We start from the raw sequence: 142162 nt of genomic DNA, 5'->3' as shown, positions 1-142162 counted from the left end.
GGTGTGCACACACGTGGGTGTGTTTTATAGTTCATTTCCCAGCCCTCCCAGCCCAAAGACTAAAGCGTAAGTCCACAAAACCTCAGCTCAGCAGGTATTTTGGGGGATTTGAGTCATCAGAGTCCCACTTTTGAGAGTTTTGTAACTTTTATAACCAGGACATGAAGCAGCTGAAGCTTTGCACAAGCTGGTGGAGTCATAATCTCCCCTGTGGAGGAGAAACCACTGAAGGCTCAGCTGCTAATCCCAAATGCACGCAGGGAAGGCCTTTTCACCACATCTCTCGACATGCCCTGTGAGGTCCCCAAGTCTGGTTGAAAGTTAATGCAGTATCAGGTCAGAGAAGTTGAAGAGCCATGAGCCGCCTGACTTCTCTTTCCCCTCTTTGTGCCTTCCTCGACCTGCGCTGACACGTCCAGTTCTGCTGAAATGGGCTATTCCCATCCTTTGGGTCCTGCCAAGGAAGGGAAGAGATGGTTACGAAGCAAGAGAGGGCTTCTCCTTTGTTCTTTATTGTTATTTTCTGTGAATTCTATTAATTTGTTATTTTGGCAAGGTCCCAGGTGAGGGATGAGCTGCTGGAAGAAAGGATGCCAAAACGCACATTGCATCAGTGGGCACGGCCTCGCTTCCCAGAGGCTCTCTCTAGTTTTAGTCTGTTTTCCTGCCATGAAAGCCAAACTCGAGCAAGCAGAATTCGGAACAGCATTTAGAAGAGTCACGGGTGAAAGAGTTGGAAAATGCTTTAATTGGCTTTTGAAATTGCCTTTAAATTGCTATCGAGCGATCTTCTCCAAGGCGTCTTTCCCATTAGCCAAATTCGTTAGAAAATTAACCTCTGTACCCCCACTAGCTTTTTGCCCTTGCCCCTTTCCTCCCTTTGCCGTGCTCAGTGCCTGTTAAGATTAGAAAAGAAAAATGCAGAAGGCAGGAACAAAGGAAGGAAAAAGGCTAAGGATGAAATTAAATCTCCGAAAAGACAGAGGTGACTTAAAATCTGAGCAATGAATCCATTCCCACAGCCATCTTCGTGATATTTTTACATCCCTGAGCCCTTGCTGAAGTCTGTTGTTGTCTGACTGCATTTCCTTGGGTTCATGGGTGAAAATGGTGCTTCTTTCCATCAGTTATGACCCACAGACCTGGGGAGGTGTCTTAGTCTGCTCAAGGAGATAATACATTTGGGGATAGATTGAGAAGTTTCTGTGTTCCAGCACAGCTTGCTAAGTTTTTTCCATATTTTTGCTTTCTTGTTATTTTTCTCCATGGCTTCACAGGCTTGAAACTCTGCCACTCAAAGAGGTTTGCATCCTTCTTTGATCCCTGGCCATTGTTGCAGTCCAAGAGCTGCAAGCATCTCCTTTACTTCCCAAACATTTTGTGGGATCCAAACTTTTTGTCCTCTCCTCAGGTCTAGGGGAAGTCAACAGAGCATCTGCTGGGAACAACACCTTGGTGGGGAGGAGAAGATTCACAAGCTCATGGATTAGATGTCATCTGGAGATCAAACTCAGTTGCCTTTTAAGGGCTCTGCACCAAAATGACTTTGCTCAGTCTTTCCAGGAAAATAGCTCTGCCCATACACCGACACTGCCAGGCAGAGCCTCACTGTGCTGAGCCCATTCTGGTTTCCTACAGCAGCCTGGCCTCGATTTTCAGACGGTATTTTCCTCCAAAGAAACAAGAAAAAACAGAAACATCTTCAGTTTTTGCCAAAATCTCCACCGATGATCAAATGAACTGATTTGCCTGGAAATAACTTTTACTTCTTAATGTTGTGGAATCAAGAGAGAACAGTCTCTTTTGAGAAAAATTTCCCCTTCTCACTGCTGTGCCAGGTCCTACAGCAGCCGCTGAGGATACAAGGGAGAAGGTGGTCAAGGACAGGAATTCAGCAACTATTCCAAATGAGTAAGGAAGGTGCTGATAGATAACAATAAAGACAAAGCAAGTTAGAAGTGGGTCAGGGCAAGAAGTAGTTCCTCTCCCCGGTAACAAATGTGTCTGGCCTGCTTCCCCAATGAGCTCATATATCTGACAATATCCTCGCGTTAATGCTTTGCAGACTGCAGGTATATTATCATACCCTGAGCCTGAACCCTCCAGGGAAAACACGTTGAGGAGGGAGGTGGGAAGCATCCATACAGTGGTGGGATGCTCGCAGCAGTGGGATAGGGATGCCTGCAGCGGTGGGGCTGGGATGCCCATGGCGGTGGGATGGAGATGCCCACGGCGGTGGGATGGAGATGCCCATGGCGGTGGGATGAGCACTGCCAGCAGGCCATGGACCAAGAGGTGGCGCTGACAGACTGCCGTCCAGCAAAAATCAGATTATTAGCTCTGGCGGCGAAGGAAAGCAGGCACATACCCAAGGCAGACGTATTTTTATCTCTTATCGCCGTGCGCTCAGGCTGGACAAGGCGTTCTCAGGCACTAATCTTGTGTCTGTCCTGCACAGAGTCTCTGAGGAGGCAGGGGAGCTGCTGGGGTTGGGAGGAACACATGGCATGTGGCACTCATCTTCCAGGTCTGAAGGCCATGGTCAAAGGCAGCTCTAATTAAATTAAATGGAGGGAACTATTTTTCTGTTAAAGAAAACACAATTACTATGCTAAATGGGAGACTTGGGGGGTTAAGAGAAGGTGAAAAATGCTTGCTGTGCAGAGGAGGGAACGCAGAGTATTTCTTTGCCCATCTTGACCCATTTTTTTCTTCTTCTTTGGGGTGCTGCAGCAGGCAGAGGCTTACAGAGGAGCAAAACTCTGAGCAAGCCTTTGACATCAGCAGTCACTTTGGGCCGGGCATGTTACGCAGCTCCAGAGGGTTTCACAGCAATGTCTGCGGTGCACTCGAAGAAAAAGCACTTTTTTACAGAGAAAAACCAAAAATCTGCCCCAGGCGCATCTGAGAAGCAGGTGGCTGCAGGTAAAAACCAGCCTAGCGCACTTCATCTCCCTTTTCCTCAACATCCTCAAGCATTTCTGGTACTAGATATGAGTCACTGGAAATCCCCACTGTCTAGTGATGCTCTTCCTCTGGGGCTTTTCTTTCAAACACCATTTGATGCTACTTTGAGCACCACACGACGGAGTCCATGCTTAGTCTTTCTGGTACTACAATGCTCTATGGTTTGTGGAATAAGGGGAAAAAAGGTAAAGAGGGCACCTATTTTAGGCAGCAAGTGCATGTACTGCTGATGGGCAGGTTTGCAAAGAGCCCATCTTCTAGAGAATATCCCTCGCATCTCCATGGTTTGGATATCAATAGAACAAGCTGTATTTGCAGTTAGGAACTACTTATATCTTTCTTTATATCTCCAACATGGGAGAAAGTGGTGGATGTGTTTCACGCAGACATCTGGAGAGTGCTAAAATCCCCAGGGCTTCCCCAGGTTTGGAAGAGATCAGAGGCTGAGCTGGATAAAGGAGACTCATGTGGCACCGTGCAGCAGCAAGCCAGCTATATCCAGATGGAAAAGGTAAAGCGTGGAGTCTCTTGCCTCCTTGGGTTGTGCGTTGTCACGGGGAAACACAACTGCCTCAAGAAGGTACGAGAATTTCTAGCAAAAGATGTGCAGCTCCCCTGTTGAAATCAATAGGGTCAAGCACCACGGTCAATCAATAGGGTCAAACAGTGCAAATCCATCAACGAAACATCCATTTCGTATGTGAGTCTGACTTCTCACTGTTGGTGGATAAATGTTGAAGAGTCAAAGGTGCATCTTGGACAAAGATGATCATGAAGGGAAAATCCCAAACTAAGGTGTCTGTGTTGCTAATAATAAAAACAAGTACTCCTTTGTATTAAAGATCTTGGGGGATGTTAAAGTTAGAGGAAATTTAGGCTTGGAGAAAGCAGCAGCAAATCCAGCTTGTGTATGGAGCAGAAAAAACAAATGCTGCTGGTGCCACTTCCACAAAAGCAGAAAGTGAGTCAATAAACCCCTTGAATAGGAGGGGAAAGCAGCCCCAAAGCCCCACAGAAGCTGGTGAAAAAGAGGTGAAAATCAAGTGGCAGGATCAGGCTCGGTGGCCATTTGTAGCACTGAGGGTTTGACTTTGCAACCCCTGTGCTTTTTTTCTGACCCAGCAGCGTTGGCTTCTGTGTATCCTGGCCCAACTACAAGAGATGTTTGCTTAAAAGCCCTGAAATTCCTGATGGATGGCCAGACTAACCTTGGCAGGACGGTTGCTTTGTGCCCTGGAGCTGCGTCTCGGATGGGTGAGGAGGTCGATTCCCAACCACGGAGTCTGGATGACCATTTAGGGGTGGTGTGCAGCTTAAGTTAACTTTTTCCATAACACTGTATTGATTTAAGATTGTGGATGGGCATCATTTGCACAATACAAGAGGTGATACGAGAGAAGGTGGGGAAAGGTTTGCACAGCTCGTACAACCCTTGTGAGCCCTTGGGGTGGGAAAAAGCTTCCAGGCACATTGGTGAGCAAAGGTGCCGCGCTGGTAAGGCACGGGGAGAAAAAGAGACCACACCATCAGATGCTAAGATTGACTATATAGTTATTGTGGAAGGGATACGAAAACTCAGCTTCAGGACAGATGTTAGCAGTAATTGTAGACTCTCCTCACCCAGCATCAGCCTAATGGGTACAAATCTGCCAATTAAGGACCAATTAAGGTTCATCTTTAAATACGTTCTCCCTACTCAGCAGTGCTTGCACGCATTTAGATATTAGCAATAGGCTCTTTGGTCAAGGTCGTTGTCCCTTTCATCTAAGGATCTCAAAGCTCTTGATGAAACTCCACTGTCTTTCTCTGTGGTAGGTAGAGGCTATAATGTTATTTTAATATCATGAACCTAATTTATAAAGATAAATTACAGTGGGAGATAAAGAGCACATGGACCCATGTGGATAAAAATAAAAATCCATATTGCCCCATTATCTGGCATTGGTTAAGCTTCTGCTTGTATAAGTTTTTTTTGGTTAATTTCTCTCTTTTTTTTTTTTAATGAAATGCTATTTATTTATAGCTAAACACCAACTTTGAAGCCAGAGCCAAGCATTTGGGGAGCTGCTCAGATAGGGCTCTTGAAAAGGAGAATTATGTCTGTTTCAGATGTTTTCAGAAGTTATTGTTTAAAGGCAGCAAGAACTATGACATTTCTCCCAATCAGCTCGCCCTCCTCTCAGCATTTCTAGAGGACATGGGCAAAGCAGATGTCTCCAGAGCTGGGAGAAGAAGTGGTGACAAGTGCGTGTGGGGGGAAAGACATCAGGGAGGAGATCAGATGAAAGAGGATTTTATACAGGAAGCCTCAAAGGACCAACGTTGGTGTAAAGTGTTCCCTGATGCCCCACGGGAACCTCATCCTGCTGCTCACTAGGGTATGGAGCATGAGCACGTGAGATGCTTGGAGGTGGACAGAAGACATTTCACTATCCCCAAAAAGCCATCGTTCCAGTGGTCAAGAAGTTGACCACCTTCTACAGTGTACCATGGTCTTCCTTGGTGGGCTTCAAGTTCCTGAGCTTCCTGCAAGCCAAAGTTCTTATCAAGCCAAGGTATGAGGGAGAAGAGTCATCATGCACCCTTCTGGCACCATTGGATGGACCATGCTACTTTTTCAGAAGGCTTTTTTACCTAATTTGGACACTTTCCTTGGCAATGTAAAGCTTTTCACCACTTCTTCCAGGTAATCACTCAAGGCTTCAAGCAAAACCCAAGACTGATCACAGCACATACTGTCCCAGGGAAACCCAGGGCTGCAGGCTCTCGTTGGGAGCTGTCTCCCTTCCGTGGTGCAGGGGCTCCCTCCATCTCAGTGACCTTCGTGCTCACGAGCAGCAACAGGGAGGCTATTTCTGGCCACTTCTCCAATAATAAGACCCTATGAAGGCCTTCTGCGAGGAACCACCGGATTTCAACTAAGAGACGAGAGGATTTTAGAAACGCTTGATTTTCCCGTGGCTCCTGCTTTGGGGTCTGAATGACATCATGCCCTCCCGACGGCGATAAGACAGAGAGTCTTTGATAGCATGGAGGGGGGGGGAGCTCTGGCCCACCGCCAAAGACGATTAGGAGCGGCACATACCTCCAGCGCGTCGCATTCGCCGAGCAATTCCTGGAGGGTGATATAACTTCCTCCAGGCGACCGAGGCTCGTGCGGAGTTGTAACGGAGACAAACCGGGGCTGTATCTCGGAGAACAGCGGTCGTTTGAGGGAGGAGATGGGGGAAGACGGCAGGATGCATCCTCCAGCTATGTGCGAGGAGCAGCTTGGACAGATTGGACATTATTAGCAATCTCCTGGGTAATGAGGAGCTTTGCTGCCTGTTTATGAGCTCCCCATCCTTAACCTCTTCCCTGCTGCCCCTGCAAGTACAAAAACAAATCCTGCGGTAGGTTTTCCTCAAAAGCTTTAGAGAAGACCAACCCTTTGGCCAACTAAGTCCTTGCAAATACTCTGTAATCGCACCACTGTCCTCCAAGCCCGTTGCTTTCAGGTTATTTGGCCTGGAGATTGGCAGTTCAGTCTCTCTGAACCAGCAAGGCTGCTCTGGAGGAATGCAACTATAACAGAAAACTGCAGCAAATGATGTGCTGCCTCATGGACTTTCATTTCCTTGGGGTTTCTGCACAAAAGCATCCACCTCAGGGCAAAACTGGTCAAAGCAGTCCGTGATATTTGACCTGAAACCATTGTATTCCCTGTGGCTGCCTTCCCATAAGTGGTCCCTGCTCGTTTAGGTTAAAGATACCACCAAAGCATCCCTGGAGCAATTTTCCTCAGTCTGTCACTAGCACAGAAATGTCCACTTCTTTGAGATTTGCTGAGAGCGTTTAAAAACCAGCACAGGAGAAAAGCAGCGTGCTGGGCATGGGAGAAGTGCCTCAGCAGTTGCTTTAAGGTGAGGTTCCAAAGTTGCTCAAGCCAGCAATACGCTCTAAGAGACTGCGCACTTCTGCAACACCTAATTTCAAGAACGGGAGGGGGTAAATCTGATGTCCCCCCTACGCATCCTTCTCCGGTCTCTCTTTCAGAGCAGACAAGATGCCCAAGCTCAGCAGCCTGTCCTGGCCCTGCTCCCCTCCTTTTGCAGGGCAGCATCCTTCAGCCCCTGCCTGAAAGCCTTCCCTGGAGATCATAGAGAAACATCAGCCCTGCAGTTACCCTCATCCATCCCTAATTCTGCTTCTCAACCTCCACAGGTTAAGGCAGAGTCCCTTACAAGGTAGAGCCCAGTACAGCTTTTCCTAAAGCAAGAAGCTCTCTCCTAAATAGCACAACACCCCATTTTAGCCCTTCCTGAAAGCACCTCTCCCAAATCATCCTTACAGAGGGAAAGGGTGATATATATAGGCCTTGTATAGACCCGCACCATCCATTCCTAGCACCTGCGGAGAGGGCGTTCAGCATCCCTCACTGAGTGTTATAAATACTGGGATGCCTTTATTTTGTGAAACAACACGGGGAAAAGCTTCAAAACCAGAGCTGTGGTGTGTGTAAACAGCTCATTCAGCGAAGCACACCAAAATCCCAGCGTTTTATCCTGGAGCCGTGATGCCACGTTGGGCAAGGGGAGGAATAGAGGGGTTCGGTCCTGTTTGAAGTGTAAATCTCAGCCCACCCTTCACTCTGGACCCATTAGCAATGTGTCCATAAGACTCTAAGATCTCCAGTTGTCCCCTTGGAAATCTGAAAGCTATTAGCACGCTTGAGAAAGGGAGGTAAATGAAAATGTGTTTGCCAGTTTCACCAGATGTGAGGCCAGTGTCATGGACAGATTTTATTATTCTATAAATACCAGGGGCAGAAGGTTGTTATTAGCCATTCAGTAATTAATACAATGTGCAATGGCCTCAGACATGGCCCACCACTTAATGTCCAATTAATAGCGTGCTGCCCTCCGGAGCATGTGTTAAAGTCCCCAGATGTTGCACAAAGTCAGAAGAAATGTAAGCATCAGGCAGAAGTAACCCCCAACGAAATCTTGAGCTCAGAAGACAAGTTGATCGGAAAACAGATGATGTTAAATATTGCAGACATCAAAGCCCGCGTGAGCACATTTCTGCACAAATTCAAGACGCATGCAAAGAATGCCTAATGCAAACTCACAAACCAGATATCTATGTATTAAGAGGCAGCTAAGTGAACAAATCCTAGATTTGCAGTTATCCACTGCAATCTAATAAGCTGCTTTCATGCACTATTAGCATAGCAGAGAGCCCCAGAACATCTGCACTTCCAAGGACATTGCCTTCCTCTGCAGAAAGTCCCTGCTCTCTGCAGCACAAGATGTGAAAATGTTCTGCTAACTCGTATTGATGTTGCTGAAACAGCATTGAAACCATTTTATTAGTGGATGCTCCTGCTCATCTTCCAGCAAGACAGAAGTATCTGAGGGTGGGTGTTTGGAACGGTGCTCCAAAAAGAGAAGACTGATGGATTGGTAAAGCAAGCCAAGGAGTTATTTGAGATGTGGGATGCTAGCGCAAAGGTGGATGGGGTGGTGCTAAGGCCCTGATGAACTGGGTTAATGCAGGGGTGGGTCAGGCAGCTTATGAGTGATATGAGAAGGGAAAGCTATTCCCTCAGCAGCTCAAATGTGCTATCATGGAAAAATGTGTAGGGACCTGGCCCTGGTATGGGAAATCATGAGCTTTAAGTACTGTCTCTATGAAAAGCCCAGTGTGGACCGTGATAAATTTATTACATAGTGGGTTTGCCTGCAATAGTAAGGATGGGACTCAGTGCCCCAGCACATCATCTCCTGTCCCGTATTATTGTATCCTTGAAGCTATCACGATCAAAACCAATGATTTCGGGAAAACTAGGTGTTGTTTTCTATTGCAGCCACATAACGCCAGGGCATCCAAGCGCCTGAAAGCCCTGGTGGGTCCCGGCTGCGTTGCCAGTGCCCACAAGTAATCTGTTCCTCTGCTCATTGATTAAAGTCAGTAACAACATCTCCTGAGGATATATCTGATCTGTGACTGGTGATCAGCATGGTTAACTCACTGAGCTGGGGTTTGTGGAGCTCCAGTCCTTCCCTGAGCAGCCTCGAGCACCACCGCTGGGATAGCTGGACAAGGCGCAAGGTGGGAGCTCTCAGCCCAACAGCAGAGAAAGCAAAGAGCAAAACCGCTGCTGCTTTCCACCCCAGTGCGTAATAAAGGTGGGCACATACACCTACGGGATCCAAAATGACTTTGGAAAGGGACCAGCTGTACTGGCCGGGTGCCCCTGTCCTGACCCACCTGCATGTCCCCGCCTGGAGGGAGTACCACGTAGCACCAGGGTCACTTGGCAAACCTCTCCGCTCATCCCCATCAGCAAGCCCCAGCTTTTTTAACCCTGCCAAGGCTCCTGTTAGGTTTTCTACCAGCAAAGTTTGATCAAGTACTTTGAGGCGGCTCCCTGATGGATGCTCAGCGTGGGAGGGAGCAGCCAGGGCTTGGTACGTGCCTGATGTTATCCTCTTTAAGTTTGAAGTGCAAACATGTCCTTAAAGCTGGTGGCTTGGAACTTAGTCCTAAGCATGTTATCCAAGCCTCTTGCCTAAGCAACCTCCTACTTTTTACGTTAGCTGCGTCTTCCACAGATCCTCTGTGTGCAAAGATCAGCTCAGGATGATTTAAAAGCAATTAAGAGCAAGGAGAGAGCACAGGGGGGCTTCTAACGCTTTGTAGCAAAGAAACTATAAAATCACCGGCCTTGGAAGCACAAAACCCACACATGGCCGATGGCTCGCAGGTTGGACACCTCACCGCGATGGCTTTTTGGCTCCAGCCACCTGGTGCCGAGGTGGGAGAGATAACAAGTTGTGATGCAACTAGCTCGAGTGATTTGTTTTACTGCACGTGTGCAGAAGAGTCTTGGCGCTTCAAGAAGAGGTCACTGCCAACTTCAGGCCAGCCAGGCTATACCCTGGTGTAAAATGAAATGGATGAACAAGAACATTTTTCCGTAATAATAGAGCGAGAGATGCAAACGATACTCCTCGAACATCCATCTCTAATTCCCTGACCTTTGAGCAGTCTGGCAGCTGGCCCCTGAGATGAGTAGAGGTGATAAAATCACTTGCCAAGCCGTTGTTTCCAGCTCCATCTGGACCATCCAGCAGCAAGCACTTGCAACTCCCCCAGGGCTGTGCAAGGACCATTTCCAAGCCATTCCCATGTACTGCATCAAGGACACGCTGGGTGGCACCTCTTGGGTAGGACCAAGGCAGGTACGACCACTGCAACTACCCATAGCCTGGGATGGAAGCTGGTTGAAGCACCATGTGTGATCCACGTGCTGAAGCATTCACCACATCTTTCCTGCCTCACTGGACACTCCAGTTTTCCTAAAAAGAAAATTTTGAGTTTACTGAAATCTTTATCTCTGAACCTAAGGCTCCTAAAGCTCCTAAACTCATAAAGCTTACAAAATATCTGATGGAAGAGACCATCTGTGTCATCAAAGGATTGCAGAAGAGCATGCAAGTCCATGCACATTAATGTTTTCACATGCAAGGAGGCAGATATCCACGGCAGCTCTTCAGCACAATAATCTGAGATGTCAGCCCCACCGTACCCACTACCCCCATGGGGCTCCTTTAATCCACTGCATGTTCAGCAGAGCTTGCTCTCAGCAATGCCCCGATGTTTTCCCTCCTCTTGTTTACATCCCTTAAATATTTTGGGGCTGTTATCATGCCCTGGGGTAGGTGCTGCGTCACTGAACTGCAGGGATGTAGGGAAAAAAGGCTGCTGGAAATTGGGATTTGTCCACCTCAGCTGAGGATCTTGAGAAAATGGAGGGGTTTTCCAAGGTTTGGGGGGGGAATACGTGTTGTTTCTTGCTCTGCTTGGATAGCATTCATGGCAAGAATGTTTTAGTCCAGTCCTGAGAGACGTTGCTGTGACAGACAATTAATAATAGCCTGTTCGTTATTCAACCTCATCGCATTGGGTTGAGCCCATCGACAGGCCTCTGCAAAACGGAGGCGATTCATTCACTACCTTACAGCCCTTCTTCTTTCCCATATTCCTGTCATTTTCTCAAGGATACGGGTATAAAATCTGCAAATGCCTTATAAGAGGGCAGGATCCGGCCCTGGCTGCCAAGAACTAGCACGCAAACAGCTCCTGGATGGCATTGCCACCCCCTTAACAACCTGCTGCAGGGACCCACTTGCTGCACCCAGCATGGAGCCCTCACGTCACCACACTGCTTTCCCTACACGGCCGCTCTCGAGCGGCTTCAGGGCTTCGACACGGTGTTAACGCAGGCCAGACGCCAGCAAGCACTTTCCCCTCTCTTTTTCTGGCAAGATTTGTCCGTCTGCTGGGCCACGGGGCTGAGAGCAGCAATAAGGATCCTGCAAACGGCGCAGACCTCGGAGGAGGATGGTGTTGGGATGCGGCGGGGTTATCTCTTTAACAGGTTTCTCCTGTCCTCTGAACATATGTGCAGTAACACATCTCTGGAAAATATGTGAGTGGGTGAGTTTGGACTCGGCTCTCTCCCAGATGGGACATTACACAGCCCACATCACAAAACCATCAGCCGCGGTTTGACAGAGCTGCCAGCATCCCCCATCCCTTTATCAGAGGCCCAGAAATGTCCATATGATCACTCCTCTCCCCCAAACCTCCTTTTTGCTCTCATTTGCAAGCAGGAAACATGTTGGCAAAAGGGTTTGGCCCAAGAGAATAAGAAAAAAGAAGAAATGATAGGGAAGAACAGAGCTTGAAAAGGACAATATGGAAGAGATGAAACTTGGGGTTGCCTAGGAGGGTACAAAACTGCTGCATCAAAGCTGGCACCCCTAAAGGGCACAGATACCTAAGCCCATGTCCCCAGGGCACCCAAAACCAGCTGATTTTGCCCCGTTTTCTGACAGCAGCTCTGCACTTCTGCTGCGGGGTTGCCTCACAGCACCCTCGTGTTGCTCCTACAACACAGGTAGATGCTCGCAGGTTGCACTGCCCTGTAAGTTCTAGCAACACCTCTGAGACAGAGAGGGCTTTTGGCTCTACGAAGCACCTAACCCACACAGTTTTTGGGGCTGTTGCTTAGTATTAAGCACTCCGAAGACTAAACCCATTTGCATCTGCGAAGGAGGAAGGCTTCTCTAAGAGCAAAGTGACATCTGAATTCAACAGCTCACAGCTGGGATGCATTTCACCAGCTCCAGAGATTGTTTTAGTGTAAAGAGCTATTTCCCTGCACACAACCCAGCGTAATTCTTAGGAAAACCATCTGAGCCCTTGGCCTTAGCTCAAAACACATTAGAAAATCAAAAGCATTTATTTTATCCAATTTTTCTCCCGAGCTCCGTTCAATACTATCCAGAACAAGTAGGCTTAATAGACTTTGTTTTGTGACTGCAGACACCTTTCATAGCTTTGCTTTTTCATCACATGTGAACGTAGATATTCATCATCTGAAATCCAATTAGCAACGTGTTCTCCTTCCCTAGTCCTATATTTGCATTTTGTCCACTGTTTCTTAATGAATCTGGTATGTCAGGGCTTATAAATCATTAAATTCATTAGCTGTTAGCATACCATTTTACCACCAAAAGTCTCAAAGTGCCGTAGAGGCATTTAAAAACCTAACAGGGATGGTGCTGTAGGGTTTGCTGTGTTTGTAAGGTGCTCAAATTTGCTAAATTACAGCAGATTTTGAGGAGGCTGGTGGGGTGCAGGAAGGGAACTATTCACCAGCTCAAACTGAACTTAGAATTTTGACAAAATCTGGCAAAAAAAAAGTCCAGACAAGCCATTCTCCATCTTGCCATTTTCCAAAAGGATGTTTGGGTATTGGGTTTGGGGTTGGTTTTTTTCACTTTTCAAGGCTATTTTGGGCTTAAAAATGGAGCCAGCACAGCAGGGTTTACTCCTTTACCCAAAAACTCCTCTTGAAAGTCAGAAGAACCATTTGCTAGCTTCAGAAAAATAAATTCATTTGGCACACAACACCAATTCTGTTTGCTTTGGCCTGACCTGAACTTTACTTGGCTCCTTGCTGATGCTTTCACTCCTGTGGTTTGGTCCAAATCTCACGGATGGCTGCAAACACCTTGGGCTCGGCAGCCTTGGGACCACATCTCTGACATCCAGGCTCTGAAATGGGTGTCATGAACACCCAGATTTAAGGTGGGTGTAAAAACTTGGCAGATTCACACCCATCTGAAGGCACTCTTGGTCTTGATCATAGCAGAGATGCTTTCAGGGTGACAAGCAGCTCCCAGGAGTAAAAGCACTGTCAGTGTTAGGTACAGCAGACCCATATTCAAGATCCTAAAACCTGCCCTTCCCAACTCTTCTCTATTTCCTAAAAAGCAGAATTGCACTGATTTCCAAGGATAAACCACCATCCCATTGCTAATTGGGACCTACGGGTAGTAGACACTGTTATTTCTGGATTTTTCCCCCACAAACTTGGATTCCAGCGGTATCAGGTCGTCAACCACGCGTGTCACCCATCCGTGATGGGATTATTTTTCATCTTTCGAGACACCAAACACCTTGTTCCTTCCTAAAGTGAGCAGGCTCCATTTCAACACCCATAAATCAAAAAGCCCAAGCTCTGAATTGGGCTTCACCAGATCTTTGAAGCATGCTTTGGTTTGGGGTGGGGTGGTGTTTTTTGGGGTTTTTTTCATTCTTTCAGAAAATTATTATTTTTTAACAAGCTCGCTGCCAACCAAAAGACAAATTTACTTTGAATGTCAAAACAGGATGTTTTTGACAATTTCAGGACATTCTAAAAGCTTTTTTTTTCTCTCTTTTTGAAACAGGAAGCTCGTTTGAAAGCCCTTTCCTGCAAACGGTTTCAGTTGTGACAAAACTAGCACTTTCTGACAAAGTTTTGTGTGGGGTTTTTTCTTAAAAAAAAAGACTCCACAAGGAAAAAGAAAGGTTAAAAAAAACCCTCTTCCAGATTACTCGGTACTGAAGGTGGGTGTGGATTTCTGCCCCTAAAAAAGCCCATAAATGGGTAATAAGTCAAGATGGAAGTACTGCAGCAGCTGGGTGGCGGGGATGGTGATGTTTGACATGGATGTTTGGAGACGAAGGTCATGGCAAGTCATTGAAAGTGTCCATGACATGTATTGCAACCCAGCCATCTCTGCTGCGTCCCCAAAACCAGGCAGGTGGCACCCCTTTGGGTGCAAGTGGGATGCAGGAGGGGATGGAGGTGGCGGTGAATGGTGGAGAAACCCCAGTGAAACATTGAGCTGCTCAAAATGCTCAATTCTCGACGAGGAACCGAAACAATATTTGCAAGTCAAACTCTTTCCTTCTCTTTGCTTGCAGAGGGAGATGGGGCTAAGGCAGGTCAAGGGGGCTAAAAGACAGGTCGGGGTGGGTTCGTGGTGGGCTAAAGCATAGGAGCTTTAGGTGGTCAAGGCTCTGTTAAATCCTGGTTGCTTTGCTATGTTTGTCAAGCTGGAGTCTGCACAGACCACATGGGACTGTGAGCCTGGCAGCAGTGTTGGCTCCTCTGCCCCTCCCCTGCCGACGAATTTGACCTGAACTCTGGGTGGGATTGCAACAGGATGAAAACCAAGCCCCATCACTACCAAAAATGACGCCGAATGGCTGGCCCGGGGCTCTGGAGCTCTGGATTTTAACGCATTAACCTGGATGCATTAATGAAGCTGCAGATGGGAAGCCTTTGCAAAGTGCTCTCCTCCTTTCTTAGCCCGACTCTGACTCCCTCGTGAAAATAACCACGTTTACACACAGGCACAGATATTCCAAGACATTTGTCTTTTATTTGCTTAAAGATGGGCCTGGCTTCAAACCGTCACCACCTTGCTCGGCTCTCATCTGGTCCTCAAGAGGATGAGCACCCAGCTTTCCAAATGCCAAAAGAGCAGATGCTTGGTTGAGATGTCTCCTCCAGAGGCTGCTAAATCTGGCCTGGGCATTGCATCTGCAAAACTATGGGAAGCCTTCCAGGAGATCCCAGCTCTGTCAAAGCTCAGTGTCATCCACTGACCACGAATGAGCCTGTATGGGGCAGCAGGACCCCAAAACAGATCAGAGTGGGAAAGGTAAAATCACCATCGAGCGTCAAAGCTGTTTTCTGTATTGTTGGGTGGTCTGAAAGTTATGGGATTAATATGATACATACACAATACTTTGCATTCATCATCTCTGTTTTTGCCAGGCTTTTGTGGTGACTTGCAAGAGAAGTCAATATCAGAAGGAATGTAATGAAATATTCATTCCTTCTGTTAAGGAACTTCAGAGAAAGGCAGGAAGAAGGAACCAAATGTGAGATCAAGACAGGAAGACGTGTCCTGCTCGTTTCATTTGCATTTCTGTAACCCAGAGCAGGGAGAGGAGAGGCCTGACTCCTCACCATCACACTGAATACATCAGCACGAGCAAAGAGCAAAAGCAGGACAAGGGCTCTGATGGGAGAGACAAAAAGCGCCTTCTTGATCTACAAGGAAGAGAAGTGCAGGTTTATTTGAATTTTAGCAAAAGGGTGAACATTGCAATGAGAAATATGTCTTGATTTTCTCTCATCTAGCCCGAAGTGGCAGGACTTTGGTGGTAGAAACGATGTTCACCTTCATCCGCTTGCCTGGGACAGTGTGGTTGCTGAGTGGCACTTCCTGGATGAATTAATGCTCCAGTGCTCCCCATCAAAATTGTTCTACAGGAGTGCAAAACACTAATAAAATTGTTCCCCAGATGGGATTTTCAGACTCTTTTTTCCTTGTCTTTCATCTAATTTGATTAACTTAGCTCATTTCCTGTTCTCCCTGTGATCTCGCTTATGAGATGTGCAATCACAGGTTTTATTGCAGCCTGATTAGGATCAGTAAATGACAGGAGGGAGCTTTGCAAGCACAACCTCAGCCCAGCTTGGCTGCTTCCGTGTCCTCTGGGTCCCCCAAGCTGTGTCTCTGTACCCCATCGCCAGAAGATGAGGTGGCCCAAGGCAGCAGGAGCAGGCTGGGGCCTCCTGGGCCACTCAGGCAGTGCAGGAGCATCTCAGGGGCTGCAGCTCGCGGGTTATGGGCAGCTCAAGACCTGCTGTGCTTGTGCACCATGGATAACACAGCGACGTGCTGGGTAGACCCCAAATTTTCTACTGTTGCCCTGCTTTTTGGGGGTAGCAGCTCTGCACCGCTCCATGCGGAGTATCGGCCGGTGTGTGGAGGATGGGAATCGGGGACTTTTGCTCCCAGCCTTGTTATCTGCTCTGACCTTACTGTTTAAACAACGTTAAGCCTTCGAAAAATAAATACACTGGAAGAGTTTGGCTTTATTCAGCTTGCCGCCTGGCAGCGCTCCTAAAACATCCAGGAGTTCTCGCAGAGCTATTTAGCATAATATTTGACACTTCTATCACTCCTTTCATCCTGAAGTGCTTCACAAACCCAAGACCACCACTGGAGTCAAGCTTCTCATTGGACAGTGGGATTTTCCCTAAGGACCAAATCCCACATCGTCCTGGGATCCCCGTGTATCCTCCATCCCCCTAAAATGAATGAGAGCTCAGGACGTTGCACATCCATCGGGATGTAGCTAGGACGATGCTACTGCAAAGAGTTTGGGGGGGCACCAGAAAGTGGTCCTGCTTTTGGAAAATGTGGTGGCTTTGAAAAGAACTAGATCCAAAAAAATGCACGTACAAAACCCAGGACATTTGGCTCTTGGAGTGTGGCCTCGTAGGGTGTTGCTGTAGTAATAATAACCAAAGCAGGACAAGCACCATCCTAGAGTTGATTCCCACACACCTCTACCTTTGGAGCCATATTGAGTTCAGAGTGATGCTTTCTGGGCTTCAGGAGCAGTTTGATCTCTGAAAGTGCTCCCAAGCCGTGAGTCTGCCCCAGGGCAGGGACAGGGTGAGGGCAGCACAGCTTCTTGCATGGCACCTCCCGAGGACAAATTAACCTTGGGCTTGTTTGGCATTTTCAGTCTGTGTGTCCTTGGCCAGACCCCAAGCTTTTAAACTCCCCTCTCTACCCCTATATAGGTGAGATGGAGGAGCTCACCCTGTTTTCACAGAGCGTAGATCTCCCTGTAATGCTGTTTATTGAGAAGCAGGTAACGCCTGGGATAAAAAAACCACCCCGTCCCCATAATTAAACCTGATACTCAACAAACACCGATATGAAAAACCTCCAGCACAGCGACGGGTCACAGCAGCCACACAAAGAGGGTTCAGTGTAAAAGACCCCATTCAGATGTTGCACTTGGACTCAAACCTTCCAGCTTGGCAAGATTTTAATCTTCTGTTTTCCTTAAAATCTCCACAAACAGATGATTGGCCCCAAAACCTTCATTCTTCTCAGCGCTGGGCTGAAGGAAGGTATTTGCGAAGGGGTGTGAGAGGTGGCAGAAGATGCTTTTGGGTCCAGCAAGAGCCGTGACTTTGTGCTAGTGATGAAGGAGGGTGCTCTGAAGCACCACGCTTCCAGGCAGGTTCCAGAGAAGCATCCTTGCAATTTGAGGCAGGATTGCCTGGAAAAAAATCAGCAAATCTGGAAAAAAAAAAAAAAAAAGAGCCCAGAGCTTGCTGCAGGAGCTCTCCTCCCTCCTCCGGACACCCAGGTATTGCCCAGCCCTGGAAGCTGTCAGGCATGTGGAAATGGGGTCTGGCTCATGTTAAACAGGACGGGGACCGGTGGGTTTTATTAGCAAAATGCAAACAGGATTGCAACCGAGACTTGAACGTGTGTGGCTGGGCGGGGGAGCAGGACATGAAGGCTTTGAGGAGATATCCTTGGGGGAAAGAAGTGCATTAATTTGCTGGTTGGGTGCTGGAAGAGGGAACAGGGTCTAGGCATGTTGGCCAGCGCTGGAAAGTTCATTAGAGAAGGATGGCACCTCCCTGCTAATGAGGCTGGTGATGGGGAACGTACAGCGCATCGGGGAGCTGCCTGCACAGCCTGGGCTGAAGTTAAAGGGAAGGCAATTACATGATTACTGGCTAATGAAGGACAATTGAAATGGATAAGGCGTGCTTGGAAAAACCAAATGAGGCCGACCACGGAGTTTCTAGGGAGACCAAAATTGTCATAATCTTAGCTGAAGCAATGGCTGAGGAGGAGAAAAGGGAGGATGCAGACCCCTGCCAAGCCAAGCCGGGGAGGACGACCTCTTTTCTGACTCAGGATCCCAAACTTTGAACCACCCCAGAGCCATCACACACATGCTCATGTACCCCAAACTCAGTTAAAAAAAAGGCAGCAACGTCTTACAGTCCACTCGAAAAAGGGTGAAGACAAATTGCCTCTGCTGCCCCTGTACCCCACCAGCGATTCTTTCTCCCCCAAGGCACAGTGCATTTCGCAGCCGCTGCGACTTCAATCACGTCTCCTAGTCCCTGAGCAGAGCTACAAAATGATGTTTAATGTGTCTGACTGGGAAAGAGGTTATTAATTCGTCTGGGGGCACAGGGGTACTGGTCGTGTTTCAAGGAATGGTGCTGCTTTCATTCAGGGCTGTGGAAGCGAATCTGTAGGCACCCAGAAGACAGGACATCTGGTTTTTCCATTTTATTTAATAAATACACTTAATCCTTAAGCCTTGGCTAGCCTCACAGCCTAAGCTGACCTCCTGCATGAATAGATGCCCTGTTGGGGAAAAGCCGGAGAGCTGACTGGGCTGCACACGCCACCCAAACCACGGCAGCGCCCGTTTGCCTGCATCCCTTGGTGCTGGTAAGGATGCTGTGCGTGGCCAAGGGGAAAGGGCAAGGTACCACAACCTCAGCACGACGAGAAACACCAGGGTAGCTGAAGGCCTGAGCAGGTTATCCATGTCCAGCACACTGTGTTATTTCTGCTGCTGGGAGATAAAATGTTGTAAACATGTCTAAGCCGGGTGCACTAGAGATATATCTCCTGAAGACGGGTGAAACGAGCACCGGTGGGGATTGAACCAAAAAGCAGCAGTGTTTGGAGACATCCCACGGGCTTGAGCTGCTCGTTGGGAATGTCCCATCCCCTTTCCCGAGCGAGGAAAGAGCTGGTGCTGCCAAGCTGCTGTGGTTCCCCCCAGCCCCCGGCACGGCGAGCAGGTCCACAGACAGGAGGGGGTCACGCCAGGCTGATAACAGCCCCGGAAACCCATCAGAGACACCCGGCCCCGGCCCTCTGCCTCTCGTCAAAATTACCTGCCAAAGGAGGCTCTGCTCCAGCCCTGCACCTTGTCAGCTTTTATGGTAATAGGAAACAGCTGCTTGTGGGGGATGGCGAAGCAGAAGTGAAAGGGGCTGGCGGAGGGGGAGAAGGAACCATTCATAATTTTTGCTCCTTGCCCAAGGCTCCGGCACGAGGCAGGGATGGGGAGGAGGCACCCAAAAAGCCCAGCGGTGGGGATGCTGAGGATGCTCAGACCCCCTGGGACCGACTCGTGGGACCTGCTGACCTGTGGAGGCAGCAGGCGCGTGCGCTGGGGTCGGTTTTTCCACCTCGATGGGGTTTCCCATTCCCAGTCAGGAACCAGCATCCCCCTGCCCCAGCTCAGAGGAAAGCTTTGTACAGAGGGGATCCCATCTAGCACCAGAGCTGAGCTTCCCAGCCCAGTTTCAAAGTCATGCACAGGAGACAAGCTCCAATTTTTACCCAAAATAGCCATTCCACACCCCAAACTGCCTGCAGAGCTCAAATCGCTGCTCCGCACAGACCACAGGTCTCCGAGGAGGACGGGTCCTATGGAGAGGGTTGTCCTCTGGAGGCGACAGCATCGTCCCTCCCTGCGCTCCAGCACCCCAAGCCATGCAGCACCTCAAATTTTTGGCTTTCCTTTTGGGATTTCCACCCTCCTTAGCACTGGGAATAGAAGCGGGGTGAGGATTTACACGTGTGCCCAGGACAGGTTTCTGGGAAGAGCAACATCGTCAAGGAACCGGCTCCGTAATTGGGTTAGCCACGGTCATTTTCAGGAACAGGTTGCTGCTAATGAGTTTTAATTAAAACCATCTTCATGGTGTCAGCAAGTTGAAATCAAGGGCAGCTATTAATATCGACGGTAATTCTCCCCGTCAGATTGGCAGGCAGGCAGCAGGTAGGACCAGCTGTCTGCCGGCACTTCGATTTTGGGGCAAATAAAGTAAAATTTGCCAGCCCCAATGGCTCAAACCCCTCTCAGACCCTGCACGGTCGGCTCAGCCTCTTTCAGCAACACAGATGCTTTCTCACTTTCCCATCTCCCAAGCTTTCTCCAGGCTAATTTTAGCAACCAGCCCCACCAGAAGGTTTCTCCAGAGCTTAATCCCACTCACGACAGGGGGAAGGAAGAGTTTTCCTGCTGTGGAGTTACTCTGTGGCGGTTATTTTGCCTCAAAAATACAAGGTTTGGGCCCTCTGAACCTCTGGAAGAGATTTTCCCCTTCTCTTTCACAGCCCTGGCTCTGCCCTGAGATTTCACAGCTCATTGCAGCCATGCTTTGAGTACATCTTGAGTGGTTTAAAGACAGTTCTTTTATGCTCTCTCCAGCTTTTAATGCTCAAGGGAGATGGGGCCGTGACAGTTTCAGATGCACCGATGCTGCACCTTGAACATGCGCCGAGATGGGTGCTGCCGAGCATCACTGGGTGCAGGAGATCCTTGCTCTATCTTTGCAGTTGGCCCAGTCTCATGGGTGGCTCAGGTAAGGGATTTAGTTCACCAGGAGAACATATTCCAGTTCAATCCATCAGTGGAAAATGAATATTGAATTCCAGGGGCTGTTTGGGTCTGTACCATTTCCCTGCTCAACCCCCAAACCAAGAAGAGCTGAAACATTCTGCTTCTTATCATAGAAATGCAACATTTTTCTTTTTCCCCCCACAAAACCAGGTCTCCAACCCAAATCTGCAGCTGCTTTTGGCTTTTTGTCTCCCTCTTGTGACTGGCCTGGAAAGAGTTTCCAGCCAACTCGCTGCGAGGAGGTGGGGATGCTGCTTTCGGCACGTCGGGTCTCAGCTCCACGGTGAGGAGGGGTTGAGCACGAAGGGCCTGTCATGACATCGGGCAAGAATTAAAGGCAGCTCAAGGATTTGCCTTCTCGGTTCAGGATTGTCCTTAAGGAACTGCAAAGGCACAAATCCTACGTGGGCACGTGCATCACCTGTCGACCACAAAGCCCAAGGACCAGCGGCTGTGGCCTGTGCGGACGCACACCTGGAGAAAAGATGACTTTTTTTGCAAAATCTCAAATCTGCCTTGCTTACCTGGAATAAAAAGACCCTGCTTTGCTGTTAAATAAAGGGAAAAACCTGCTGGAGTGGGGGGTTTTAACCTGTCTTTTTAATCCTGGCTGGGTTTTGTCCTCACATAATGCCTTTAAGACCCTGAACCGCAGCGAAAGCTTGGCTTTTCCCAGCCCTGGTCAGATGAAGAAGCGATTGGAAGCAGATGTTGGAGGCAGCAGCTTGTTGCACGGGGGCGGACGGGGCACGACAAGGGGTGAGAGCGGCTGGGGCCGAGCCCCCGCCGGCAACCCCGGGCTCCCGTCGCTTGAGTCGGGGCTGAACTCATCGCCCCCCCCCCTCCGGCGATGCGCTCAGCAGACGGACTCCTAACCCAAACCAGATGGGAGGGGATGGCTTTTTTTGGGGGGGGAGGGAATGAGGACCTGGTGAGATAAAGTGATTAAAATAGATCATCTGGAGAAAGAGAGCAGAGGTACCCTGGGGATGGGGGATAAAGTTTGGGCTAAAAACCTCCAGCGATGGGGTTTTTGCTGCATCTCCCTTGCAGGGATGCTCTTGTAAGGGTGCCTAAAACCATGCAAGTATGTCAAGTGTCTGGAAGGCAGGGGGTTTTTCCATGCTGGGAAGCAGAGTTAATCCATTCTCCTTTCCAGGACCCAATTTATGGCAGGTTTGACAGTCCCCAGGTCTGCCTTAACATTTTCTCCCCATCCCTCACCCGGATCCTGCAGCAGGAGCATCCTCCTCCCTGCCCGCTACAGGGCTTGGATTTCACACAGGAAAAAATATAAGGAGAAGTCCTGGCTCCCTCGATCCCAGGGAAAATTTGGGGACTTTTTTGGCTGGGATGGGAGACAGTGCCCATGTGAACTCCATGCCTCTGTTTGGATATGCCAGGGAGAATTTTGGGGTCGCCAGGAGCGCCGTATCACCGTGCAAGATGCTAGACCCTCAAAAGGCACGGCAAAATTTCCAGTTTTTACCTTTCAGTTCAGAAAAAGCAGAGGAAATACGGCGGGTATGTCATTGCAATGGCTGATCTCCATCTACAGCACAGATTTCACAGGCATCTGTGGAAAAAGCTGCTATTTTTTGCAGCGCGGTGCAGGGGATGGCAGCGCGATGCGCTGGCTCTGGTTAAAACTGAAGTGCAATGAAAATCCAGTCCTTACCCAGTGGTTTTTTTGCTGACATCCTCCCTGCAGACTGTCCTATGAGAAAATAATAGACAAACCAAAAAAAACCCTTTTCTTTTGCCTTCATGAGGCTGGGACTCTGCATGTACAAATTCCTCCTGCTCTCTTTCCAAACCAGCCTTGGAAAAGAATAAAATCATTGAATTAGCCAAGTTAATCAGGTGAGCTTCTGACACACCTCATTTATCTTTCTTTCGAGCCTGAGCCTGGGAGACCCAAAAATGGGATTAAGTGCAGCGATAAACAGAAGATCCCAGACGGCCATGAGATTTGTGGATTTTCCCCTGATCTGAACTCTGGGCTGTACAGCCCAACATTTGTTTTTTATTTATGAATATTAGGAAATGATGGAATTGGGGTTTTCTGCCACACTTTAGTGACCGATTAAAAAAGCCTGGAGGAGATGGGAAGAAGGGCCGGTAAGGTGATGGCCAGTGGGATCCAGTGCTCTACTTTGGTTTGGGACCTAAAAGATGGGTCTTCTCCACCCTGTTAGTGCAGAGGACTCGCAGCTCCCAGCTCCTCTCGCCCAGATGCTTCCCTGCCTGGCTCTCCCTGTCTGGAGGGGGAACAGGAGCTCATTTTTGGGTTATGCAGAGTGCAAGGATTGGGATGAGAACACTCATGAAGCTTTCACAGCCTGCCTGCAGACACCCTTGGCCACCTCCATCCATCACCCTGGATCCAGCCCCTGCAGGCGATCCATCACTTGCAGGAGCTCTCTCTGCCCGCATCCTCCTGATGCCTTGCAGACACGCAGCTAAATCCCCCTTCCTCCCCTCCAAGCCCCTGGCCGGTGCTGCTCTCCCTCGGATTTCAGCTGAAATCACATTTTCTGTTTAAAAAAAAAAAAAATCCTTTCCTTGCAAACATTCCCACCGCTATTTTATGTTCATCAGGGGATTTTGGGTGCCGCGGAGCTACTGCTTACACTGAACACCAGCAGCAAAGATGCTCTGTGTCTGGAGGATGTCACACTAAATGGAAATGCGTCCCTAGACCTTTTCGTCGGTGCTTCTGGTTCTGGGATAAGTGGAAGTCCTTTGCAAGGATTATAAGAAATAGGGACACAGGGGCTTTCAAAGCCCTTGAGCTAAGTGAAAATTTTCTAGCAGCTTTCTCCTTTCACATTTGGCTTTTCTTCCCTGAATGAAATATGTTCCTTCATCTGGAATTTCCTGAGAGGAGCACAGAAACCCATAGTCATGGTTTGAAAAATTATAATTGATCTCAAAACTTTCTACTGGAAGATTTTAGAGCTTTTATTTAAAAAAAAAAAAAAAATCAACTATCACCTTTCTATGTAAACTCTTCTAAGAGCTGCAGCCTTATTCCTAAGGCTCCTAAATCAGCATCATTTGTAAACATTGGATCTAAGGAATACATCTTTACAAGAAGGTGGGAGTTTTTCTTTTAATTTAATAGAAAACCACTTTGAAAGGACAGAATTCAGCACTGGATGGAATAAACTGCTTTTTTTTTGCTGCTTAAGATGCCCTAAAAGCAACCTGTGAGGGCTTGGATGGACTGTGCGGGCATTGAAGAGACACACATCCACAGCAAGAAAACTCAGCCACCACACAACTTTAAGCGGTTATCCAAGTGGAAACTTTATTTCTGCAGAAATCAGTAAGAATTTGTTTACAGGCTGGTGGAGAGGGAGTGCAAGAGAGATGCTTCCTGAGGAATAAGTGCTTCACAGCAGATGACACGTGCACAGAAATATAACCACTCGGGTCACCTGGAAGTAGCTCCCAAAGATCCTACGAGTGAGGAGAGTTGGGTTTTCCCTTTTCCATAAGACCTTCCATCTTTTAGGGTTTGGGTTTCACGCTTCCAGCATCCCAAAGGCATCCCAAAGCATCCCAAAGGCATCCCAAAGCATCCCAAAGGAGTGAAGCCAGGCTGGAGGCAGGAGGAAGAGGAGGAGGTGGCCTTCTGACCCCAACCCAAAAGCAGAGGAGGCACCTCCGTCCCTATAACCACTAGATGGTGCCAAGAGAAAGAACGTGGGAGAAACAAGGTGGGAGGAAGGAGGAGGCGGTTACCCACTCCACCAAAAATCCCCTGGGGATCGGGGATGTTGAGCATCGTTGCCAAATCTCGACAGACCGACTGCAAACTGCCGAGCCAAACCTCGCACTGAAAAACGGCCAGTTTGCAGCCGAAGACCTCCCAGACCATGTCCGTAGGGAGGCGGGAGGCTTCGCCCTGGCTGTGGAGCATTTTGGACCTATGCCACGGCAGTGCTGGGTCGCGCAGGTATAGTGGGAAAGTCCTTGGTTGGTTTACACTGGGTTCACAAGCTGAGTTCACTGCACGTGGTTGTGCTTGCAGCAGGGGTGCTTTCTGCACTCCTCCTGTCTCTGCCCCCATCAGATACCCCTGGTGTCCTCAACTAGTGAAGATGTGATGCATGGAAAGAGGGAGCTATGTCTACCATCGCAATGGAAACCTGTAACTGTGGTGAGATGGGCCCTGGCTCACTTATCTACGAAGACACCCAGGGAAATGTAGTGCTCCCTGAACTGTAGGGGCATTTTCTCCAGCTAGCTGGGCCCCCAAGGGAGTAACTGCTCTCCCCACAGCCACCTAAACTTGCCATTTCCACTGATACATAGTTTGGAAGCCTAAAAGCCTCAGGTGGATCATACAGCACCATCAGCCCGTCTTTTCTTTGCAGATCCCTTTGCTTTCGAAGCCAATCTGTTATATCATCTTCTTTATTCCTCCCTTGCAGACAGCAGTCCTCTTCGACAGCCTGCCCTGTCCTTCTTGCAGTTGCCGCTGTCTTCCCATTTCTGTTTTACCTGTGACCTACTGGTAAAAAAATCCCACAGCTATTTTGAAACCAACTGCTGGCTTTCCTCAGGGTGTTGCTCCATCATGAAATGTCATTTCTTCATGTCCATCTCGCCCACGCTCGTAGTCAAAGCCCAACCTCTGCAGGAACCCAAAGCATCTGCAGCTCCAGGGGCCATTTCAGAGAAGCCTGATAAAGTACAACCACATCACTCAGGCTGCACGTTACCTAAATTCAGCTGAACCAAAAGCCAGAGACGCGGCTGCGGGTTAGTCACGTTAGGATCACTCATAACGGTACCTTGTAGGCTCCTGCTGCAGGAGAAAGTATGGATGGAAGTACTGCTAGGGTGGGGGAGATGTAGGTGCATCGGGTGGACCTGCAGATATTACAGCCTCCTTGCAAATTTGGGGTGTGAAAGGCCTGGAAGGATTTGTGGAGCATCTCTCAGCTGCATTTCGAGATCAAAAGCAAAGCTCCTTTGGCTTCGTTTCAATGAAAACTGGAAGCATGAATGAACTATAAAAGCCGAGTGAAGTTTCTCTGTATCTGTCAGAGTGCTGAATTTGCCCATCCATGCCAGGTCACCTAAGTTGCTTTTGCGTCTCACACTCTTTATGTTTCTCCTAAAAACCCCAGTTCCCGGAATCCCATCATTAGAGATGAACCTCAACTTTCTTTTCTTTTTAATTGAGGAGGCTTCTAGACCTGACCCCATCTCGAAAACCTGACCTCGGGGCACCTCAGAGGCTCAGAAAACCCCTACCAGTTCCCAGAGGATGTATAAAAACAGCTCATGAGCTTTGAGGTCCTCTCCACGCTGAGGAGGGGAGAAGGCAGGTCTGGCAGTGCCGTTTGCATTCGTCTTTGGCATAGATTTGCCAGGAGAGGAGCTTCATCGCAGCCAGCTGGGCTGGACAAGCCAGACTCATTGCACATGCAAAGGCTTCAGTTCTAAACTAGAGTAGGAAAAGAGCCCAAAGTGCAGAAAAGAAAAACCGAATTATTGGGTTTTCCACAGATCAACTTCTCCCATGCAATAATGACGATCAAGGAATAATACTATGTTTCACGCAGAGGTGAAGAGATGGCACCCACACCTCGGTGGGGAAACGGAGGCACAGAAAGATTTGGCTGCACTGGAAATCTGCAGCACAGCTGGTGGCTGGATGTGAACATGTCAAGCGCCCTTTACCCACATGTTTTCATCCTAATAGGGGAGAAAAAATTGCCGGCAGCGTGGGCATGTCTCAGGACTTGCCTGCAGCCACAGCTGGAAATATGTCATGGGGATGTATCTCCAGGCCCCTTTCCATCCCTCTCCTTTCTCTTTGGCAGTCCTGGGCTTTGCTTTCTTCACCCTGTATCATCCAGGCTGGAAAATGGATGCAAGAGCAGCGCTGGGCTGGATTCTCCACCCGCAGCGTTCCCAGAAATCAGTAGTTTCTTCTCATTTTTTTTACTCCCTTACCCTGTGATTAGTAGCGGGGATGAACAACGTGTTTCCAGAGAAGAAACCACTTGAACTTGCTCACCAAGGTAAAACCCTCCAGGGAAGCTCTTTTTTGTCCCTCGTGTTCGGATGTGGCTCAGCACAGAACAGCCAACTACCACGGCACGGCTGTGCCGTGCCACCACGCTCCCATCCCCAGTGGCCAAGACTTTTCTCTCTTAAAATCAAAGTCAAAAAGGAGCAAATCAAGCTTGGAGCCAAAACTGAGGGAGAAAAACCCCTCTGCTAAGAAGCTGCGTGCCGAGCATCTCCCTCCTCGCCCCTTTGCCCGTCCCGGGGAGCCAGCTGCGGCGTGTAGGAGAAAACGACCCTGTCACGGCTGTCTGCGCTGTGTTATTGTTAGTGTTACGTTACAAATCCCCTTTCCATGCGGAGGTCCCGGGGGGGGTCATAAACGGGGAGGGGGGGAAGGTCAGGACCCTGCCAATAAACAGGACCCCCAGCCCCACCGTGGCCTCCCCGCAGTGAGGCAGATGGGATTTACCCGCTTGTTTGCAGTCATGGTCTTCCAGATCCTGGCTCTGAGTTGATCAGCATCCATTCCCAACCAGCCAGGGCACAGAAAATCCCCTCGGAAATACAGCCCAGCAGCAGTGCGTGGTGGCTGGCGCTGCTCACAACCACTTGCAGCTCCATCTATAATTAACCACCTTGCGGCGACGAGGCTTTTAAAAATAGGTATAAGCAGGAATTGTTGTTTTTCCTCTGTAATCAGTTTACATATTTGGCCGACGTTGTTGCCTGGTGGCAGCCTTCAGCCAAGTATTGTTTTCCAGTGCATATTCCCTGCACAGCTCGGTGGCTGTTCGTAGGCATGTAGTGCAATAATATCTTAAAATAAATTCAGGTGTGGATGGAAACTCGAGGCTGATGCGCTGGGTTGGCTCCTCAGGCACAGTATAGGGCGGCTCTGCAAAGGTTTTTCAGCACTTTCTGATGTAAAGAGGACTTTAAGATCATCCCTTTGGGTGCCGGGCTCCAGCTTTGACGCAACATTTGTGAGCCGAGCCGCGGCAGGGAACGAGTTAATGTGAAGATTCCTGCAGGAGAACATCCCGTTAGGAAGGTGCACAGCAAATCATGAGGCAAATATCAGGAGCCTGCAAACTCCTCACCATCTTCCTCTGCCCTGGACCACGCTGCTGAGGATATTTCTTGTTAATTGAGGATGTTTCCTCCTAATGTGTGGATTTATTTTGTTGCACAGGATGGGGAAAAAGCTAGAGAAGCAAAAATCACCCAAGTGAGGACCAAAACTCAAGCTCTCCTACCTGCATCCACCTTTCCTACAGTCTTCTGCAGCACCTCCTGCCCTCCCATGGTTTGGGATGACAGCCCTGGGTAGATATTTGAAGAACATGAGGAGTATAAAGAGAAAAAAGGGACTTATCCACCATGAGGACAGAGAGAAAACCCTGCAATAAATCACAGATATTATGAAGACCATGTAGTTCAAAGCACTGGGGTTTCTGGGATGATTTAGGCGCTCAGATGGGGTTGAGTGAACCTGTTCTCCACGGTCCCATAGAAAATCTCACCTGTGGCCGCCGTGGGAAGGTTGCAGGGGTGGGAGCGGTGGTTCGTTGCCCAAGTCCTTTCAGTGATGCCTCTGAAAACCCACGCCCAAAGAGCAGTTTGCTGCCCACGGCCTGAAAGATCGTCCTCCCACACCTGACTTGTGCACCCAGGTTCAGTTGCTCTGAAACCACCTTGCAGGTAGTTTGCTATGAGGAACATTAAAAAAAAAGAGAAAGAGAGAGAAAGAGGGGAAAAGAGAGAAAGGGGAGGGGGGGGAAGAGAGAAAAAGAGGGGAAAAAAAGAGAGAAAAAAGGGCTCAGCTGGATGAAGCTACTCAGTTCAAGCTGGTGATGGAGCATCTGGGACTGCTCTTAGATCCAGCATCAGAGCAAACTTTTAGTAGCTAAAATCTGGTTAAAACCAAAGTTTCTAGCATTGCAAACTGAAACTTTCCAAAAGGGCGCCACTCACGCTTGGCTCATAAATCTGCATCTCGAGGAGTCAACAAGGGACCCACATTTCTTACCATATTGGGCCATATTGTCAGTGATGCTCAGCACTGGAGCAGAGGAGGCTTTTGGGTAGGATGCTCTCCGCGCAAAAAGACACGTCGGTTGTTTTAAACCTCTCTTTTGCGCTGCCTCTCTCTGAAAAGCAAATACTGTAGATGCAGCAAAGAGATTTCCACGAGTCCTCTCGTGCTGAGATCCTGAGTGTTACCATGTACACCCAAAAAAACCTGAGGCAAACAGCGCGGTGACTCAGAGGTATGTGTGATATCGGTTTCGGGTAGATGTGAAAAGAGCTCCCCGTCTCGTTTCTGCTTGCGGGTCGGGTTGGTAACAGCTCCTTTTTTTTATAGGCAGAAGGGTGTTTTTTTTAAAAATTTTTTGTGTGTTTTGTTTTGTTTTGCAGATGCTTTGCCCAGAAGCCGAGCGAAGCGCTGGCGATCAAGATAAAGGGCTGAATAGCGACGGAGGACGCTGCGATAGGCAGAACGAAATAAATAGGTGCAGAGAGCTAGGAACCGCAAGAATCAGCGCTGGGGCGGTGGTTGGGTTGGTGCTCCTGCTCAAGCTCCTCAGCACTTACATGGTGGAGGAGAAAACGGCTTTAAGGGCTTCAAGTCCTTCCTCCAGATTACATTGGCAAATAGAGATGGAGCATCTTCCCCATAAAAACTTGCAGATTGGTGCAAATCTATCGAAAGGAGTTGAGGTCGGAGGTGAAAACGCAAGAGCTCCTGGCCCAGATGCTGCAACGAGCTTTATTTTGAGAGGTTTTAATCCATTTGCAGATCAACGCCTTTAATTGTGTCATTTTTCACAGGAGGATGACAAAGTCACGCTGCAAGGGTGGAAAAAACCCCATTTTGTAGAAATAGGGAAACTGAGGCACGGCGTGGGGATGTGACTTCCCTACACGGATGGGATAAATCATGACCAGCTACAATAATTCACATTTATTGGAGGATTTTGGAGTTTGTCGTTACAGTTTTGGGGGAGTAAATCAGGGGTTGGTAATAAACCAGTAAGAAAACAGTCTCGTATCCAGGGAAACTTTGACTGGCAATGAGTCAGGGGAGGAAACGATGCTGAAAAGGTCAAGTTCATCTCCAGAAATGCAACCCATTGTCTATTTTGACAAAGTCTGCCTTTTCTGAAGGCAGCTGGTTTTTTTTTCCCATGTAAAGCTGTGTTTTGCCCATTAAAAAGAGAAGCCACCTTACCTGCTCAAGTGTTCCAATAAAGGCTGAATAAATAAATAATCGAGGATATGTTCAAAAAAGAACATATATAGGTGTCCTCACTGAGTCCCTGGCTGCCCCTTGGCCAAATGGAGACGTCTGCCTAGGAGCATCAGCAACTTCAGATGAAAATAAACTCTCCCCTTCCTCTCCATTCACTGTTCCTCCCAAAATAGGCTTTTCTTTAGAAACCAGACACCTCCAGGATCAGAAATCTTCCAACTTTCTGGCTTTCTATTTTATGGGAAAAGTGGAAAGAAAGCATCCAACCCCAGGGACAATTTCCATTTAGTAAAATCCTGATTTTCCATGGATACATTAACTTTTGTTTTGATCAGCCACAAGGCCTTCCCCTCCGTGAGAAAATATTTTAAAGGCCTTAGAAGAAAGGAGTAATTTGGGCTCATTTCAACCCAAATACCAATAAAAAAGCAAAGACCTCCACCTTTCTCACCCTGTTTCGCCAAGCAGAGAAGAGCTGGAGCATCCTGGGGATCAAGGACTTCACCTTCATCCTCTCTTTGTCTATTTTCACATTGAAAAGCAGTTTATTAACGAAGCCTCGTGTAATTATATCCCCTCCTCATGCTACTGTAACTTTCAACGGTCTCTAAATGAATGGGGTTAGTGCATTCGATCCCCATTTCCCTCCAGCTCCATCCCCCCAGCCCCAAATTTCCTCTTCCTCGCCTCATAAAAGGATTTTCTTCCCGAGAAATGTAGTTACTATTTTACTGACGGGGTCAGGACCTTTCTTTTTTTTTTTTTTTTTTTTTTAAATCCATTTTATTGCCCCTCGGGGAGTGAAGCTTTCCATCTGGGGAGACATGTAATGCAATCCAAAAATAACAGCGTGGCCAGCGAGATGGAGAAATGGAGATCAATGGTAAAACCCTCCACTGAAACACCTACCACGGGGTGCAGGCCCAGCATTGCACACGTTTGAGAGGAAGATTTATATATATATATTTGTATATTTATCCTAAAGGCACTGTTCCTGAGGGTTAGATGCTTTAAGAAACCCTCAATTATTAAAAAATGAAGCAGGTGAGGATGGGAGCGGCGTCTTAAACCAGCTTTGCCTCCCTCGAGATCTTGGCAACTTCTGGGTCTGGGCTTTTTTCCCCAAAAACTGCTGTGCTTCAGGAGGGATGCTGGGCCAGACCCACAGCCCTATGGATTCGCCTTGGTGAAAGCGAACCCGAGCTGGGCAGCACTTTCCTTGTAAAAAAAAAAGGGGAGAAAAAGCAAAAGCTCTACCCACCTGCCTTCTCCTCCAGAAAAAGCAAAAAAACGGTGGGTTTTGACATCAAGACAACACCCACAGAAGCTGCCAGGCTGCTGAGGACCGACCCACCTCATGTCACGTACTGCCCAGCCCCTGGGGATGGGAAAAGGATGAAAGAGGCTTTTTCAGGCTGATAATTCAACGTGGCGCGGGAAGAGTTCTTTAAAACCTGCTCTGAGCACAGGCTGTGGGTCTCCATGAGAGTTATTCTCCCTGGATATCCATCAAAACACCCCCTGCACCCTCTTTTTTTACCTCCTGACCCGGCCTGTCTGCCCATGAAGATGCCAGAAGGGTGGGTGTCTGGGTAGCAGACAGCAGAAATCCACCCCGAAACCTTTCACAGCCCCCACAAAAACTACTGCCTCTACAAGCCCTAAAACCAGCTATTCCTGGCAAAAAAAAAAAATCACACCCCTAACCAACAAAGCTATAGCAGCATAAATATCAGTAGGGGATACATTAAGTATAGGCAGAACATAAAGCTGCATGTTTCCTATGAGAAATTGGGATAGGATACGATGGACAGGGTGGCTGGGGCTGGGATTATTTTATTATCTATGGTTTATTTAATAAACAACCCCCAAATATACAAGGAGGATGCTTTTCAAGTTGCCTTTTCCCATTCTCCCCTTGGTTAAACGGCTTGCAGCTTCCAGCCAGGAAATAAAACACAAATATTTTTTTCCCCTTGCAACCAAAATAAACACGTATTTGTTTTAGAAACGTGGCTTGGAAAGAGACACGTAAGCTCTCTGTAAATCCACCATCCCTCGAAGCTCCCCAAGACCCCTGCAGCATCATTTTCTCTTGAAAAGTAAAGGGGGAAAAGTAAAGGTTAGAAAAAGAGCCCGGTCCCCACATAGCCCCGTTTCTCCTCCCGCTGCATCACTCCTCCTTTAGCTTTTCAAAAGAGTTTTTTCAGTTTTGAAATGACTGCTCGCTCGCTGTTCGTTGGTTCAAAAGGTGCAGAGAGAAAGGTCTCAACCGGCTGAATGAATGGCTCTTGCCACAGGTGTGCTTTACAAAAGTAAAGACGAAATAAAGGATTTGGGCTTTTTCTCCTCATTTAAGGAAAAATAATAGGCAAAATATTAAAAATGCTCTATTTTGGTGGTTTTTTTGGAGGCAGAGCTGACCTTCAGCACAGCCAACACCACTAGATGGCTCAAAAAGCGTTTCAAGTGATGCTGGTGCCTTCCTATATGTGCTTTCCATAACCACTGCCTTAAAAAAAGGCAGGGCTGCTTGTGCACCCCCCAATCCCTCCAAGAAAAATAATAATAGTTTATAAAAAAAAAAAGTACCAGGGGTTATTTGGAAGGATTTTGCTATAGACACTCCTCCAAGTCTCCTGCAACAGCGTTTTAGACCCCTTTTGCAATTGCCAGTATATTTATATGTATTTATAATCTGTATTTGGGGTATATTTGTACCTGTGTAAAATTGTTTCATATCAACACAACTCGCATGGATGTAATTCTCCTTCTCAGGGGTGGAATTCAGCTCCTGGGCTGGAAAGGCCCCACGCTGACCCTCCCGCCATGGCTAATGCCCGTGGGCTGCGGGACTGCATCGGCTCCAGGCAGCTGCGGCTGAAAATTGATAATTATTCCTCCTGGGGTTTTTAAACTGCTTTTCCACATTCCTCGATGAAGCAAAAAAAAGGGAACAGCTTTCCCTGGCATTCTTCTGTTGTGATATTTGGTTTTCAACGTATAAAATATAGAGGTAAAGACCCCACAGGAGCGGACCTGGAGGGTATTTCGGCTCCTGCCGTAAGGACTGGAAGGGATGCTTCCAAGGCCGGGATGTCAGAGATGTTATCCCCAGCCATTTCCAAGCTGTCATCGCTAATTGATATCTGCACCTCCAGCATCCTCTGCCCCCTCCCGAATTAACCCGGTCGTTTAGCTAATTCCCAGGGGGGCAGAGGCATTAAGAGCAAGCGGCGTCTCCTCGGGGACACCATTAAGGAGGAGAGACGGGAAATGCGAGCTTTAATACAAGCAGTGATGAGGGGAGAGCTGGCAGAGAGGTGAGTGAGGGGGTGGTGGTGAAGAGGGATTTCTCTGGCTTGGGGAAGGCAATTTCACCGCACTGCTCTTGCAGGCGAGCTCAAGGTGCAAAGCCCAGAGACCAGAGCAATCACCCCGGCCCAGCTCCTGACCTCAATGAGGGGATTTCCAGGGACAAATTCATGGAGCTCTGTGCTGCCAGCAGCGATGCCCAAATGCTTCCACACGCCGGGTTCAAAAGCCCTTTCAAGCAGGAGTACAAGTCCCAGGGGACATTCCCAGACGCTGACACGGGGTTGCCCAGAGAAGCTGTGGGTGCCCCATCCTTGAAAGTCGGGTTAGAGGGAGCTTTGAGCAACCTGGTCTAGTGGAAGGTGTCCCTGCCCATGGTGGGGGGTTTGGACTAGATGATCTTCAAGGTCCCTTCCAACCCAAAACATTCTGTGATTCTCTGCTCCTATGATTTTGATGCCCAGCGTGCCTCTCTGAAGGACCAGAATGGAAAATCAATGTATACGAAGGTGTTGGAACCACGGGCTGCTGTCCTGGAGGCAGCTCCCAGCAGAGCAGCTTCCTGAGCATCCCCGTGCAGGGCGACCACGTCGCGTCTGGGGCGCAGGAAGGGGCTGGGCTCCCCTCCAGGGCCGTTACGATGCTCTCGGCGACGGTCACGAGCGGCCAAGATGTTTCCTGCGATTCTTACCGGCCCTGACCTGGCTTTCATTATCGAGCGAGGTCCTGATGCTCGGCACAAGCAGCAACAGGCTATCACTGACCTCCCCCACTGAAGCTGATCTGCAGCATCCCCCTTTATCCGGGTTTATCTGTCCATGGTTCTCGCTTCCTTTGACGTCTTTAGATTAGTATGGAGCAGAGGTGGCTTCGTGGGGTGGATTATACAGCTGGGGAGTGTCGCAGCCTCCTGTGTCCTCAGGAATTGCACCAATGTCCACAGATAACACCACCACGAGGTGCTGGATCAGGGTGGGAAAGCCCGCCTGCTTCCAGCCAGCTCTGGAAGAGTAACCTAAGTTGCCCACATCATTCATGAGCGGCTCCCTCGCTACTAAACAGCTCTCTTTAAAATTGCATTGGTGTAAGGTCCTGGCTAGATTTTGGGTGTCCTTGCAAAGTCCTGCAAGCCTCGGTGTGGAGCAGGAGGTGTGACCCTTCCTCTCCAGGCTGTTGGGATCCTCAGCGTGAAACCATGGCGGTATCTTACACCACCCCATCCAACACCAACCAGGTGCTCTGTCCCCTGCCACCACCATGACAGCAAACGGTCACCCACGGAGGTACAGGCATCCCTTTTTGGCGAGCAGAAACCCCAGAGACGGCAACAGGGAGCTCCGATGCCAAACCAAAAACCCCAGAATCCAGCCCACGCCAAACAACCCAACCCTGCAAAGAAACCAGCACAGCTCTGGGGAACACCCAACACCCCACAACACCCACCCCGAGGACGATTGCACCCCCCAAACCCCCCAGGAGCCGAGCTCCATCACTGTGTTACCACCCGGCACGGCGGCCTTGGCCCCGCGGCGCGAGCGGCTCGTCCTTTTCCATCCTCCCGCTCCCTATTGTTCGCCAGAGCCCGGCCCTGACCCCGGGTATTTATAATCCCCCTTTCCGGCGCGGCATTGTGTGCCGGCAGCCCCGGCGTGCACCCTGCGTCCTGGATGAGCCGGGGCTCGACTCCTCGCTTCCTCGCTTTCCTGTTTACGGGGCTCGGGAGGAGCCAGTCCCGGCCACTCCTCAGAGACCTCCGTAAAATCCTATTTATCCTTCCAGCAGAGAGAAGGACAGCGGTTGGGAATCCGGCGAATCCATAAAGCCCCGAAATTTGGGAAAAGATGGGTGGAGATGGGATGTGCTGTAAGACATCGTGTCGCTGTTGCAAATGCCCGCCACCAGCTTGCAAACCCTCACGGGTTTGTCCCGAGACTGTTCACGCGTTGCAGGGGAAAACTGGGTGCCATCAGTGGGAGAACAGCTCCTGCGTTGTTTGTCCATCTGTCGGACCGAACCCTTTCTGTAGTCGTTGTTACGCTTCCTCCAGGACAGCTGTGCTTTGCACCAAGGCTATCCCAGATCCTTTTACCTCCCTGAAATACTGTGTAACCCCCAAACCAACAACCAGGCCCAAATTTGGGCCCAAAATGGGCTTTTTCTTCTCTCCTAGAGCAGTTGTAGCCCAGCGGGCCATGGCCATGGCCATGCCTTGGTGCAGGCAAGTCTTGTATGTGTGCTGTATTAGGAAAAAGAAAAAAAAAAAGTCTACATTCTGTTGTGGTATTGTGTGTGAAATAGATTATTACAGCAAAAAAGACCTTTTGCCCGAATACCTTTCATTGTTCGGGGAGGTAAATTAACAATGCTGCCAAAGGACCTTCGCTGCAGCACGGGTGTTGTCGAGAGCTCGCAGGCATTTCCCCCCCTGCCAGTGACCTCTGCAACAGAGCTGGGCCAAAACAGGATGGGGTTTGGGCTTCTCCCTGCTGAAGGGATTCATTTCAGGCTAAAAAAAAAAAATAAAATTGGTGTTTAATGAGAAAAGGTGTGCTGAAAAAACTCAACCCCCATTACAGTTGCTTTTGCTTGGGTTGGGTGGATGAGTGTGAGGGTTCCCCAGCCATCACCATGGTGCTGTCCTGACAGAGAGAGAGCTGAAGCATAGGGAAGAGGCATTTTGCTCCTGCCAGAAAGAGGGTAAAATTGCAAAAAAGAAGGAAAACCAACCCTTGGGTTTGCTCCGAATAGGTTGTGATCTGAGCAGGTTGGGCCAAAGGGTGGCCCGTTCTCACCATCGTCCTTCTGCACTGTGCAGGGGGATGATTTATCTCCATTTTTTCCCATTTTTTTCTGCCTAAATGGAGATGTTGCTAACCCCATAGTTTCCAAAGGTTACCCACAGGGCCAAACACCGGCCCCCATCCAACACTCTGGCTAGCACGGTCCCCTCCCACCACCAGTGCAGTCCCAGCAGCGGGAATTAAACAAAGCCAAACAGAACCCTCCCAGCATTAATCTAACCCTTGCAAAAGCTGGGTGGAGCGAGCGCTCCAGGAAGCCCCCATTCAAAGCCATTCATTAGTCAAAACGCTGTATAAATAATTATCTTTGCTGCCGGTTCCCCAGCCCTCAACCTCTGGGTCCAGGTGGGGACACCAGTCCCTGTGTCTACTCATTGCTGGAGGAACACGAGTCATTTTTTCCCCCCTCCGACGTGCAAACAGCAACGTGCGAACAATAAGCCTTGTGTCAGCCCCCAGTTCCACCGCCATGGCTCATGAACCGTCAATATTTGTGTTTTATTTTTATTTTTTCCCTGTTCTGACCCACCTACGGTGAATTACCCCCTGAAATCCCACCTGGAGCCCCAGCTGGGCTGTCAGATGCACAGAGCCCATGGCTGTCACTTAACATTTATTCTTTATCTGGCTATGACAGGCGAGGTAAATATATTTCCAGATGTTTCCTACCCCGGAGTCCAGCCCAAGGTTTTTGGGTTTTTCAGCGCTGGGCTGTCTGTTCAGCCAGGCTGGTGGTGGGCTCGTCTCTGGGAAGAAGCAGCTGCCTGCAAACACTGATTGTTTTCACCAAAAAAACACCCCAGAAAAGAAGCCCCCCCCCCCCCAATTCCATAGAGCTCCTATTAATTAATATTTAATATCAAAATAAAATCTCATGTGCTTTCTTATTTATTAGGTCACTGCTATCACTACTTGTGGGGTTGGGGCAGGGGAGAGGGATGGATAACAGGAATAAACCCCCATAAGGGAGTCAGTAGAAATGTCACTGCATCACAACGGTGCTCATCAGAGCCAGCGTTTGCCAGGAAACCAAATTTCCTTTGCTGGGGATGGTAACACAATGGAAACCCAGCTGAAGGCTTGCACATGACTCCGTAGGTTTCACTGATCACCAGCACGGAAAGGACCGAAGTAGGTCCTGGCATGATTTTGAAGGTGTTGGTTTTGGCAAAACTAGATTGCAGGAGAAAAATTTAAAAAATAGTCTTCAGTTTTCATTTTGAATTTTATTTTCATTCTAAAGCAAAATAGCGTACGCATTTTCCACGGATAGCCCACGTCGGGATGCCACCATCTCTGAGGTGGAGCTGGCAAACCGGATCCAAAGCATCCCACCCACATCCTGGCAGGAGGCAAGTCCTGCCGCCAGCGTGGGCTGAGGTTTCTCAGTGCTGTGACTATTTACTCATCTGCTAGACCTGGTTCAGTCCGTGCAAAACGAGCGTTCCCTTAGCACCCTGCACCCGTCTGCTGGCACAAATCCCGTCCTCCGCCCCTCTGAAGCTCCCCCTGCAAACAAGCAGCAGCTGGGGAAGGGATTTCTTGCAAGCAGGCTGTCACTTTTTGGGGAACATGGGGATTGTGTGATATGGGAGCTCACAGCAGGGAGATGTGTATTTTTTCAGAACACAAAGAAAGGATGGTGCTGCTGACCCACCTCAAACGAGCAGGGCAACTACAGCTGATGTAGTTAAGGTTGGAGATCCACCATCCTTCCAGATGATAGCCAGGATGTTTCTGAAAGAGCTGTGAGATCCTGTCATGGGTTTACTCCAAGTATTTTCTCCCTGCATTAATTCTCCCTTTGGGCTTTCCTAGTTGAGTCCCTACATGAGTCCCCAGCTGCATTGATGCTCCTGGTGCTACTGATGAGGTCTCTGGAGATGCCCCCATCACTTTCTGCTCTTTCCCTCCTTCTGAGAAAAAAATATGGATCTTACCTAGATCTGAAGCCTACAGTCAGGGTAAATAAACTCCATTTCTAATTAACAAGGAGGAGCAGGGAGAGAGAGAACAGGGTCACACATTGATGGTGTAATTGAAAAACCCACCATTCCTCCACGTCCAGAGGAGACTTCCCAAAGCCTTCATGCGCCACGGGACGCCAAGCCCATCTGGATTCATACTGAACATCTAAAAAGATCTGAAATAAAGTGATTGGAAAGGAAAAGCTCTTTCATTTGCTGACTGGTTAGTGGTAGCTACGGGAAGTGGAATTTCCCTTTATTTATATTCAGGTCATTAGAAAGAAACACTCAGAGTTGTGGTTTCTTTGTGTCCTGGTCACCTAGATGAAAGGGTGGAAGAGCGCTCGGTGAGGTGCACACTCATGCTTGTTTGCTAAGGGTGGGATCCATCTTGCTCGGTGCAGGTCACCTCGCGTTGAGACAGCTCTGCTGGGCTGATGCCCTGCATCCCACAGGTACACGGCTCCAAAACCAGCGCCCTAAAACTCCTGGAGTAGTTTCAAAGACCACCAAGGCCATTGGGTGGAGGTGATCCCACAAATGTCAGCTCTAAGGCCGTAACACCCATGGGGTCCGACTCCTCTTGCGTCACCCAAAGCCCTGGGAGCCTCCGCGTCTCCCAGGTCCATCTCGCTGCACATCCCGAGCCGGCGTCTGCACAAAGCCACGTCGCAGCCTCCCACGCGCTCCCCTCGCCTTGCTGCTGTGACTCAGGAAACCAGAGCCTCCCTGTTTGTAAACTCAGCAGCTTTTATCAGAGCCCGGGCCCCGGCGCGGCGTTGGAGAGGAGAGGACACAGGCTGCTTTGTTGTGCAGGCAGGCTGGAAGGAAGGAGGTGGCATGAGGCCTAAAAAATGTCCCCAGGCCACAGCTGGGATTGGTGGAGTCCGCACAACGCGACGCTGCTCGTGTAAACCCACCCGTTTTGCAGACGGGGAAACTGAGGCAAGGTGTTACAAGGGAAACAGCGAGACTCCATGGGCTGAAAAACCTGCCTAACCTTCCAGATTTATTTTAGCAAGACGCCTTAATTCTGTGTATCTGGTCCAGTTTGATGGTTCTCACCAGAGAGTGATTGGGTTGGGTGGTTTTTTTGTGAATATAGGTTGGCTTTCAAAGTAATTTGGCTCATGCCTAACCACACTGTGCTCTCGTTCACGCTGCCGAGAGGCTGCTGGCTCTGTGGTCTTCACCGCGGCGTAGCAGAGAGCAAAGGCTTCGCGAGGCACGTCTACCCATCCCCGTCCTCCCCCCGGGCTTGGCTCTGCAATTTCTGCTACATGAGGTCACGTATTTATTTTTAATATAGCGTTATAGATGCTTAGGGTAGTGCTGCAGCACTCGCAAAGGTGGTTTTTCTTCTCCAGGGAAGAGATGGCTTCAGCATGGAGATGGCAAGAAACGTCAGAGGAATCCCTAGATCTGGAGAACCCGTGGCAGATGCTTCGGGATGGACCCATGGAGCACTTCCAGGACCGGCTTCCCCAGGGCAGTTCAAATTTGACTGGGGAGGTGTTTGATTTTACCCACGGTAGGGGAAGAGGTATCACTTATAGGATGGGTTTTCCCTCCTACAAAGAGAGCCTGAGGGTAGCTCTGCTGCCCTTCCAGCGCAGGATGGAGCTCCAGCGTAAACAGCAACATTGCAAGGATTCGATGGGAAAAGGGATTTAGAGGAGCAGGAGGGCTCTGGGTACATGGGCTGAGGATAAACACGAGCTGTTAGCAGCAAAGATGGGAAGAAGCCAAGGACAGGAATTTGCGGACGTTTAGAAGCTGGAAAATCGGTGGATATGCCAGATCCCACAAACACCCACCCTTTTTTTTTTCCCCCCCGCAAGATGCTCTTTTTACCTTCCTCAGCTGGAAGCAGCTCTGGACCGTAGGCAGCACAGCACTTTGAAATATTTCCATAAAACTTCCTTCATTCCGCTCCGAAGCAGCGGTGGCTGTGGCTCCCTGTGCCCTGGATGGGGGAGACAAGGAAGAACAAGAAGGGTCAGAGGGGGAAAACGGTCCGTGATGCCGGCTGGCATGGGATGGGGAGGCTTTGCAGAGCCTCACACACCGCTGCGCAACAGCCTGGGCACTCAGGCACTCCCTGCGATGGGGGAATTTGGGGAAGAAATTCACATTTTTTGGCCAAAAAGCCCAAAATTTCTTTTTTTTTTTTCTTCTTAGTTAACCATTACTCCCCTGAAAACTAACGAGATTTCGATGAAAACCAGATCCCTGCCCCTCCTTGCGTTCACCAAAACCTCTTGCATCCATTTGTGTCGCAACATCCCTCTCCCCCCACCAGGCAAATGGAAGTCCCTTCCCCACCACTCCTTCCAGAAACCTTCCCAAGCCCTGATCCCTTCCCCCTTTGTTTCCTCCGGGATCATCCAGCCTACGAGGAACAGGGATAAGCAGAAGATTGTTTAGACAGGAGGATAAACACCGCTGCGAGGAGGAGCCGCGCGTGGTACAGTGACATCTCCCTGCTGTAGGCACCCGTAGGGATGTCAGCATGGGACCCTTGGTGGGTGGCTCTGGGCACGTCAGCAAAGCCCAGCTTAAGGCCGTGGAAATCCAACAGCCCCTCCAAAACGTGGCTCTGGAGATGTTTAGCTTATATCCAGCTTCCTCAGGGACACGTTGAGAAATACTCATCCATGGCTTCACGCCAGCATCACTGCAACACCACCAGGCATGGAGAAGAACCCGACGGAGAGCCTGCCCCATTCCTGCCTCAGTTTCCCCAGTGGTTCAGTCGGGATTAATGATCTTTTCCACCCCAACTGAGTGAATGCCTGCGTGGCACAAGGGATATGTATAATAAATAAGGTTTTTAATGCCATTTTGGCATTTAACATCTTAATCTTTGTAACAACAGAGCCAGCAGATGGGTGCCTCTGCACCACGAGCCATTAGAAATCCATCGCGAAGCAGTTTGGAGGGGACAGGCACAGAGATAAGGCAGTCTTCTTTTGTTATCCAGGGTTTTCTTTTGTTTCCCACTGCACTTCAGATCTTTGGTGAACAGAAACAGGTCCGTAAGGTTTTCCCCTGGTTGTTTTATTCCCTTTCCATCCGTTTGCTGAGCACAAAAGGTTGTAGGAGGGCCGTGTATCTGCTGAGCCTCATCTGCAGCTGGGAGATGTGACCTGCCAATACTGATACATCATTAATAACAGCAAAAGGTGCTTTGGAAAAAGAAGAAATTGCCCCTCCCTGGAATTGTTCACGGTCAGGTTGGGCGGGCCTTTGAACTACTCTAGTGGAAGGAGTCACCGCCCATGGCACGGGGGCTGGAACTAGGTAGCCTTTAAAGTCCCTTCCAACTCCAACCATTCTGTGATTCTACGAAATTCCAGAGAAATTAGGGAGAAAGCAGGATAACGCAATGCCCTGCATTGCCCCGCAGGTTGGAGAGAGCTGGGATAAAGCCTCGGTGGGTTCCTCATCCTCTGCAGCCCTCAGGGCAGCACCACGTGCTGCTCCAGGAGTTGTATATGCATAGCCCAGGCATAAAGAATAGGTTAATTTGGGAACTACAGGATAAATTTCCTACACAGGTCACTTCAGATTGTCTCACCAGTGCATTGTACCCTCTAAAGCTTATAAATCTATTAACTCAGGACTGCTAAGCTAATTACGGCTGGTTACACTTCCAGCTAATAAAATATTTGTCATTTTTAAAGCACGTGGGAGTTATTCTTCAGCTTAACCAAATCACCCTGACAATTCCCTCAACTAAAGAGATTCCCAGCAGCATTTTTGCCAGAAGTAGAAAAAATCTGATTAGGCGAGATGACAAAAATTCCTGTAGTTTTCCTGGCTGGAGCGTAATGCAGCGGGTGGAAGTGATGCACGGCTGCATCTCTCCAGCATCGCTCCCATCGATAATCTGGAGGGGATGGAGTTGCGAGGGAATTCTGGGTTTGAGCGTGCAGAGACCTGTTGGGCACTTAGGTTCGAGGGGAGTCATCATTTTGGCTTCAACCTTAAGCCAAGTCTTGCTGAGCCTGGGAGGATTCAAGTTCACTTGGCTGGTTTTTTTTTTGCTATCTGTTCATCTCCCGGTATGTTTGAGATATGTTTAATTCAGCAAAGGAAAAAACAGCCTTTTGAATGAGTTTCTGCAGCTAAGGACAGTTTTGTGGTTTGTTTTTTTTTTTTTTTTTTCCTTCTATCTTCTCTTATTTTTTAACGGACTTAATAAAAAAAGGAAATGTATTAGCCAAGTCCAGCCCATGTGTTTTTAATAACTCAATTTAATTAACATCTCCCAAACTGTCTTATTAAAACTAAATTAAATCCTGATTTGAGATGTTTAATAGATCACACAGACCTTGTGCAGAGACAACTGCAGCTGTGGGTGTGCCAGAAAAAGGAGCTGAGATTTTCCTTGCTCACCTTTGCAGGGGCCAGACCTGCTCCTTCCCCCCATTTCCAGGCCACAAACAGGGTCTCATGCTGGGATAAATCAGCGCTAATTCACTGGGGCTGGAGAGAGCCAAGGGGTAGAAACAGGCAGTAGTTCCCCAGCTCCATGATCTGTGCTGGAAGGAAACAAAACCTGGCAACACAGCAAATTAGCGGAATATACAACTATTTCCATGGTGTTTTCTGTTTATCTAAGCCACGTTTCTGTAAGATTATTGTTTTACTCAAAAACCCGAGGATGTTCAGGTTAAATAAGAATCATCCTAAAAATGCCCCTGTTTACAATACGCGCTACATGGGAAAGGACTTTGGCTTTGGGTTTTGCTGGAAACGAGTCATTTTTTTTTGAAGGGAAACAGGGAAGAGCAAAAAAATGTCAATTTCTTTCACAAATATTTGCTTTCAACAAGAAGTCGGCACGAAAGTGCCGGCTCCACCACTCTCTTCTCTTGTTAAGAAGCTGGTGCCTTCTCCTGATGCCTCGTCCCCATCATCTCTTCCTTCTGTGCCCTTTCCTTTGCTTCCTTTCCACTGTCTGGTATTTTTACCTTCCCCCCTCATCTCATCCAGCTTTGGTGGCTGCTCACACACCACAAAACGTCCGGACAAGGGCTTCTGATCATGGTTTTTCCCACCAGGACCTCCAAAGCCAGGGAGCCAATGAAGATGGCATCTGCTTTCCATCACACCTGCCAGGCAGGGCTTAGATCTCCTCCAGTTTAAGACATGTCGGTGCATTAAATATAGCCAAGCAGATTAAAACCATGTTCAAACAACACTCGCTCGTGGCCACCGTGGCCCAGAGGGTTGGAGTTCAAAGGAGCTTGTTGGAGGCAAAGGGCTTGAGATTGCACAGCCCCAAAGCTGTTGGTGGGGATGCCTTGGACTTCTTGGGTGGATGGACGGGCCTGAAACTGCTCACTGGGGTTTTTATTCGGCATCTGCTGCCTCATGTTGACCACTGAGGTGACGTCTAACACATGGCCGAGCTCTTTCCCTGTGCTCTGGATGGATGGGTTTGGTAACAGGGTTCAGCTACTGCTTTCTCCGCGGGAAGGCAGAGCTGCCCCGGTTGGACGGGGGCACCCGTAATGGTGGGAATGGCCAGCCCTGGGAGATAATGTCAGTCTGGAAAACATCTAAACTAGATACAGAAGACACTGTGCAAAACAGCAGATGCAAAGGCCATGGCACTTGGGGAGAGTCATGCAAGTGGGCTCAAATCCCTTAAATCCAGCTGGCCAGAAGGTCACCTCTGAGAGGGGCTGGGAAGTCCCACTCCTCGGTGGGTGTACGAAGCCTGTTTTCCCTGGGTACACAGCAGCAGTGGAAAGTCTGCGATTCATTTATTTGCCAGCCCAAAAGATGCCCCATGCCCATCAAAATTGACACTACGTGTCAGCCAAGAGCAGGGGGCACGCAAGGGAGGGCTGCCAAGAGGGCTCAGACACAGGACTCCAGCACTCGGGCAAAAAAGCGTTTGAAAAATGTAATTAAAACACACTAATCAGTTAAAAAGCCACTGTTTCACCACTTAGCTTTCAGAAAGCAGTTTCAAGCCGGCAGCTGGTTGTTTTGCAATTCTGTTGACAACGATTTTCCGACCCCGTGTCCATTCCTGCTGACGTTCGTGGAGTTGTATCACCTGGAAATCAGCTCCAAATGTGTGTCAAGCAGCATTGTTTACTGAAGATTTTTAATCCTCCATTTACAGCTATGCTGAAATTAGTAAAAGCGTCTGCAAAAAAAAAAACAAAAAAAAAACCTAAACCCTTTGTAAGTGGAAAGGGAAGGAGATTTGAATCATCAAGTGCTGGAAAACTTCTCTCATCTATTTGTTCCTGGGCCTGACATCTCCAAAACAAAAAAAAATAACCAACCACTTTGCAAACTCAAAGAGGGATCTGAAAAGGTTAATCCTGGCACAACTTTACCACCAGCCCTTCTGGAAGCCATATCCCCATCGGAAAAATTTATCTTTGGTCGGGTTCATTATCTTTGGTTGGGTTGGGGTGCCCCTGGGTGCTCTGCTACAGGAAGGGATGAGGATTAACCCCTGCACTGTGTTTGCACTGTAACTCCTTTTAATGGTGGGAGATAATGATCGTGTGATAATTGCCTTGGAGCAGAGAAAGATAAATGCTCATGGTTTCTGTGCCGTCACTTGTACAGCTCCAGCCTTGTGCCGACGCTCGGGGAAAAACTCCCTTTTCCCTAAAAAACATTAAAAAGGTTGATGGAAAACCACTGCTGGGCATTTTTCTTGCACGACGCCTTCCAGGGGCAGTCCATGACTTCTCCCGACAAGGATTTTGGGGTATTTTCTTCTCATTGTGCAGTTGCAGTTTTAGGGAGGCGAGGCATGGCGTGGCGTGTGGTGATGGCTGCCTTCACATGGACCCCTGGAGCTTCTCCCTTTCCCCCACATCGATGTGACAACCTGAACTTCCCGGGGCAAACAAGGGCAAACACCAAAGCCGTGAGGAGTCGAGGCTGGTTTCAAGGGTTTCAGGCAGCAAAATCTCCCCAGTGAATCTCCAGTTTGAACCGGAGAGGTTAATGTGGCCATTTATAGATGGGAGCAGAGACTAGACATGTTGAAAGAGGAGAGGAGGAGGGACCCACCGTTGCTTTTGATCCCTCTCTGCTGTTCCCCCGAAAGCCACCATGTGCCCAGCACCTGATAAATGCTATTTATAAACCTGGAGGAGGAGAAGGGAGGCCATAAATCTTCCTCCTTTCCTTTTCTCTACGGATTGAGAGGAAAATTAAAACCACACGCTTGATTCCCCAGGGATGCCCCATCCTCCTGCCCAAGCATGGAGGTGGCGGTGGGGACCTGCCTGTCCCAACCTGGTGATACCCAAATAAGTCAAGAGGGTGGTTTTTCACCCAGGTGAGACACTGCCCTATAAAACTAGTGGGGAATAAATTTCTACTGACATTTTGGTGAGGTTTCATGTCAATAACCAAGGCTCCAGGGCTGTAAACTTTGCTGCTGAACCTTCATCTCCATGGCTCATCTGAGGACTATATTCCCTTGTCATTACCAAAGCCATTTTATTGGAAAGCAGAAAGGTGATCACTTTTGGTAGCGAGCCAAACCCTTCATTTTACCAAGCAGGAACCACAGAGCTTCCAACAGGCTCATGGACGCTGCAAAGGAGATTCTCTGGTGTCTAATAAGGGGTTGACCTCGTGCCGCAGCCCAGCACCTCTACGCTCACGATAAATTGGGTTGCTGGATCCAAAATCCAGTGTGGGAGGCTGGATGCCAAGCAGGCAGCACGGTCATACAAGGGCGGGCTCAGCGATGCGCTGCACCACGCCGGAGCGACGATGCCCCGCTCACAGCGAGTTATCTGATGGGGAAAAGCTGCTTTCTTCAGGAGCAACAGGTCAAAGGCCAGTGCCACCAAACGTGACCTGCACAGATGACCTCAAGCGGGGGCGAGGAGCACATCCAGACGCCAAAACTCATCATGGGGGCGTTGGAGGCAACAACAAGGGGAGATGGGGAGGGAATGATGGTCCCTCTCCCCATCTCTGCAGAGCGAGCCAGGGTGAAAGGGGAGATGGGCTGGGCAGAGCTGGTGACCCAAAAGGCCATGGGAGAAGTAGGACCAGATGTTAAACAGAAGCTCTCAGTGTTGCTGTGGCCATCAGGAGCCTGCCCCGGAGGAAATGACCCCGCGTAAGATGCGTTGTCACCGAAATTTCTTAACATGACATGGCGGCTAAGTCATTAGGATGAGCTGCCCAGGGGCAGCAGCTGCTAAAAATACCAGGAGGCCCAAAAATTGGCTCCTCCTGTCCCTGCAAAAAACGTGGAGCCACGGGGAATTTGCTGTGCTCTTTGCATGGCAATGGAAATAGGACTTTCCCCCAGTTTTGCGGTTTATTTTCCCATTCCTCCACCATTTCCACCGGTGCTGTTCAGGTTCGTGCCCTGGACCTAAAATGGAGGGATCCTTTCTGTCAAAAAATCCCGCAGAGAAGCGCTTTCTGACATTGTTTTTAAGGTGGGGAAACTGAGGCACGGAGTAGGGATGGATATTGCTCTCCCCTTATCCTGGGGGGTGAGACAGGGCATTTCACACGAGCTTCCGTGCAATCCTGGCCAAAATAAAAGCCGCTGCCCAGCTCCCTGGGGACACGTGCGATGGCCTCTACCTGGAGCAAAGCCACCCAGCCACCGTGCCGCCCAAATCACTTTGCAGCCCCTTTCTCTCTGCCGGAGGAGAAAGAAATCAATGAACAAATCCAGTCACCAAAATCCCTCCTAAAAGCGCGAGTTCTCACAGCTGCCAGCGACCGGCCGGCAGCGAGGAGCATCCTCACGGTGCTTTCCTTGGAAAAACTTGAGGGTTTTTATCTGAGTAAGATAATTAGAGCAAAAAAAAAAAGGGCTTATTTCAAAGCCAGAAGTGCCATGGTCAGAGAGAGGAGCAAGAGAAATGAATTCAACGTGACGAGAGGGAGGTGCTGACAGCGGTGCCGACACCTGGCCGCACATCTGGGCATCGAGCCCGCGAGAACCACGTTTTCGGGACGCAGTTGGGCATAAACTTGGGAAAAGCAGCAGAAGAAAAAAAAAAAAAAAAAAAGGAAAAAAAAAAAGGTAAAATACCCTCCAGCACCATCCAAGTCTTTCCTAAGCCTCCTGGACCAGGCTGCGAGCGCAGGAAAACAGCAATAATTCAGCAAATCGGAGTGGGATTTGAAGCATTGGGAAAAGCAGCGTCTGAAGTTTCCAGAAACGTCCCACAGCACCTGCGTAATATTTTTTCTTGCTGCCTTCCCCCTAATTGCATCCATCTGGGACACAGTATCTCTTTCAACGCTGCAGTGCGTGGGCAGGAACCGTCGGTTTTTGCCCCATTTTTTCTCACAGATTGCAGATAAACATGACCTCTTCCCTCGAAGAGGCTCCTAGATGCTACGCTAACGCAAATACTTGGTGTTATTCTTACGGCGCTTTCAACGGAGCCTTTAAGAAAGAAGGTTTTACAAAATAAATGGTTTTCCTTCTCTTTTCTTCATATTCTTGGGAAAGGGGGGAAGATGCTGAAGATAAAAAGGAGGGAGGGCTCTCAGCTTTTCTTTTCCTCCAGGAGTATCATTGGAGGATACCGGTGCCTGCTGCCAACTCCCATGCCTGCCTGCGTGCCTCAGTTTCCCCGTTTATCTTAAGGGGAAGCTAAAACTTCATGCCTAGGTGAGCTTTGCCAAAAAATCCGATATTTAAAGTAACATTTCCACGTGCCGTCCCCAGGCATGATGTTCCCCCAGCTGGACCAGCGTCAAACCAGCAGGAATTTAAAGAGAAAACGCTCCCGCTACGCACCGAAACCCCTGCTAGAGGGATAACCCCTGCGAGACGAGGGATCGGGGAAGGGCAGGGGGGTTGGGATGTTTGGAGTTCAGCATCCCCCCAGAGATCAGCACGAGGCTGTAACGGGGGCTGGGATTGTCATCACGATTTTTAACATTTCTATAAAACATCCAAGTTTTCTTCTGGTGGGAAAAATCAGCAGCGAGGGAGGATGGTTGTTTAGGGGGTCTGGGGTGGGTTTTTCTTCTTGAATGCAGTTTTCTTTGCGTGGATGTCAAGCCCTGATGCTCCCAAACATTCCAGTGATGCTTATGGACACCGACTCGAAAAAAAATCCTTTTCCCTTTTGACACCATCCGATAAAGTCGTGGAGAGATTTATCTCCCCATCAGGAGCCTTGCTACCAGTCGTTTCCTAAATACTAAGGAGAAGGAGATCAATTAGCTGCCATTTCAGTGCAACCTCATTAAGTGTGTCGAGAGTCCATCTCTCCTAAGTGCTTGGATGATCCTTGCGACTGCAATTAGTCTCGCCACGATCTTTTGCTGAGCTCATCCCATACGACACAGCTGGGGAAGGGGGAAAGATCCAAACGTGAGAAGCCTAAGGATGGAGAAGGGTCGGGAGCAAGGATTTAGACCCAATCCCTTCGTGATAACTCTGCTTCTCGTGGCAAAACATTTGGGATGAGGTGCTTTAATGTCAAGCAGGGGCACCTGAAATCGCAGTGGGACTCACGGTCTCGTAGGCGGTGCACCTCGACACCCTCCGCTCCAGGGTGCCATGAAACCACTCACCGAGTGGATCACGGGAGGCTTTTCTCTGCCCCGAGGTCCTACCTGCTCCCCCCAGCCCAGCCAAACCTTGTGCAGGGAGTGGGATGAGGTGGTCAGAGAGGTAGAGGAGCGAGGAAGAGGAGGGAGGACTAGGGCCAGCAGATCGCTGAGGTTTCTGCTGTTGTTGTTTCTATTTTTACTCCCTTTATGTTTTTCCAATTTCAAAATTCCACTTAAAAAAAAAAAAAAAAATAAAAGCCCTGCCTGGAATTTCTTTCATGCCCCGTTCTCAGCCTGCGTGCGTATTTCCCAACGCGTTGTCAAGGGTTGCATTGACTCAGCGGGGACAAGAGCCAGCTCTGGTTTCTATTACCAGTGATTAATGCCAGGGAACATGTTTAGACTCCCAGGGCTTACACGCTGCTCAGGGACTCGGGGAATTTTTGGTACCAGCTCTGCTAAAACCCTTCATTCCTACAGGGCAGTCGGGTTCACGTTACCAGCCGGCGTTTTGAAGTCGGCTCCCCGGGAGGGTGGGAGCAGGGCGGCAGGGCAGGGCACCCCGGGGGCTGCCAGGGTACCCCCCGCTTTCCCCACTCTCTGCGGAGGATTTCTTCTTGCTCAGGTCCCAGTTTCCTTCATGGGAAGCGCAGTGGTGCAATACGGGGAGGAATGGGAGTGAGTGGTGGCAAGAGGTTTGCGATGGCCGTCGCGAAACGAAGCAGGTCAAAGCAGTGTTCCTCCTTCCCTGTCTGCCAGTAAAGTCCTGGGGACATCCAGAAAGCCACCTCCAGGACCAGCATCTTCCTTACCCCAAGCAATTTTCATCTAACTTCAACCCCTTCCCTATCGAAAGGCTCACTCATTTCAATTTTACTTTATATTTTTATTTGCATTACTTTGTTCAAATTGTAAAGACTGAAGCTGGCTACTCCCAAATCCAAAAATGATAAAGGGATTTTAGGAAGAATCAGGGAAGCTGGGAAGATCTGCAGGGCCATGGGATGAAAGCAACCCTGTTCAATCCATGAACACCAGCCCTGCTGTTGGGCTTCAGAGCTGCAGCCCCATCTCCCCTGGGAGGGTTAAACCCCACGTTCTCCTCACCCAAAGGGACCGTGGCAATCCCAGGCCTGCTCGTAAAGCTTTCCCCACGCTGGGTTAATTGGATTAGCCCCAGGAGGAAATGTCCAGGCTCCCCAAAGTCCTTCTCCAACAGATGTTCAAATAACAGCGCATTAAAAAATAAAGTTTCCTCTTCCAGGTAGCTTTAGCTGTCAGCGATGCAGAGGTGAAGTTTATCCTTTTGCTCTTGACAGTATAAATCCTTTCCTGGGCTTCAGGCCAAGGCAGCTGCCGCTGAGGGGCTGATAGATGCTCGGAGAGTTGATTCCTGCTGCCCTCACAACAGCCAGCCTGGACCTACAGGGGGAAAGCCCCCAAATGCCTTGAAATCCCACAGCATTGCCCTGTTCCCAGCTCCTGGAAACAAGACTTCTCCCTGCTCAAGGTGGCCTTGGAAGTGCATGAATTTTTCAGGTACGTCAGTGGCGTTGCCATGCACCGGCAAGACCTCGGCAGGTTGGTTGGGTCACCTCTCTCCACCCAGGCAGATGGAGGTATCCATCCCTCTTGGTTGCCTCCGAAGCCTTGGACGGCCACCAAAAAATCCAGTCACCAGCATTGGCCTGCACCAGCCACGGCACTGGATTGCAAACCCTTTAGAAATCACATTGGCTGTGATTGTTTTCCTGAACATTTTCACCTCCGTCTCCTGCTGTTTCCAAAAGGATCCTCTGGGCTGGGCTGTCTTTGGAGACAGAGATTTCTGCCACCCAAACTACCAGCACAGCGTTGCTTATAGACCTGGGGGAGATGCCAGCAACCAAATCAGAGCTGACTTACATTCCCTGCCAACATTTAGCTGCTTCACCTGCTTGTCCTTCTGCCTACTGGTGATGGGTAACGTGTCTTTCACTTCAGTCTTATCAATGTTGCATTATCAGCTTCATCTCAGAAGATGCAGTTCTTCATACCTGCCCATGGTCAGCTGTTTCTAAGCTTTGGAAGTCATCTTATTGGAGGGTTATAGTCCTCAAAGCAAGACCAGGGCTTGCTTTCACAGGCAGAAAGGGCTACAAGATGTGGAAAAGCCTGTGTCGTCCTGGGGAAAGCTGCTTGGGATACAGACTCCGGTACCTGAGTGACTTTGGGAGGGAAAGATGCCGGGATTTTTTGGAGAGCTGGTCAAAACATGTTTGGATTTAATTCAGTTCCTCTCCAGCCCCAGAAAACTGTTATTTTTCAGCTGCAAGTCAAACTCTACTCAGTTTATTCCCACACAGTATTTCTGTGTAAGTCTGTGTTGATTCCTTCCCCTCTTTCGCAATGCCAACCCCGGAATTTCCATGGAAAGCAGGTATCTTTTTTTTAAAAAGCTATCAATTTATCAGAAATCCCATTCTTCACCCAGAAAATTGTCTTGAGGGATTATTGCCTTTTCCAGGGGTGCAAATTACGCCATTTTCAAGGTCTTCTTTCATTCAGCAATTCAAGCAACCAAGAAGCTGGCAGAGCCACAGAGCTGCAGGGTAGACATATCCTGCACCTCCAAGCATCCGGCGTGGAAAAGGAGAGTATGTTCAACCCTGCTTAAGGTCATGGTCCCTTGTGTTCATCCTCCGTTCCTGGAAAGCAGATGGATATTGTCTTCTCCATCCTGACTTTCAAGCCAGGCTTCTTGCTTCCCAGGCCACCCCACGGTCTCCTGCGTGGAGCCTGAGCAACAAACTCGACCCGAGCTTTGCTTCTCTGGTGATGGGGATGAGGAGACAACGTTGCCTCCTCTCAACCGTGCTCCTAAGTAATAACATATGCACACACCACCGCGTGCTTCCCGCTGACTTCGGCGAGGCCTCTTGTCTGCTTCCCCCCCGTGTCCTTCATGGGGAGAGAGAAAGTGGTGGGAAAGTTATTTCCCAGGGCACCCAGCCGGCTGCGGCAGCGTCTTTGGGCTTGCAACAATGCTTGGAAGGGAAGATGGGGAAAAAATAGATCGGGATGACGGTGTACGGACTTATCCAAGCAGCAGCAGTGCATAGTTTGTGGTGGAAATATCCTAGAGTTATTTCCTACAGAAATCTGGTTTAGGTTAGGCAGCCCCGCTAGCAGGCTGAGATCTTCACAGCTCCAAGTTCCTTTGCTGGACTTTCATTCATTTACCACCAGCTATTCTGCTACAGGCTTTGCTTTTCCCAAAGGAGAGCTATTGGCCTCCTCCCTGGCTGGTTTTCCAAGGGATGCTCCCAAAAACATATCTGCCGGTGGCTGGGATTTCATCCACAGGAGGACACTATGGGACTCCTCATCGGGACATGCGGGGCTGGAGTCCCACAAGACTTTCCTCTTACCATCCATCACATCCCTGTGTTGGGGCTTCAAGGACAAGCCGGGGACTGTGCCAGTGATTTTGGTGGCGGCAGTTGGGTGAGATGAAGCTCCCGGAGAGGGTTTGTCCAGTAGCACTGGGGGCCTGCATGGCTTGGACCTCTCCATGCCACCAGAGAGTGACAAGAAAAGCAAATGGGCCACTGAGCCTGGGTTCTTCTCCAATGACTCTCAGTGTTTTGAGGGGAAAACAGGGAAGGTGAGAACTGAGTTCCCCTTTGTCAGCACTTCTAATATCTGTTAGGATGTGAACTGTATCTACCAGGTGCTTTTTGAACAAATCCAACCTTGCAGAGCACCTTCATCATTCATAAGAAGTGCCCATGGGAAGGCACCAGCATTTTTTCCCATTTCACCTTCATGTTGCTAAGCTTAGACCCCCCCTCCCCTTAGCTCCATCAGCTCCCGCTCGTAACACCGTGCCCTAAATTCTGGGACCCGGCTTTAAATGGCTTTAAACAGCCCTGCTTTTCACAGACAACGTCATCAGCGCTCTCTGAAAAGCTGTCCTCTCCGAAGCATCTGGAAGCTGAATGCACAGAAGTTGGTCGGTCAAAAACCACAAGGCATTTTTATCCACCACCAGAAACTTCTGTGTTTGTTTCTGTAGTTACGGCAACGCAAAACGAACATCTCTACGGCTCAAAAAGAACGTCTGAGAAAATTGTCAACGAGTCCAAAAGACCATCCAGGTACAGGAGGGATGTGTTCATCAAGGAGAAAACGGTGCAGGTCCTCATGCAAGGCAGGGCTGGAGGACCATCGCCTGCTCTGCGCCGGTGCTCCTCCTGGGCCACCTCATTTTGGTCACGGGCAAGGCAAGATTTGGGGCTAAATTCTTCAAAATCCTTCTTCTATCCACTTTCCAAACTAATCCAGCCCTTATCTGCCACGGCCATCTCCACGCACGCACCCAGGAAGGGAGGACCAGCTTGCAGATTCGTGCTAAACCCAGCCGGCGAGCGCATACCAGCCTACGACTGATTTGTATCAGTTTTGCTTGTGTGGTTAAGCAAGTTTGAATCATAAACCAAATTGTTTATTAAACTAATTTAGCTAAAATGTGCAACTTCTGGAAGCAGCCTGCGCTCTACGGGTTTTTTCCCCCCTCTCCTACAAGCCCGATGCGCACGGTGGGGGAATCGAGCGCTCCAGCTGCCGAGATTTCTAAATCCACACATAAAACTTCAGTTGTTCTGTTTCTGTTTATCATTTCCATAAGCCATCCCGGTAGGAACTGCACATTCCTCGTTGCTAATTTTAACGGGGAAGGATCGCACAGATCCCCAGGCCGTTGTCAGGAATGCTCCTATGGAAATCGCGCTGGGTTTTCCTGCCAGCACCGGGTGGCTCTTCCCAGGAAGGCTTGCAAATGGCTTTTGGTTGAGTTGTCAGGCTTGCCTTGGGCTTTTTTTTCTCTTTGCTGGTGGGTGAGCAAGCAGTTGGCACGGCCTCGCCGCTCTTGAGGCTGCCGATGACTCACCGTGACCAGGCGGCCGCACGGCTCTAGCTTTTTCTCTGCGTGTCTGCTTGCAACCACCATTTTGGGTTGGGGTTGTGAGGTTTTGGGGACGGGCATCAGCTTTGCGCTGGGTTGGGGCAGCCCGAGGTGGTTGGGAAAGATGCAAAATCCCATTTTGCTACTGCTACAACATTGCAACGTTGGGATTAGTGAGGGATGGGCTTCCCGTTGGCACCGAGGTACGTTTCCAGCTCGCAACAAGACTCTTCCAAAAGTCCTGTGAAAATCCCAGGCTTGTTGTCAGCACCTCTGCCTTGGCAGCCTGATGGGATCTCTGCAACGAGCTGCTGTGCCCTCTGCTACAAGGCATGAAGGCGGTTCTTTGAGATAAAGCAAATATTTGGGGGCAGGGGGGAGAAAAACAAGAGCCCTCCAGGCTACATTTAAGCCACAGCAGTCGTGAGCAAAGCCTTCCAGCGGTTAATGAACCTCGTCACTAAATAAGTCTTCCTCATTTCCACTCTCAATTTCTTCACCGCCTGGTTTTTGCCTCCGGATCCCTCCGCTGCCAAATTTCTTTTCCCCGTGGAGGGAGGGAGCCTGCGAGCCAGATAAGACCTTTCCTACCCGTAGGGAGAGAAATGAAGTTCCCTGAGCCTCATTCCAATCATTTTCCTTGCTCTGCCCTGATTCGTGGCCAATTTTGCGGCTCCCCCACTCCGCCTGGAAATACTGGTGCTGCTGGAGCCCAAAAGCTGTCACAGTGTGGAGATGTTCCTTGCTGCTCCTAGTCTGTATTCCCTTCCCTATTCAGATTCATATATTGGCAGAGCCATGAGACCAGGCACTCTTTTTTTGGTTGTTATCCTTCTTTTACCAGGGCACAAGGATGCATGGATATTAAATTAAGGACAGATCTTACCAAAACCTGGCAAACCCCACAGCATCACTACGCAAAACCTGATCCAGCAGACAAAATCTTGCAGAAAATCACCATTTCTGTAGCATCTGAGACTATTAGCTGGGTCATGCTTCTTTAGATGCTGAAACCACTGTGAACTGCCCAGAACAGCTTTGACTCCATGGGATCTAAACCCCTTGGCACGGCACGGCCAAGAGCTTGGCCCTGCCTTTAAATAAGTCAAGAGTGACAGAGATTTCCAAACTCAATCGGGAAACGGGCTGTAGAATTTAGATTTACACTTAAGGGCATAAATCAGTGCAGATCCATTGCTTTGCACCAGCAAAGGGGTTTTCCCAAGGATGGTGGCAAAATGACACCATTTGAGACTCTCCCCTGCATTAATGTTCACGGCAGCCAGCAACCCCTCAGATCCACAAGCCCTCTCGCAGCCCAGCGAGTGCCCCTCGCTTGCCTTTATTTATTTATTTTGCATTTCATCCCCTCTTTCCCCTCCTTCCCTCGCTGGCATGAAGCCCTTGGCTCCTATTTTTATCAGCAGGGATCGGATCTGCCATGAAAGCCACCGCGTGGGACCTCACAGGAGAAACACCACGACCCCAAAAGGGAGAAGGGGAAAAATAAATATACATACCAACCCGGGCCAGCCAGATGGGCCTGGGGCTGGTTCTCACAGGGGAGGGAAAAGCCGAACCGGGGCTGTGCCAGTTCCGTGCCGAGAGCGCTATTTCCCCCCACTTGCTCTTTTTTTGGTGCTTTCGCGATGAAAAACGAGCCCCCGGTGATGCAGAGCCGGGTGATTTATGGGGAGCTCTGCTCCGACAAGGGCTTTCCGCTTGCCCAGACTGGGGGGGTGGCGGAGGAGAAGGGGTTTTGGAGGTGGGGGGGTGTCGGGGAGGGGGGAGAGGAGCACAAGCTGGCAAGCGGATTGGAAACAGATGCTGCTGGTGCTCACGCCAAGGGCTGCAAAATACCACCAGCCCAGGCCGAAAGGGCCACCTTCACCCCAGGGGTTGGGGCAGTTGCAGGGGGACGTGGTGCCTCCGTCTGCCTTCGAGGTGCAGCCACCACCATCGACCCCATTTGGAGTGTCCCTGAGCCTGCTGGACCCCAAAGCAGCAGGATGGGTCCAAGCCGGATGAAACGATGCTCTGCACAGCGGGGTTTGGCTTTTGCACGTCATTAAGGTCCGAAATGAGGCAGGTTAATTTTTTAATCCTCCATCTTGATGCCTCTGCTCTCTCAGCTGTCCCCTGTTTCCCCAGGAAAAGCATTTTGGAGACCCAGGTGGGTATATTTGGAAAAAGATAACCACTTGCAAAGTTGTTCATAGGAACCAAGTGCCCTGAGCTGTACAGACAGAGCAACCTACTGACCTTCCCATGGGACCCTGACCCCTGCAGCCCATGCAGAGGGTCCCAGTCCCCAGGTTTTGTGTGCGATGTCCCCAGGGAAACCCCAGGCAACACCCCCCACCCCCACCCCGGTGACCCCCATCCCACCCTCCTGGGAGATATTTGGGGTAGAGGCAGTGAAAGGCTGCCAGAGGTGTTGGCGTGAGTTTATTCTGCAACGCCGGGTTTATTCTGGCTGGGTGTACCGGTAGTTGGAAAAAGGCTTCGGCAAAACAACGGGGCGGGGGGGGTGGGGGTGGGCTGGAAGGAGCAGCCATCCCATCCCATTCCCAAACAGAGACACCCAGCATTCATGCAGTCTTTTGAAGCCAGGCAGGGAAGGCTTGGGAAACAGGTTTGCACTTGGGGAAACTGAGGCAGGGAGGGTGAAAGGGGCCAAACCTCCTAACAGCTCCATAAGTCACAAATCTGCCTCCTAAACCTGCACCGTGGGACACCCGCCAACACCTCCTGCCTTTTCAGATCGGCAACAAACCCCTTTCCTGCTGCCAAATCCCCCTGCCTTATTTCTGGAGCTCATTTAGCAAAGGGTTCACCCCCCTCGAGCGGATTTCCCGGTGTGAGGACAGCGATGCCATCAACAGCGCAAAGCCAGGGCTGGGATTTTTGCAGGAGCAGCCAGGACGGGGAAGGGGAGAAACATGAAAACCCCAATGAGGGATTTTTCTTGGAGTGCCTTGTCCCTGAAAGGATGGTTTCCCCCCTCCGAATGAACCCCCTTTTTCTGCCAGGGTTTGAGCTCAACAGCACTTTGCTCTCCTCTCCATCCCTCCCAGCCCACGCAGCCACCCTCACCCAGCTCCACGTGAGCCCCCAGGGCTACTTGGGTTTGGGCTCGGGGCCCCGGGCTCACCGGTGGTCTGCGGCGGGCACGCTGGTGGTCTGCACGGAGCCAACGGGTTGCCTGGCTCTGGCTTCGCCTCGTCGTTTCCAGCCGCTAAATGTCATTAATCGAAGCTGAAAATACATGGCACCGTTCCTGCGATGCCTTTTCCATGATGCCGGAGCTGGAGAGGGAGTAGATGGGAGGGAGGGGGTCAGGGATGACCCTGGGCAGGAGGGGCAGCAGGAGACGGTGGGTTTGGGATGCCAGGAGGGGTGAAGGAGAAGGGGATGGGAGAGAGAGGAGGGGGTAAGAAGGCAGTTAAGAAAGAGCACAGAGCTCTGCTGGGGCATGGAGGGGGAGTCAGCAGGTCTTATCGTTCTGGGTCCATCGAGGGCAATTCAAGCTGGGGCAGGGGGCAGAATTAGGATGTCCTGGTTTTACCCCATGCAAAGACAGTGCTGTCTTCAGGAAGAAATAAGCTCAGGTCAGCACAGCCAGGGCTGCGAGTGTCCTGCTCCCAGTCCCAAACCCCAAAAGGATGCTGCAGGCAAAAGGGGGCTGCAGCAACTCAGGGAGCACCCCCACCCCAGGGATACAGCATTTTGGGGAGCACCCCTACCCCAGGGATACAGCATTTTGGGGAGTATGCCCACCCCAGGGATGCAGCATCTTGGGGAGCATCCCCACCCCAGGGATACAGCATTTTGGAGAGCATCCCTACTCCAGGGATGCAGCATCTTGGGGAGTATCCCCACCTCAGGGATGCAGCATTTTGGAGAGCATCCCTACCCCAGGGATGCAGCATCTTGGGGAGCATCCCCATGCCAGGGATGCAGCATCTTGGGGAGCATCCCCACCCCAGGCATGCAGTGTTTTTGGGAGCATCCCGGGCCCTGGGCTCCCCACGAGGCAGCTGGGTGCTGGCAGGCACACGGACTCCCCCCCGACAGCCGGGTTTTGGCCCCGGTTGCTGCCTCCCCTCCGGAGCAGCCTGGCACAATAGCTCATTGTGGGGCCAGCTTTCAAGCGAGGCCAGGGAACGGCAGCGCTCGCCGGCGTGGGGGAAAGGCCGCTGGAGGAGCCGGAAAGTTGCTGTTGGATGGCGTTCAGAGGCCTCGGCGCAGCGGGAGGGAGGCGGCCGCGGAAAGCAAACAGCGCGTGGAGCGGAAAGTGCTGACTCCGAAAGGCAGCCCTGGCACCCCCGCCACCACCCCCGGCAGCACCGCCCTGGGCACGGCGAGCCCCGGGTGGGGAAATGGGGCCCAAGTGTCTCAATACCATCCCTAAATCTCCGGTTATTCTGGTGTAAGGCTCTTGCTGTCCCCAGCGAGCACTCGGCCACGAACAGCGTGTGTGCAAGGGTGCGCGTGGGCGCGCAAGCGTGGGCATGCGTGCGTGTGCGTGCCCCGCGTCACCCAGGGAAGGAGCAACGCTCATCGCCCTGCAGCTGCAGCACCCCAGTCCGCCCCCTCACACCTCTCCTCCTCCATCCTTCTGCCACCTTCCCCTATATGCACGTTTTCTCCCCTTTCACCGCCACCTTCCACCTCTCTTGCTCTGTCTCAGAGATTTCTAGAGAGCCCTTCCCTTAGTTTAGTCTTCAGTAATTTCGGTTCCTGTTTCAATCTCTCTTTATTTCCCTCAAGCGCCAGTTTAGACGTCTCATTTCAAGACACCGACCTGAAAAAGACCCGTTTGCTCACTGGCCTCTATTTCGAGCAGCAGCTCTCGGCGCGTGCGGCTGCTTTCGAGCGTGCAAAACCCCCTCCATCCCTCAGGCGCCAGCCCCCGGCCCTGGGGATACGCTGCCTCCTGCTCCGTTGCGCTGCTGGATGCTCACATCCCTGGGCACACCTATGCTAGAGTCTGGAAAACCCCTGCTTGCTGCTCTGGCCGTGTTTAAATCACACGCCTGAGCAGCCACACAACAGCACCTGGGGTCAACAAGCCGTGCAAAATCCTCCTGAAGGTGCAATTCACCGCACAGGCAGGTTTTTCCTGCCCTCTCAGCCAACCCCCTCCCATTCAGCTCCATTTTGGTGCTCTTTCATTAACAGCTTGCTTGCAGGATGCACTGCTGCCACAGCCAGGGACTGCTTTTGGGGGTGCAGAGCTGCAGCCGTGATGTTTTTTCCCACTGGAAGAGCTCCGGCTCCCTCCCCAAACTCCATCCCAAACCTCCCAAGCAGGTTATTGCACCCAAGAGCCTCGGTGGGGGAAAAGGAGATGGGGAGACAGGGCAAAGGCATCAAAGGGGGAGCGTTGGCTTCATCCACCGGTGCTTCTTTTTGGGGGAGCGGGGAGGTGGGGTGCTCGGCCATTAACTGCTGGCCATCATTTCCATAGCGGGTACCCCAGGTGCGCGGGGGGTTCCCCCGGCAGGCCACGGGGCGGTATTTTTAGCGCAAGCGTTACAGCGACCGTCTGCGATTGCTGGGGTGGGGACGAGGGATGCCGGGCGCCCGCGGCTCCGCTTCCCCTTCAGTTCCGAATTCCTCTCGCTCGCAAGGACGAGCAGCACCCTCCGGTTTTGCAAGGGCGCTCCCCTGCTCCCTCAGCCCTTCTGCAAGGCGGGGGCAAAACCCCCTCGGAGAGCTGGGGCACGGTCACCCCTTTGCTTTTTAGCTGCTCCCCGTCCTCCTCCACCAAAAAGCCGCCGGCGTGGAGTGGCTGCACAGGGACTTGAAAGCGGCGGATGGGAAAGGAGCTGCGCTCGCTGTTTATTTACCCAGGCCGGCCGGGCTGGGCCGAGCACGAGGCCACGTCGCCTGGCTCGGCGGCTCCAGCTGCGATGAAAAGAGCGACGGCAAGATCAAGGCCCCGCGGCGGCTCGGCCGGCGGCGAAGGCGGGCTCTGCTCCCGCTCTGTGTCTCCAAGCCAAGGATGGAGCAGGCTGGGTGCTCGCCTGGCCGGTGTCGCCAGGGTTGGCCCCGTTTTGGGGTCTCGCCCAACCTCTCTGCCAGACCCTGGTGTTAAGTCAGCGCGGGGGTTAGCGGAGCTTTCGAAACACGGAGGTGTCCCACAGGCGTCCCGTGACCACGCTACGGCAGCGATGAGGACCACCACGGGTCTCCGCCGCTCGTCCAAGGACGTCTTGCTTCCCGCCTGGCTGCAAGCTGAGTTACTATAAATGGAGTTGTTATAAATATTCCTTATCCTGCAGCCATCCACTGATCCTCTTTACGCCAACGATTTGTCCGCCCTTCTTGGTATGCCACAAAAGTGAGCGGCGCGTTTCTGAATGCTTTGTCTAACCCACTTCGTGCTGGTTCAAGCAAGCGTCAAGGATATTGTCCTCTGGGAATTTCCCACCACACAAACTCACCAGCCCTATGAATAAGCGTTGGCTCCTGGACCGTGAGCCTCGCCGAGATGCCAGCTCCATGAATCAGCACTTCCAGACCCACATGTCAACGGGCTCCCATCAAACCCCCGTCGAACTCGGCGCAGCTCAGATTTCCTCCTGGCTTGATGATGATGAGGGGATACCCTAGCCAGCATCAAACTCGCTGGGAGAGACATCATGTATAAAAATATACGTGTGGGAGAAACATAATGTATAAAAATACACGTGTTTTTCAAAGATCTGAAGCACAGTGGTCTGGTTTGATCTATTAGGAGCCTTTTCTGACCTGGAGGGACCCCAGCCCAAGGTCTTGAGTAGGAAAGCAGATGCCCACCATCATCGTCACGCTGCAGCGAGCTGGTGGCCACGGGGCTTCGTTGAGTTGGCTACACCTATTTCACAAGAGCCTGCTGAAGCCAACACTACTACAAAAGTCATCGGGGGTGGTAAACCACAGATATCCCAAGCTCCCCGTGACGATTCAGGATGAAAGGCTGTTTTGAAAGCCTGGAATTGCCCCTGGGACGGCAGCGCGGAGTGGTGATGGTCTCCAAGGAGGCGGAGAGGACAACCGTGTCCTGTGACAGGGTGCAGCACCTCCCTCCTCCAGCCCCCCCAGCCCAGAGGCCAGACCCTTTTCACCTACAATCCTGTTTAATAAGGGAAAAACCCCCACAGAGGAGTCGCTGGGATTTCTAAGGTTTTTCCCCTTTGCTCCCCGACTGTAAAGGCAACGAATAAGCACACTGACACCGCGGGTTATGAATTATTCTTCTTTTAATTTCACATGGTTTAAAATACGATATGAAATAAGGCTACAGTATATAAAAAACTCTCCAGCAAAATGATGTGCCAGCATCAGCAATTAAAACAAAACCAATCCCCTCCTTCTTTAAGAATTCAATGGAGGAGGGACTTTTTTTTTTTGTATCCTTTAAAAAAAAAAAAAACCAAAACCAAAACAAAACACAACACACGGACACACACACACGTCGCTACATCTCTAAGCTACCTCAGCTCAGTTTTTTTAAAAAGCACCTGCTTTTTCCTTTTTTTTTTTTTTAATCTCGCTTTTAAAATTTTTTTCCACTTTTAAAAAATATAAATTATATGAAAATACAAGTTGGAAAATAGTCGAACAGCACAATATAACAATCTCTTTTTTTTTTTTCTTCTTCTATGTTTATCAGCTTAAAAAAAAAAATCCCATGTGTAAAAACAAAACAAAACCAAAAAAAGACTTTTTTTTCTTTTTTTTTTGTTTTTTTTTGTTACTGAGGCAGTTAATTCCTGGAGATATTCCATTATAACATATATGTATACATAGATTTATCATTTATTTAAACTTCTTTGGAATGTAGACAACAGCTCACGGATGTTATATAGACCCTACCAGAGAGCAGAGCACGCCCAAGGCATCCCAGTTCCGAGGAACAAGCAACCAAGCCCCAAAGCCTCGCAGAAAACCCCTCCAAGAAGAGCAGAAGATGGGAGACGCTTCCCACAGCACTGGAATCTCTCGGTGCTTACAGGGACCTTCTTTTTATGGAGGAGGTGTTGGTTTGGAAAGCTGTGAGCAGGTTAAATCACAGGACACCTATTTTTTGCCCCGTTTGGCCATTTCTCCACCTGAAGGATCACGTTTGGAGCGGGATGGCGGCAGCGTGGCAATAAAATGGATCGACACTTGCACACACACGCACACGAGCGTCCACAGGTTACGGCCAACCGACACACAGAGACGGAGAGAGACAGGCAGCGCTTTTCATCAGGTGTTTGGGGTTTTTGTCCTTTTTCTGAAGCCCAAAATACCGACAGCTGAGGCCCCAGGGAGCTGTTTGCAAGCGCTGCGCTCCCACGGAAGGGCGCAGGCTCTGCCAAGGGGACATGCCCCCCCGCAAGGAGAAGAGCAGGACGCAGAAAACATCCCAAAAAATCACCAAAAGCACCTGAGACGTTCCAAAATGACCCAATTTCCAAAAGCCACGTGTATCTGCCAAGGGTGAAGCTCGCCCCCACGCAGAGAAACGACCACAGGAGCGAGTCCCACTCCCGGCAGATCTCCACCATCCCTCTCAAACCCATCCTTCTGGTCCAGCACGTGCCTGAGGGTTAAGCAAATTTTCATGGCCTCGAAGAATAGGAGGTCAGAGGGTTCGGGTTCCAGCACATCCCTCACCAAAAGTCAACAGGTGATTAAAAAGCAGAAAGAAAAAGCAACACAACAAAACAAAAGAAGCAAAAACAAATCTGCAAATTTCCAGTGTATAAACAGCACACAGCCCTCTCCGGGATGGTCTCTAGATTGGGAATAAAAAATAGAGGAAAACAGAAAACGGTGAACCTGATGTCCCTAGGACTGTACTGCCCTTTTCCTGCTGCACCCGCACGCAGGCTGCGCGCTGGGATGACAAACAGCCGTGAGAAACGATGGAGAAGCTCCAGCCAGGGGCTACTTCCAAAAAACCGAGCTGCTTTCCACGACTCGCCCTTTCTGACCTTTAAACCGTCTTCCCAAAATCCCTGGGAACACACAGGTTCGGCTTGGAAAGCTGGAAAAAATAAGCAAGGCAGAGCGGATGATGGATTTAGCCTGGCGGAAGGATGGGGTTGGTACCCGAACCTGCGGTCCCTTCCGTCGGAGGTAAATTTTATCCCTGTTTTCTGCTGAAAAAAAGGCACTTCAGCTGCAGCGGAGCATCCGAGGAAAGCAGGAGCCACGTCCCGGGACACGGCGTGGTGCCAAGGGTGCGTGGCCTCCTGGGAGCACCCTCTCTAAGGGTGTAAGGGGGATTTTTCGGAGCACTGCTAGAAGGTAAAGCCAAGGGCACTTTGCAGCTGCACGCAAGGCAGCAACCCCGAACGCCTCCGAATCCCCATCTGCCCGCTGAAAATCCAAGCCCTGCGGCGTGTCCTGTTGGGGTGGCCTTTAACCGCCCCTCCCCTGCACCCTTCTGGGCCCTCACATCTCGCTCGGCTCCCTTTTCAGCCTGCTCGGCGGTAGAGCTCTGCCCCGGTGCCCCGCCAGCGGAGGGGCCTCATCCATGATCTCTCTCTTTCCCTTTCCTCTCTCCAGCTCTGCTTTCTCCCTGTTCTGCCCAAGGAGAGGAGCTGAAGTTTAACTTCCCAGGGAGGGGGCAGCGTCCCTTTCCTCCTTTGCTGCATGTTCCTTTCACCTTCCTTTCACCCCGTTTTCCTTCCTTTCCCTCCATCCCACCCGTTTCTTCCCGTACGCCCAGTGGGATGATGCGCAGCCCCAGCCCCCGCGAGCTAACAGCCCAATTAATAACCTCCCTTACCTAAACCATCTGCTTCCATCCCCCCCTTGGCCAGAGCCACTCATCTCCCCTCCACCATCACCTTTCTTTTTTTTTTTAAGCACGCAGCAGTTCTGGGGCTGATTTGCCCCCAAAATGACCAACTGGGGATACAGAGGTGCTGGGTGCCCTCTGCTCCGGAGGAAGGGGAGGAGAGCCCAGCACCTCTGAGCATCACCTTGCCCTGGGGCCGAGCTCCCCATCCAACACTGCCCCTGTGCAGGGGGGGTTACGTGCCGGACTATTTCAGCTCTTGGCACGCAGAGTCCTGTCCTGCCGACCCGCTCCATCTCTACCAGGCAGGCATCGCCCGGAGAGCACCTCAGGGACACCTCTCCCCACCTCGCCCCCCACTACTGTCTCACAGTAATGAATGCAACTACCTAAAACACACAGACGGACAGACAAACAACACAAAAAGAAGGTACTTTTGGTTCAAACGCGTAATACTGTCTTTAAAAAGTGGCTCTCGGGGGTGAAAGACCCCCTTCGGCAGGCAGACCCGCCCGGATCCAGCTTGGGGGTCGTGTCTGGATATGGAAACGCTCACCGCCCGATCCTCTAACTCACCGCCAGCCTACCCCGACCGGCAGCCTCAGCCTGCTCAGAGCATCCCGGGGAGCGCTCAGTGCAGCAGGATTGACCCCTCTGAACGCAAAGCGGTTGCAAAAGGTTTGGAGGAGCCCGGGGCTCCCCCCCCGGGGCCTGATCCTGCCGCCATCTCGGGCGAGCACACGAGACCTCTCGTTTACCCCGGCGAGACCGGTCGTATGCTTCATGTTAATCACACCCTGCCAGGGTTCGCAGGATCAGGCTTACAAAGAGCAGTAAAGAACCCATTTGCAAGGACAATTTCCTTTCTGCCTGTGCCCAGGCTGGTTTATACATACAGCAATAAAGATAGAGCTGGTCAAAACAGGAAGGAAAAAAACATTTCCCTTTGGTTTTTCAACTTTTTCCTGATTTTTTTGCCCCCCAATCAACGCAGATAAAAACATGGGAATTTCTCCCCTTTCCCCTCCAAAAAAAACAAAACAAAACAAAACAAATTTTCTGAAAGCACCAAAGTGTTCCTTGAGCAAAAAAAGTGATTTGGAAAACGCAAAACGACGTTTTCCCCGCAAATCTTGACAGGTTTCGTGCACAAAACGCAGTACAAAAAGGCCCCTTTTTTAACCACAATAAAAAAAAAAAAGTGGAAATTTCAACCAGCTTTATCAGCAAACGGCAGAGCAAAGCGCGTGGGACTGGAAGCAAGGGCGGCACACCCAGCCAGCATCACTAGGAGCCAGTTTGGAGTTAAATTTTCCTTCACATATGATTTGGAGATGCCGACACACTTCTCCAGTGGGGTCTACATAAACTAATTTGGTTTTTTTGGGTTTTTTTCCTTTTGTTTGTTTTTTTTTTTTTTTTTCTTTTTCTTTTTCCTCACTGTGATAAAACTCTCTGCTGGCATAACAGAAACAAACACACACAATATTGCAATACTGAGACCATCTTAGAGCTTAAGACTATTTAAAAAAAAATACTGGCACAAAATTTAATAAAATAAAACTTTAACAAATTTAAAAAAAAAAAAAAAAAAAAAAAAGTCTTGATCCCTCCTAGCAAAAATTCTGCCTTTTGTAGAAAAGAAGACAACCAACAGAAAGGCAACGTAACAAGAATGACAAACAGTTCTCGGTTTTTTCCTGTATTGCCCCTCCCCGAAGCAGGAATATTCACCCACTTTGGTCTTCCCTCCCCGCCCCCCCCCCCCCCTAAAAAAGTTTAAAATCCTCAGATCCTCAGGAATATTGTCATTTTGTCAGTTTGTGAGTGAGCAAGAGAAAAACCGAAGGGATCCATTTGATAATATTTTTTCTAAACAGCAAGGGATGGGGAGGGGGTTTGTTTTTTTAAGTGAGCTACATTTTTCTGGCTTCCTTAAAACTCAGAATTTCACCCCAAAATAGCCTGTCTTGGAGCTTTCAGGAAAAAAAAAAGAAAAAAAGCCCATCCTTCTCCGAACCAAACTTTTTAGGTTTCGGCCAAAAGTTTGCCTCTTCCGCCACCCTCTCTCCCAACATCCTCAAAGCATCAAATCTGAGTTGCTCTTTAAAAAAAAACAAAAAAAAACAAAAAAACCCAACGAAAATAACAGCAAAACCAAATTAAAAAAAAAAAAAAATATAAAAGAACCAACAGAAAAAAAGTCCCATTGACTCTCCAAAATGACACGGGGGTGGATCCTCCGCCCCGGCCGGCCACCTTCACTCGTCGGCATCTGGTTTGACATCCAGCATGGCGTGGAGCTCCTCGGGGGTGTAGCCCAGCAGGCTCTGCAGGTCGCAGACGAAGCGGTAGACGTAGCGCTTCCCCGCCGTCTTGTGGATGATGTTCTTGTCGTAGTAGTAGCGCAACCCGCGGCTCAGCTTCTCGTAGTTCATCTTGGGCTTGTTTTTCCTCTTGCCCCACCGCCTGGCCACCTGGGTGAGGGGTGAGGAGAGTCAAGGGAAGGGATGGAAAAAAAACCAACGGGGCTTGGTTGGGCCGCGCTGGCCACGAGGGAAGGGAGAGGAGGTTCCTTGTCTTTAAGGTGGGTCACAACGTTTGGGAAGACCAACTCCTGTGCAATGGCAGAACATGGCAGCGGTGTCTATGAGGATGTGTAAGTCAGGGAAGGGAACTCACGCCCCATCTGTTCCCCCAAAACAGTGGGACGTCCCCCCTCTCACCTGTACATACCGTGTTCGAAGAGCTTTGGGACTACGTCTCTCTCTCTGTGGTGTTTCAGCGACTTCCCACCAACACCGGGCACAGATTACTGCTTCCCAGGTATTACTGCAGCCCAGTTTTTCACAAGTTTTCAGCTGAGCTTTAATTCATTGTCTTTCCCTACCCGTACCCCACACCACGACGACACGACTGCCCAAATCTCAGCCCTGAAGGGAGGAGGGGAGGGTTATCCACGCCGATATTTGGGCCGTGCGCTTAATTGCAGGGTACTCTACCTCGTCTGGGTCAGAAAGTTTGAATTCCCAGCCATCGCCCGTCCAGCTGATGAAGGACTGACAGGACTTGTCGGTGAGCAGCTCCAGCAGGAATTGCCACAGTTGGATGGGTCCGCTGCCTAGAGAGACAAAGGAAACACGAGATGTTAACGTCAGGAAAAGCACGGCCCCTTCTACCCCGGGGAAAAATCACATGCAAACGGTGCTCACTGAAAAAAATAAAACCTTCTACTATCAAAAAAATCCCATCAGCGGCCACAGGGCAAGATCTGGGCTGAGATGACAGCTTGAGAGTTAAATCCTGCAGGTAAGAGAGCTTCCTATTTGCAGTAAGAGCTGAATATTCATGCACTGGAATGCTTCACTTCGAGTTACATAAATAGGATTATTTTTCTGGCATCCAAACAGCGAGGAGTCATTGTCTTGGCACAAGAGCACCACCGTCTCCTCCGTGCCAAAAAAGCTCCTGGCCATCGCATGAACTCCGGCAGACTCTCGCTTCCCGACCTTGACTCTTTGCTCCGTCGCTGTTTACCGAAGATAAGGGGGCACCCAGGTATGAAAATTATTTGGCCTCTTTCCAGGGCGTGTTGCTGCAGGATCGGGCTACGCCGGGCTCGCAGAGCTCGCTGCGGGGAAGGCAGGGGCCGGCTGGCTCCGCAGGCGGATCTCACCAGCTCAGCACCGGTGCATCTCCCCAGCACACGGTCTCAGCAAAGCCATAAGCACATCTCCCTGCGGCTGCTGGTTCCCCTAAGCCAGCTGGAGAGGCACGAGGCGGCGCGCAGCACCCCGTGCCACGTACGCTCGGCCTTTCCTTACAACACCACGGTCTTTTGGTGGTCATTATGGCCAACAGCAATTGGCCTTGGGGTCCTGAGCCCGACACAACTAACCTCCAGCACCCGGTGCACCCCACTGAGAGGCCCGTGGCTTCGCAGGCTGGTTTTGGCTGGATGAATGATGTTATGTGGAATGATTTCGAAATACTTATCTCTTCCGTGCGCTTGTGTCCCAATCAAAGGTAGAGGAGAAGCCCTCAAGCCAAAATCTCTTTGATGAGCAACTTCCAAATGCGGCCGCACCCAAAATATTGCACTTTTAGCTCTGGGCAACATGTTTCGGGAGAGATTTTGCCATGTTTTAAACGCAGCTTAGACTATATCACTAATTACAAGAATGACAATAATAATAATAATAATAAACAGAGCCAGAGATTAGAGGAAATGATTTCTCACAAAAAGAATTGCACAGGCTGGATTAGGACTGGATTAGGACTGGGGTAAACCCGCCTGCTGACAGCAATGAGCACAAGCTTCAAGCAGGGAAAAAAAGAGTTATGTAGTCCGAAAAAAGGATGGAGAACAGCCTGTTTCCATGAATGACAATGAAGGCTGTCAGAGCTGTGACTGCGGGATAACCCGCGGAGGGAAGAGAGGGCTGTTTCCCCCTTTTCCACATGGTTTGAAATGACTCAAAAGCAGACAAGCTGCTGGGGAGGAGGAAATGAGAGAGCTGGCTCCGGGACAGGGGAATCGCTGTGCCCCGTCCAGCCCTCCTCAAATTGTTTCCCTCCTTTTAACCCTAAGGAACCGCTCCAGGGTTTTGCAGGCACCCGGTCCTTCACCAAGCCCTGGGGGTTATCGCACAGCCACGGGGAGGAGAAAGCAGGGAGCTCACAGCATCTCTCTGCTTGTAAATGGGAAGAGGACAGACAGTGGGAAAAGGCTCCAGCCCCGTCCTTCTTGGCAGGAGCTTGCCAAGACGTTGACTCCGCAACCGCGCTCTCCGGTAGGGATGGAGTTGGGTTATCTGTGCCAAAACGAGGGAGGAAATTCAGATGATGCTTTTGCCTCTCATCTGATAGGGAAGAGCCAAAATACTGGCCTGAAATGCCACTGCATCTCGAAGCTTAGACCTATTTATAGCAGCGAGCTTTAAAAGCAGAGAAAACATTGGGCAAAAAGGTTATTTCAGCCACCTGAGGTCCTCCACAGGAATTCACGCGGGGACGGTTCCTCTTGGCCCACCTGACTTCACAGCAACTCCCTACACACATGAAGAGAGCATCCAACACCCAAATCAGGTTCACAGAGAAACAGGCCTAGGAGACAAGACTGAAGCAAGACCAGGTTCATCACCTCACATCGATTTCTCTCCTGCCCAACCAAAGAAGAAGGATTTTTTTAATTCCTTCCCCAAAATAAGACGGATGGAAACGCACCACCTAGGTGCCAGGTTCTTGGGTAAGCTACCGCCCTCAAAATCCCCCTGGGCCACCCTGGCTCTGCAGGAGCCTTTTGAGGTTCCAGTGTCGTTAACCCCGAGCCAAGCTGCCGGCGCAGTTCATGCTTGGTGCTCACGGCTCGGCTGCCAGCTGGCACGGAGAGGTGTCGGGAAACCCGGCAATTTCTCGCCCTCTCTCCAGCAAGCGAGGTAGGGCTCCTGCCTCTGCACTGGGTGCCTCTGCCGGGTATTTTGGGATTTTGAAGGAAGCGGTGTCATCCTTGGAACAGGGATTCCCAAGGTCTATTCCGAGCCGCCTGCGGGACACGTGTAAAACCCCAAATTCCTCTGTGTTGGACAAGCAATTATGTCAAGAATGTGTTTACTGGAGGGCTCGCAGGCATGTCTCAGCTCCTATAAACACACGCCCTGCCAGAGGGGAAGGCAGCGGAGGCCCTGCAGATGTGCCGCTGGGGCATGACTCCGAAATGTCAGCCAGGCGGGTGATGCACGAGGGAGCAGGAACCAAACCCCGGCACATGCCCGGGCCTGCGTGCCCGAAAACAGCTCTGGGGAGTCCGTAGGGTAGGAAGGTGAAATGATCAGAGCAGGGGTGCTGGAGGTCCATGCATCATCTGGTGGGCCAACACAGCTGTAATGAGCGCTGAGAGGGCTGTCTTCAGAAATGAGCTGCTTTTCCCTGCCCTGCAGACCAGGAAGGAGCAGGGAGTTACTTCTCCCAACGCCTAAAAGGATTTCAAGGCGACCCTTGGCTCGTGCAGAGATGCCACCCCGCCCCCGACATCGCGTCACCAAAGCTATCAGGGCAAGCACGAAGCTGCTGGGCTTGTCTCCGCACCCCAAATCTCCGCCCCCGCAGGAGCTGGGAGCAGCGCCCATTTTCCATCCCTTCTCCTTCAACCCTTCTGCTCGTCCCCAGCCGGGGCTGGAAATCCCCACCACGACGCTTGGTCCAGATCACTTCATGGCACAGGCACATGCAGCCACGCCGACCGCCCCGAGGCCACCCCACGACCTGCTGCCTTGGTTTTCTCCAAAAACAACCACCGCTGGAGTGTCCTCTTATTTTTTGGATACAGCCCCAAGCGCGGGGTGGAGAGACACAAGCCACCTTTTACGGCACTGGTCCCACCGCACACATCAAGGGGCTTCCCAGAGCAAGCTGGTAGAGGAATGGGGGCAGCCCCTGCTCCACAAAAGACAAGGCGAGGACTCAGAGGGCGGTGGGATGTCCTCCCACCCCGCCGTGACCTCCGGCACTCGTGAAGGCTGCTAAGAATAGCGCCCGCCGGAGGGGCTCGCCTGCCTACCGGGGTCACAATGGGCACCCTGTCTAGCCTCGGTGGCACTGAACGGGGTCCTTCAGCAGGGAGTGTCACACTGCAGGAATTCTCCCGCATCAGGGGGAAAATATGCCTCCTAAACTGGACGGCAGCCAGCTCCTACAGTGGGAAGCAGCTCTCAGTGGTGCCTCCTCGGCACCAGCCCTCTGACAGCACCCGTGGGTGCCCCCAGAGCAACTGGTTTGGTGCCACGCCATCCCTGTGCCATCATCCCTCGGTTAGGACTGGAGGTCCCCTACCACCTTCCTACCCAGTGGGGCTCTGGAGGGGTTTGAAACCAAAATACGCACGACAGCCGTTTTCACTGGCCCGGTGACGGTGGCACCACCCGGCTGGGGCAGACGGGCATCTGCGCTGTACCCGGGAAGGCACGGCCCAAAACACGTCATCCCCACACTCTCTCGAGATGGTTTCACACCCCCACCCCTCTCAACGGCCTCTGTTTTGTTTCCCTTCTTTCAAACAACAAGAAGAAGGAAAAAAAAACCCTACTGAAAAAAAAAAAGCAAGCGGCGCACCTATGCTTTTCTGCTCTGTGGTTTGTGGTCCCAACCCAACAAAACAATTGGGCATAGCAACATCTCCAAAACAGCCTTCGCCTCGCTCATGTGCCTGCCCTGCCCAAGCCCCCTTCGATGGCACTGCGGCACCGAAGGTCCCCAATTTCCCCCATCGTGCTGGGGGACAGTAAAGCTCGTCCCCATCGCTCCTTTATCAGACCAAGCCCAGCCGCCTCCGCCCCAGCTCTTGCCCAGGCTGGCGCGGGCAGTCACGCCCCGGTGAAGAGCCAGCTTTGCATGGGTGGGAGGGCAGCGGTGGGGCTCGGATGGAGGCATCTCCAAAGAGCAGGCGTGAAGAAAGCGGGGAAGAATCCAGAAAGGACCTTCCTTGGGGAGCCACACGCTTTGGGCTGGGTCTATAGACAGGAGAGCAGCCAGGTGGGACACTCCGAGCCAGCTCTGCTTTCCTGATTCATCTCTGTTCTGAGGAAGAACGTGCTGGGAGGACTGGTCTCACTCCAGAGGCATCTGGCAAAGCACAAAGGGTTTCGTGAGCTTCACGTCTCCCCCTGAAGGTGGTCCTGCAGGCCAAGAGCTGCCGTGCAACGCTCCAGCTCGTTGCTCGAAGGAGAGCCAAAGCCACAGTTGCTGCTTTGCCACCGCTTCTGGGCTGCTGAGAAGCCGCTGCCGGTGGCTGCAGCAGCTCTGGTGAGAGCAGAGGTGCCGTCACGGTTGGGCAGCGTTGCGTGGGGCTGATTTCACTGTCATTTGCACATGTCTGGCAGGTGGAGCAGGAGCCACCGAACCAACCCCGAACCCCACCCTCGAGCTCCCCACCTTGCGGAGGCGGAAAGGGGCTGCTGAGCCCATGCAGGCTCTGCACCAGAGGCAGAACGCGGGCAGGAGCCACCGGCTGGCCACGCTTGAAGTCACCCTGCAAGGGCAGGTAAAGGGTATGGCCCAGAAGGAGCGAGCTAACAACTTCCCCTGCATCACACAGGGGACAGGGGTGCTGTTGTGCTGCTTCTGATTGCCGGGGCAGCTGACTGCACCTCCAAATTCCCCTTACCCAAGACACAAGTGGCCACGGCTGCCCATAAAGGCACAACTTCTCCAAAACGGCAGGCAAGCAGGCAGGAAGGATGCTCATGTTTCTAGGAAAGCTCCAAGGTGTCAAACAGAGACAGATCACCAGACCCTGGTGGGAAAGGGGCCGGGAAGGCAGCTGCTGGCGGATTTTTGGATGCCGATGACCACAACACATCCAGGGAGCTCGCTGGTGGAAGCTTCAGGCCAGCAGCATAGGCAGCAAGAAGAGGGGAAGCAGCACACAAGCTCTCTTGAAAGAGACCAACTTTCTTTGGTGCTGACTTGACTTTCTTGCAAAACAGCAGCTGCGTGCTTTCACTTCTGCGTCACAGATAAGCATCGCTCAGAAACAGAGGCTCGTCGAAGGCTTCAGGCTCTGTACCGCAGACAATTTGGACAAGGCAGATGCGTTGAGCAGGCAAATTTGGGCCCTTATCGACATGGTACTGTGAATGCTGATAGCAAGGATCAGGGTTGGATCTGGCCTGGGCAAAACCGTTTGGTAGACAGAAGCGCTCCTGGGCGCTGGGGCGAGATAGCATCTGAGGTGGCTATTCCCTCCGCTACTTTCTGTCTTCTTTAAGGGCAACATGATAATGAAGATAGCATCAATCTGTCCTAAGAGAGACACTCAGGTCATGAGTGATACTAGCTGGGAAAGGAGCATTAACTCTTTGGGTGCTGATACTGTCTATAAAGGCAGCAGCACCTTCCTAACCAGGTCCATAAGAAAGGACAGCATCACAAATGCAAAACCAGCCTTGCAGATGAAGGCTCGAGGTTGCCCCCTTCACCCCCTCATCCCTCTTTCCTCCCTCCGCCTCTCAAACACGAGGGGAATCGCTCTGCTCTGTCTGTTCAGCTACGTGGAGCAGCAGCTCGGCACATCGCAGCTCTGGTGTCGCGGCCATGCAGACGGAAAGCCCCGACCTGCGCAGACCACGCTGAGGTCCCACGTACCACAAAGCAAACAAACACCACATCTTGGCTATAAACCCACGCAGGTGCTTTGGGGCGCTCGAGAAAAGCCGAAAACAATTCAGCCCCGGGTGGCTAGCGCCAACCGCAGGGGCAGAGGGAGGGTGTGAAGCTCCGCTGGACCTGCAGCACCAGGAGGGCAGCACCACAAGTGGGTCAGCGTAGGGGAAAGATGAATATAGGGCAGCAAGGCCAAAGACCGATGCGGCCAGAGCCACGCCAGCCGCCCTCCGCGTGGGCTGCACGCTTCTCTGCTGCAGACCGTCCGGGCTTATCCGCGTGGCGTCAGGTCACACGGAGGATGCTGGTGGCCGTGGCACCCGTCGGATCCAGGATCCAGCCAGGTAGGGCTGCAGGTGGCACGGAGGCAACGCCGGGCTCGATTTAGCCCAGCCGGGCTGAGGTCTAGAGGGATCTGTGCCCGTGTGCCTGCATGCGCCTCGCAGCAGCCACCCGCCCACACCCAACACTGCACCGCTGCCTGAAGGAGAGAGCTTCAGCTCTTAGCTTCAGCTAAGCCAACACGAGGTTTAGCACATCTGCCTGCAGAGAAGACGCACCTTGACACACCACCTGCCTAAATTTGATGGCTGCATTCTGTCTCCAGTGCCTAGGTCACGTCGGAAAAAGAAAATCTGGCTTAATGTAAGACTTAAGCTGGACAAGGTTTGAGAGAGCTGGCCCCAAAACCAGAGATGACCAGAGCTGGCCCTCCTTGAGCTATGGAAACTGAAGTTCACCAACTCCGGAGCAGTTACATTTCTCCTTCAAAAAAAAGATAAGAAAATTGCATCAACCTCTATCTGAGCAACCATGGCAACTTGTTAAATTAGGTCAAGATGTGGGGGCAGATAACGCAGCTTTGAAAAGCTGCTCGCGCGAGCTGGGTGAAGAACACATCAAACGCAAGTGGAGCTTCCGCCAAAATGCACCTTCTCACCAAAGCATGCGCCTCCTAGGGCAGATACCATCAGAGATCCGCCGCGGCTGCGATAAAGCACTGTGCCACCTCCCTGGGCCACCGGCAAAACAAAATTGTCAAGTTCTTAAAGCCAACCCAGAGAGCCCTGGAGATGAAGGACGTGATGTCCCAGGCTTCACCCTTCCAGCCCTAAGAGGTGCACACCATGGCATGTCTGTTGGGTGCTCCGCTGGCTGCTGACTGGTGTTGGACACGCTCGAGGTATCATCTGAGAAAGAGAAAGCAGGGGTCCTGGCCGCTCTGGGACCCTGGGCTGGTAATCCCCTGCTCTGCTCATTTGGAGGCTCCACCTCCTCCCCAGAGCTGCAAACTGAGCCCAGACTTCAAGTTCCTCCACTCTAGCTGCTAGACAGCACTTCCTCCCCTGCGTAAAGTAAAAGTAAAGCAAAGCAAAAAAAAGAAGAACCTAGGAGTTCTGCCTGAAGAGTCCCCATACTCCTTGCTCAAGAAAGAGGTCCAGCACTTCTCAGTGCTCTCCTTTTCTTTATTTTTCTTTTTAGAAATACACTAACACCAAACAGTTTTGAAAGTGCCCATTTCTCCTACAGTTTGTAACGCCACGTCGTCTCACTCGCTCTCACTGTGACCTGCTTCCACAGCAACCTGGCGTCGCTTTGCAGCCATGCTGGGCTCCCCTTTGCACAGAAAACGTAAGGTGCTGACAGGGCAGTAGGCTCCAAAAAGGGACAGAGGACATCTCTGGAGTCACATGCCTGCAAAGATCATCTGTTCAAAGCTTGTTCCCAATGGTAAATGCAGGCAGTGGCCATTTGAGGAGCGAATTATTGCTTAGCGGGCTTTGGAGCAAGCAAGCAGTGCTCCAACCCGAGGATTTCCTGATTCTGGTAACCTCTGCTTTTCCTCTCCCCGTTTAAAATTTCTCAAGTGAAGCGATGCAAAAAAAAATCAGGTGCTCCTACTCACTGATCACACCAAAACGCCTGGGCCAAGGGATTACCTTCCCCGCTCAAAACGGGGTTGGAAATGAGGCGAGGGAAAATGTTATGCACCGCAAAGCGTTTGGGAGTGTGCTCTGGCACCGCATTAACCAAAGTCTCCCCTTCCTGGCGGCACGAGTCCAAGGACGCTCTTTGGGGTGCTAATGCTCCTTGGCAAAACACGGGGTCCAGCTGCCGACTTCAGCTCCTCGCTCGTGGAGGGAGCTGGGAACGCCACCTCTCTACGGAGGCGGCTCTTTTCCGTGAGCTACAGCAAACGCGGAGGGAAAGATCCAGCTTGGAAAACAAAGCTCCTCGTTTTGCCAGTGCTTCTGTGCCTCAGTTTCCCCAGCCGTTAAAAAGCAACCAACCCTCCTGCCCAGCCACCGAGTATCCACAACGCTTCCACGGGCCGTAGCGAAAGGCGTTATCGGGACAAAATAGGCATAAAAATCGCAAGTGGTGCTCACTGGTCTCGTTTCTGAGGAACATCAACTTCCGTGGCGCGGCAGAGGACGGTGTCCCGGAGCACGGCCCCTCCTACCACTCATGCCTCTCCCACCACTCTCCCCACCACATCCCCCAGCTGAAAACCATTCAGGAATAGCCAAGCACACTTTTATTTTGCATAAACTTGGTCGAAACAGGCTCATTCAGCAGGCAGGGCTGAGCTTTCTTTCTAACTACAGCTATAGCAACAAACCACTTCCTTTTTTACACATAGCTCCTAAAATTATCTCTCCACCTCTCCTCCCCTCTGCACCTCTCCCCCCCTCACACAAAACTAGATATCAGCCCTAAGATGAGCCATGCGTGGGAGGAGATTTCAGGGACAGTCACACCTCAGGATCTGCTCTGAACCTTTTGATGATCTTTATCTGCACCAACTATTTCCACCGCTTGGCTCCTCTGGGCCACAGCTGCTACCAGCTGGGGCAGGAGAGATCCGGGTGTACGAGGGAAGGGGGAACTGGCAGGAGGCCACCCTGTGAATTTTACTTATTGTACAGGGAAAAGACGTGGCACAGAAGGACTGGAAAGGTTTATCTGTGTTGCAGCTGGAAGCCCCATCCCACCAGGTTTCTCTCCACGGAGATGCCAGATTGTTGGAAGGCTGTCACGTAAAAAACGGAGTTTCTGTGGCCTATCACCTCTTCTCATCTCTCCCAGTGCAGGGAATGGAAAATGTCTGGGCCTTCTTTGGCACCATCCCATCACTGCCTCGCACCAAGGTAAAGAGCAAAACCAAGTGCTTCCTCCACACCCGAAGGGGAGAAGGTCACTCCACATCACACGGAGCAACGCAGCTGCTCCTGCGTGGGGTGGGAAACAAGGGCTCTCTACCACCTCGTGTTCTCAGCAATACGAACCAGACGCCAGTTCCTACCAGACCCAACCAGGAGGCACTCAGGTGTAAACGAAAACACGAGGCATCGAACGCCCTGCGCTCAGCCAGGTCCTACGTCCTCCATGAGGTTTGGAACGCCCGCCCTTGCAGGACATGCAGCCTCGGGGGGTTGTGTGTTCTTGGATGTGTCCGCACTTCTGTGGCTGACCCCAGAGACACCCCAAAACCCCTCACTCACAGACTGCTGAACCAGCAACACAGTCGTTGGGCCACCTAGAGACCCTGGAGGCTCTGCCCTCCACCGATGGAGAGGCTCAGCAGAGAGGCGGTTTCCCGAGGAGCATGACCCTACCTGTGTAGCCAGCAAGGGCAGCAGCAGGAATGACAGGCTTGTCCTTGTTCATATCGGCCCGATCTCGAACATAGTCCTTGAAGGTGCCCTTGGGCTTGTGGTTGGGCAGGGCGGCGGGGTAGTCCTCAGAGTCAAAGCTGTCGTAGGAGGGGACGCGCTGCAGGCTCTGGAAAGAGGACTGGCTGCTCCAGGACTGCGTCAGGCGGTCGCAGCTGTCGTAGCTCTCTATGCTCTCGAAGGAGTCCTGGCCACCCAGTTTACCTGGCGAGAGGGAAGGGCGTGTGAGATGGGCCTGGCCAGCACAGCAATGCTTTAGCTTGCCACGGCCGGGAGAAGGATGTTTCACCTTCCAGGCAAATGCTGCTGTCCCACCATGCCTCATCTCCAAACAAACTCGCAAGTACAGCCTGAAACTGGAATGCTTTTATAATCTTCGTAATCCAGAGCAGGGCTACCTGAGCCCTGGAGAAGTTGAGGCAGCAAAGCACGGAAGAGTCAGGGGAAAAACCCAAAGTCCTGACTCTCTACCCAAGACTAACGCCTGGGTCTAACTGGAAATCGTCCTCTGTTTCAAAAAAAGCAATGGCAGAGAAATAATCCACTTTAGACAGATATTCAGGGCTCAGTTCAAGGTGCCAGGACCTCTTGCTCTTGCTGCTGAAAGATACAAGTCTCCAGTAAGTCCCATATTCTATCTGCCAGCCCTATATACATGCTGCTCAGGCACATTCAAGGGCACTGGACACCCAGGTTCTTTACTTTTGATGTTCCCTGCAAAACTATACAGCAGCCTTTTATTGCCATATGTTACAATCAGCTTCCACTCCCAAATCCCCGAACAGCAGCAGATTTGATGGAGGAGGAGAGCAAAAGGCTGAGAGCTCAAACAGCTATTTTTCCAGTTCTGGTAAGGTGAGCACAGCTGGGTTGTATCAAAGCTACTCTCTGGGGTATTTTTAGCAAAGACCAGAACAGGAGAGGCCAGATCCTCAGCAGTGCTATGCTGATTTACACCCACTAGAGACAGTGTAAGTATACCCTCTGTACTTAAAAGAGAGCTAAAAAAGGATCCAAAGAACAAACTGGAATTGCTCTCTCTGATCTCCCGTACGCTGCCGATTGCTCAACAGCTTTACTGACAAACTAAGAGCGTAACAGGATCATTCAAGTTCACTAATTTCCCAAACCAGGCTAAAAACAGCTGCTGGGATTGTGCAAGAACTCCTGGAGAAATTTCCACTGGCAGAGCTACCCACAGCTTGGGCCCAAATAGTAAATCACAGGGGAACAGCAACGTAGAATCACGCTGGCACACTCCCCCACATATTCATTGTGTTGTAGTTTGAAGAGCGCTTGCTGCGAAAAGACTCAACTACTGTGGGCTCTGCTCTGATTGCTGGACCGGAATCATTTGAAGTTTGGCTCCATTGGCTTGATTCTGCTGGTAATATCCATTCTTCAAACTCATTTTATTTTTTTTTCCTTTCAGTTTTTTGAGAATTTCACAGAATACACTTCAATCACTTCCTGAATCCTGCAAGGGGAACATTCAGACCGCTTTGTGCATCTTCATTAATTGGCAGAACCACTTCCCTGAGAAGTCCTGCGGCCCAAGCTCGCATAGAAAAGGAATTAACAATCTGCCAGATAAACAGCCGCGGCGTCGGAGACGCGACTTGCGTCACTTCATTGAAAATTCACCTAAATTTGACTTAACCGTGAGCCTTTGAAAAATCATGCCTTGCACCTACTCAGGAGAAGCTTGTTAAGAGTTTGGCAGCAACACTTTCCAACCAGACACCCTCCCTCGCTGATAAGGCAAAGCGAAACAGCTCCCAAGGGACCACAAAATTCACTCCTGAAGCCCACACAAAGAAAGGCAAAAGGCGACGATGTGGAAAAACTTCAGCCTGAATCTCCCGCTGCTGAAGTGCTTGACTCCACGACAGACTAACCTACCAGGGGAAGGTGAAGATGTACGTAAATATAAATCAACTGGACTCTGCTTTATATTATTAAAGCTTCTTTATACCGCTCTGGAGGCTTCTTTATACCGCTCTGGGAGGATTAATGCCACCCAAAGGCCCTTCTGCATGGCCGAAATGCAGCTGTAGTGTAAGCACAGCTGTAGCCTGTTGCATTTCTTCAGTTGCATTCGGTGTTCGCTAACACCAGGGGCCCTTGGTCCCCAACGCTGAGTTAAGGGCTCGCTCTTCCCTCCCCTGGAGCCTTTTTAGGCTTGCCAGCGAGCGCAGGCTCGAGGTACCGTTGCAAAAGCATGCCTGAATCATTGCACTTCAGTGAGAATTATGATGAAATCACCTATGTTGATCAAGAAAAGGGAAAGACACCGATGAAAGATATCCAGAAAAACAAGCCCAGAAAGAGGAGCTTGCCTAAAATTGTAACTCCGCTGCCCTTTCGGCTGACCGTAGCGTCCAAGTCACCTCTCTCATATTAACACCCAGCCAGCAGCAGAAGCAGAGGTAATAATACAAATAATAACTTTCCTGTCATTAGCTCTCCCAGCTTGGAAAAAGAATGAGAAAGGTAAAATGAGCTGCACTGAGCAACGCGTACGGGATGCAGACCTGCAGAGGGGCTCCAGCTTTCACAGGAAACCAGCACATCTTCGGCTCTCGTCGCTGGATGAATGGGTTTAAACGTTCAACATCAAACCTGGCTCACAGCAACATGTTACTATAATGAATTTTAGGCATGGGGACACCTGGATTCTATTCAGGGCGCGATCGGAGGCAGGTCAGATCTCTTCCCCGTGCCTCAGGTTCCCTACCTGGAATCAGGAGATAATGATACCCCTTTGTAAGTGACTTTGAGCTCTATGGATTAAACTTTTGCTTTGAATATACACTGTGAGCCAGATCCTCAGCCTTGCATTAAGCTGTGTAATTACAAAGTAGTCGGGCATCTGGGCCCCATGTGTTCAGAATTTAATAATATTAATTGAAAAGGTACTTGGGCTCAGATCCTCAAAAGTGTTTAGGTGTTTAAAGCCCATCATCTCCAACAGGAATCGTGTATCTGTAACTCTTTGGAGATGTAGGGCTGTAGCACAAGGATTCAGGGGGTCCTTCAGATCTGTCACTGACTCAACCCATGACATCTGCACCTCCTAACAAAGCACAGGGCTCGGGTTCATCAGAACAGATTATCAGTTCCAGCAAGCAGCCGTCAAAATCAGTGGAGATAATAGATAAAGACTTTGGATCATCAAGTGTAAAACCCTTCAGAGCCTGGGACAGTAATTCCTGATGAGAACTTGTGAAGAACTTGCGGGGTTTTGCCTGGTCTTCTAGGAAAACGAGATTTATACAACCACACAGCAGTCTGTCCTCCCTAATAACCTTAAAGCCTATTTTAACTTCAGTCAAGTTTGACATCAAAGTGCGGAGCCAGAAATGCTGCATATTTGCTGATGTCGTAAAAACAGGCAGCAGAGCAGAGCAAAGAGAGACCTTCTTCATGTTTTCCCTGGAGAGAAAGGCAGGGAGGGCTCAAAGCCATCAGGGAACCCATCTGGGAGCTCAACCCCATAAGATAAGTATGTTGGGAAATGGCTTCGTTACTGGCATTGCACGTCTCCCCGACGGCCTTGGTGCCCCCAAAGCACTGTCTCCTACAGAAGGGAAGGCAGCACTTTCGTTGACATAGGTAGAGTAGCAGGAACCCAAGCAAACCCTGGGAGATACCCAACTTTACCTCGACTGGCACGTCCCATGCACATGTTATCCGGCGTTACAACTTCTTGCTTGATCGTGAAGTAGTCTGTCTGCAGGGAGTCTGTCTGCACCGGGTCACGCAAGATGACCGAGGGATAGTCGTTCTCGTACTTGAGGGACAGGAGCTCTTCCGAGCTGATGGGATGGAGGGTCTGGTAGGACTCTGTGATGAAGCTGGGCTCAGAGAACTCGGAGGGAGGCACGCACTGTGCGTGCTCGATGCCATAACCTGTCGGCAGAACGGGAGCGTCAGAAAGCAACCCCAACACCAACAGCTCAGAGAAACCAGAGTGTTGCTCGCTCCCTCTCCAGTCTCCCACAGCACAGTGAGAGCTGAGGTCTGCAGTGCAAGAGGTGACTGCCTTTGGGTGTAAAATACCTGGCACAATTGGGCAGTAATTTTGAGTAAGGTTCCTAAAAGCTACAGCGAGATGGTGTCTTGTAATTGCAGCAATTTTAAAAAAATTAAGACCTCCTCAACCATTGTCAATGTGCTTTACACCAAACTCCTCTCAAGCCAGCTGCTAGTGGGAAAAAGCAAAGGTGATATAGGGAAAGAAGTTTCACTGACGATTGTAATAGGTGAGTCACCTCCACAGCCACTTCTCCTCACTGGCCAGAGCCCAGAAACTCAATTCAGGGGCGTTGGGGTTTTTTGCTGGTTCATGAAAAACATGACAGATTTCAAATGTCCTTAAAGAACATCTCCAAACCGATGGCAATGGGAAGTCCAGGAGTCCAGATGGATGACTCATCCCTTTCCCTGCTAGGCTCCTACCTAGCAATCCAGAATTAAGCCTTCTTCCCCCATTCCCTCCCTTTTTTAATAAGTTTTTTTTAAATTCCCAATGTTCTGGAGTGTTAAGGTCGCTTTTCAGGTCTGCTGAGCTACAGCTTCAAACAAGCAGTGCTTGCCAAGTCCTATTATGGCATCTCAAGGCAGTCACCAAAAAATGCATGCAGATGGCTTCTAAATAAACCCAAAGGAAAGACAAAATCACACACTTTAAATGCTCTGCCACAACAGAGCAACAACTGCGGCGTGCAGTCCTCACAGGATGCAGAGAAATCACTAATAGGTGGCACTTTCATGCCTGGAAGTGCCAGAATGATACTGGTAATTGAGACTTACTAATGAAGTAGTCTGAAGTATAGCGGGATTCTGGGTATGTTGTATTCACTCCGTTTGCTGGGTACGGTTTTACCTCTTCTGCAAAGAGGAAAGGAAGGAAATGTCACACGTCCATTCCGTGCTTCGCAAGACTTGCTGTAATACAGAGAGGTCTGAACTTCCTAAAATGCTCCTCTCCGGGTTAAACTGGGACGCTCAAAGGAACCGAAATGACTTGGGCGCCGAAATCCCACGGAAACAAGCGCTTGATGCGCTTGGGTTCCTTCGGGAATTCTTGCTGCAGGCATGCCCAAATTTAAGCAAAACAAACCAAAACAAAGCAGAACAGCCACAACTTTCTCAATCAGAGGCTCCAGGTGGTTCTGAAATACTAATTGCATAATTTCCTTGCCTGCCTTAGTTTTTGTCGCCTTGCATTCTCTTGAGGATTGCTTATCACACTTACATGTACGAGCTCGTGAAAAAAAAACAACCCACCGTACAAGGACAGCTGTTTCCCTGAAAAAGCCCCTATTTTTAGGCGAGCAGTAGGTGTGTGCAAGTGGGTAACGCGTACCAAAACCACCTCCGACAACCCCAAATTCACGCTAATTCTCAGCCTATGCAGCACCTTTTACCTGACACCTGATGCAGGCAGAGGATCCCATGCTCAGAACAGCTTTGCTGCTCTGTCCATCGCCCAAATCCTGACACATATTCCACCACGTACATATAGGCAGCACACAAAATTTTAGCCTTTCTATAGGCATAATTCACCGAGAAAGAGCACATATCACATCAAAGCACAGATTCTCCGCTGTCTGTTGCTTTTTCCGAGCACTCTGGTGCTCCTGGGCTTGGCGCTGAATTTGCTTTCCCACGTAAAAGCCACATTGCTCCTACCCTGACCAGTTTTTCCATTAACACCTTACTCATTCCAGCATGGCATGTGGGTAGAGATACCGGCACGGGAGATGTTATTTTGTTTGCAGAGGGTAACCAAAATAAAAAACACACAGACAACTCCGGGTTATGTTTACTTCTGCGGAGGCTAAAAAGAAGCAAACTGAAGATAACGCACGTTCGCTTGCAAAGAGCCTAATTTTGGCCCTCTCTCCTGGGGATTGCAGGGTGGAAAATATTCTCTAACAAAAGAAGGTTTTGTGCAAACAGAGAGACCTAATGAGAAACGCTCTTTTCCTCTCCCCACGGTGTCTGCCAAGGGGCAGGGTGGGTGACCACAGAGAAAGAGAGCAAACTTCAGCTATGCTTACAGTCAAGTGGAGGGCACTGCTGACTGCTGGTAACTGAAGAGGTTATTTTAGGAAGAAATTTGGAAAAAATACGCCTGAAAATACCCAAATCCATGCAGGGAAAAGTCGCCCATCTGCCGCCGTTTTTAAACCCTGAGCAGGCTGTGGTACGTGAGTCACCCTCGGAAAGCCCTCGCAAGGGAGGCATGTTGGCTGAAGGGACAGCAAGGTCACAGCCTGTCCCAGCACGACCCGATGCCGGCGGTCGCACCTCTACAGGTAAAGCCAAACATTTTGGGGTTAACCACCGCTCCCAGCATCAACACCCCCCAGTGATGATGGTGGGTGGCTGGGGAAGGTGGAAGAGATGGGGACTGGCAAGTTGGACCCCGACTCCATGGTTGAGCCTGGGGAAACCTTGATCTCTCCACGCTTCACGTCCCCAGCTGCCAAGGGGAGACAACCATCTCCTCCCGCATGGGCAGAGATGTGGCAGGGATCGCTTTGCACATTAGGTTTGTACAGCACCAGCACAACAGAACCCGGGTCTTGTCAGGGGGTTGGAGCGGTATTACCAGTAACACGAGCCCCATGACTTACAGGGAACAGAAATTAGTCCTTGGGGTGAGGCTGGTTATTCCTTGGAAGTTCTGTTTAATTACTCTCCAAATACTTCACAGACATTGCCCTTCTGGGAAATGTTTAAGAACCCACCATAGAAGCTAAGGCTTAGGTAGCCTATGCAAGAAGTGACACAGTCACCAGTAAAACTGAACGCGGAACGGAGAAGTCTGGGTTCCCACGCTTATGCCAACAGCGTTGAGACAAAGAAATTCAGCTTTATTCTTTTTCCTCCTTTTGGAAGAAAAGCTGCAGCAGGCACGAAGATTTCCAGCTTCTTTGTAAAAGCTCCTCTCTGTCTCCAGCCTTTTGCACCCTCGTGACTGCAGCATCCCAACACCCTCCTGCATCAATGCTCTAAGGAAACCTGACCCCTGCTTTACTGTGAAACGACAGCACCAAGTTCACCTCCATGCCTTGGGGAATCTGCAGGAAGAAGCGAACCCAGCTCTCATGACTCAGTCAATACCTGCAGCACATCGCCCCCCTCTCCAGCAGGTTAAAGCCCCAACAAATGAAGAGGGGTTGCGTGAAGGCACAGCTAACGCTACAAGCAATGGCTTATAGCGAGGAGAAACTGGACTGACCGCGATGTTTTGCTTTGTTTGGTTAAGCTGCTTGCTGTTGATATAAGCACTCAATAAAAATTACGCCAAATGAGAAGAACAGAACAGATATAGAGTCAAAGAGCAGCAAAACAGCCCGTCACACACAGATCCTGGGAAGAGCCGTGTTTACCTTTTGCAAACCACAGGTAGCAGTAAAATTAGTAATCAGCAATTAACATCCATTTGTCAATGGTTTCCTGGAAGGCACAGCTTTGCTCCCCCCTCCCCTTCCTGCCACCGGTACAGGCCAGCTGACAAGCACGCAGGGTTGGTATGACAGCGCAAGGGATGTTCCAGGAAAGCAAATAGCTCTGCACAAAAAAGGAGCTAGAGGAAAAGAGCCCAGATTTGCTGCTGCTCCTGGTTGTGGCTCAGTTAAAGGTGTTAAGCTCTTCACCTGCTCTTTCGAAACCATCCCAGGTTAAGTGTTGCTTGGGCATCCAGACACTATGAAAATCAACACTCAAAATCAATGTGTGTGTCCCCCGGTCAACGAAAATAAATGCCCTCAAATGCTGTCATGCAAGGACTGGCAGAGATGGCTTCTCCTGGGGGGGACACAGCCACTCTTAACAAAATGCCATTACACATTTTGGGACACGAAACAAAGCAAAGCAGCTTCCAATCACAACTGGGAAATTAGGGTGGGATTTCGGTGGTATTGTCATACCCAGTTCTACCGGAGGAAGTAGTAAAACTCGCAACGGGAGCTGAACAAGCTGAGGAAGAATGCTTTGGAAAATCCCACCGTCGTTTCCAGGCAGGCAGAGTGTCCCAGCCCACTGCGGATTCCTGCCAAGCGGCCAGCGCAGACACCCTTCCTCTTTCAAGCAGTGCCAGGATTTGCATTGCCTGCTCCTGGTTGGGATGCCCATTTGAAAGACTCCTGGGAAGCTGAGCTTTGAAAACTGCTTTTATTGGGATTAAAGCCCAAGGTGAACACCTCATGGCAGAGCCAGACTGCGAGCCAAGGTCTTTGGAAAGGCCCAAAAGCAGGCTAGCCAGGACAGCGTGAGCCATTCACCCTGGAGACTCCAGGACTCACCTTTCTGCAAGATCTCCAGATGCTCCCAAAGGATATCTCCCACAAAGTCAGGCGCTAGCTCCAGGAAGCACTCCTTGCCCAGGGCACAGAGGGCAGCTCCGTTCATGCAAAACTTCTGGAAATCCACTCCCTTCAAGCTAAACTCGTTCACAGCCCACATCACCCAGTCCCGCACGTGCGTCTCTGTCCACTGCTGGGGATCTGCAACAAGGGGGTGTAGAAGAGATCCGTTAATGAGCAACCAGGAGGCATTTTCCCAGGAAAACGGGACACAAACAGTGCTACAGCTGCACAGTCTCACCCCAAGGAGACTGGCAGTCCACTGGCATCAGGGTAAAACGTGGTGGTGGAACACCACACCTACAGTTTGGATTGGCTTTATTGCAGACATATTTCATACAAGGAATGACTTGGTTTGGACTTTTCAGTTCTCTGACCCCTCCTTCCACCCATTTCTCAATTTTTCTTGGTTTCTCCCTGTCACCAGCCTCTGGCAAAAGGTCCCTGCTGCAGCTCCTTATAGCGGAGATGACTTGCAAACAGAAGTCCTGGAGCTGTCTCCAAAGAAGCAGGTCCCCAAAGCTACAAGAGCAGCCATCCAGCAGAAGCGAGCAGGACAGTCAGGCACAATCTCTCAGACAGGGGTAGTTTTGCAAGCGGTACTGAAAGGTTTTGCCTGTACCTCCAGGTTTTTGCCACGAAACCAGGCAACGCTACACGGAGAGACTCAACAAAAGAGATGGCAGATGTGGAGAAGGGCAGCCTGGCAGGGGGACACAATCTCCGTGGCTACCACAACTGCTTGCTGGGAAACCGTATCTTACCTTTGGGGATTCCCAGCCGCTGTTGCTCTTTTGCGAAGCCGCTGAAGGTGGCTTTCAACGCCTGAGACATCATTTCTTTGCTGCTGGGAGTTAATAAAGGCACATCCGCACATTCCATATCTGAAAGAGATAAGAGGGAAAAATGGCCATAAGGACACAGGACTGGGAAAGATGACTGGAGTCATGCTGGCCATTGAAAAACAGAGAAATCTTTTCTTCTTCTGAAAATTTCACACCCAGACCCTCTAGTTCTATACCTAAACCCTCCAAATCCATGAGCAGGCTTTTTAAATACAAGAAAATCAATCTTGTGCTTATAATAAGCCTGAACTTAAAGGGCATAAACAAGCCACGTCTGGTAAGCCAGGCTACATGGTGCACATGGTCTCCCTACAAGCCAACCCTGAATATGCTACTGGCAATTTGATGGTGATACCAAAGACCTTTCCAGACATCAGCCTGCTGGGCTTCATCACCCCAGGTGGTGTCTGGAGCCTGGGAGATAGCTGAGCAGCTCCAGATGCCAACGAAGGTAGTCTCCCACACCAGGGTGAAGAAGAAAGCGGGGACAAAAGTACCTCTGAATTACTGCTCCACTTCTGGGCAGCACGGTCCAACGAAAAGCAAAAGGAAAAAATTAATTTTAAAGAATCACGGGAAAAACTAAGCTGACAGCAGGCTGAGGCGGGATGAAGAACCGGCAGAAAACCCATTCGAGGAAGGAGGGAAAACAAAGAGCTGGAAAATCCCACATTAGCACAGAGTTACATCATGCACAGCTCATAGCACGGAGCGACGCGATGCGGGGTGAGTCACTGAACAATGTTCAGCCGCCCCCATGGGAGAGCACGGGGCCAAGCCAAGAGCCGGGCCTTGGAGTAAGTCCTGATGAGAAGCAAAGCTCTTCCCTTTCTTTTTTTTTTTTTTTCCATCTTCTTCTTTGGAAGGAGGTGGCTATTTGTAGACAAAGAGTTTCATAAACAAAAGCAACCATTTAAAAAAAAAAAAAACAACAAACCTCCTCAATTTGAATATAAGTTTGGCTCTTTTTCATATATTTTAGGCACCTTTCACAGAGAAGGAAAGCCTCATACAACCACCATCTCAAACAACCGAACTTTACCCATCTTACACGTCAATCTTCCACCTGAGGCTCGTTTAGCACTGCAGCCCACTGGAAATATTTCAATGAAAACTGGGGAAAAATGACAACATGTGCAAGCTCCTTTGGTGTTTTCATGAAGGTCTGGATGCAGACATCAAAAATCAAACCTCTCTGTTTTGTGGAAACTCCCGCCACCTCAGCTTACCATCCCTCAAAGTTCATTTAAGCTCTGATTTAAGAATTACACCTGCAAAATGCTTGTTTCAAGCAGCGTTGAGTGCATCCCTAATGCAACGGCAAGTCAGGGCTGCAGACAGTGCTGGAGCCACCCAGCATGGGCAGCCCAGTGCAACAACGCTGCTTTCCAGTTTGACCCGGTCTGGGGCTCCTGCTTCAACAGCCAAACTCGTGGGCATCGTTTAAAGTTCAAACAACACAACGTTGGGGTTTTTTTGTAACTGGGAATCTGGGGGTTGGGTCAATAAGCATCCACGTGCAGCTCTGTGGCAGAGGGTGAGGCTGACCACGCTGCAAAGCACCCCCAAATCATCAGCTGGATGCACCAAATGCAATTCCGCCACCAAGCCAAGCAGAGCAACTTTTCTGGCTCCACCTTTGCACCTTCCACCTATTGTCCCCAAGTAAAAGACAGGCAAAATCACCCTCGCTATTCGCAGCTCCCTCTAACGTTAGTCCCCAAGGCACTCAAGTCATGATTTGCACAGCTCTTTGCTCAGGTAGGAGTAGTAAAATTCCCAACACCAAGCCTCTTGGGACGCGATTCTTCCCCCTAACCCCACCACATAAATCAAGACTTGCCTGCCACAGTGGAAGTATCAGGACCTTTGAAAGTAAATAATACATTCAAAGGCTATTTGGCAAATTACACTTCATTATTTACTGGATTTGGCTGGAGAGGGCACGGAAAAACGAGCAGCCACCCTCGCTATCTCTGTTCTCCATCTGCTGCGTTGAGATAACACTGGGAGAAAGTGGTTCAGTGCCCCTTTCCCTTCATCCTCATGTTACATTTTAATGCTTTGCTTTCTGTGCTCTGTGGTTACAGGGACCACCCAGGAATCCGCTCCCCTCCGCCGCCTGGTTAAACGGCAGTTCACTGCTCCCGGGTGCTATGGGAAGATGAGTCAGTTAGGCTAAGAAAACGTTTCTAACCCCAATTTCTACACTGAATCACTCGTGAAAACCTGCGTGGAGATGACCTCCTTAGGCAAGCCACGAAGAGCAGCAGGGCAAGGTGAGGTGCATGCAAAACTGTATCTTTATCTCTGCAATAGAAGCGAGTACCTATCACCGATCCCCCCTGTTTTCTGCTGCAGGACTCATGGGGTTGGCTTTGCATATACCCAGTGAATCAATTTTTCAGTAGCGGGGGATAAGGTTTCAGTTTAGTAAGGTGAACGCTGAGCTCTGCACAAACAACATGTCAAAACAGGGAAGACTTAAAAGTGATTCCCAGGGAGAGGTCATCAGAGAAGCAAACAGTCTTATTTTCAAATTTAAAAAGAAAAAAAACTAAAAAGCAAAGTGCCAGAGGAGGGTTCCTAAACCAAAATGTGCATTTCAAGGTTTCTCCATCAAAATACGTTGTACTCTGCAGATTTAGGATTGAAACATCGTCTACTTTTTTTCCTGTTAGACCGTAGCTACTAGTTAAAACTTCTTCAGAAGACAAAACAGCTAAAAAGCCCCAAGCCTGCTAACGCTTGCAGCAGCCTTATTTTAGTCAGCAGTGTCCCACATCTAGAGAAAAGCTCACACGTGTGAAACTAAACGTGTTTGTAAAGCTCTGCAGACGTGTTTGTGGACAAGTCTCAGCCGTGTGATCTGAAAGAGATGGGGGGGACAGGCAGTTTTTAATCTAAATTCTGCCCTTGCTGGCTTTGAGATCCTGAATTTACTTAAATATCATTTTCTTTGTTAAACCCTGCGCGTCCGGGGAGCACAACGGGCTTTACCCTGTTCTGCCCGATGCAGCTTTCCTGGGTGCAAGGGTGAGTTACTTCCCAGGGAGGAGAATCGAGCCCTGGTGATATCCTCCAGCACCCGCAGACAAGTCCTTTGCCTTCAGTTTGGGATGCGTAAAGGTCAGAGCCAAGCAGAATTTCGGTAACAAAAGCGACCTGGGCTTAGCTCCCCTGGTTTCAGCTTTCACTGCCATCTGAAACCCGTTTCCAAGATTTTAATCAAATCTTGCACAAATAAAATGTCTCCTTTTGTGTACCTCCTGCTGTCCACAAAGTACACACACGCATGCATGCGTGCACACACACAGGCTCGGAAGAAATGTAGGGGAAGGAGCAGTAGCCAGCGCCAAACCCAGCTGTTACACCTAAGCTCAGTTTAGAAATTTCAAGGGGTTTAATCCGAAAAGCAAGCGCAGCAGCAGGGGCCAGGCCTTGCATCCCCCACTCGGGTTTGCTGTATCATTTTTACAACGCCCATTAAAGCCTTGTCGACACGGCCGCCACGTGCAGTTCGCTGCCTAGATGCCATGTCCTCCTCTTGCTGTCGGGCAACGGCATTTGATTCTCCTCCTGGGAGACCAGGCAGGGTGTTATGGTTTGATTTTTAAATACTAACAGGAGCTGCAGTCGCTCTGGAAAACTATGTCACCAGCATCTCCAGCATCTGTAGAGCAGAGATAAGTAATTTGCCTTGCATGGTGGGAAGGCAAAAAGGGACATCTATCCATCTGGCTGCAGCTTTCCAAAGCTTTCCAAAGCAAGGAGGGATCTGGGGGCTCACTTTGAGACCCCGGAGGCTTCTCAAAACCAGACTCTGATTTTTCATCCAGCTCCCTGACGTCCCTGGGGACAGATCTTCCGAAAGACAAGAGGATAATAACAAGCCGAGAGCCAGCGCTGCATCCCCGCATGGGTTTCACGCTAAGGGGGCCTGCCCAAAACCCACCACCCCGCTTGTGCTAGGTGTTGCACCAACAGGCGTGTCCCCCGAGAGAAAACCAGGCAGCGAACGGACAAAGAGGCCAAAATCACCGAGTTCATCTCCCAGCCAAATTCCCGCTCTGCTCTCACCAGGCTCCGCGTGTGTAAACTATTTCGACGCATCTGATCTTTTTAAAGGACTACAATTTACAAACTTTAGGGTTTTTGACCTTAAAATGCAAGCAACCCTGCTGCATGCCAAAGCATTAGCATCTGATTGCATAAGCAAAATAAATGGCAGTAAAGGAAAAAAAAAAAAAAAAAAAGATGCTCTGAGCAGGAGGATGGGAGCAAAGTCATTTTTCACCCAAGTTTCCACTCGGGGTCAATGCCTCTTTAAAGCTCCCCTCGGCCACTCACTTTTTTTCCCATCAAAAGCGCCAGTGTGTCCTGGTCTGGTCCCTGCTATTTTACCCGGTAGCCTGCGTGTAAATGGATGTACGGCGGGTCAGAGTGGAGCCAGCTGACCCGGTGGCCTCCTCCTGCCCTTGCTCTGATGGATGGACATCAAGGTCAGGAACCCAAGGCGCTGTTGTCTCAGGTAAAAGCCTGCTCCCTGCCTTCTCGTCCTCCTCTTCCCAGGCCTGAGACTAACCCCACAGTATGCTGATACCGTGAGGATCTCGGGCCCTTTGGTGGCTTGAAAGAGGCATGGGGACAAGCCCGGGAGAAGATGTGTGTCGTTTTCAAACCAGATCATTTGCAGACAGTCCAGAAAAATCATCTCTCCCAAGGGCTGCACGGATTTGTGCCTGTCTCCCTCAAAAGACCTCAGTCCTCGAGCCCTGAGCTAGCTGAGATCCTCCTCTGAGCCCCCATGCAGGACAGCCACCAGTGATGCCCCACCTCGAGGTGTCCACAGTCCAAGACTGGATGTCTGTGATGGAGCAGGAGCAGTTTCTCAGAGGCTCTGCAAGGAGGGACACGGGTTTGCTCTCCTACCCTCTTCCCGTGTGCCCACAGTGAGCCCGTGACCGCCAAGCCCCAAGACTCCCCATCTCCAGCCCACACCGAGCCCGACGCTGCAGGAGCTCATCCCCCCGCCGTGCCGAGTCCCCTCTAGCCCAGCCTTCACAAGGACCAAAACTAGGGCAGAGTTAGCAATGGGGGAAGCTGAAACACAGAAGATTTCCCAAATTCCCCCAGCTGGCAGGGTTCAGCAGCCGAGAAACCTTTCTCAGGGTAAGAGGAGGCTGGGGAGAGGGGGGCCGGGAGCCGAGACCCTTCCCACGCTCCCCGACAAAGCCGCCCGGGCACTGTGGAGGCATCATCTCCCCATCTCAGGTTTCCACCACCACCACCAGGCACCTCCACTCCCCCCCCAGGGCAGCTTTGCCTTTCCCAGGTGCCCTCCGCTCTGGAGCGGGGACGCCTGGGCAAATAACCCCAGCTGAGCCCCCTGTTATTTAGGCAGGATTAGGCAAAAATTTGTCTGCACTTTTGAACTGTTTTCACAAGCGTTGCCTCTCACTCCCACGCAGGAAGCAGGAGAGGAGCCGGCCTGTTCCAATTAGGGCTCCTCGGACCTAAAGGGCAGCGAAATTCAGGAGGGGGAAAGGGAAAGTGGGACAGAAAGCTGGAAAAAAGGGAACAGAGGGAGATCTGGGAAGCAAGGACGGATAGGGAGAAGGGGTGAGCACAGGGAGAGGCGTTTGCTGGGGATGTGGGGATGGGATGGGACGGGATGGGAGGAGAGAGGCAGAGGACTGGGCAGCATGGAGGGGAGATTTGGTTCCCCTTCCAGCAGCAACTTGCCAGAGACCAGCCCTGCTTCCCTCTGCAAGGAACGGCACAAAAGGCACAGACATTCGCTATTTTAATTTAAAATAAATACATTTCTTTTTTTTAAAAAAAAAAAAAGAAAAAGAAGCCTTCTCTTTTTTTCTCCTTCAAGCAGTGAAAAATAAATACTCTGAGATGAAAGTTGGGCTTCAAGAGAAAAACAAGAGAGGAAACCAAAAGCCCACACTGCTTAGCGCTGCAGAAAGCACAACAAAGCCGGCTTTCTTCCGGCATTCAGCAGCTTTCTTATGGAGATGTGGTGTGTCATGGGGGCGAGCTCTTCCCCTAAATAAAGGGCCTGAAAACTGTCTTCCCTAAATGCAGATAAAAGCATTTCTTCCAAGTTTGGACTCTTGGCACTTAGAGCATCACAGGGAGCGCGGAAGGGGAAAGGTTAAGATGAGGGTGAGATGTCAGGATGCTCTGCTCGGCCCTTTGGGGTAAATTGCTTCACCCCCCTGTAAAATGGAGACACCCTCGCATGGCTACAAGCTTGCTAGAAGAGGATGCTCGGGGGGGAGTCCACGAGGAAAACTGGACACAGAGCAACCAAAAGGTGACGGAGGGTTTCTTTTGGCTCTGGGCATCTTGCAGCTGGCAAGGAACCAGGCGGCAGCAGCGGCAGGTGAAAGGATGCTTCTTCACCCACTATCCTGATGCTACCAAAGTCACAGGCTTTGCCCTCCGAGCCTGCTTGCTGCCCTGGTTCAGGCTCCTTTCCGCCCCCTCTCTCTCTCTCCCAGCTTTATAATGTGGGTGCTTGGATGGAGATCCTGGGAAAGCAGCATCCCCTGCAGTCCCAGGAGCTTGCAGGGGAACAACAGCCTGGTGGTCAGCTCTCTCAGTCCTCCCCAGCTTTTGTGGGGGCAGAGGAGGGAAAGAAGTGCTAGAGAAACCCCTGGACCGAAGCTAAGCAAAACCACAGGGCTTGAGTCAACGCTGGCTGCAATTACAGGAAAGTTTCCCCAGCCTCAGCAGGCAGGGACAGGACTTACGGGTTCGTCTTTCTGCAGCAACTCAAAACAGGGCTTCCCCCGGTGGAGGGCTTCGCTCTGGAAGGAGCACAGATGGCTAAAAGCGAGCACCAGGGAGATGCAGCCACCTCTGAGGTTGGGGGAACACGGCCACGGTTTAACAACACTCATCCAAACTATGCAAAGCAGTCAGCAAAAAGATTTGTTTCCATCAAGATGAAGCAACAGCAGAGGTTAGGCTGTGCTACAAGGCCGGCGTGGTTCAGCTCCAGCACCACCATTAACTCAATATAAGCCCCTTCCCCCCGGCAAAGGCAAACACTCTTGAACCGGTTTCAAAACGGTTTCTGTCACTTTAGATTTAACAGCATCGCAAGCGTTTTCCGAACCCGCCGGCACGTCAGCAGAGTCCAGGGTTAATTAAACCCGTGCGAAACCCGTGCAAGAGGCTGAGCTCACAGGTCGGCACTTTGGAGACAGCCAGACCAGGAGGCGGCAGAGGCAGCGAAGAACAACCTCCACGTGCCCAAACCACCCCTGCTCAGGAGTCGAAGCCTCTTCTTGTAGCGGTCAGGCCCTTATCGCCCGTCGCCCTTCACCCTCCCGCTTTCCCCATCGAACATCACGTGAGCCGGGGCGGCCCCTCTGAAGATAGGATTAGCATCTCACTTTCAGGCTTGTTTGCCTCCGATCCTTCCTTAGCAGGGCTGGAAGGACACTCCCTGCCTCGCACAAACCTATGAGACATGCTTCCCCCGTGATAATTCGCTTTAATCCCCGCTAACCGCGCTGCTAAAGAGCTCTAATCCCCATGCACAGGCACACACGCACTAATGGGAGCAAGGGGTGGGCTCAGCAAAGCCTGTAATGGACACCCAGCCCTGACTGAAAGGAGGTCAAGTGTAAATAGCAAGTCCAGGTCATGCCCGTGTCAGCTGCCCCACATCAATGCACCAGCTCCAGCAGAAGCTCCTCTGCAAACAAGCGGCCAAAACCCGGCTCCTCAACACCCCAAGTCCCAGCAGCGAAGCTGAAATTGCTCAAGAGCGATGAGAAAAAAAAAAAAAACAACACAAAAACCTCCAAAAACCCAGCGATCCCCACCGAACAAACAACTAGATATTCATTTGTTTCTTGGAAGGGTGCCCGAGGTATTCAAATGGCTCACGCCTGGGACCAGAAGCCTCTTGAAATTCCTCGCTCTCTTCGGGCTGGGCTGGGAGCCCTGCAAGGCCAGCCATGCCGACTTCACCGCCCTGGAGGCTTCCAGAGCCGCAAGAGCACGGCCTGAGCCCTCCCAAAGCAAACCCACGGCTGGGCTCCGGCACTCCGCGGAGGAGACAGTGGTCCGTGTCATCCACACCCAGCACTTCCCACCGTCGGTGAGAGCGTACGTTTCTTTCCAGCCAGGTTAAAACGAAGACTTCTGTTGTTCTCACCTCAAATCTCTGGCTGATGATGCCTTTTCTAGCAGAAGAAGTGATGCAACTGTAGGATTTGTCCCCAAGAGAAGGATGCATCCCAGTACTCTGACACAGATCTGCCCTGTGCAAAAGCACACACGGGGTGCTCCCAAGGTAATACTGTAATCACACCCGACTAGCTCAGATTGAGCATTCCTCTACCCAAACAAGCCCTCACTCTCTCCTCCAGATACTAATCTCCCTCTCCTTCACCACCCAGGGATACAGACAGACACACAACGGGGATTCAGCTCCAACGCCTCCAGCTGCTTGCTCCGGGGAAGGATGGAGCTGCCAAACCACGCGTGATAGCCTCCCAGAAAAGGGAGAGCAGGGATTTTGCAAGGCTGGGTTGAGGTTAATCGGCAGTACATTGTGCGAGGAAGATGTTGTCAGGATCGGAAGTGTGAAAAGGGAAGGCTGAGATCTCTTGGCAGGGCTGTCCCCTCGCAGTAGGGATAAGGGCCAAGGAACCTTCACCGATGCTGAGCTCTTTTGTCACCCCACAAAGAGATCCCAACCTCTCTAGGCTGGCTCAAACACACCTGAAGAACGCACTGTACCAACACAGCTACCCATGACCTCACAGCTCGGGGTGGTTTCGTCGCGTATCCACGGCCCCATGAACTGACTCCGTGCCCAGAATGAAAAATCAATTATTTGTGCTGCCCATCACCACGATACGACACACTTCTGATGTAGACAAGACTCCACAGATGTCCCTGCTGCTGGGAGCCCACTGGTCCTAAAAAGGATCCTCAATTACCCTTGCTTCAGGAAGGGATTAGACGTGCAGATACTCAGCCAAATGCCTCCAATCTGTCTGTCCCAAGCAATTCCCCGACCTTCACTTGATTTTCAGCCCAAGTCCTGTATAAACTGATCTCTCTGTGTCCTGGCCTTAGCCCTTGCCCCCAGGCTGAGTCAATGCCACGTCACGCCAGACACGAGGGTACCACATGGCAGGACATAGCGAAGTGCCCTCAAGCTAGGACGATGTTCAACCCCCAAAATATCTCCCTCCACATCAAAGTTGCTCTCCTTCACTCACCAGCTCTCTCATTCATAAACCAAGAATGTTTGTTAGGGCTGGACCTGCTGTGGAGACACTTTGGTGGTGTCCATACAATGAAAGTGCCTATTGGTCACAAGTGGAAGGTGCCCACGGATATTCCTACGGCATTCCTCAAGCCCAGGATGCCTCCACGTGATGCAGAGAGCACGAAGCCAGTGATGCAGAACGGATCGAGCCGATGACGAAGACGGGAGGATGACGAGCAAGGGAGGCTCGGCAGCTCCGGGTCACCTCCCGAGCACGCACGCTGCCCCAGGGCAGCAGGGTAACGGGGGCGAAGCTTGCCACATCGCTCTGCAGCTGCAGATTCCTGCCGCCCGTCCCACCCCCACCTCCGCAGCCTTCCTGGCCAACCCTTCCCTCCAGGGCAGCGCCAGCCAAGCCGGCAAAAAAACGCGGCCGATTGCTCAACGGGAGGGTGCAAGTCGCGGCGTATCACAGCCCCCATGGATTGCAGAGGGATCGCTGCTGCTGCCTTACCCAGAGAGAGCCCTTCTTCTAATATTAGACTTTTGATAGTATCTTTATTTTTTTCCCATATGGCAAGGAGCGTTTCAGCTCTGCCCAGGAAGCGCAGGCAGCACTCGATGGGCCAGGCGAGTATGTGCGGAGGAGGAGAAGCCCAAAAGCTTTACCCTGTCCTCACCTGGCGACCGTCAGGTCCCCACCTCATCAGCTTGTCCCTTTCCCAGGGACCTGCCACCGCACACGAGGACTCCCGGTCTGTTCTCCCTTATCAGGCCGAGCTGCCCAGTTGTCTTTGAAATTACCAAAGGAGAAGAGGAGAGATTAGGGTATTTAGCTTTGAAATCAAACAAATAATTGCACAGGCTTTTTGCAAACAGATCAGGGTTGGGAGGTCAGAGCACGGCTGGCAAATCTCAGCCCTGTTTGCTTTGAGTAAATAATATTAGACCAAGGATAATCAATCATTTTAATCAACAAAATTATTTAGAATTCTTTAGAGCAAGGAGTCAACTCTGCTAGCAGCTGCCAAGAGATGGCAGGCAGCGTAACGATCCACATACCTCCAATTCCCCTGCGCTAGATATGGATTTACTTCTTTGCATCACTGGATTTACTGAAGACTTGCGCTTGCAAGTACCTTGACCCCTCCTGTCTGAAGGTATCCTTCCTCCCTCCCTCTCTGTGGCTCGCAAATACACACAACAGCCCCCAGAAGCTGAAATCAAAACCGAAGTAGCTCGCAACACTCAGTGCACACTCCAAGCATCTTCCCTACGCTAGCTGCATCTCCCAGCTCAGCATCATCTCACAGGAGGGGATGAAGAACCAACTAAACAAAAGAGGCAAAAGATGCTCAAAGCAAAGGACCTGCCCTCTTTGCTTTGCTGCCGGAGCCAGCCCCGTCTCCTCAAGTTCCCCAGGCAGCCCCCAGGGTTGTGACTCCACTAAAGCCACCAAATGACACCTCTGTGAGCACCATCCATGTCCCAGCCTGAGAACAAGAGCCGCACATGCTCTACACTCATCGCACATTGAACGTTTCCACCCCCCGGGCCTGAGCCAGGCGTGCTTTGCACGGCAGCAGACGACCCCAGCAGCCACAAACGGGGGAGGATTTTGCTGGCTGGGCTGAAAGCCGTGCAAGCGAAGGTATCGCTGGGGCAAGGGGAACAAGGGTTAGCTTCACATCAGCCTTGGGGCCAGGAGGAGACAAGGGACAAGGCCCTCCCTGGATGCTGCTTCCCCTCCCTGTCCCCAGAGAGAGAACCGAGCTGCTCAGCTCCTCCAGGGATGGGAGGCCAGAAAGGGCCCTGGGAGAAACCTGGGAATCAAAACTCTCCAGCCCAGGCCAGGGAGAGTGCCTCTGAAACACCGGTGCCAAACCATTTTCGTTTCACAACATCCCAGGAACGATTCTCCTGGTATAAGGAGACGAAGGCAAAGAACAAGGGGATTTTCCCAAGCACACCAGGCGGATGAAGAGCCCTGAGATTAAGCCTCCTCCCTCTCAGGGCAAACACAGAGCTCCTTGGCTTTGCCCCTTCTGGGCTACACCATGCGACCTCCAGGTTATCAAGCATCCCCACGCACGAGAGCAAGGGTTTTCCCACACGACCCCGGGAAGGTCTTCTTTTCCATCTCTGACTTCTAAGAAACTTCCCACCGGGGAAGGAACCAGCGCAGAGATTGGGCCAAACGAAGGCCTGGGAAGATGAAGAAGGTGGGAGTAAGCTGAGGAAGGCAGCCAAAGACAAACTGGGCTGCCCCATCAGCTTCAGTCATCCCCATCCCAGAGCCAAGGGTTGTCCAGGACAGGGATTATGTCACCTACTGGCCTCAACCCGGACAGACAGGAGAGCGAAGAGCGGGCAGGGATAAATCAGAGCAGCTGGAGGTGCTCGGATTTGCCCAGAGGAAGCCTGAGCTTGGAAACCTCAGCGAAGGCTTGGGGGGGGAGAGAGGCTGAGACGCTCGCAGCCCTCGCATCCACCCCGCGCGCAGCATCCGGAAGCTATTAAGGAATTACAGCCTCTCTGGCCCTGAGCCTTCCCCAGCAGAAGTGCCTGGGAGCAGATGGTGAAAGGGCTGATTGAATTCGGCTGCTCAGGCCAAGAGGCTATTAGGAGGAGACATAAATGGAGGAGGGGGTGGAGGGGGTGTCATTTGGCGACTCAGGAGCCGGGAGCCCTTGCCAGGAACTCTGGGAATCCTCCACCGACCGTAACAAGCTTGGAGGAGCTTCAGCAGGGCGCTGGATGGGTGGCTCAGAGGTGCAAGCCTCCCTCCTACCCTCGAAAGCGCGGCCCCGAGCTCCTGCTGCTTAGGGGCTGGGGTGAAACTGTAAGTATATGGGGAGCAGGAGCCACAGGCTGGTTCCTCTGCCCAGGCATCTTCATCTCAAAAGGCAGCACGGCCACCGTGGTGGACAGGAACCCTTCCAAGGAGGCAGGACGCCTGCAGAGACCTGTGTCCCTGCGGTCACAGCCCCAGGAGCTGTGTGCTCCTGAGCCTTGACCCTGCTCGTACGGAGGAGGTACAAGAGCTGTCAGCTCAGCAGCCCTGCCCACCCATGGGGCCAGCCTTCCTCCCAGAAAAAAACGCAGGTTTGCAAAGATCCTTGATTCCCAACCTAGTCTCATCCCACCCCATTCCCAGCGCCCGTGGGAAGGCAGTGGGCATGGGACCAGACCTCCCAAAGTGCCTTCAAAAAGGGGATGGGACTCAAGTGACTCTGGATGGGGAGGAGGTGGGGAATAAAGGCCAGGGCGAGAGAGACACGTAGCATGAAAAAAAAAGACAACAGGCAAAAAAAAAAGCATAAATATGATTCTCAAGTCATCCACGGCGCCTGCTCTGCTGAAGGTAGTGCCAGTGTCTGAGCAAAAACACTGATGGAAGAACCGAAATTGCCTGGGGATGAAGGAAGGGTTTAAACCCCTCCCTGGGAAGCGGGGGAAGAAAAAGGAGGAATGACCCAAAACTCAACACAACCCCAAGTTCTGGGCTCCCTGCCCTGGCAAGCCAGCTCCAGCTCCCCACACCCCTGTGCCCCGGGGGGGGGGGCACAGACATGGGCTCCAGGGCCCCCCTTGCCGCCCCTCCGTCTCCAAATCTATCCCTCTTTTTCCAAGGGAGAGAGGTCCAATGAGTCCCCTTGGGCTGCCTTGGCTGACTGCCCCGGCTCCCTGAGGTTGGGAAATCGGGAGCCTCGTCAGGGCTCTGCCGGAGGGGTGGACACAGAGCGCTCCGTGACCGTAAGGGGATCTTTTCGGAGCAATCTTTTCCGAGACAAGTCATGAGATTATTTCTTGCCTGGAATTTGCTCCCGCGGCTCCCATCGGCCCCGGACTGCTGAGTCAAGAGACCGCCGGGGCTGTGCCCTCCAGATGAGTAAATAAATTGCCATGGGGAGTGGTGGGGCAGCTGCGGGGAGGGGGACGGCGCCCCGGTGGGGCGTGGGATGAAAGGAAGGAGGGGACTCGATGACTCCTCGAGCCTTCGGCCGGGGACGCAGCCCGGCTTGGCAGCCGGCTTCGCTCCTGCTTTGCAACGCACCGAATTAGTCACTGGATTAACGAGCACAGTTACACACGCTGGCGCACAGCTGTTTAAAGGCACACTATCCCTCCCTCCCCTTCGCTTTTCTTCTGTTTCTCTGGGGTTTTTCTCCCCCCCCCCCCCCCCATCTTCTTCCTTTTTATTTATTTTACTTTTTTTTTTTTTTTTAAGGCTTAACTCCAGCTTCCAATGAGCGCTTGGGTCCCGCAGCCAGCAAACTCCTGGGGAAGCCAAGGAAAGAGGCAGCACTCGAGCGTAGCCTGAAGATGCCAAACGGCTCGGGCTAGCGGCGAGAAGGCTGGTCCAGCAGCCCCCTACTCCCTGCTGAGCCCCCTTCCCTCCTTGTCCTGACGATTATGCCGGTCCGACGGGCAGCCAGGTCACTCTATAGGATCCATATGGCCCCGGCTGCTCGGGGCTCAGCCGTTTGAAAGCAGGAACGCGCGAGAGTCATCCAGCTCGAAGGCAAAACAGGCGCATGGGCCGGGGCCTTTCAAGTTGCAAGCTTTAGATCTGGAGCCGCTTAAAGGGATGGAAACCAGCCTCAGTGACTAACCACCCCGCTGGGCCACGGCTACCGTGACAGCTCTGAAACCCCAGACCGAAACTTTCCCAGCGCCGCGGCGGCACCGGGCTTCCCAGAACCAGGGACAGCCCTCTGACATCAAGCCCAAATTTCTCCCCATCCCTTCGAAAGGACAGGTCCGTGAAACGCCACAGAGTCAGGGCACAGGATGGAGAGCCACGATGCTGCTACCAAAGTGCCGAACTCGAACTCATCTGCCGCCTGTGGCTGATGCTGGGGATTGAGCAAACGAGTTTTCCCCCACTTCTGGCTGCAAACAAGGAGGAATTGCGTTTACTGACCTCACAAAGTAGTCTGGAGAGATGGAGCGGTTGGGTAACATGCCTTGAGCATTTTAAAAGAGAAAGCACTTGGCATTGCTTTTTAAAGTTGCTTCTAACAATAATGTGTAAAAAAAGGAAGAAAAAGGAAAAAAAAAAGACCCAAATTTCACGTGTTCCACTACATCTTTTTTTAATTTTCCAGTGGAAAAAGCCAGGAGTATTCAGCTTTTGCAAGTTGTTTCTTCTGCTGGTTCAGGTTTCGGTAAACAATTTCTCAAAACTCAAAGGTTAAAAAAAAAACAACCCTTGCTGCTTGCAGAACACTGACCAAAATTAAGTAGTTTTGCTCAAACACATGCAGGCACCCACCAAAAAAAAAAAAAACCTTTCATGTGGGTCAAGAAGCCACATGTTGATTATTCTGATAGATGGTGCTAATGGGGGGCAGGGGAGAAAGCAACAGAAAACAAACCCCAACGTGCTTCCCAGTGTCCAGCTCCTGTTTCTGGGGTCTACTGGCTGCAACATCAGCTTTCCCTTAGTCAGCAGTTTTATCCAGAGACCTCCAAGGACATCCCAGGAGAGGCAGCATCCCAGTGGAAATCCCAGCCCAGGACTCCAGCCACCAAGAGGACACACACCCCTCATCCTGCTGTGCATGCTGTTCCTGGAGGGAGCCATTTGTCTCCCCCACCAAGTCTAGCTGACAGCCCAAACCAGAGTCAACCAGTACACCCAAACTGGAAATCCCAAGAGGCAGATGGGTCCTGGCCTGCCTGGTGCTGTGGAGGAGCCAGAGAGGTGTAGTACAGCTTAAACATAGACCATAAGAAAACCTAAATAGTGCAAGTAGAGGGAGACCTGGAGCACACAGCTAGGGATGCTCCCATGGCCCTGCTGCAGCACCGTGCCTCAGTTTCCCCTAAAACCAGGTCTCACCACGCCTTTCTTCAATATCTTTTGGGGTCAGAGACCCCAAAAACACGCTGCATTTTAAAACAGAGCCAAGTCCCACTGGCTGGCTTCTCCTGCGCTCCCCACCAGCCATCTGAAGAATGCCTTGGAATCACGTCAAATATTTGAAATGAGATTGGGGGGGGGGGGGGGGGGGGTGGTAGAGGGGGCACAGGGAGGGGAGCGCGGGGGGAGCCGCTCCACTTTTGACTCAGTGTCTGGCTTCTTTCATCTAACCCACATTCCTACTCATGCCATCACCCTCCGGGAAAGTGCGACAACGTACATAATCCATGTGGAGCCAATTTAAAATCCCCTCCATGTAAGAGAATGCATTTCGTTCATTAACAAGCTCTGAATGCCTCGCTGGGGTTAGGAGAGGGCCTGCAGCTCCACAGCCACCCGGGCAACACGGTCTTCAGCAAGGAAAGGTTTCCTATGCCTGCCTGGGACACAGCCACGTCCTCCAGGAGAGCAATCCTCCCTGCAAACCCACCCAAGGTGCTGGGGGATGCTGAGTTGGCACAGCTCAGCCCACCAGGACACTTGTTGCAGTCCGAAGAACGCTGGGTTTTCTGCACCAGCCACCTGAGATGGAGGTTTCTGCCTCTTCTGGCTTTATAGGAAAGGTTTAACAGGAGCAAAATAGCTGGAAAGCAGGGGCTTGCTGGAGCAGGGGCTTGCTCCTGTCTCCAACACCAGCCGCAAGGTGATGGGGATGGGAATTACAGCCCAGAGCCCGACCAGCTTAGAACCAGACAGAGCCCCTCGACTTTGCACATCCCAATCCGCAACCGCCAGCACACGGTAAATAGCTGAGGGCTCACGGGGACCTCTGATCTTCCACTCTCATTCCCAAACCAGAGAGGACCACAGAAACGAGGGGATTTTTCTCTCTGGGGAAGAAAGCTGCTATTTCTTCCTTGCAATTGTAGTATTTTTCTGGCAGGTTATATTTATCCACAGGCTGCGTGGCTACAGGAACCGGCACAGCATCCCGGCTTCTTGCAGACAACAGGTCCACCTGCACGCTGCACAGAGAGGGTCACTGGATGGAGGGAGCCAGGCCTCGACAGCCATTCGAGGCAGGCCAAGAAATTGCATGGGGTCAGCAAGACCAGGGGAGGCAACGGGGAAAAATGCATCGCCTGCCCGGTCCTGCACGTACAGATACCGCCACCCACCCCACTGGAGAAGGGAACAGAACCACGTAGAGCACTTCAACGCAGGCGCCGAGAGCTTTGCCTTCATCTCGACACCCGCAGCCTTGCAGAAGAAGCTCAGGCTTTGCATGCAAACATTTGCAGCCTGTTAATGTTACACGCTTTCAGATCCGGGTGGGTGTCTACAATCTAGATACGAAGGCTGACCTTTTTAACCAAATTACAAACTGAAAGCGCCCTGTTTGTTGGGGGTTTTTTTGCCACCTCTCTGGACCTGACATCCAGCTATGTATCCCCTCTGGAGGCGGGTTCCTCCCGTGTTCAAGGAGATATTCAGGCAGACAAAGCGACTTGCAGATCTGCACCTTTTCACCTAACTACCACCAAAGCCTGAGGCAATCACAGGCACAAATCCTCCAACCTGGGGAAGCTGGGACGGATAGAAGAGAGCAGATCTATAGGCTGGATGTGCAGGGCCATGCAGCAGGGCTGAACCCAGCGTTGCACGGGACACCTTCATCTCCAAGACCACCAGGGAGCCTTTATCTCTGGAGACATCTCACAATTTTGCGATCGGCAGCACTCAAGTGGGCGCCCCCCCCCCCCCCCAAATTCCACTGCACCTGGGAAAAATGTAGGAGCTTGTAGGAGAATCAATAAATATTTATTGTTTAACCAGCAGTATTTTGACTGAAGATGTAAGCATGGCCCGACGCCAGGGAAACCAGAGCCTTCTTGGCCAGAGCTGCAAACAATTTTTTTTCTGTATCTAGCTGGAAGATTATACACAATGAAGAGAAAAAAAAAAAAAAACAACAAGGCAGCGAGCAGCTTAGTCACGGAAGAGGAACAAAAGAGCTGAGATGTATAACTATGTCGCGGGTTAAAAAAAAAAAGGGGGGGATGCAGGCCCAATTTTTGGCTGTGAGACAGCTGTAGAGTTTGTATCAGCTACAGATCGGTCCCACTGGCTTCTGCAGGGATGAGGCTTTACGCTGGATCAGAGCGTATGTCCCTGGCTTCAGTGGAGCGACACTGATTTGGACAAGCTGCAAACCTGCTTGTAACTCACAGCCGAAAAGCAAACCTGGGGAGCGGGGTCTGGCGCCCATAAGGAAGATCCCTGTTTCCGTGGGGATCACCGGACCTCACAGTGCAATGAAGAGTCAGACCCTGGCTCCAGGGGCATTTTAATGCTCAAGTAAGACAGATCACTCCCTCCTGCTTCACTTCCATTAGTCCCCTGGCAGCATCCTACCAAGCACAGGTCTTCCCTCAGGCAAAATTTGTAAGCCTGGAAGATGCCAGCAGCTCCATCCTTTGGATCTGTTCCAGGGACAGCAATCATACTTGCTCTCCTAAATCATGTCATTTGCTTACCTTGTGCCCCTGCAAGGACCAGCTGACAGCACAAAAAGGAAAAGACCCTCTTTCCTTGCCTGGGACAAATCCACCTGGATTTGATCCTTTCTTCCCTAAAATCCCAACCGGTACCACAACTGAAAACAATCATTTGGGATGACAGATCTGCAAGTTTACATCCCTAAACCATATTCAGGCAAAAGTCTGGTCTTACTCACACCTACCTCTTCCCCAAGTGCCTGAGACACATCTGCTCTCACCAAAACAGCAACTGGTGAAGAACAAGCCACCTTCCATTTTGGCGCCAGCATCAAACCATCACCCCCAAGGTCGAACCACAGGACAACCTTTGCACCCTAAACCCCGTCCCCACTGTGTCTCCCCCAGCTCAGCCCCACAGGGATCCATCCAGGAGGATGCAGTCGCTCGTTTTTCACAGCAGCTTGCTCAAAAGCTGGCTCCCCTGGTACAACCCAGCGTGCCACAGACCGGCCGGAGAGCGTGCACGCTCCCAGCTACTCGCTGCCTGCCTGCCTGCCAGCAATCTGCTATGGATTTGGGAGAGCGGGGATGGCATAGGACGCGCTCCTCAGCTCGCTTTGGAGAGCTGGACTGCAGCATTCCAGCATGAGACTGCGTTATCCCTTCATTTTATAAGGCCTATCAAAGCATGGCACGCTGTAATTACATGGCAAATTAGCGGGCACTTCGTGTAACAACACCGTAATTACACAGTTGTTACATGCTTTGGGGAGTCTATGATGGAAAAGTGGAAGGGATGGGGTTTTGCTCCTCTTTCCTGTAAATCTCTCTCCCTGCACCCAGGTTAAAAATGCTGTAGTCAGGGATGCGCTTTCTTCAGTGTATCCCTAAAGGAAAGGTCTATGGCGTTGCCCTTTTTCCACAGTTCTGTCCCTTAAGCAGACAGAAGTCCACACTAAAAAAGCTGGAGGTGGCGGCAGCCGGGTGCAGACAGTCCCCTCCCTCCTGGGAAACTCTCATTCCCCCATCCTAGCTGGATACCACAGTAATGGGCATTTTGTAAGTGCATAGGAAGATAATTGCTCTTTTTCAGTTCAAATTCTCACCTCCTCCACCAGCAATCAGCATCCAAAATGCCAGAGGAGCCCAAAGCCCTCAATTTATTAGAGTCTCGCCCTTGTTGGCTGATGATTCATGCCCACACAGAGCAATCCACAGCCAAAGCCGAGCTCTCACCTTTGCTGTTAATGCAGAAGCAAAAGCATTCAGAAAGATGCAGGATGCAATTCTCTGCACCCGTGAAATCACTTCACCTTTCAGTGCTTGTTTCCTCTCCTCAGGCTTTGCCGGGCTTCCAGGCAAACACTCGGGCATTTTGTGGGCGAGGACAGGTAAATGCTCTTCCAGTACAACTGAAGCAGAGGAAGGGACAGAGGACATCTTGAAGCAGGGAGGGAAATGCCGGTGTTCTGCTGCTGAGTGTCATCCCACATGTGAAAACGCGACCATGCAAGCCACCAATAAGACTGCTCTCTCGGCAGCAGCAGGGAAACTGAGTCACCCAGCGGCTGACACAGCTGTTATGGACCAGTGTTATGGATCACACTGGAGTCTGAGTGATGCGCAAGGATAACGCAGGATCAAACCTTCCTTTTTCGGAAAGAAGATGTTCCAAGTCCCTGCTGCACTTCTCTTACCCGCAACCAGCTGAGCAAATGGACTCCCCTCGAACGGGCCGATCCAGCTGTGACCCTATATAAAGACCTGGGAGAAAAAGTATGGCTGGAAACTTGCCCTCCCCAGACAAGCCCGAGGGAAGGATGAAGCATCCCGTACGACGACCACAACGAAGACGCATTCAGACTCGTAAAACGTTTTGCCATTTCCCTGCAGCGAGGCACTGCGGAGGAGGGTACGCATTCGTCAGAAGACTGGCTTTAAACACAAACTCCCTTATTTGCCTGCGTTGAAAGGGAAAGCAAAGGATGAAGAGAACAGATTGACCGGGCCACGGGAAGCAGCATCATGCAGAAGGCCCTATATCCAAATACATGCTGCATAGAATCTGTCCGCTTCCCTGTACCCTGCAGCAACCACAGCAGGAGAAATCTTGCTTCAGCCCTGACCTGATGTTGTCCCAAACCTTAAACAGAGGGAAAGGCTCTTGCCAGATAAAAATACACCCCTGGGATGCCACCCACGCGTAGGCCAATGGAAACAATGCGTCTGTCTCCCAGCTGTCCTTAGCATATGCCTGGGAAGCGCCGGAACGCGCGGGGTCCTTCCGTCTGCCGGCAGTCGGGATTTCTACGCCGCGTGTGCACGGACCAATTCCGCTTTTCACACCAGGCAGGAACAAATCCACCACCACACCTGCAACCCACCTCCAGAGAAAGGAAGCAAGAGGGGGAGTGGATGCAGGAGGAGGGGGAGCCCAGCATCTCGGATGCCCAGCCTCACCCCCTGCCATTACAGCCCTTCTACGGGACCGCGGGGGACACCTCGGGGGCAGCAGCTTCCTCAGCAAGAACCATCATTACCATCTATTCGATCAGATCCTCCTGATGAAAACCCATGCACATAGATTAAAGGAGAAGCCCACCACGGTGGTTTTTTTGGCTCCTGACCTACTCATCTCACTCACACATTCTTGCTGGCAACGGCAGGGGGGAATTTGGCTTTGGAAGCTTTGTACAACTCCACATCCCTTTCAGGTTATTTTTAAACCCTTTGGACACACTACAAATCCCATCTAACTTTTACATGCAGAGGCTGCCTGCACGTGTGGGTTGGAGCAGGGTTTTCTTTCAGGGGAGGGAGAGGGGGGACGGTACTGTGCGGCCAATGCATCTCCTCGGCAGTTTTACGGGGCATCACGCACCTGGCACATTAAACATCTTGCACAATTGAAAACCTGCGCCTGTAACGACTCTCCCTGTGTAAGGTTAACCCTCTGGATGCCGTGAAGCAAATCCGCCTCGCTGCTTGCTGGCATAGAAAAGGAGGAAGGGGCTGGACACAGCGAGGCCAATGCCCATTTTGAAAAGAAGGGCAACAGGCACATTTGGTGGCAGATTCGGCAACAAGACCAAGGGCTGAACGAGCAGTTAAGTCCTCCGACGCAGCCCAAAACAGCCAGGAGGAGAGCAAAGGTATGTCCCCTACGCTGGATCCCAGAAACGTAAGCTAGCAGCATCCATACTCCTTCTTTCAACATCAATCCAACCAAGCAGGAAAGCTCCAGCATTCTCTAAAAAGTTAGAGGGGAAATGAGGTTAAGCCACCTAATTGACAACATTGACCTTTTTGGCTCCCAGTGTTAGCGCAGCCACCAAAACAGAAGCGACTGCAGCTGAAGTCGATAGGGAGTCAGCTCTTTTTTACCTTTTTGGTTTCTGTTTTTCAGCGCTCTTCCTGCCAAAGTTTAAACTTTGGGTCAACTCTAAAAATTGCTTGCTGACATAAGCTGCAAAAGAGCTTTCACGGAGACACGAAAATGAACTTCAGGCAGCACGAAACACCAAGTCTTCGCTTCAGGCACAAGGCAATTACGTTGATCCAATGCTCAAACACCTAAACAACACAGACGCCTCTGTAACACGCTCTCATCCATGCCAGGAGACGTGTAAATTTAAACAGATATTTTGGTCTGAACTGAAAAACAAGCCCCACATCCCCCCAGCCTTGTCCCAATGGACCAAGTGTTTCTTCCTATCCCATTTTCTTCCCCTGCAAGCAAACAGACTGCCACCATGACCTGAAGTGCAGGACTGAGTCTCCGGTAAATGTTCTTTTAACCAAAGCTTTAGGAAATAGGCACCAACAGGTCCTCAGCTCCACCAGAGCCTCTCATTTAACCTGCATAGGTGCTTTGGAAAATCATCCTCAGCTTTGCATTTTGAAGTGTGTCCCTGCAGAGCCCTCACCTGAAAGCCACGCTCAGCCTCGCTGTCAGAGGCACAGAGCACCAAAACAGCTATAACTGGTGACCAGGTCCTCTCTACGGGCAGGTAGAGCGGGAAGATGGATGATGGGAAGACAGCCTCCCCACATCGGACACCGTGTAGCCCACCAGTGGCAGATCCCCCCCCGGTGTCTGCTGACTTACTGGAGCTCTCTGAAGACAAGCTGATCCTATACCAGCATCTATTCAAAGTCTGAGGGCCAACCCCTGTGCCACTCCGGCTCCCCATGCACTCCAGCAGTGAACTGTCATTTTATTTCCCACACGCAGCCTGAAATCATACTGCTTGGCAGGAGCTGAGCCCCCCTTTCTGGGTTTCCTAGAAACTTGCTAACTGGCAAAGAAATGCACAAGTCTATCTTTAATTTGCTTTTCTCCGCCACACCGTCAGTGCACAAAATCCATCAAACTTCTAATTGGGAATTACAGCAGGGAGAGATGAAGCAACAGGACTCATTGCACTCTCCCTTGTACCCAGAAAAAGAAGGTTTTTTTCCCCTGCAGGCCCTCCAAGCCCCATCCTCTACCTCAACTGAGCAAGGCAGGAATCAGTTGAGCGTCTAGGGTCAGCAGGCAATCAGACAACATCAGTATGTGAACAACACCTCTTCTTATGGTAAAGGCTCAAGCATTAGCGTTAACCACAGCCAGCAGCACCTAAACTTATCACTACAACAACAACAAAAAAACCCCACGCCTCGTTTCAGTAACATGTTGCTATCTTCCCTCAGAGCTCCTGCACCCTTCCTCTACCGTTTCTCCAGCTCCAGAGGGGGGGGGGGGGGTAAAAAAAGAATCAAAGCAGTGGGCTTTCCTGGTTGAAATCTACAGGAAGGTACCACTGGAGTTTTGTTTCCCGAATACCAAGAGTGCTTGAACCACACAAGACATTTCCAGCGAAGGATGGGGGAACATACACCCCAGATAAGGAACTTGTGCAGGGCTGCTAGCCGTGGCTCACCCACTCGGGGAAGGGTGGGGGTATCCCGGGGAGCTCGTAAAAAAACCAAACAAACAAACAAACAAACCAAAACCAAACCATCCGAGTGCATCTCTCCCGCCTCCCGGCCGGAGGTGCTTGCCGACATCCCTGCGAGGATGCCAGAAGCATGAGAAAAGGAGGCTGGAGGGGCGGCGGGTTGTTTTTTAAGAGAAAGAAGGCGGGCGTGGGGGGGGGGGGGGGGGGAGTGGAAAGTCTTAAAAGTGCTCTGGGAAAGCAAGCTCGCCTTCCCCCAGCGGTGCTGCGGGGCAGAGCCGGGGGAGCGCCCCGGGTCGGGCGGCAGAGCCCGGGCGGCGCCGCTCCGAGGCAACTTGGGGGGTGCGTTTCATTTTCCCTTCCCAAAGAACACCCCACCCCCCTCCCCCCCCCCCAAAAAAAAAAAAACCAACAACGAAACCCAGTCCTCACCGGGCAGATATTTCCCCACCACCGCCCCTCGCAGCGAAAAAAATGGGGAGAAAGGATCCGCGGGGCTCCTCGGAGGGGAGGGGGGGGAAGGACGGACGGACGGACGGACAGAGGGGAGGGCAGGGGCGCTCACCGGGGGACGGGAAGAGCTCGATGTCCACCTTCTCCGTCTTGATGATGGTCAGGTCCACCGCCGCCTTCATGGCTGGGGCAGCGCCGCGGGGGCGTCGCGCCGGGACCGGGGGGCGGCGGCGGCGGCGGCGGCTGCTGCTGAGCCCCGCCGTGCGCGGAGCGGGGCGCCCGGGGCAGCGGCGGCCGGGCGCCTGCCTCCCTCCCTCCTTCCCTTCCTCCCTCCTCCTTCTCCTCTTCCTCCTCCTCCTCTTTCCTTCCTTCCACGCTCCCTCGCTCCTCTCTGCTGCTCCGCTCCTCCGCCGCCCCTTCCGCGCTCCCTCGCTGCCGCTCCGCCTCGCCCGTCCCCCGCCGCCGCCGCCGCCGCCCCGGCCCGGGCTGAGCCTCCGAGGGGAGGGCGCTGGGCCGGCCCCGAGCGGTGACAGCGGCGGGGAGGGACCCGCCTGCCCCCGCCCCGGAGGCGGCCCCGGCACCCGGCGCCGCGGGGAGCGGAGCCGGCGCTGCCCCGGGGTCCCGGCGAGCGGCGCGACCCGGGAGGGCGAGAAGTGCGGGAGGGATGGGGGGTACGGGGGGGTGGGGGTACGCGGGGGTTGGAGGGGGCTCTCAGCGCATCCAGCACAAAGTTGGGTGTTGCTGCGCCTCCGCTGCAACCCCTGCTTGCACCTCGGCGCCGAAACTCGGAGGGAAAAGAGAGGTGCAGGTTTAGCACGGGAAAATGCCGCAGCCCTGAGCTGCAGCCGGCCGAATCCCGGTGTTTCGTGAAACCAGGCCAGTTGCCTTCACCCTGCCTGTCTCGACACGAACCCGACGCATTTCACGCTCCCATCACCCCTTCACGCTCCCATCACCCCTTTCACACTCGCATCGGAGCAGCCTGGTCCTCTCCCACCCACCAGCACGCCCGAATGTTGCAGGCAGGGTCAGGGCAGAGCGTGTGCACGGGCACACTCAGTCGTGTGGCGACGGGTGATGCCCAGGGGTGGCTGTTCACGGGTGTGCTTCGTACAGGTGGGAGGCCAAAAAAAAAGGTTTGGGAACGGAGTGGATAAAAAGCATCTTAAAGATGCGAGATAAGTATCATGCCAGCATGGCATGAAGTTAACAGAAGTATATCGGTTTTCACATGAAATATGTTTTATTATATTTAGGTAGCACAAACTTCAGACCACAAACGGCAGAGCAGAAGGGAGATTATGACTCACAGATGTCAATTTACCGGTACAAGTGTTACCGAAAAAAAAAAAAGTCATTAGCAACCAGCTCTTGTGGTTCTCACTCTGAAAGTCTTAACAGTCGCCGGCACACTGGCAGAGACCAGGCTGCTCTCATCAGAGATGGGCTCAAAGGAACATCCCAGCTGTAATGGGGGGAAAGCTGCCACATGAGTCAGCCGCCGGGGTTCAAGGCTACCTGCTAACTCACGGGATGAACCAGGGTCCTGCTTGCAAACACCACTGAAACCTTCAAACGCGCTGAAAGATGAGCTGCAGATGCAAAGGTTACAGCTCAGGATTACGCCTAGCTTCTGCAGCGGGGCCTTTCTTAGTCGCCTAAGGCGTATTTATAGAAGGAAAGTTCACGTAACTAAAAGAAGCTGCGAGGTGCCGGGGCCAGAAATCGAGAGCCTGATTCTGGCTCGCACGGGCAGCCGGTTTTACCAAGGCAGGCAGCTCAAGACACAGCCAGCAGGAAGTTTGAGAGCTAGCAAAGCCGGGCAGGCAGTTAGCTCCAGCTGAAAGTTCATCTTCCAGGCGCCTCACCCATTGACAAGCACTCGCATTTCCCGTTTTACAGGCAATCGTGTTTCCAATTTACTTGCAAGCTCAGTTATGGGCAACCTATTCCTGCAGCAGTGGGACAGGACCAGCGATTTGCTGTGTGACCAGTATATAACCTCCCTCCACTGATTCTCGCGTGCTTTGGAGAACCTGAGCTGTGCTCAGGCAGGGCACAGGGTTTGAAACCTCGTGTGGCGGGTCTTGGGCTTGAAACTACCGCAGGAATGAACCTGGAAATCCGCAGGAATGAACCTGGAAATCCAAATGTGCAAAGAGGAGGGCTATAAGGATAAAACTTGGTCCCCGTTGCCTCTCCCCGTGCAGGATAATGGGCTTGCACCTGCCCTTCGTTTTGGGTTTCTTTCCCCTCTTCCCCATGTGGGATGGACAGCGATGATTGCACGAAGAAACAACAGAGAGATTTAGCAGAACGTTCCCAGTTGAAAATCAAAAGGGGATTCAGGAGAAACAGCTGCCTTTCTGTACGATCCCTTCCAGAGCAGGCTTGGGAAGAGAAACCCGAGGCAGTTACCGCAGCCTGACAATCTTTCCCTTCCTACCCTTCGCTGCGAGCTCCCGGGCGAGCGTGCGAGCAGGCAGGCTGCGATCCTGCGGCGGGGGGAGTGTGGGAGAGCACCGCTGGTGCCGGGGGGGGACACACCGGTTTGCGCAGCTGGCTGCGGGCTTTCGGCCGCGGCGATGGAGCCGTCAGAAAGCACCTGCGGTCCCAACCGTATCGAAGTGACCCAGGCGCGTTCTTCCCGATTCGGCGGCGCTCGGTAATTCCCCCCCCCCCCCCCCCCCCCGCTCCTCGCCTGCTCAGAGCGAGCGCAGCCTCCTGCAGCAAACCCCAGTCCCCAGACTGGAACAGAAGGGGAGGCGTGCGGTGAGGTCGCCGGGGCTCGCCCGAGCGGGCGCTGATGGGGACAGGCTGTCGGAGCCGCGTAGGAGAAGGCTCTCACGAGCAGAGATGGTGCTGGGTGGAGTTGCTGGTGGGATTAAAAAGCGGCACAAGAGGAGGCAGCGGCTGCCCCTGCGGTGTCGGTGGTTTCACCTTGCTCCCGTGGGCCGACACATTTGGCTCAGCCTCTCCTGCAAGCGTTACGGTCTTCAGGACTGGCTGAACTCCAGTGCACCTGTAATGGGGCTCCTTCTCTTCTGGACCAGTACAAAGGCTGTAATAAAAGATCTTTCTCATGGCTTGTGTGGTTTTTATTAGGAAAGATACACACGCTCTTGGCATCCCGGCTCAGCCCTGATCCTGCAAAGCCGGCGACACTAAGCCACAGCTTGGTGCAGCATGGCTGCGGCGGAGCTTTGAGCTTCTCCGCTCCCTTGCCTCACCCCGCCTCCGTGCTCCCCCAAACTTCTGTTTCATTTTGCTTGTGCAATGAATACCAGCCCCTACGTGTGGGGAAATTAGAAATGCTTCCAAAAGTAGCACCGGGGCAAAAAACCCCCAAAGTGGAGGAAAAGAACGGAGAGGCTGTGGATGGAGATTTCCTTCCAGGGCAGCTGAATCTCTCCTTCGAACTCGACTCTGTCCTAGCAGCCGCCTTAATTTGTGTTCACTTCAGAGCCTGCAACATGAAAGCCCTGGCTCTGAACTCCAGCTGAGCCGCTCAATGGCTCAGTGTTCGCAGAAGGCATGGAAGGAATCCATTGATTAGTTTCTTCAGCTGGGATGTGACCATTTGGAGTCCAAGACCTGCCAAACATGACTTCGCCTCAGCAACTGGTTCCTATTTGCTGCTTACAGGCTTTAGAAAAATCTTTCCTCTCCCACATCCAAGTCTCGCTCTCCTTTTCCATTCTGTCGTTATTCAGCGTTAATATCTGTTCAGGCTCTCTCCCATCGAGGGAGGATGCTGAGTTGCGGAGAACAGCCCTCCTGCCATTAATATAGCCAAAAGATTGTGCCGTTGATCGGAGATAACCATCTGCCCTCCCTCCACAATGCAGCCTGACTGTTTTTCAACAGTTCAGAACAAAGAAAGGACGGGCAGTAATGCCACGTTGTTCCCAGGGACGCTGACTAACCTTGGTTTAAAAGAATAATAATTATTATTCATTTAGCGTTGAGGAAAGGTATGACGAGACCAGAGCCTTTGCCGTGGTTTCCGAATGAACACTCAGCGCGGGAAGGACTTCTCTTCCACGTCCTCTCTCCTAGCAAGGGCCAGCTCTTTCCCTTCGGCAGGGCCAAATTCACTCCTGTCACAGCCCTTTTGGAAACGGGCAGATGCTGGCTCTCCTCCAGATGTCATGGAGCTGGGACAGCTTCTTTTCTCCCTTGAATTTACCCATTCTCGTTACAGCAGGCTCAGGATTAGGTGTAACCGGTAGCCTGGAGAAGGAGCTTTTCCTAGCATCGCTGCTACCAAAATGCGGCCACCTCGGGGGTGAAACACAGCGGCTACGTAATAACGCGGAGCAACACCACCCAGCTGTTATGGAGAGGAAATGAAGAACACCATATCCAATTAAAACTGCAGGGGGATATTTATGGCAGAACGTAATTAGCCAAATTGGAGCCTTCCCCAAAACTGCCATGGGATTTTTAATGACCGCAAGCGGTCAAGGCTTTGGTTTGATGTTTTGTCAAGTAAACAATATCCAGAGGGCATGAGACAAAAATCAGGAGCAAAGGGGAAGGGGGAAAAAAAAAAAAAAAAAAAAGCCTTGCAGTTCCAGGGAGAAACAGAGACATGAAAGGATTTATCGTAACGGGGACATTGTTGGAAAGAGCAGCAGCCACCACTCCAAGAAAGGAAAGAGCAGGGAGGTGGCTTTGGGTGTGGAGGTGGCCCTCTGCAATGAGAGGAAAGAGCAAGCAGCTGCCATGACCGTTCCCCAGGGAGATACCTTTCCTGGAATTTAAAATGATACGAGAAAGTCTTTCAAGCGCAGTAATAGCTGGGAAGTATTTGAGTGAGTTGTTTTACGCTGGTAAAAGGAGGCTGGATTAGTAGTCCCGGTGACTACAACCTCCCCTTTCTGCTTAAGCAGCGGGCGCAGAAATAGAGCTGGTTAGTCAGCACGTACTGCGTGTGCCCCCCGGGCTGTCTGTAGGGAATGCAGGCTGCTCTCAGATCTAGCATTTGTGGCCAGCAGGCAACGACCATCCCGAAAGGGTTGGCTCCTCCGTGACCCAGATGGCTGTGGCCTCTGGGGTCCCTTCGCTGCTCCGCTGCTCTAGGGCTGGAGTCACGGAAAGTCGTCCCCATCCTCCGCGCTGTCTGCATGAAAAGCAAGTTTCTGTTCACGCTGCGGAGATCCAGACCTCAGGCCCCGGCCCAGCCCCGAGCCATCGCTGCCACAATACCATCCCCTGATTGCCCTCCAGGCGCAAAGCAGAGGAAGCCGCCTCCGAGCCTCTCTGACTCCTGCTCTCATTAACTTCCCAGCAGCGATGGCTCACAAAAGCATCTTTGTGGCCAGCTAGGAGTCAGGACTCCAGCGCACACGCAGCCCTGCGTGGCTGCGAGGGAGCGACAGCTCCGGTCGACACGCCGTAGGTACCTCAATCAACAGTCTCGCAAGCTGCTTGAGCATCTTCAAGTGCCGCCAGCTATTGGTTTCCCGGAGGTCCCATGCTGGTTCCTAACTTGATTAGCTAATCTGGGCTCGAGCAATGTAATTCTGCCTTGGATTTCCTTGGCGGGGGGTGCTGTCACTCACTTGTTACCCTGCTGGAAGAACTGGCTGGATGGAAAATCCCTGTAAGCTGTTCTGCAGCGCTATTTGCTCTCGGTACGTTTTTTCCCTCTCCTCCTCAAGTAACAGCATTGAGGTCTTGGTAAACGTAGCCTGAGGATTTTTGCTGTTTAACTCTCGATATTCGCAATTCCTCCGAGCACACACAGATGATACACATCAAACCTCACCTGTAGGACCTCTCATCTCTGGTCAGATCTCTCAGGCAGCCTCCTTCATAGCAGAAACAAACGCAGCCAGCTCAGTCTTCAACAACACATCTCTGCTTGCAGCCTCACCCTTGGCATTCACCCGTCTCCGGCGACAGAGGTTACCAAACCTATTCCCGATGGTCTTTGAGGTCCCCTTCCCCGGGACACAGGTGAGGGATTATGTAGGAGAGGCAATGGGATCATTGCTAGTAGAGCAGATCTGGACAGCTAGACTGTATTCACTAACGCTTATCTGCTCTTTCAATCTTTCAAAAAAACCCAGCACCGGCAAAAAAAGACCCGCTGCTTCAATGAAGACCAAGTAATGGCTGCATTTCACTTCCATGAAGGTACCAGGGGCCACACAAGCACCACCCAAGGAAGGTCAGCCCAGCACCAACCTCTAGGATATAAATCCACACTCTTGCACACACCCGTTTGGAAATGGTCAGCATGGGGAAATAAAACACTCGACTGCAATGACCCCCAGGTTAACTCTGTGGCCATGACAGAGGGGTTCAAGAGATGGAAGCTTAATCCCTCATCGATATTTCTACATGACCTTTTGCAAACCTTTGTGCCTCCATCCCCGTTTTTTAATGAAACGACACTTTGTTGTTTCACAAGGGGCTGGGAACATCAGCTTGGCAGTCCAGGAGGAAAAGTTCAGGGGCTGGGGACCATGAGAGGATCTCACCAGAGAGAGATTTGAGGGGAAAGCTCAGGAAAGAGAACTGGGGCTCCTGTCTCTTGTCGTGCAGGACCCTGGGAGGGACAGACACTGATCCAAAAGCCAAGATCCCTCCAGCCCAAGCCGCTGTCCCACCATGACCGTGAGATGTCAGGTGCATACAGCCAGTCTGTGGAGATAACTTGGCCACGGGCACAATTACCTCACATACACCATGACCACAGCAAGGGAATGACAGGATGAGACCCACGCTAGCAATTAAAGCCCTAAAGCTGCCCTCCCCGGGTAGGGTCTGCTGGCGGAGACCCCCCGTCAGCCCACCGCATCGCTCCTGGGATGAAGGATTCGCCTGCGCGTGTGTTTCAAAGAGGAAAAACCCTCGCCCGGCGCTGGTAACCTCCTCGCTTGCAGTTGTCTCCGCTTGGCAGCCCGTCCCGATAGTGAATAAACGACAGAGAAATATTCCTCTCTACACGTGTTTGGGTTTTTCGGGGTGGTTTTCTTGGACGGCGATGCTGGCTCTGCAACAATACCCGTCTTGTTCGGCCCAGCGCTACAGAGCAGGCTTGAATAGATCTGTCTAAAATTATAAGCGGGCAGCCCCTGGGCTCTGAGAGATCACAGGCCACATGCTGGGGCTGAACAAAGACTCTGCTATTTCCTAACAATTAGCCCAGCTAAAAGGACATCTATCTCCTTCCATTAGAGCCACCACGTGCCTCCCAGTCAGTCCATTGTAAAGCTAATTAAATAACACGCCTCTCTCCCCATGAGGGTCTCCTGATTAGTTCGCCTAGGTCCTAAATCCTTGCTGGTGTAAATGGGGAAGAGACAGCTGGTCGGCAGGGGCCTGCGACTCCAGTGGAAGTATGGTCGCCCATCTACAGCTATCATCATCATCACCACCAGTTATTTCAGGGTTTTTAATTATCTTCAGAAAGCTGTTGAACGGAGATCTTGAGATACAAGGGGGTTCAGCACACAAACTGGTTTGCTTCCCTGTCCGCTTCCCCCCCTGCCTGCAGCAGAAGTTGTGAAAACAGCTGATTTATTTGTTATTATTTTAGTGCTTTGCTGGGAGTTGGAGGAAAAAGGCAGACGTAAATATTTTCTCTCAATATGTTCTGGGTTGATGCAAACCAGTTTGTTTTTTTTTTTTTCCACACACTTCTCATTAGGCTAAAACAGTGAAAAGAAAATAAACAAGGAAAATGGTGTGTCATTCAACCTGAGCTAAAACTTTCTATTTTTGCACTTTTGAAACGGGAAGAAATGTCAAAATGGAAAGAAAAAAAAAAAAAGTCAATTAAAAGTGATCTGTTAACAGTTTTTGCCCAGTTAGTTCACCTCTTCGAGGAGGTTTCTGTGGGAGGGGTGGGACTCGGATGCAGCTGAGCTGAAATGAATCCACCTTTTTAGCTGGGAAGCCCGAGTCACGGTTTAGCATCACGAGTGAGACGAAACAAAATATATCTCTGACGCTTGGAGTTTCCTTCCAATCTGAAAACTAGTTCTGACAATTAATTCAGACAAGACACATCACAGGAGCTGCCTGCAATGTACTGAGCGACACTTCAGGGAGCCCAGGGGCCACCACAACCCGTCATCTGTCCCTGGAGGAGGTTGACGCGGCTCTTCTGCAATGCCCAACCTCCGCCTGCTCAAGCCAAACGCCACGAGGGGCTCTTCTCTCCGTCAACCCACCCTGGTGCTTTGGGGTGAGCTACGTTTGCACCACCACTAGTTGTGCAGCCTTGCACAACAGCACGAAACTGCTAAACCGCTCCAGATGTTCAACACCTTTCCTCACACGCTCCCGAGACCCGGAAGAAATACAGCTTCCTTCTGCCAAGTCTACAGTCAGCGATAGTCATGAATATCCCCTTTTACCCCCTTTAAATCATGATTTTCCCACCCTTGGCTATTTAAATCATTATTTTCACACCGAGAGAGCATGGCTGGAAAACTGGGAAGGTGGGTCAACAGACTAATGAGCTGATTTCCTGTGGACCTTCGGTTCCAGGCTTGAAACAGCTGGACCTGCTGCTACAGACGGAGCTCCATCCACCCAAGGAAAACAAAAAGAACCCATTCCTCAGCTCTTGTGGTGGGAAGGCAGCGGGAGGAAGGACATGGAGGAGGAGGCAGAGCTTGGTTTCATTCTGATGGGAATGAAAGCTTGCTCCTGTTTTCCAAACCCACGAGCCGCCTGTGCTGCTCACGGCCGTCCTGGGTAGCAGTCGCTGTTGGAGCCTGGGTGGGAAAATGCTGGGAAGCTCTAGACGTGCCTCAGGGCTTGCCAGAAAATACATTAATTACTCTGTGTGTGTGTGTGTGTATGCAGGTCCATAGGGTTTAATATTCAAAGCACAAGGATCAACTCACTTGCCCGTTGCTATCGAAATCGTATTTACCCTACGCTCAGGAAATGCAAAAGTTTTACATCAAATAATCAAATGTTACAGGGCCGTATCAACAGGGCCGGGTAAATCATCATTAAAAGGTGCTACATGACTCACTCGAAGGCCTAGAAGGGGCTAATACAAGAGTCAAGCCCAAAACACAGTTTGAATGTAACCTAGCAGCACGCTCCTCGGCCCTCCGGCTGCTTTCAAACCCCAACAGCCAGGTCTGACTGCTTCATTCATCGCAAACTTCCCAAAAAAAAAGAGCCAAGAAAAAGATGCCTTGTAGGACCCGCCTGCCTCCCCTCACCCAGCTAGTGCCCTTGATCCCAAAGCTATGGGAATGGCTCCACAAGCCACTTGATTAATAAGAGCCCAGGGGGGAAAAATCGTTTATATAACCTCGTCTTCTCTAAACTTCCTAAGTGCTTTAGAAAGTGGCTGCCCTGGAAACCCAAACTGGAAACGAAAAATATTATCTCTTCCATTTATAAACATCTCCAGCGCTAATGAAGTGAGGAGCGGCAGCGACGGGCAGGGGAGCATCGAGATGCACTTGGCAGGCGTGGGAGAGTCCCGATAAAACCGTTGCGTTAGGTGGGTGCGGAGCGGAAAGTCCTCCCACCGCGGTCCGGTGCCACTGTAGCTGCTGACTACAGCGCTGCGAGGCCCCCGGGGAGGGATTTCGGAAGATGGATTGTTATGGAAGTATCTGCTGCGCTAAACACAGAGGCAGAGCGACAGCCTGACTAAGTGCAAATGTGGGAGGAAGGAAGACAGGGTGACACGAATGAGGCAAGAGCAGATGGATGAAACCTGAAAAATCAGCTCCCTTAACTTGAAGCTGCAGCTCATGTGAAGCGTCACGTCCTGGTACTGGAACGGAGGGAGTGAGAATCGGCGCTTACTGGGCGCACGTACTGCACAGACCGGGCTTCTTGTGCCCGTCAAACAGACCACGCCTGTTTACCCCAATCTGGCCCAAATAAACGTACGAGTGGTCCAGATTAAGCTCTTGGGTTCATCCACCCTCTGCCTTGCAGCCCCTCAGACACACAGAGAGCCAGGAGAAGTATTCTCTGCAGAACAGTCCAGCTTACTGCTCCTTTTTCTTTCCATGTTGGCATTTCCCACGGAGATTTGTTTTTGCGTCAACACAGCCAGCACCAGAAAAAGCTGAGTTTCGGCTGGAAATGTTTGGATTTCGTTTCAACAAAATATTGATGATTTCCGCGGAACAATCTGTCACTTTTGGCAGCAACAAGGAGAAAAGTAAAAAAAAAAAGACGTATTTCATCTAGATAGAGGACTGAGCTGACACCCAGCCTGGAACTCGGCACAAGTGGAAGGCAAAGCAGGCTACTGGGTTGCCTCGTTATCCTGTCATTTTGATTACTGTAAAGCAAGGGAAACTGCTACTACTTTCATGTAGTAGCTGTTTGCCTGGATAGAAACACAACCAAAGCTGCCAGACAAAGGAAGCATCTGGTCTCCTGGGGTTAGGCAGTAACGAGATGCAAAGCAGGGGAAGAGATGGTCTGATCATCTCTGGAGATATTTCACAGGAGGTGCAGATACCCCAAGGTTGCAGCGTGGTAAAGAGCTGGTCCGGGGCAGGACTGAGATGCCAGCTTTATTTCCATCACTACCTTCCGTAATTATTCATGCCTCTTGAGCCTGCAAAACTGGGTTGAAATCTCCCAAGCACGGGCTCTTCTGTGAGTTGCCTGGAACTGACCAAATTAGAAATTTTCCATGAACAGGCTCCCTTGGGGCATCTCCTCCTTTTTTTTCTTATTCTACCTCAATGCTGACATCAGTCTGGCCAAGACGAGTGCCCTCCGGCCCCTCTTGAACTTAGGATGTGGAGAGTGAATCACACAAACCAGAGGAGAAAGACATTTCTGACTCCTGAAAAATAGTTGCTGACCAGTTAGGGAGAAGTAGTTTGGGCCAGCTCTTCTAGAAATCAAATCTCTGCTTTGGTGGAGCCGTTTCTTTTGCTCCATCCCACTTGTGCTACGGGAAGCACGAATATCTGCAAGTGCTTTTGCCACCCCACACGCCCCTGCTCACGCAGCGTGTGCCGTGTCAACGGCCTTGTTTCCCTTTCCAGGCAGGGAAGTCCCGTCATGAACTTTATGATTTTGCTTTTTCTTGAGTTCGCCCACCCCCTCCAGCGCTAAAATCAATGGCAACGTTCCCACTGAGCGGGTTGAAGCCTACCCTGTTTTCCCGCAGGCTCGCCGAGGGTTGCAGCCAGCTTTGGGGGTTTAAAGGCTGGATCTTGGCCTTGAACCCTTGCGGCGTTGTGGGGGAAGAGAAAACAGTGAAAGAGGAACCCTGCCTCCAAGAGGGGACCTAAAGGCAGCCCCCAAAGGGTGGACCTGTGCTGCTCGTGCTGGCTGGGGATCTCCTTTCCTAAGCTTAACGCTGAAAATAAGCCCGCATGCAAATTCCACCCTCCATCCCAAGCTTTTCCCACACCTCACTCGAGTCATTTGGAGGCCGGCAAGCAGCCTGCTGCAAGTCTCCCATGGCTCTTTTGCAGAGAAACCATCTTCCCGACGTGTACACACACAACCTCGTTAGCCCTGCCTGCTGCCAGAGAGGCAGCCTCCCTTCCAGGGAACCAGCTGCAGAGACAGAAACTGTATTTCATCTATTGTGAAACAGCCAACAATTGACCCACTGCAAGTTTTTCAAAGCCTATTGATACAAAACCCCACAGGGGAAGGTCCATCCGGTGGGCTGTGTAAACTCCAGCACGTGTTCAGCAGCTTCAAGGGCTCAGCAGCTCCGTGTCGCTTAAGACATCCTTATTTTTTTTTTTTACAATATCAAGCACTTGTACAAGACCATCCTCCAAGGACTTCCAGCCACTCGCCTGACCTCAATGAATTAAGCATCGCAATAAAATGTGCAGTGAATTAATCATCTGCATCTCCAACGTGAGAAACTGCTATGCAGTGGCTCGCAGGCAGCCTTTTGAATGATTTAGGCATCTCACTCCAGTGGAAGGCAGTGGGGTTAAGATGCCTAGAGACTTTCTGTTAAGTGATGTAGCCAAGGTCGCCCAAATCCCAGCAGCAGGATCTCAACCAGATCTCCTAAATCCGCTGTTCTTATCCCTAAGAACTCTTCCTCCATAAAAAGACAATGGATGCTGGGGAAGAGCCACCAGGACATAGAGCTCAGGTGAATGAAACCACTCCACGGCCTGGGAAGGGGATGTTGCATTATACAGACCATGGCAGGGTCCTTCCAGTCAACCTGTTGATTGCTGCAAAGCAGGAATGAAGAGGAGAGGTGCTAGGGGAGCAGAGAGAGAGCACGGGTCCTGTATCTCCCCCCAGGAGCTCCAGACAAGGTGAGAAACTTCACAGGCACAACACAGGTTCTAGCAAAGGTGGTGGAGAAAGCATACCTCATTTAGGAAAGCTCAAACCTGGGTCTGCTCTGAAAAGGAGGAATCATTTCCCTCCACAATTAACAGCAGGGGCAGCTCAAGCTTATTTCTCGATTCAATTCTAGAAAGAGAGCAGAGAGATGTCAATCCCTTACAGGGCTTTCAAGGAATATTCATCCTAATTCTGTCCTTACTCTAAGGACGGTATTTCTCCTTCCTGCTCTCCATCTATCCAGCCTGCATATAAGCTCCTTGAGCTGCATAGGCCACAGGACAGTCCAGTCATCCTGGAGGTGTACTGTGTGTTAGAAATAACAATAACAAAAAGAGGCAGACCATCCTAATACAACTTGCTCAGCTCCCCAGATGTCTGACAGCCTGGTTTCTCAGACTGAAGTGATGCAAATAGCTCAGATAAGGTTCAGATAAGGTATCTGAGCTCTCAAGGGCTTATCTGAGCCAAACACCAACTCCAAAAATTCTGAAATTTGCCCTGTGGGACTATCTCCACAGAGCTCGATTTCCATCTGAAGCCTCGACCTCCAGAGGCTGCCGAAACAGCTACTGTTCAAATGCATTCTTGAGATAGCCGGGTGGGACGAGGCAGGTCTGCAGCTCCCTAGTGTGCGCTATCTGGGGCTTTGCCTTCTGGTGGGAATGTTGCAAGAGCCGGGCTGATGGCTGAAGGAACCGGTGACGGCACCTTTCACCGCCGGCCCTGACGCTGTAACAGATGAGGCAAAACCTTCTTCCATGGAAAGATCACTTTCCCTTGGCTACAAAGTGCTGGCTTTTGCTTTCAGCCCTGTTCCCTCTCAGGAATCGCTAGCAGAGGGAAGGCTTGTGGGAGAGCATCGGCTTAGGATGCCCTGCGCTGCAAACTCCATCACAGACCGTGTCAGCGTGGGCATCGGGCTAAGATTTGGGGTTTCCAAAGCAGCCTGGATGCAACAAGGAGCTGGGTGCAGAACCCACCAGGGCTTCTCTGAAAAATCTCGGCCTGGCAGGATGTAAAGGGAGGCAGCAATTGCGGCGAGGAGCTCTGATCAAACAGACCCAGGCTCGCAGTAACGGACAATCTCTAATATTCATTTATGGTGATAAACAGCCGTGCTTAGAGATCCAGCCTTTCTGAAACGCAGATAGCTGCAGCGGTCTCAAAATGTGTGAGAGTTGGTAGTGAGCACCCATGCACAGTGCGCGACTCAGACCGTGAAAGGAGCCAGGGGAAGTCCAAGTAAATCGAGATCTCTTTGTAAAGTTGGTACAAAGGGCCCATTAGCTCACTTACACCTGGACTAGAGTCATTCTTTGTCCTGCAAGAGCATCAAGCAGTCTCCCATCTTACAGCCAGATCCCATATGCTGGGTGCTTTGCAAACACAGGAGTAAAAGACAGCAGGAAGGATTCCTCCCTGAAGGCTTTGCAACCAAATAATCAGTAATCTAATCACTTATACACCTAATGCAAATCTAGCAAGGATGAAAAAAAAAAAGAGCTTTCTGCAAACTGTTCTAAGCTCTGCAGAAATTAGCCCCAAATCTCGCTGATTCAAGCAGAGAAAGATTTCCTCTCCGTAGAGGTTTGCAACCATCAGGCAGAGTTCTCAGGCAAGAATAACTATGGAATTCTATAGGACGGCTCATAAACCATAGAAAAAACGTTTCATTTCCTACTAAAAAATTCCCAACGGCTCGTTCCCAAAGGGCCGGCGTGCCAGAGGGCTGCTGCAGAGCGCTGGCTCCCCTTCCGCATCGGCGCTTCGCCCTGGCTAAAAACCAGGGCCTGGGGGGAAAACGCGTGGGCAGGCTACGGGCTCTCCGCGGCTCCCCAGCGCTCGGCTGCGTTGGCAGCACCAGGGTTAACCACGGCGGCGCCCTGTAATGCAATGATTTCTGGTTTATTTCAGCAGGGGAAGTGTGTCCCGGCCTGATTAGCCCAATGGTTTCCTCTTTTCCCATAACCTCCAGACCCCCATGGCCTAAGTGTTTACTTTCTGAAATAAAAAATCTGCTAGTGTTTTTCTTTTTGCGGGGCATGTGTATTTTGGGAGGATTCGGGGGGAGGAAAGTGGAGAGGGGGAGTTGAATGGGATGGGAGGCTTGCGTACACCTCCCTTCTCTCTCCCACCCCTCACCCCCAGCTCCTTTCCAGCTGCAACCTCTGAGCTGAGACTTCTGGCTTCAATGTGAGAGAGAGAGAGAGAGAGAGAGAGAGAAAGGGAGAGAGAAACGTATTAATGAGAGAGTTCAGTCTCTTGCTTCAGCAGCTATAAACACAGCGAACATCTGGAGGGGGAGAGAGGTTCTTCATGCTGCCAGGAGCTGAAAGAAACAGGCTGTTTCCAGGGTCCCAGCCCACTGTGCTCCCCACGTCCCTCTCTGCCTGCCCTGCACATAGCTCTCCCAGTATCACCCAGCCAGCCCTGTCCACCCAGAGAGAAAATAGTACCTGGCCTTACTTACGCTGCCCTCCCTTCTCCACGGCAGCACAGCAAAGCCCACCCAGGTGTTGCTGCAAGAAGGGTTAGCCGTGTGCAACCCAAACCCTCTAGAGAGGGTGCTCTGCTGCCCGCTGTCCCCAGAAGCAAGTGCTCGTGGGTCTGTAGGGAAAGGATTTTGGGAAAGCTCAAAAAAACCCAGCAGCTGTGCTTTGTGTGGCCCGTGTGAAGCAAGTGTTTGATGGTGCAGGACAGCCTTGTCCTCCGGAAAAAGAAATGGGTACGTCCACCTCACTCCATCCCTACAGAGGGATCAGTCCTACTCCAAGACCAACCCAAACCAAGACATCTTCCGCAGTCATCCTTAAGGCATCACAGAAGCCCTGGATAGCCTGTTGCTTAGTCCCTTTCCTCCTTGGCTCTACATTAAGTTATTCCTTCCCCACGGCCTATCGAAGCTGCCAGCGCTGCTGCTCGTTTTTGTGACTTGGTGCAGCGTGCTAGCTCGCATTTTCCCTCTTGCTGAGCTCCCACCCCCCTGTTCTGCTGGAGACCCTCAGCAAATCTGCAGGCAACACCCAAAACCCAAGCAACCACCTTCCAGCTTTCACCCAGCCTCATCCAGGGGCCCAACGCCCTGTTCAGAGCACGGTTCCTCCCTGCGCGGCAGCTGATCCCCAGCTGACACCAGTCTGCGGCTCAAGTGGGAAAAGAGCTCAGCGCTCATTCTCTGGTGATGACCCAACGCTCAGGGAGCTCCCTTGGGTTTTGGCTTTCAGAGGCGAGACAGGGATTTTTCCAGAGTCAGGCAGGAAACAAATGGAAAAGCGAAAGCCTGGCTTTTTGTCATTCTATTGCTTCAGTGCAAATAAACCTCTCCAAGTGCTGACTCGCAGCAGGTTGTAGTGGGGAGGCAGAGGGGGCGTCACTACGTATCGTACCATCACCTGCATGTGTTTTCCTCGCCTGTGAAACAGTCATGATCCACACAAATCAGACACTGAGCCCAGCTCCCGCTGACCTGAAGAGCAAAACTCCTCAGCATCCTTCACAAGGCCCTTGCAAAAGGGCCAGGAGAGCCTGAGACGCCACAGGCAGCCCACGGCTCTGCAATTCACTCACAAGGCATAGAGGGATCTTTCCTCTCCACCAACAGATTGGAGTAAGTGCTCTTAATGGGGAAAATCATGCATGTCCTTCAACAAACCCAGAGTGCCCGAGTGTAGCAGGTGTGGCATAGCTTTAACTTGAGCCAACGAAACACCCAAAGACCGCCACGAAGAAAAAAAAGACCAAAAAAAAACCCATTCCAAACAGCACGAGACCCCGATGTTTGTGAGAGGCTGCGCCACCTCACCGGCCAGAGGAGGATGGCAGAGACCAGCGGAAAGGGCTTATGGATCCCCTGGGCTGGAGTGAACAGCCAGGGAGAGCTGCAGACCTGGGGGAACGACCGGCAGCAGGTTGGGCAGAGGCAGGATTTTGCTGAGCCTTGAAATGAATTAGCATCCGTCGCCTCAGCTCTCGCTTGTCCCTCCCTGCGGTGGCTCCCCCCTTCTTTTCTCCCCCTGTTCTGCTTCCCTTCACCTTCCTCCACGTCCTCCCTTGCCCGCTCCTCATTTATTAAGGAAGGAGAGGACAGGCTGGTCGGTCCAGGAGAAGTCCTGCTAGGTCTGGAGCCGCCAGCAGATGTGCGTGCCCTGTGAAAAGACGCCCATTCATCTCTGCGGAGAGCATGCGGGGGAGGCAGCAGCAGCGCAGGGGAGGGGGGAAGTGTTGGAGGAGGCTGAGAAAAGGAAGGAGGCTGCAGTTAAAAATAGGATAAAAGGACATGAAAAAAAAAATGCAGATTTTTTTTTTTTTTTTTTTAAAAAAAAAAGCTTCGCTCGGAAAATGTGCTGCAGCTGGAGAAGCCATTGGGCTGAGCCTGGTCAGCTTTCACCTTCCCCCCTTCTCTCCTCCTCCCCAAGCCCCTTTCCTCTGAGCGTGGACCTGGAAGATGGCCCAGAAACAACTCACAGAAAGAGCTTTCCTCCGGGGATCTCCCCCAGGGAAAGAGCAGGTCTCGCGGCAAAGGAGGGGACAACGTGGGGGAAAGCGGGGAGAGTTCGCCACGGAGGCAGGCGGCCCCCCTGGGACTCCTGCCTGCAGCCCAGGCTGAGCTGAGAGCTGGGCTTGAAGGAAGACGGCAGCCAGCGTTGGTAGGGTGGGGGCAAAGGGAGGGCATCCCTATTTTGTCTCACGCTGCAATGCGTTGCTCCAGCTCCGAGGGCTTCGCTTTCCTGCCAAACCCAGCTCAACACCGCTGTCACCCAGGCTGCGGGGACCCAACGTCCCTGAAGCACCGGGGGGTCGAATGCAGGTTGGCTGCTTTAGGGACGTGCCACCCTCAAAGCTAATAAACCCGAAATACTGCGGGCTGAGAGGTGGCACGGAGCTAATGTGGTCAGAGAGCAGCAGCCACAGACTGGGTAAGGCTGGTCTCTGCACCGTGCCCTCCCACAGCACCAGCCTGAATCACACTGGGCGTTAGGGATAAGCCCAAGGTGATAATTTTGATTTGTGACAGCGCCTTGGTGCAAGAAGCCTGACTGAAATGAGCAGGGCTGCTTTCATTAGCCTGGGAAGCAGAGTTAGAGCTGCAGCTCTAATTTCTCCTCTAGAAAAGGCTTTAATTTCATTTCTTGCCTCGCAAAGTCCCAAAGCCATTCCCATTTGCCTCAATGAAAGCGAGATCACTCCCCCAAATGCTCCTGTAGTGTCCAAAAGGCTGGGAGAACCTTTAGTCCAAGCGTGCTTATTCAGCACAGTCATAGAAACGTCTTCAGCCAGAGGCGTTTCATCCCTCACTTGCCATTAACAACAATTTTATCTCCCCTATCACTAAGGAAAACAAACCTGCTCAGAGTGGAAGGGGTTGTCAAAGTGGCCTTGGCTCAAAAAGGCAGTGCAGCCAGAACTACGTCCATGCTGGAATTATAATACCCCTAATCAAGTCTTTTCCTCCACTCCAGTGTTATGCCTAACCTTGTATCAGTCAAAAAATATTGCCAGAGGGTAATATTAGGATAATATTACCTTATGAATTAAACATACGGTGCTGAGTGTGACCTTCAGCGTCCTTTCAGCAACCTGCTGCTTCAGGCAGACCCGTGGCACCCTTCATTTTGGGCTGCTGGATGGTTCAGCTGAGGTACAACGGCCTTTACGCTCCTATTCCCGCCTGTCCAAGGAGCAAACAGGCAGCAGCTCCCCCCTTGCCGGTTTTTCTCTGTCACCTCTGGGCTGTGCCCTTTGCTTGCTGTGCATCCAGTTGAGGTTGATCCTCTGGGCAGCAACAGGCCCAGCACACGCACTGCAGGTTGTGGTAGCAAGCTAAGAAGTAAAACTGATTGTACACCACTTCCAAATTATTGCTTTTTTAAACAAAAAACACCATCACCCCTTCTTGGCTTTATCAACAAGTTAAATCCACTTCAGGCTTTCCCTTATCCATATCACTGAACAATCTAATCAGACTTCAAGCACAATGTAAATAAACTCACCCAAGCTTCAAAGGCAAAATATCTTCTCTAAGCGCAAGCAGCTCTAAAACTTTTAGAAATGTTGTGGGTTTCTATTGCAAGAGGATATATTCACACTTGCGTTTTCCTTGTTGACTTCTTTCTTTCACCAACATCAAGACCATGAAAACCAAAATAGCCTCTAGTACACCAGAAGAATAGATGACAAATGGTTTTAATGTGCACCCGAAGCACAAAGGAGAAATGAAAGACCGTTCCTAGCGGTATATACAAATCAGAGTTTCCTCTCATTTAAAATTAGAAACTGCTCTACGCTGAAGAAACAGCAGTATAATAATAATTAAAAAAAAAAAAAAAATCAGAGAAAGAGTACCTTGCATTGCAACAGGAAGAACTGAAAAGTAATTCTTAGGTATTGCAAGAGAATCAGAGGCCTGTCCTACCCATCCCAATGTACCAAAATTTGATCAAAACCTGTTGAAGACAACACCACCTTTTTTTTTTTTCTTTTTTAACTGGCTTCACTGAGGTTTGAACCAGGCTCCAGTCTCTGCAACAAGAAATTTCACAGACCCAGCGTGGGGTAATGAAGATCTGGGTTGCAGATATGTTGGTCCCTGGAGAGAGCACTTTCACAGAAAAGGGGAGAGGGTAGGGAAAAAACCACAAAGAAAACTTTCCAGGCACAGATCTACAAAATGTTTGAGTAAATCCAAATGCTGCAAGGGCAGATTTCATCAGAGCAGAGTTGACATCATGCTGAGAGAGGTCACCCACAGGAGTTGAGCAAATAGCTGAAATAAGAATGGCTGGGAATAGGCAGCAGAGTTTTGCTCCAGCCACAGGCGCAGCACTCTGCATCCATCTCCTGCTCACACACAAGTGCTCACCAAAGGAGAAAAAAAAAAAAATAAAAACCCGAAATGCCTGAATATTTGCCAAGGAGAGATTTCAAACTGTACATTTGACCGCAACAGTCACTGGTTCTGCTGAACTCTTTAGCTGCAAAAAGTCTCTAAACATCAGGGCTTTTACCCTCCCAAGGGGCCAATGTGCATAACTAAAGAGACGGGAACAAGTCACAGAAGACCAGCACATGCCATGCAAAAGCTTACATGGGATTTAAGTGCTTCATGATAGGCTTATGTGGGACTTAAGTGAAACATAAACTTCATATTGGCCCTTCGCAAAGGTCACATTCGTGCAACTTGAGCTCTTTTGCTCAGTTCCTGCGGTTGGTCTGTGCCACGGTGTACCTGAGCCCTCTTCTCCGCCGCAGCCCTCTGCCACAGCACGACTGGGCTCTTTGCTGATGCCTCATCACCCGCCCCGCAGGCAGAAGGACCAACTGCCCGCCCAACATCTGCTTTGCCAGTTGGTTATACAAGAAGCAGCCCAAACTGCAAGCTCAGCTTGCAGATTCACGGGTTGAACAACGTGCGGGACAAGAATTAGTCACCGGTGATTTTGTAACGATTCTCAAATTATGAATGCGTTAGAGAAGCTCATCATCTAGTTCAAGTCATTGCAGTGCTGACAGCACAGCGTGACCACACATCTCCAGTTGTGGTTACCTGAAGACCGTGGCACCACCCTCCCAAGGAGCAAGGCAGTGAGCTACAAGAGCAAGAGACCCAAAATCACCACCGCAGTGGAATTAAAACTTCGAAGTCCATGGCTCCTCACAGCCCTCCATGAAGGCCACTTTCCAAAGCCACTGGCAAGGACATCGCTCCTGCAAACGCCATGAGAAAGGCTGAAGATTGCACCCAGCAGGTTGGCAGGTCCACCTTGCTTTTGGTATCCTCCCAGAGACCCCCATATCTGTCAAGACCCTAGAGAGCAGTAACCAGGGCTCCAGTCCTTAAATGCAAGGGAAGTGCACACAGGACACCAAAATCACCACCTGAAAGAGGAGAGGGGTTTTCCCAGCCAGGCACCCATGCCATGGCAGGGAAGAAGGAAGCTCCCATCCTTCAGCATCGCTCTGACAAGAGGAGAATAGTTAAACAAAGGAGCTTTAGAGTTTTTATCTGCTTTCTGGCCCTTGATGGCCAGCAAGGCATGGACCAACCTGGTGATGCTGTGGTAGGAGCCCTATGGCTGCATTAAGGGCAAAACATCCCAATAAATTAAGCCAGGAGCGGGGCAGAAAGCAAATATAAGAGGAAGCAGGCAAGGGGGACACGCTGGGCAAGATCACGGTGGACCTTTAAGGCTTGTCTTTCCACCTGAGCACGCTGCCAAGCCCCACGGCACGGCGGGGAAAGGCGCCATCCCGGTTCGCAAACCCACCCCCGAAATGGCGTCCTACCCGTGCTGTAGTGCTCCAGGCCGGTGGGCACTTCTTGCGTGGCAGGCTCGTCCCAGAGCGGGCAGCACGTCCTCGGCTGGCAGCAGGTGGACTGGAAGCCGCAGGTCACCCAGGGATCCTCACAGGGGCCGGCGGCACCTTGTTTCTGGGAGCAGGAGAGGGAAAAGCGTCAGGGGAGCGGGACCCTCAAATGGCTGCCCTGTGCGAGATGGCGGTGCACCTTCCCCGCCGCCCCCCGAATCAGGCACAAAAGCGCCAGGCCAGCAGGGTTTGCTCAGAAGAAACAGTGTCACCCAAACTCACCTGGCTGTGGGGCACCCTGATGAGGGCAAAAAGGCCCTTTTTTAAACAAACGCGAGGAAAAAAAAAATGAAGGCCTGCAGTGAGGCTGCGCTCAGCAAGATGGAGGCAGGGAGGGAGCTCTCCTTAGGGCCCTCCGTGGGGAGCAAACCCTCCATGAGAGGGGGCTCGTTTGAGCCCCGCCAGCTAGAACCGTCATTTTTCGGCAGCGTGTGGCAGGAGGCCCCACAGCACCCCCAAAAACGTGCGGGGCCTGTGAGGGGGCGGAGAGGCCATGGCCCTGCCCCGGGTCATGGGCCTGGTGTTACAGGGGAGCCCGGCCTACACTGGTGGGAGCTGGGACGAGCCGTCATATTGCTGTTGGTATTCATGTTTACGTTGGTATTATTTGTGATTATTAGATTTATATTTATGTTTGTATTTGCGCTATTTGTATTTATAGTTCAGTTAGTTATATTTACGTGTCTGCGGGCGTAGGTGTGTGTGTACATACATGTCTCTGTGCATATGTAGTATGCACACGGGGTATATACATGCATATATTGATATAAACGGATGTATTATTGCATATATATTACTTAATCTATTGTATTATTATATGCTTACACACAACAGATACTATATATATACATGTATTGATTATATGTGTGATATAGGCATGTGTATACCCACATGTGTGTAGTCCTCGGTTATAACTGTCATTACATATTACACATGTTGGTTTTTATTGTATATAAAGTTATATTTATACTTTATAAAGAAAACAAATGTATTATAAATAAAATATATGTATATATATACAACCTTATATAGGTATATGGAAATAATTCCAGGATATAGTTTTCATTTTATTTTATGCATACCTATTTTATACATATATATTTATAGATATGTCTGTATATCCAGTGTATAAATATTTTTAGATATGTATAATGTATAAATATGCATATACCTTATGTATGTATTTACCATATATGCATACGTGTACATCCATAGATACCATATAATATACATGTAGTACATACACATGCATATCTCTATATAAGAGGATAACAAAATATACATACATCTAAACAAATTCAGGATGTTTCCATTTTTTTATTATTATTATTTCCCTGCAGGGAAATAGTTTTGCTTCATTTCCAATCAATATTTAAAAGGCAAATGCATGCCTGGAACCATTTAAAGGAAAAATATCAAGCTATGTTAGAAATATTTCTTGTGTCAGAGTGGTCTTTTCTTCCTAATTTGGTGAAAATTTTTCTTTCTAGCAAGTCGTCTGTGCAGCCTGGTGTGTCAGAGTGACAGCGTTCATCTGAGCTTGTCTAGGATCTTTGATGCTGGCCAGCATTTCTTCAGGTAAACATCTATTAATGTGATTTCTCTCAATACGGGTCGAAGCACTGTCAAACCTGCCCCATAGCTGCTAGCAGTCGGCACGGGCATGCCCAGGGTCACACGACTACCTCACATAACCACCCGTCACCTGCACAAACAGAAAGGAGCTGGCTGGGGAGACGGAGCACCAAAGTTGTCCAAAAACTCCAGAAAACCAGCCGAACCTTTTCCAAAGCCTGATCCGCTTTGTGCTGATCCCACCGCTTTCAGCCACAGCAGGTGAAGGTCAGCGTGGGGAGCGGAGGCACCGAGACAATGGTTACCCTAACAGTCCTCCTCCGAACACAAGCGCAGGAAATCCGATGCAGCGATCCTATTTCCAGTTGAGGTTTGCGAGCTCGAGAGGTTCAGATAAGCCCTGGGTAAACACTCAGCGTTCGGGTGCTGCTCTGAACTGCGTAAAACCTTGGAATGATTTAGTGGTCGACACCAAGCCGTGTCAGCGAACGAGCTGGCAAAGTCACAGCGACCAAAGAGAAAACCCACTGCTAGGGACAGAAAAATAACCCAAACTCCTTTCTTACCATCACTCCAGGGCGAGCCAAAGGATAAGGGGCTGTGTTGCCGATGGTTGTGTCCACATAGTAACTCATCATCTCAGAGGTACCTGCAGAAACGGAGGTGGACATTAGATGCCCTGCTGCAGAAGGCATGAAAATTAATAGCGTGAGCTAAATCTGTGCTTTCTCACAGCTATATAAAGCTAGGACCAGACTACCACCTTAATGAGTTTAAGCTGGAAAAGTTAAGAGGAAAACTATCTGTATTAATAGCAGATATTGTGATTAGATGTGTTGTATCAACAATGCGAACACACAGATCCATTAGTGTAAACTGATGAGAGCCTGACAATGGTGAATGAATTATCACCTGGAAGCTGATGGAGCTACTCTGAGGGAAGATGAGATCATATTTCCTTTGCTCTAGAATCGGTGGGAAACGGTTGCCAATTTTTTCCTTCTGAGAGAAAAAAAAAAAAAAAGCCAGTTTGTTGCGATCAACACCTTTCCTGTAAAAGTTCAGTCTGAAACAATCTGTTTCACGAAGAACTTTGCTGTTTTCAAGAGTCATCTTCTTTTTTCCCGCATTAGCTTACGTTCCCCTTGCTAAAGCTGCCCCTTGCGTGGCTGAGACTTCTTTTCCTGAGTAATTTGTGGTGCACTAAATAACCACTTCAGGCCACAGGAGCGTGTCACGGTGTCACGTGTCATTCCTAGCATGGGATGCACTCCTCTGAGCCGGTCCTTCTAGCGGCGCTGTTCGTTAGATGTGATTTTTAATCAGCAGGTAGCCCATTTGTGTCGCTGAGGTGAAGGAGCTGCAATCTGGCGCTGTTTCCAAATATGTGGGTGTTTCTCCCCCTCTCCTTTAAATGCACAGTGGAAAACGCAGGGCCAATGCACCTTCTGTGTTTTGGGGAATATGACTTAAAGGTGCCGGGAGGAAAGAGTAAAGGAGGAGTAGGCTTGGCTCAGGAGGGCAGGATATAACTTGGAGCCAAGGGGAACGGCTGTTTTCATCGTGCTGCTACACAGCAAAGCCTGCGAGACGGAGGAGCTGCCGCTCCTTTCACCTCGCTGAGGACACAGCAGCTCTGGCTCCCCTGAAACACCTCCCTTGTGGTGCCTGCAGACCTCCTGCGGCCGACTGGCACCGCTGCGGGTGCAAACGCTCGTCCGGCTCGTCTCCTAGCCAAAACCAGCGTGACCACGTTACCTTCGGCCTCCGCTTCGGTGCTGCACCCACGAATCGCTCCCGGAGGCACCGGGACCCGCTCCCAGCCTCTCCTCCGCCTCTTCCCCGCTCACGGGGGCCGGGTGGCGGTTAGCAAAGGGCAGAGCCGGCTTCAGCTGTGCCCGGCTCCCCACGGCGGCGAGGGGGGACTCCAGAGAGCGTCTCCCACCGCGCTCTGTGACGAATGGCCAAATGTGAAACACCTGCATGTCGACGCGTATTAAATTATTATCATCGTTTCCTGCTTGTTGTTACTAACTTTTGCTCTAACACCAAGGGGTTTTGGTTTTTTTTTCAAAAACTTTACTTTTTAATTCACAAAACTGAAAACGACCTACGTGGTGAAAGAGCAACGAGCCTATTTCTCTTGGTGCTTGAAGCATCCCCAAAACACACATATTGCAAGCTACTGTGGCCGAGAAGCCTTAGCATCCGCGCACACCCTACCAGCCTGCTCTAACCAGGCGTTAAAACATGTTTGCTTGAATCTCACCGCAGCTGGGTCAGCCTGCAGCTGGGTAAAACAAAGGAGGTGCGTGGAGCAGCTCTGTCACACACCCATCCCCTGATCCCAACCTTCAATAAGTGTAAACCCTCTCGTGCAAACACGAACCGATCTCCCTCTTGCTCTGGAGTGAAGCCTGATGCTTGCTCGACACTGCGAAATGGAGACAGAGACGCCTCCGGGCTGATTCACCTGTTTCAATGACACACAGGAGAGCAAGGAGGCACAGCGCTAAAACAGCGGTTAAAACAGCAGTCGCCATGAGCAGCTCTTTTTTATTTTTTTTTTTCCCTGCTTTGCAGCTTGTGCAACAGGCCGTTGGGGTTTGGTTGTTTGGGGTTTTTTTTTCCCTTTGATCAAGCCGCCGAAGTCACGCCGGTTCTCGAGAACTTGCTTTCACGCCTCGCTGAATGTCGTTTGCATCTTTCTCGGGACGCCGTTGCCAGCTGAACCTTCCAGCAACGTACCACACGTTGACGCTCGAAGCAGCATGTGCTTCGGTCACAGGAGAAGCACTAAACCCATCCTGACACCCAGGACAAGGCTTCATGCAATAAGGAATATCAATAAGATTGCCAGAGCTGTAAAGCAGCACCAGTAACCCCCTCCCGAGCCCTGGACTGGAGAAAGGGAATTACCATTTCTAGACAGTGGCTCCAGTAGATTTATAGCAAGGACATTTTGCTTTTCAATTTCTCTTCCCCTGCAAGCTGTACTGTTAAAAAGCACAAGTAGGGGGTCAGGAACGCAGCGCAAACCTCAGCAAACAGTTGCACCCCCATCCTTGGCCGTCCAACTAAATCAAATTCAGTCCCCCAGCCTGATGCAGGTTGGTGACAGCGCTACGGTTAAACAGCAGAGGCGCAGGCTTTAGGCTGGGAGAGGGACCTGGAAGACAAGCCCTGCTTTAAAAAGGGAAGGGAGCAGATTCTGTGCACAAAATGATGGTGCTCTGGAAAAACAGGTACGCAAGGCCAGCCACGGGAGGCAAGATGACAGCAGAAAGGGAGCTCTGGTGTGCTTTGTCCAGGCTAATTTTAACAGAACTTCCACCACTTCCCATAGGAAACTACTTCACAGCCCAATACATCTCTCACTGTCAGCAAGTTTCCCCTGATGTTTGAGTGATATTTTTCTTCTCTTTAGCTTCCTCTAATAAGAGCCTAAATAGTTCCTCTCCTCCCCTTGGATGCCATTAGATAGCTTTAATGACTGCTCAGGAGCTTGTGGCTGAACTAAATTCGATGATAGCACTCTTTGTGGCAGGTAACTTGGCCGAGATTAAGGAAATCACTGCAGATTTACTCCAAGATAATCAAGATCTGCAGCTTGCTGAGAGCTGTTAATAAATAGAGGGGAATCAGAAGCATTTGGTAAAATCCTTAATGACTTAACAGCTTGACTTCAGCCTTATTGTTTGCTCTTATTATTCCTGTTTTATTGTGAAAACATGTGTGGGAGAAACAGCGTTTATTTTGAGACTTGATCAAGCACCAGCCAAAGTTATTAGACTCTTGGGTCATTTCTAAACGAAATTAAAACTTTAATTTCATTTCAACATCCATCCCTCCTCTTTTAGAAGGTTGTTTTTTTTAAAAAACAAATTACCAAGCTTAGTTTAAAAAGTGAAAAGCTGTTTGTCCTCATGATTAACACCCCTCTCCACCCCATGCAGAAGTTAGGAAGGAGTTATAAACGGGCATTAAAACAAAGCAAACTTTGCCTATTGGCTGTATAAAGACCCTTTACTATATTCTCACATGGTGTTTTAGTACTATATTGTTTCAAGGATGAGGAAAGGGAAATAGAGTGGGACTACTGTGACTCCAGTCTCTGTTTCCCAGTTTAGTGCCCTGTCCACGGGTCTCCTCTGTTGTCAAATCCTGCAGCCCAAATTGCTCCCCACTGTCTGAGTTGTAGGACCACGCTCAGCTGCTGCCAGTCCCATATTCCCCCAGCCCTAGGCTGGCAACCCAGTAAAGGTGTCACCGAAGGATGGCACAACCGGGACAGCTGCAAAACAGCATTCGTGCGCTTTTCTCCATCCCAATAAACCCACAAAACTCCCTCTCCGTGAGGTCAGATGAGGAGCCGGGAGGATGGGGCAACATCAGGAGCCTCATCGAAATATTCCTGCCTTCAGGAATGTGAAGGAAGACTTTGAAAATGAGAAGCAGCACCTTCGGCACCACCATCCTCCGTGGGCTGCTGCGCTGGGAGCTCGCTGACCCAAAGCTGCTTAGTGATAGCCATTTTATTTTTGCATCAAGTAATAATTTATCATCTTTGAGGGGGTGGAGAAAATAGCTCGTGGAAATGACATTCTTCCGCAAGGCTTTAACCCTTGGAAGCCTGGCACTTTCCAGGCTGCCCGCCAATTCCCAGTTCTCAGGGGAAAGAGTGTTTGTTGATCTGTTGGCATGTTAAAAACCTCATTCAATTCATCAAACCCTGGCACCAGCTTAAAATAAAAGCAGCATCCCTAACGCAGGGGTGTGAGCAACATGTTCCTCTCGCCGTCTATTTGCAAACCCCGCTTTTTCACAGAGCAGCCACCTCCTGCCTCCGTTTCATACCAGGGGATGCCGCATTCGTGACGATTTTAAAACTTTGCAGCGTTCTCAGAGATAACACCTCATTTACTGAAGGGAAGCCGGGCAGGGCAGTAAATACAGATGCTCTGGTAAATAGAGCGATAACTGTTGCCCTTCTGCACCCTCCATAAATACTCCAAGAGGTTAAACGACTTGGCTAAGGTCACACGGAGAAAGTGAGGGTGAGAGGCCGAGGATCTCGGCCCCCTGAGCCACTATCTCAACTCCACGGCGGGGATTGCAGTCGGATTAGCAGGAGGTTGTCCGCGCTGCTTCTGGGAGCGAAGCAGCTAGCAGGGCCGGGCAGGGAGTGGGGGGGGGGGGGGGGGCCCTGCCTGTCAGCAAATCCCTCCCTGCTGTAACGCCGTGCTCTTTCTGTCCTCAGTAGCTGTCAGATGTAGATGAAGGAGATCTGATGGTACCTTAGGAGCCTTCCCATTTGGCTGGAGAAACTCTAGCTGGGATGGATGACAGCAGTTGTGAGATAATGCTGGGACAGTTAAAGTTTGGACCAGTCTCATATACACATGAGCCCACGAGCCCTTGCTCCCTGTGCTTGGTAGGAAATAGCTTTCTGCGCGAGATTTCTCCTTTAGCCTGCTCATTCGTCTGTTACTCAGCTGCTGTTTTGTAATTAAGCTAAAATAATGCCGCTGTCAGCAGCTCCACCAAGCCTACAGCGAGCTGAGAGCGCAGGTCGTGGCAAGGAGAGGGGTTTAGGTGGGGTACTAAACTAGAGAGGCGGCTGCCATTCAGTCATGCTGCTCTCCCTTGAATCATAGCAGCTACTTGCAATCGCAGGAAGATATGAATGGGGAGGGGGGGGGTGTTTAATTAGGTCATCTGTTGTTTCACTCACGAATTTCCCTCCGTGAAATAATAGAGTTTACAGCACCACGTCACAGGCCAGATCCTCAGCTGGGGTGAAGCAAAAGGGGAAAGAACTGGATGAGTTTCTCACAGTTCACTGAGGATCCCCTGCACCAGGGAAGGGTCCGGCCCCTCAAGGAGCGCACGTTCCCCGTCTCAGAGCGCCCAATCTGCCCCGTGGCAAAGGGGTCTTGGTCAGGGAGTGACAGCCCAGCTGGAAGTCTCTGGTTTGCTCCAGACTCCCTGTGTGACCCGCAGCAGGACACTTGGGACCAGCCTGCCTAGATCTGACGGTGCTTTGAAAAAACCCACGAAGCACCTCTCCTCTTTAGGTGCCCAACCTGCTCCAGAAAGTCAGGTTACCTTTTGTTTCTCTGTGCCCCCACTTGCCAGATGTATAAAGAGGGCAACAGCACTGGGGTGTTTTCTGATTTGGAGGGGCACATGGTACCCCAAAGCTCAGCAGTGAAGCTGAGGACAAGGGACACACGCACACGTCCCAATGCTGGGTGCACAAAATGCGTGGTGGGCTTCTGCACAAACCCCAGCCACTGGAGGGGGGGTGTGGGGTGTGGGGTGTGCCATTCCCTGCTGCCCAAAGTGAAAATGCCTGGGTAGCCCCTAAAAATCTGGCTTGGCAGAAAATTATTTACACCCCAGGAAGGGGAAAGCTTAAAACCCAGCCAAATTAGAGGCAGCATGAATAGCCTGTGAGCAGGAAACCGCTCAGGACCCAGCCCACAGCCCCCAAAGGTGTCAGTTGACAGCACAGGATGGGAAGTTGATGGTAACTGTAAGACCAAAGGAGCAGCCACATGCAAAGCAACGATTTAGAGACTAATGGGAAGGGGGAAGGCCTTGGCTGCGCTCCTCAGGGACTCACGGTTCCCACCGGCTCTTTTCGGCCGGGTGCGGGGTGCAGGATCGTGCCCTTGCCAAGGAATGGCAGCAGCACGGCGGCACATCCCTCGGGGCTCCCGTCACACTCGGGGCTCCCATTCCTCCCAAAAGCAAACGCTGGCACTTGTGTCACTTTCTGCCCTTTGGAGGATGGTGTTGCTATTGAAAACAGGTGGAGGTGCGGCGGCAAACCCCTTACAAGCATCCCTCCAAAGGCAGGAACCAGCCCCGGTCTGAGCGGGGGGTCCACTCCTTGTCTGTCTGTCTGTCTGTGCGCAGGGCTGGAGGGAGCTGCGTGAGCATCCGACCCCGGGCACTTCGCTTCTCCCCCTGCCTCGCAAGGAAAACAAACCAACCCCCATCCAAACCGCAATGCAACAACTCAGAACAGAAAAGGAACTGCAAATTTAATCCACTGTAATAATGCCAAGGCGCAGCCTTTTACCTACGAGGAAAATAATAATGCTCTCCTAAACATGCATATAAAATTTATGTACTCTCTATTAAAAAAAAAAAGGGGGATTTTTAAAGGGAAGCATCAGCTTAGACATTTATGTAAGATCCTGCAGTACTGTTAGCAAACACATGAATCTGTTACTGGGTGAAACTGGAGAGAGTAAAAGTAAATCATCAGCAAAACAGATCTTAGATGTCCTGAAAATGAACACAGGTACCTACAACCCCCAAAAGAGTTTAAAAAGACTCTCTCCCCACTGCCACTTACTACTTAGCTGAAAGACCAGGGGAAAAGCTTATGTCCTCCACGGCTTCCCACACTTGTCTCCGATCTCTTTCCAACTACCTGGTGCTATCCTCTGCGCTGGAGCTGGAGAGGATGGAAATACCATAGTGTTTGCAGCAGGGCTGCCTATTCAAAGGGAGGGGGAGTGGTCAGCCCCGCATCCAGGGCGGTGGGAAAGGCGAGCTCCACGCCGCTCAGCCAGGAAAAAGCCACCTCTGGCAGATGTCACGCCGATGGGAAACGAAAACAACGTTGGTTGGAGGTGGTCGTGGGGGGCAGCCTCCTGCCAGCCCCCCTCCCCCTTGGTGCAGGGTGCTGGGCGGCGGTGGTGGCCTTTGGGTCCGCGTAGCTCCTGCGTCCTGTAAAGCGACCCGAGGGCTTCAGTGGGCTTTGCAAGTGTGACCCTGGTCCCGCAAAGTCCCTGGGAAGTGGAGCTAAAAAAAAAAAGGCATTCAGGGCACAGCCAGAGTGAGGATTATTCAGCCCCGATCCCCAAACTTCAGCTCAGCTGCTGCCTCTGCCTGGAGGTGCCTAATAGTAGAAACTGCTGTTTCCTCCTAAAAGGTGTCTGGGCACCTCTGCCTTTCCTGCTCCCGTGCATATCCCAGGGCATTCCCGGCTCCAGAGTGCTGTGCTTTCTTCTGCCTGCCTTACCCCCAATACTGGGAAGGATCCAGCCTGGTAGCATACCCTAAAACCCCTTCTCACGTGCCTCTGGTACAGGCATGCCAAAAAAAAAAGCCACGGTAGCTGCTGCTTGCTTTTAAAAGCTTAAAGGCTGAAGCAATGTCCCCTTTATGTAAGACATCAGAGAGAGGAGACGCTCAGGCAGCACTGGGAGTCACTGGTTCAGCTCTCTCCTCTGATAGGTGTGGATGGTCCCAACCTGCATCACCCCAAAGACTGCTTTTGACGCAGATGCTGAAGGAGGCCACGGGCTCTCCAGAGAGGAGAAGGCTGCTGGGACCAGAAGGTCAGGCAAACGCTTTCCCTGCTGGGCAGGAAAAGGGAAGGGGGCAGAAACAACAGGTTGCAGCAGGCTCACTCCAAAAACCTCGGTGTGAATTACCCGCTCCGCTCCGGGAGAGCAGGACCCGGGGCTGCCCTCTCCGAACACCCCTGCCTCCCCCTGCCCGGCCTGCCCAACCCTGGCAGCCTGACCAGGGACCTCCGAAGCCCCAGCGCTACCCCCCAGATCCTGGATGCAGGAGGACGTGCTCATCCTGCCTCTCCTGCTCTCGCTCTCCAGGCAGCAAAGCTGCCTTTTCCTCCAGGAGAGGGCTCCAGGCTGAAAATCCTCTCCGAGCCCGATCCCCATCACGCCGCCTTCGTCAGCCACCGCTCTGGCTGAGCCCCTGCCAGCAGCCCCAGGAACGGAGCAAAGCCCAAACACCAAGGGTTACGTGTGTGCTGTTCCGGGACACTTTGTTGATGGGCAAAATGGGAGGCTGGGAACAGCTGCTGTGATTTTCCCTAGAAATCCTGATAGCGAATTATAATACAACAGCAAAAAAGGGGGCACAGCCATGGGACTCAGCCCTTATTGCCCCAGTGCACTGACGCTGTAATGTTCTGCTTGCTGGAACATTGCAAAGTGGTTGGTTTTCAGGGAAGTTTGCAGCATCCTTAGATTAAAAAAAGAAAAAAAAAAAAGCAGCACGTACATCTAAGTACTGTCACTGGAAATCCAGGCTGAAGCGTTGATCAGTCTGGGGAGAGAAATAACTCCAGAGGACACCCTTTTCCTGTCCAAAACCGGGTATTTTGGATACTCTCCGCTAAGCGAACATTTGCAAAGCGCAGACCAAACCTGTATTTGCTGTCGCATGGATAATTTCTGCCTGCACAGGGCTTCTGTTGCATCTACTGCTGCCAAATGCTTCCCAGAGAAATCAGACGTGCAAAACTAACGTTCACAGGCATAAAGGCCTCTCCTGTTCTTCACGTCCCCAGTCCAGAAGATTGCTCAAGCACACTTAGTGACCAATAACGAGAAAACCCAAATAGTTCTGCACATAAAACTATTAACAGGTCCTTTGAGGACTTTCTCGAGCTCCTAAATGAAGAATGAGTCTCTCCTTTAGCCCTTGCCTTGACTTAGAAACACACAGCTACAGGTGGCACGAATATACGATACCTGTTGAACTTGCAGCCGTAAGGCACGGATCGCTCTTGTAGCTATTTTAACGCAGGAAATTATTTACAGGGTTCCCGTCTTCTCGGGAAGGTTTCCAGCCTCCTGGGCTTTGGTACAAAGGCTCGGTCATGTCTGAGCGCCAAAGGAGTGGAATGCATCCAGCAATCAATTTTTATCTGGGCAACTCTTCCCAAGACTTGCAGGACAACCCCGCTGGCAGCTGCACACAAGATGTCTTTGCCTGGGCTGGATGCTTTGCTCTGCAGCAGACGGTTCTTCTGATACAGTAATCTATATATTAATAGCCTCTCTATTATGGCTGTCCAATCGAGCGTCTGCGAAACGGAGAGGCTTCTGGTTTCGGCTGTTTCTTACAAGGCAGCGCGATGCCCGTTACGTGCAGATCGCCTCGCTCGGCTTGCACGTGGCCGCCTGGTTTCGGGGCACTGCAGTCGCGTCAGTCACCTAAGGCAGTTGCTTCAGCTCGCAACAAAAACGTGGGTTAAATTTCGGGGAGCTCATGGAGTTCATCATAAAGCCATTGTGCATCGAGAAGTACTTTCCATTCCAGATGGTTTGGATCTTCTTTGTACTTGTAAAAAACCAAAATGAGTCCTTAATGTTTAACTTAAGTAGTCATTAATGTTTTTACCAAATCTGAGGAGTCTCAGTGGATGTTTCATGGGTTGTGCACTCGCAGACTGCTTAAATTTAGGGGCGCGCAGGCACACAGGCTCCTTCTGGAAGGTGCTGGACGTAGGTGTCAGCAGAAACAGCCCCTTTCCCAATAACCTAAGAAATCCTTATCCCCATTTTACAGCTAGAGGAATGGATGGAAAGTGAGAGCAGCACCATCCTGAAGGTGGCTAGGGCTGGAGAGGGTCACGGTTTGCATCCCGGAGCTTGGGAGTGGACACGGATCGCCTGGGCAAAATTCAGCACAGCCAGCATGCTCGGAGTTTCACCCACTGTCGCCTACCACCATCCACCCCTTGCAGCCCCCAGATCGCTTTCCAGGGAGAGATCCTGCAGGCTTGTCCTGCTTGAGGATCACAAGCCACTAAGAGTGAGAAGGTGGATGTAATAACCTTCCACATCCCTTTATGGATCTATAAGTATCGTCATTTCCATATTACACTGGAAAAACAGTGCAGGAACTGGTAAAATGACCCTGAGTGCCTGAATCTGTCTGCTTTTAGCTGGTGTATCATACTGACCCTAGCACAAGAGAGCGAAGAAAAGGGATCTTGATTTGGAGGGTTACCTTCCCAGCCTCTGTTTGCCCTGGGAGAAGGTGATACAGCCAGATCAAGGAGCTGCCCGTGCTTGTAAATGTTGTGGCAGGTTTGCCCAGGCTGCAGCAGCGTTCCCTCCTGCCCCTCCTCAAAATCAAGGCAGTGACACACACAGCCTGTGCCCCAGATGCTTCAGCAGTGGTCCACCAAGAGCTGTGCACATCTGGTCTCCAGGTGCCGAGGCTTTCCGTTGCTGGCTGGCCTCGAAAGCAAACCAGAGGCTCCACCAGAGCTCAGCCCTTCTGGCCAGCGGGCCGGGGACAAACGCCCCGATTCATTGCCTATTTGTAAGAAGCCCAAGGATGCTGCGCGCCCTGTCCAAGTTGAGGGGAAGTATCTGTCCTCAGAAGCAGGAGGATAGAGTTTTTCCATCCTTGGGTCAGGCAGGAGCGCAGATCCATCATCTTGGATGTGATGTGATGGGCACAGGGTATCCACTAGAGGAGTTCAGGGTGTAGGGGAGCACCCCGAATGCTTAAAACTGGCCCACATGTGACTTTTGTGAGGCTGCATTAGCTTAGAAGCTGACACAGTTAAATCTGTTTCATCTGGATTGAGTTAATTACTATAAACTTGCTCGTGCGTGGTTTATCTCACTTCTCTAAGGGGTACGAGAGCTGTGCAGAAATGGGCTTTAAAGAATGTTGGCGTCTGAAGATGTTAGACTGGCTTGGGCGTGTGGAAAAATTCCTTCCTTCGACTCTGCGTTTTCATTTTTAGTCTATACACATGACTATAAATACGTATACGTGTATATATATACATGATAAAAC

The 142162-nt window shown here is 51.0% G+C and overlaps 1 protein-coding gene across 4 annotated transcripts; it reads right to left on the bottom strand.

Annotated features, from left to right (window-relative positions):
- Window positions 1-65523: 65523 nt before the first annotated feature.
- ETS1 (ETS proto-oncogene 1, transcription factor) lies at window positions 65524-131220 on the bottom strand. 4 transcript variants are annotated; one of them, XM_086476806.1, is made up of 9 exons: window positions 131137-131220; window positions 128915-129059; window positions 85244-85363; window positions 84420-84620; window positions 80914-80991; window positions 79762-80010; window positions 76042-76302; window positions 66265-66383; window positions 65524-65739 (listed from the first exon to the last, which is right to left on the bottom strand). In XM_086476806.1, the coding sequence occupies exons 1-9, from the start codon at window positions 131206-131208 to the stop codon at window positions 65524-65526; spliced, it is 1461 nt and encodes a 486-aa protein (XP_086332932.1). In that variant the 5' UTR covers window positions 131209-131220. The 4 variants fall into 4 exon arrangements, with proteins under 4 accessions (XP_086332932.1, XP_086332930.1, XP_086332931.1 ...); XM_086476804.1 differs by lacking the exons at window positions 128915-129059; window positions 131137-131220 and adding an exon at window positions 108450-108519; XM_086476805.1 differs by lacking the exons at window positions 76042-76302; window positions 128915-129059; window positions 131137-131220 and adding an exon at window positions 108450-108519.
- Window positions 131221-142162: the final 10942 nt, after the last annotated feature.

Source organism: Leptosomus discolor, chromosome 22 (assembly GCF_034619465.1).
Source record: "Leptosomus discolor isolate bLepDis1 chromosome 22, bLepDis1.hap2, whole genome shotgun sequence".
NCBI classification, from domain to species: domain Eukaryota; kingdom Metazoa; phylum Chordata; class Aves; order Leptosomiformes; family Leptosomidae; genus Leptosomus; species Leptosomus discolor.
The sequence above is the reverse complement of the archived record's forward strand: the minus strand, read 5'-3'. Positions and strand labels throughout refer to the sequence as shown.

Excerpts from the sequence above, each read along its gene's own strand:
- ETS1 (XM_086476806.1), bottom strand. The coding sequence starts at position 131,208 with ATGATGAGTTACTATGTGGACACAACCATCGGCAACACAGCCCCTTAT. Across the intron at positions 129,060-131,136 it reads TGGCTCGCCCTGGAGTGATG|AAACAAGGTGCCGCCGGCCC; the intron begins GTAAGAAAGGAG and ends TCCTGCTCCCAG. Across the intron at positions 80,992-84,419 it reads TCTGGAGATCTTGCAGAAAG|AAGAGGTAAAACCGTACCCA; the intron begins GTGAGTCCTGGA and ends TCCTCTTTGCAG.